Source organism: Dromiciops gliroides, chromosome 2 (assembly GCF_019393635.1).
Source record: "Dromiciops gliroides isolate mDroGli1 chromosome 2, mDroGli1.pri, whole genome shotgun sequence".
NCBI classification, from domain to species: domain Eukaryota; kingdom Metazoa; phylum Chordata; class Mammalia; order Microbiotheria; family Microbiotheriidae; genus Dromiciops; species Dromiciops gliroides.
Window position 1 is genome coordinate 31,639,234 of NC_057862.1, and position 142,102 is coordinate 31,781,335.

At 45.1% G+C, this 142,102-nt stretch overlaps 4 protein-coding genes across 5 annotated transcripts; all 4 read left to right on the forward strand.

The window, feature by feature from the left end:
• Positions 1–1,087: 1,087 nt before the first annotated feature.
• LOC122741621 (ATP-dependent RNA helicase DDX50-like) lies at positions 1,088–25,583 on the forward strand. The gene is made up of 15 exons (XM_043985280.1): positions 1,088–1,304; positions 5,975–6,274; positions 7,432–7,507; positions 9,038–9,216; positions 9,775–9,892; positions 10,010–10,195; positions 10,384–10,529; positions 11,935–12,084; positions 14,819–14,980; positions 15,735–15,854; positions 16,857–16,930; positions 20,224–20,383; positions 23,228–23,362; positions 23,796–23,840; positions 25,092–25,583. Exons 1-15 carry the CDS (start codon positions 1,212–1,214, stop codon positions 25,374–25,376), a joined length of 2,229 nt encoding a protein of 742 aa, XP_043841215.1. The 5' UTR covers positions 1,088–1,211; the 3' UTR covers positions 25,377–25,583.
• A 4,159-nt stretch (positions 25,584–29,742) lies between these two features.
• Positions 29,743–52,097, forward strand: LOC122741620 (nucleolar RNA helicase 2-like). The gene is made up of 16 exons (XM_043985279.1): positions 29,743–29,912; positions 33,019–33,501; positions 35,986–36,234; positions 38,036–38,111; positions 39,284–39,462; positions 40,536–40,653; positions 40,783–40,968; positions 41,569–41,714; positions 43,076–43,225; positions 43,773–43,934; positions 45,664–45,783; positions 46,219–46,292; positions 47,120–47,279; positions 47,507–47,641; positions 48,859–48,903; positions 49,221–52,097. Exons 1-16 carry the CDS (start codon positions 29,826–29,828, stop codon positions 49,494–49,496), a joined length of 2,646 nt encoding a protein of 881 aa, XP_043841214.1. The 5' UTR covers positions 29,743–29,825; the 3' UTR covers positions 49,497–52,097.
• A 1,556-nt stretch (positions 52,098–53,653) lies between these two features.
• On the forward strand, positions 53,654–69,508 carry LOC122741622 (kinesin family binding protein). 2 transcript variants are annotated; one of them, XM_043985281.1, is made up of 7 exons: positions 53,654–54,140; positions 57,951–58,049; positions 60,235–60,314; positions 60,555–60,738; positions 63,204–63,294; positions 65,059–65,168; positions 68,093–69,508. In XM_043985281.1, the coding sequence occupies exons 1-7, from the start codon at positions 53,706–53,708 to the stop codon at positions 68,969–68,971; spliced, it is 1,878 nt and encodes a 625-aa protein (XP_043841216.1). In that variant the 5' UTR covers positions 53,654–53,705; the 3' UTR covers positions 68,972–69,508. The 2 variants fall into 2 exon arrangements, with proteins under 2 accessions (XP_043841216.1, XP_043841217.1); XM_043985282.1 differs by having other exon boundaries at positions 63,204–63,288.
• A 47,559-nt stretch (positions 69,509–117,067) lies between these two features.
• Positions 117,068–134,818, forward strand: SRGN (serglycin). Its single transcript, XM_043980260.1, has 3 exons — positions 117,068–117,272; positions 130,658–130,805; positions 134,045–134,818. Exons 1-3 carry the CDS (start codon positions 117,194–117,196, stop codon positions 134,262–134,264), a joined length of 447 nt encoding a protein of 148 aa, XP_043836195.1. The 5' UTR covers positions 117,068–117,193; the 3' UTR covers positions 134,265–134,818.
• Positions 134,819–142,102: the final 7,284 nt, after the last annotated feature.

Below are 142,102 nucleotides of genomic sequence, written 5' to 3' on the forward strand. Positions count from 1 at the left end.
TGGTAAGGACCGCTGATCTTATTAATCATCCAGTCAAACCTCTATTGAGCGCCTTCTAAGTGTCAGGCATGGTGCTAAGGCTGGAGATACAAATACATGGAAAAAAGACAGTCCCTGTCCTCAAAGAGCTTATAATCTAACGGGGTAAGAAGGAGGCAGAAGAAAGGGTGAGCAGAGGGAAGGGAAGGCAAGATGAAGTGCAAAGTACTGCGCAGTCACGTGGGGAAACTATTGTCAATCTTCCTAACTATAATAAATAATATTATTGAGAAAGGGTGCTTTCCAAATTCCCTTAGTCCCAGGGTTCCAAATGTTCGAACTTTGCAAAAATTGGACTTGAGTTCTCTGCTTTCTTTTCTTTCCCCCCTTTTTTTTCCTATGCCCCAAAATGAAGATCGGTTGGGGCTAAAGATCAAATGTTTGGTGCATATGTGAATAATGCATATATGGTACATGCGCGCGTTACCTATACGTGCACACATACATACATACAGCTACATATGTCACAGCCCACTCCCCACCCCCTGGGCACGCCACGCGGTGTCAGCATAGGCAGCCTGGGAGACCCAGTTGACTGCGGTGTGTCTCCCCCGTTAGACTGTAAGCTACTTGAAGATTTTTTTTTTGTAGGGCAATGGGGGTTAAGTGACGTGCCCAGGGTCACACAGCTAATAAGTGTCAAGTATCTGAGGCCGGATTTGAACTCAGGTCCTGCTGAATCCAGGGTCAGTGCTTTATCCACTGCGCCACCTAGCCGCCCCGTCTGTAAGCTACTTGAAGGCAGAGACTGTTTCGGCCTCTAGTTTTATCTTCTGCCAGGTATGCAGTAGGAACTTAATGGATTGTTCGGACTAGCCCTGCATCTGAAGACGCGCATGTCCAGAAGCCACCAGCTGCGCACACTTTCCCAGAGCCGCTTTCCCAGTTGTCCGTCTTTCTCCCGGATGTACATTACGCTAGCCGTGCGTTGCGCTGATTGGTCGAGGATGTCAGCGAGTAGCCAATAGCGAGCTCTCTTCTCCTATTGGCCAGAGGGCCGCGACGCCAGCCGGGTCTCTAAACACTCGAGTAGTCAGGGAAGAGAAAGGGTGGAGATGGCCTCGGAGCGGAAGTGACGCCTGGCGGCGCGGCCCGGGCTGCTTCCTTTTCTCGCCATCGCTCGTAGTGAGGGGCTCGTGCGGAGCGGGCCGGGAGGGAGCTGACGGCCGATCATGCCCAGCAAGGTCCTGTGGGGAGACCTGATGGAGGAGGAGGCGCCCTTGGACGGGCCCGAGAGCCCGCGGAGAGACAGCGGCCGGCACAAGGTGAGCCCGGCGGCGGCGGCGGCGGCTGGGGGCCCCCCGCCGTCCTGTCAGGCCCGGCCCAGCCTCGGCTCGGGAGGCGGCGGTCTCGGCACCTCCCCCTCCCCCTGGCCTTGCGCGCCCCGCGGCCGCGAATCCTCCGCTGAGCCCGGGAGACCTCGCCGGAGGAGGAGGGGGCACTCGGGGTGAAGAGGGCATGGACCCTCACCTGCCCCTCACCTTCTTCGAGAGGAGGCGGAGGCCCGCCGGGTGGGCAGCGGCACAGCCCGCTCGGGGCCCCGGCTGCCCGGGAGAAGTGACAGATGCGCCTTGCACAGACGGCTGTCCCCAAGTCAGGGCTCGACCCCAAGTCCGCGACCCCTTTAAAGGGCCGATGCGAATGCCCGTAAAAGCTCCCGCCCCGTAGCACGTGTTCCAGGACGGGGCGCCCCCCGGGCAGCTTTGAGCTTCAGGCCGGGGCCCCTGGGGGGCAGCTCCCCGCGCAGCCTCCAGAACGCGAGTCCGCGTTTCCCGAGACTCGTTCCCGGCGCGTGGCAGTGGCGAAGCGCCTTTTCTTTGCATACGTGTCCCCCTTCGAGCCCCTCGAGATCGGAGAGACGTTGGTTCAGTGATTTGACGTCGTCACTCACCTAGCAATGACGGGGATTCGCATCCTGGACTTGCTGCCTCTTTCCAGGCCGAGCCAGCAAGTGTTTGCTGGCGCTGCCCTGTGCACACCCCCGTGCCACAGCATGTAAACACGGAAGGATGTGGATGGTTTTCAGGGAAGGAGAGAAACCAGGAAAGGATCCCCCTGGGAGGGGACACGTGGGCTGGGTCCTGGGTGAAGCCCAGGGCTCCTGGAGCTGGAGGTAAAGAGGGGCGTGTGCATAGGGGGCAGCCCTGGGCAAAAGCACAGGACGGATCAGTCTGTCCCCAGCCTGCAGAGTGGGAAGGCACCTCATGTAACCTGAGCCCGCGAGGCTTTCATGGGCAAGCTGAGGAGGTGGGGTTTTTACCCCTCTGGAGGTAGCTCTCAAAGGTTCTTAATCAAGGGAATGACACGGTCAGACTTGTGCTTTTAAGATCAATTTTGGTAGCTCTCTAGAAAGCATGATGGCGTGGATTTTCTTGGTGGCTGTGTGAATGGAGGGAGGAAAAAGTCACAGCTCACCCTCCGAGGCAGTCCGGCTTCGTGGTATGGGCAGCAAAATATATTTGTGCATTTCATAGGGCTTTGTCTGTTTGGTTCGGGAACTAAGTTTTGTAAATAATACACTTCTAGTATGTGGTCAAGCGACAATTCGCGTTTCATTGGTAGTGTGCTCTCAGTTTCCCACTCTTGGGATAAGGGCCTAGGCCCGTGATTTCATCAGTCCAGGGAACTTCTCTGTGATAAAGCTCCTGCCAGTGCAGGTCAGCATCTCCTCTGCAGAGTACAGCCTTGGCGATCAGTCCAGCAGAGAGGATGAGGGACTTCTTCCTCCTCTTCTTGGCCACATAGAAATTACCCTCTCAAAATAAGCTTGATCATTTTCCATCAAGGTGCATTTTTTAGTGCTTCCTGAGTGCCAAGCATTGTGCTAAGCAGGGGAGGATACAGGGGAAAAGCATAGTTTCTGTCCTCAAGAAACTACATTCTATTCTTTTTTTTTTTTTTTGGTGAGGCAGTTGAGGTTAAGTGACTTGCCCAGGGTCACACAGCTAGTAAGTGTCAAGTGTCTGAGGTCGGATTTGAACTCAGGTCCTCCTGAATCCAGGGCCAGTGCTTTATCCACTGAGCTACCTAGCTGCCCCAAGAAACTTACATTCTATTCTAATAAGTGGCAATGAAAGTTAAGTAATTAACAGAATATAAATACCCAAGAGATGGAAGATGCCTTTAGGAGGGATGGCCCTGGGGGGAGGGTGGGGGTTCAAAAAAAGGCCTCCTGAAGGAGGTGGTGCTTGAGTTGAGTCTTAAAGGAAGGCAGATGGTGAGGGAATGTTCTGGAATGTCTAGTAGAACAGTGTATCAGAGTTGTAGTACGAGTTAAGGGAAGCAGAATGTAGGAAGATTGGAAGGATAGAAAGGGACCAGATTGGGAAGAGCTTTAATGCCAAACCAAGCAGTTTATATTTGATCCTGGAGGTAATGGGGAACCACTGGTATTTATTGAGTAGGAAGAAGGGTGCTATGAATAGACTTGCTTTAGTAAAATCATGTTGGCAGCTGATTGGAGAACAGATGATACTGGGGTAGGGAGACCAACAAGAAGGCTATTGAAATAGTTCATACAAGAGGTGATGAGAGCCTCTTCTGCAGTGGCTGTTAGGATGGAGAGAAGGGGACATATAGAGAATGAGAATTGATGCTAAGTGAGAGAAGTTGAGGATGACACTGAGGTTATGAGCCTGGATGGGGGTGTCCTTGACAGTAATAGCAAAGTTCAAAAGCAGGGAAGATTTATAGCCGTTTTTAAATGTTTAGGACTATAGCTCAGGAGAGAAGAGACTAGGGCTGTATAAATCTGGAAATCATCTGCATGGAGATAATTGAACCCATAGGGCTAATGGGATCACCAAGTAACAGTATAGAGAAAATAGAATTCGGGGGACATCCCCACTTAATGGGAATAGCGTGAATAAAGATCCAGCAAATGAGACTTGAGAAGGAATGGTCAGGTAGGTTAGTAGTTGGTCTGTGTGGAGGACAAGAAGGGGAGCATATACTTTGGGAACTACATTGGGCCAAATTGGAGAGCTTTGAAAAGCCCCCAGAGAGTTAGATTGGATAAGTGAACATTAGGGAAACCTTATAGTTTCCATAATAATTAATATATGATGTTTATGTAATGCTTTAAAGTTTGCAGAACACTTTATACTCAGGATTGTCCTTAGGCTCAAATGAGATAATGTGTGTAAAGTGCTTTGCAAGCTTTAAAGCCTTATGTAAATATCAGTTATTTATAGTTATTTAGGAACCATTGCAGTTCATAGAGATGATAGTTGACATAAATTGATGGAAAGAGCAGAATTGTGTTGAGGACAGAGCTTTGGGAAACATCCCCTAAAGATGGGGGAAGGAATCATGACTATCAAAGCAACAGTAGGAACTCAACCAGGGAATTACAATGTAATAGAAGGGAGGAAAAGAACTTCAAGAAGTGATTGTCGGGGCAGCTAGGTGGCGCAGTGGATAGAGCACAGGCCCTGGAGTCAGGAGGACCTGAGTTCAAATCCGACTTCAGACACTTAACACTTACTAGCTGTGTGACCCTGGGCAAGTCACTTAACCCCAATTGCCTCACTAAAAAAAGAAAAAAAAAGACGTGATTGTCTAGCTGTGTCAAATGCTAAAGAGAGCTCAGTTCTTCACTCTATGGTATAGGGGCAGGAATTAGAGCTCTGACGCAAGGGATCTGGGTCATCGCACACATAAGCTCCTTTAAAAGCAATCCAAGCTTGTCTCCATAAAGTCCTTTCGTCTTTTCTTCTTCCCTTCCCACTAGTGTGACTAAACCTAATCTCAGCTGGCCCATTTATTCTCCAAAATCTAAACATTTGACCAGGAGAGTCTGGAAAAAAAAGGACAGGTCTTGAAATTGTTTTTTAGGCTAAAATTACAGACCACACAGGATTTTTGACTTTATGAAATGGGACTGTAAAATAGCTATTGAGTTCTAAAGACATAATCTCGAAAACAGTACAAGATTTTAAAAGTTAATTATTTAAAACTTAGGCTAAGTGGGCAGCTAGATGGTGCAGTGGATAAAGCACAGGCCCTGGATTCAGGAGTACCTGAGTTCAAATCCAGCCTCAGACACTTGGCACTTACTAGCTGTGTGACCCTGGGCAAGTCACTTAACCTCCATTGCCCTACCAAAAAAAAAAAAGAATACCTAAAACTTAGGCTAAGATCACTAGAGAGAGTAGCACTCCATTAAGATATAACAAGTTTTTCCTTGGATCAGGGAAGCACTTGCTTTAATTTTATTTGCTTCTTCCCTTTCCCCCATTCTAAATCAGGGTTGAAAATTTTTTCTTGAGAAGGAGCTGATTGTGATCTCCACAAGGGGTGTGTATGGCAGGGGAAGGTGGGGGTGGCTGCTGGTAGAGGGCATAGCAAGTACTGGTTTGGAGAGCCCCCAGCTAAGATGCAGCTCCACTTCCTTTCGATGTGGATGAACCCAAGGTGTCATCCTTGGCCATCTTCTCTTCGGATAATCTCTAATTTTCTCTGCTTCGTGTCCCTGATCAACACCACTATACATGTGCTTCCCAGATTATCTGTCATCCACTAGAACTCCTTCCCAGGATCCTTGTCCCGTCCTTTGATCTATACTGTCTGCTGGATATTTCCACCTTGATGCCCTGCTGTCCTGCCAACACCTCATACTCAGAATGTCCAAACTATTGAGCTCCTAATTTCTGTCTGTCTCTCCCTTCCTTTGTCTCTCTCTTTTTCCCCCTCTCCCTAACTTTATTGATGGCAATACCATCTCCTAGTGACTCGGGTTCATAACCCTGGAATCATCTTGTATTCTCACCTCTCATATCCCATAAGATGCCTCTGTAATTTTTCTCACATTTTTCCTCTCCTTTTTCTTACATGACTTTACTGATGCCATTATTCATGCTTGGAATGGATTGCTTTCAGGACTCCCATCTATCAAAGTCCCTGTCTTTATTACTGTTATTTATTTCATCAACAGAGTGATAAAAGGAAGTTGAACCAGCGAGATGACTTTAAAAAGAAATTGGAAACTCCAGATAATGATGATTTAGATGAACTCAGTCCCCCCAAATCCAAAAAATCGAAAAGAAAAGAAAAGCTAAATGGAGATACAAAAGAAGGGCTAGATAGATTTCCACGTGAATTTTCAGGTTCATCCAAACCTGACAAGACAAAAAAGAAAGACCTCTCAAATACTGAAGAAAATGGAAAGACTTCGAAGAGCAGATCGTCTCTTAGCAACTCCAGCCACACAACAAAACACAGTAAGCTAGAGGAGGTATGGACATTTTGTTTTATATTTGGTAGATACATCAGTGGATCCTGGATATCATCATTGTGGGTAGTCCCTGTTGTGGTGTAGTTTGTGCTGTCTTATACTGTGTGACTCTCATGCATGGACCCCATAATGTATACTAGAGCCCTTTACCAAGGCCTTATAACATCACATGGCTACCAGTGCAGGAGCATTCACACTGTGCATCTTGATTTCTCTTACGTTGAGCTAAAGATGTGCATATATGTGCTGCCCCTGAATGTAGACTTCACCCTTAAAATGAGATGGCTTTGGACAGTGAAGTAGCACATGCAGGAAAATTAAACAAGTTATAAGGATTTGGGTTTTATACAAAGCCACATTATTTGGGGAAAATATGACCTATATTCAGGCCAATACAGGATAACTTAGAGAATGAGGCTGATTAGAACTTATGGATAATCGTGCTCAGATGTCTGCTCTGTAGACAGACTTTGCTTTATATTATGCATTGACAAGTATGCTGAATTCTTAGATGCTTTCTTAGAATGTCACAGTCTTATAGCTAGCCAGCCTCAAAAATTCAAACTACAAGATCTTTGATTAGTCTGAACATTCCCTTTTATCTTTTTTTATGCATCCAAAATGGAGATGAAACTTAAAATGTCAGTAAATATCAGTGGCCTGAAGAATTAATGAAGCTATGGGTTATAGTTGTTAAAATGTTTTTGTCCACTGTGCGATTTCTTTCAGAACTAGGTTTCTAGGTCTGACTTAGTTCCCATGGCTGATCTGGTCTGGTCTGTATTTTATCTCAGTGTGTCCTGTTTTAATAAGTAGCATTATTGTTAAATCAAATCGACATATATACATAAGACATAAGTAAAACATGTATTGAAATACCTTAGTTTATTAAGTGAATTTATTCTTGAGTAGCATATATAGATATTACTCTAAATAAACTAGACTACTTTACTATTTAAAATATGGTCATTGTAATGTCCTTTAAATTTATTGATTTTTTAAGTTAGACAGTTTATCTGTTTTATAAGTTTTTGCATTTTATAAAATTAAATGATAGTAGGTGAATAGTAACTTAGGGGTCTTGGGAAACATTTACCTGAATATAGATTTTAGGATGAAGTATGAGCTATGTTTGAACTTGAATTTAATTTTGATAGGACCTAACACCTGAGCAGAAAGAAGGCTCCTTCTCCCGATTCCCTATCTCTGAAGAAACTATAAAACTTCTCAAAGGTAATATGAAGTTTAATTCAATGTGTAGTGAAGCAGAACTACTCTTGTGCCTTTTCTGGTCAAAAGAAAAGTATAAGACAGTATGAAACAGGGACAGCTAGGTGGCACAGTGAGCACTAGCCCTGGATTCAGGAGGACCTGAGTTCAAATCCGGCCTCAGATACTTGGCACTTAATTAGCTATGTGACCCTGGGCAAGTCACTTAACCCTCAGTGCCCCCCCCACCCCCAAAAAGACAGTGTGAAACTGATCTTTTATTATGTTTGTTTCTGTGCTGTCCTTGTTCTTCTGTTATCTATCATCTTAAGGAGTCTTGTCTCTCAAAAGTTATTTTCAACATTGTGAATTAGTAATATACTAATTATTATTTATAAATGTGATTTATTATTATGCTCATTATTGGTAGTGGTGGTAGGAGAGGCAGTGTGGCCTAAACAGTAGAGAGCTGGCTAAGGAGTTAGGTAGACCTGGGTTCAAGTCCTGACTAATACATACTAGCTTTGTTGCATGAGCCTGGGCAAATCACTTGCCTGCACAGTGGCCCAAGTAATGATTGAATAAGTTTAAGATGGTCTTTGATTTGCATAGATGGAAGAATTCTCTGCATGGAAGTTTCCTATATCAGCGAAATTGGCATTGAGACTAAAAAAAATTTTTTTTTAAATTTTAACTTGCTTGAATATTTGTTTTTATTTTGTTTTTGCAGGGCAGTGGGGGTTAAGTGACTTGCCCAGGGTCACACAACTAGTAAGTGTCAAGTGTTTGAGGCCAGATTTGAACTCAGGTCCTCCTGAATCCAGGGCCAGTGCTTTATCCACTGCGCCACCTAGCTGCCCCTTGCTTGAATATTTGTAACCTGTATTTTGGGAATTGCTTAATTTTACTTGGGGGTTTGTAGGTTTGTGGTGTTTTTTTTTTTAAACCTGGGATTATATTAGTTTTAGCAGCTCTTTAAGCTGCTATTTTTAAGCCTGGGTTGAAGTTAAAGTTAGCAATCCATTGGCAAACCATTGTATGCTGATTCATTATGTTGGGCCATTGATTTATTTGGCATTGTCGTCTAGTCCAACCCTCCCATTTTACACAGTGAGAACTCAGGCTCAAAGTGACCCAGACTTTTCCAAGGCCCTGCAGGTAGTGTGGCAGCACTAGAAACAGTTTCTTGGGCTTCCAGTCCTCCAGCCCCTTTTAAAATATGTACAACTTAACCCATTGTTAGCTTCCCTAAATTTATTTCATTGAACTTTCATGAACTTACTAGCAGCAACTTTGTGAGGAATTCCCTTTGCACTGATGGAGTTCTTGATGAGTTGTGGGAAGGGTAACCTGCTTTCCAATCCCCTCCGTCCTGTGTGTGGTATAAGCAGATCTACATTATAGGCGGTTAAGCCCCTGCATCTTTGGAGAACAAGTAAGAGTGTGACTGCCCTTTGGACAGCATCTCTGCAGAAGCCCAAAGGAATCTGTGTTGGTCATGCAAGTACCAGAGCTGATGCTGCAGAACCGTTCTAACAAAATTTCATTTTACAGCTCGAGGGGTCACTTATTTGTTTCCCATCCAAGTGAAGACATTTAGTCCTGTATACGAAGGGAAAGATTTAATTGCTCAGGCACGAACAGGAACAGGGAAGACATTTTCCTTTGCTATCCCTTTGATTGAGAAACTCCAAAGAGATCAGGAAGAAATGAAAAAAAATCGATCTCCAAAGGTAACCATTACAATTATAGGCATGAATGGCTTTAAATACTATGATGAAGGAAAAGAGGTTGTTATGTAAGCGTCAGTATCTGAAAGTTAAAAAGTCCAATGAGCCTTCTGAGTCTCGAAGCAGACACTTCAGAAAGAATCCTCTTACCTTTTGATAGTTGCAAAGTAAAACTTTTTGAAACAGGATGTTAGTTCTCTCTTTGGGTCTTGAGATCTTTTTGATAACTTCATATCACATGAAGCTGACAGGTTTATTTTAAAAGTGCTTACACTTAAATTCAATAACACCTTTTCTTCAGAATCCACACTTGGTTTATAGGGACTAATTTTTTTTTGAAGACTTCAGTTTTTCATGTGAATTAGAATATTTAACAGATAGTAGAAGTAAGTCCTTTTTCCCCCCCAGAACTGCTTTAAAGGAGACTTGTGGTTCTTTTTAGCTTTTAGAGCTGTGTGATACTGTATTCGATGCCAGCTTTTAAATATGTGTCTCTATGTGAATTCAGGTCTTGGAAATACATATCTATCTCTCTCTCTCATTCTCTCTCTGTTTACCCAGGTACTTGTTCTAGCTCCAACAAGGGAACTGGCAAACCAAGTAGCCAAAGACTTCCAAGATATAACTCGGAAACTTAGTGTGGCATGTTTTTATGGAGGAACACCATATCAAGGCCAAAGTGAGTAAATGTTCATGGTGATTGTTAAACACACAATTATTGGTGTGCCAAAAGAAACAGTAGAAATTCCTAGACCTTTTTATTTACAAATATTATTGGCTTTTTCTTCTTCCTTAGTTAATCACATTAGAAGGGGTATTGACATCTTAGTTGGGACCCCTGGTCGTATCAAAGACCACCTGCAGAGTGGCCGTTTGGATCTCTCTAAGCTACGTCACGTTGTGCTTGATGAAGTGGACCAGATGTTAGACATGGGCTTTGCTGACCAAGTGGAGGACATCATCCATGGATCTTACAAAACAGGTATTCCAAAATAATACGAGTGTGGATTTGAAAAAAAAATGAAGCTCTTGAATTTGGGGGGGGCGGTGTATGCATGCATAAATGTGCTTAGAAGCTATATTCATCTTGTTTTGGGGGATTTGGCTGGAGAGCTTTGAAGAGTCTTACAGTGATATTCTAGGGTACTGAATCACGTTTGTTTGTTTAAGGTTCCGAAGACAATCCTCAGACCCTCCTGTTTTCTGCAACTTGCCCGCAGTGGGTATATAAAGTTGCCCAAAAATACATGAAAACCAGATATGAAGAGGTTGATCTTGTGGGGAAAATGACTCAAAAGACTGCAACCACTGTGGAAGTAAGTCATTTTGTTTAAAAATAATAAAGTTGGGGCAGCTGGGTGGCACAGTGGATAAAGCACCAGCCCTGGATTCAGGAGGACCTGAGTTCAAATCCAGCCTCAGACACTTGACACTAGCTGTATGACCCTGGGCAAGTCACTTAAACCTCATTGCCCTGCAAACAAACAACAACAACAACAACAATAATAAAGTCTATTCTGCAATAATGAGACTTATGTTCCCCAAAATGTTCAAGCTGGGCAAAATCTGCAATAAAAACATAGGACTTATAGGGGATATGGGATAGGGACACAACCCTCAAAAAACTCATCACTAACACATCAAAATTTAAACATGTTAAATGGTTAAAAACTAAATACTACAGATAATGTCAGCAACCATGGCTCCCTCCCCACCCTTCCCTTTCTATAGCTCAAACAAGTTAGGTCAAAACCCTGATCGCAGCAGACCTCCATCGAGGTGGGTGTGTGGGGGAGGAGGAGCCTGTCTCTGCACACAGTTCATACTGCACCTGAAGATAGAAAATAAATTTTGGGATTTACCTTGACAACACCTAAAATTTGTGTGTGAAAGTAGGCATGGAAGGATTGCAGCTTGTGAGTTATTTTGAAATGGTGGATTTTTCTCCATTGTCAATGTTTTGTCTGTCTGTCTGTCTGTCTCTCTCTTTCTCTCTCTCTCTCTCTTTTTTTGGCAGAGCAATGAGGGTTAAGTGACCTACCCAGGGTCACACAGCTAGTGTCAAGTATCTGAGGTCAGATTTGAACTCAGGTTCTCCTGAATCTAGAGCTGGTGCTTCATCCACTGTGCCACTTAGCTGTCCCCAAGTCAGTGCTTCTCTTGAGAAGAAATCTTGAGGAAGCAAACAATTCTAATTATGTTCAAAACATTCCCTACTGTATCAATTGAATTGGAACAAATTCTCATTTTTGAAATGTGCATTTATAGCTAACCTAAGGTTTGCAAAGTACATTTTATAATGATCTTGTAAGGTAGATGCTCTTATTGATAATGGTGGCTATTAGTGTTTAGGTTAGAAGTATTTGGGGGCATAAAATGAATTCCCTGCACACATGCAGACTGAGCCTCTTTTTTTGTGGAGCAATGAGGGTTAAGTGACCTACCCAGGGTCACACAGCTAGTAAGTGTCAAATGTCTGAGGTTGGATTTGAACTCAGGTCCTCCTGAATCCAGGGCCCGTGCTTTATTCACTGCACCACCTAGTTGCCCCCAAGCCTCTTTATTTTTTGAGTCAACAGAGCTCAAGATGTACTTGGTCTGAGGCAGAAAATCAAGGGTAATCATTGTAGCTTTGGGAAGTTATTGATCATTTGGAAAGTAGAGCTGACAGGGGACTATCAGTGATTTTGTAGATCACGTTTTTGAAATTTTCTCTCAAAGCATTTGGCCATCCAGTGCCACTGGTCTCAGAGGGCAGCAGTGATCGGTGACGTCATTCAAGTCTACAGTGGAAATGATGGGAGAGCCATCATCTTCTGTGAGACGAAGAAAAATGTGACTGAGATGGCCTTGAATCCTCACATAAAACAGGTAGTTACTTTCTGTAGCAGCCTGGGACTTGGAGGCTATGGGGATAGAAAATTACTAGGAGCTTGTTGGTTTGTGGGACATGTTGGATTGACATTCAGAATTCAGTTAAGGTCAAAGAACTTGGTGTCAGAAAAAGAACAATCTCTCAGGTCAGGTCATTTGCTCCATTATTACTGCTTTTGACTCCAGGCCACTGTGAAGCAATTTGATTTTTTAAATACATCAGAGGCAGGGATCAGATGGAACAAGATCTGAGAGTTTCTGAGTATAAGGAGGATTTTCACCTTGATTTATAAAAGATCCAACAAACTTACACTTCCAGTTGTCATTTTAACTGTTTTCCACAAAGCAGCTGTGGTTTTTAAATAGACTGTGCAAAGGGACACTCTTAAGAGTTACCTGTGTTTCCATGTTAAATGGCAAGTACTCATTGTCACAAGTAGTGATTGTTCTCCACTGGAGACCAATTAAATGATCTTGAGGAATTTCTGGAGTGTTACCACCTACAAAGGGCAGAAGGAAAGGTATTGTAGAGGATCGTTAAGGTCTTTTTGTCCCCAGGATCTAGCAGAATTCTTGCCTAGGGATCATTGATTCAGGCCACGGGTGAGTGACCAAGACAGGGAGTTAGCGTGGTGGGGGACCTGCAGAGCTGTCCAGCTACCTGACGGACAAGTTTGCAGTCGCATTGCTCAGACCCAAGATGAGGTCCAGAATTGGCAAAACTGAGAAGAAAGGCAGTTGATCAGACTGTGCCCTAGATCAGACTGCCTGGGGTATCTGAAAGTATGAGCTACCCCTAAGACCCTTGCAGAGAATATAGCCACAGGACTCTAGATAATAGAGGTTTGGGTCATACAAACCCCTAATGTTCTCTCTAGAAGTAGGCAGGGCCAGATTTAACAGATTCCCAATTTAAGAAGTCAGGCTGGAAGAATGAGTAAACAACATGTCTCTTATAGAGGAGGCAATGAATAAATGCTTGCTGAATTGAATCTTTAGGGCAGATCTACTTAGACCACTTGAATTATTCTATGCCACCTGGAATAGTAACCATTCTGAAACACAGTTTTTTTTTTTTATTCGACTCCGTTATTGCCATGCTGGTGCCTGCTTAGAAATGACTTGTGAGTCCCATAGGTATAATAAATAGCATCTTGGTGCTTACAGGCTCGTAGCCAGCCTTCATTTAAGTGGGACAGAGTTCGGCAGGTAGGCTCTAGGTACTTTTAAAGCATTTGATTTTTGCCATGAACACAGGGCTCTCTGTTTGTAGGGAAATGAGCCTGTGTGCTTGGGGCAGAGATTGGGATTGTTGGAAGAAGGAGTTTTGCAAAATGCCTTGATTTAAAGTGTGTCTGGCTCCATACAGAATTTGAGCTCCTGCTTTCAGGATAGATTAGGTGCCCACTTAGTAGACTTGTATTAATTGTGACTCTGGCATTTGCTTATCTTGATGAGCCTTGAAAGTAAACAGTTCTTAAAATAATTTCCTAAGAATTTAAATTCATGCACTCACTAATTGGTTAATAGATAATTAGCTGGTCAAATGATACTAGGAGTACTGCCCCAAAAGCCATAATTTTTGTTTTTAATCATTAATATTTAAAGATTCTTTATACTAGTCACAGATTTGGACTTTTAGCCATTTGGAAGCCTATGGGTAAAAGGTAGACCATCTCTGTAAGCCAAATAAGGGATTTTGGGGCAGCTAATTGAAAGGGAACATCCTCTTTTAATACAAGGTCCCTAAAGCTCCTTTCTGAAATATCCTTTGGCTTCTTGGTTCACATTCAAATGCAACATAAACCCCTTCACATACCTGGCCTAGGAATTTATGAGTCTGCCAGTAGAAGGCAGCTCTGGTGGTAGGTGTTGCCTTTTGACACTAAGAGAGTGGGGGTGGTTTATTCCCTTCTGGGTGTCAAGTGGCCGGCCAGAGAGAAATGCCTTAACGTGTGGTGGGCTCCTTAGCCTTTGGTGAGCTGACCTCGGGATGTAACTCCTACTTTTGCAGTATTACTTCTGTAGGGAAAACCCCACAAATTTCTAAAGAACTGAACTGCAAATAAAATTCTGTGACACAGTCTACATGGAGGCTGCCAGTGTCATCAGCTGGAGTGTGTGGTCATAATTAGTGGTGACTACAGTGAAAGCTCTGGCATGTCTTCTCTTTTAAATGAACCAGAAAGAGACAGCCATGTGGTACACAGTGAGAGTTGTTAATATTGATGATTTGGGGGCTGCTTTTTCCTAAGACTGGTTGAAATTGTGGCTTTCCTTTTCTAAGGAACTCTTTTCGCTATGTTCTCTAATGCTTCAAAAGACCCTGACCCCCCAGATCTTCTCCAGAAGACCTAGGGGTCTTTTGAAGTATTAGAGACCCCTGATGTAGAGCAGGACAATGCCTCCGGATCTTGGAGGGTCATCCATAAGGAGCCAAGGCCAGAACAATTCATTACCTGATAGCCAGACTTGGGGTGGGGACCCACTCTGGAATTGTGCCAGGTTGGAGGATCTTGAAACAGCTGATGAATCTGCCACGACTTGTGCCCCTTGGGCAGAGTCTTCAGAAATGCTGGATCATCTCTGAGCCCACCAGAGGAGGACTTTACTGGGCTGTGTTGATAAAATAGTGCTGATAAAACATCACAGTGTTGTCCTGGTTCTATTAGTGAATTCTGATAGCACTATCAGTGCTCTTAATTTTTTTTTTCTCCCTCTTTATAAATAGAATGCACAGTGTTTGCATGGTGATATTGCACAGTCACAAAGAGAAATTACATTGAAAGGCTTCCGGGAAGGCAGTTTCAAAGTTTTGGTGGCAACTAATGTGGCTGCTCGTGGTTTGGATATTCCTGAGGTTGATCTTGTGATTCAAAGTTCGCCTCCACAGGTAGGAGATGGGGATATGGTTGTAATCAGAAGGCCCTGTCATTTTCATTTTTGAGAGCAGTTTAAATAAATGTCATTGTTTGTTTGTTTTATTTATTTTTTTTGGTGAGACAATTGGGGTTAAGTGACTTGTCCAGGGTCACATTAGTAAATGTTAAGTGTCTGAGTCCGAATTTGAACTCAGGTCCTCCTGAATCCAGGGCTGGTGTTCTATCCACCGTGCCACCTAGCTGCCCCAAATAAATGTCATTGTTCGATATTCTGGGTATGTTCATTGTTCTTTGGGATAGAAACACCTAAGATATTTTCTATTGCTCCTTAGCCTCAAATATTCTCAAAGATTAACTTTTCACAACAGCCCTGTAAGATTAATACTTTATTTTCCCTATTTTGTGAATGAGGATACTGAGGCTCAGAGATATTAAATGACTTGCTCAGAGTCACACAGCTTAAAGAAATGTGTGAGGCAGGATTTGAAGTCAGAGCTTCTTGACTCCCAGTCTCTCCATGAAGCCTCCTGGTGCATGGTTTTATGTATCCAAAATGGGGAGCAACAAAACTATCTAATGGAAGGATGAAATAGACCATGGAAGACATTAGTAGGGAGGGAAGGTTTGACTTTTCCCTTGTAGTAAATGGCTTCCAAAGAAATGATCAAAAGATTTTGTAACATAGCTATTATTAATAGTCTTCCTGAATGCAGTTATTTGTTGTGCACCATGCCAGAAGTTTCAAGAGGGTTATCTCTTATTCAGGATGTTGAATCCTACATCCATCGTTCTGGACGCACAGGGAGAGCTGGACGAACAGGGATTTGCATCTGTTTTTATCAGCCAAATGAAAGAGGCCAGCTGAAATACGTGGAAGGAAAAGCGGTGAGTAGAGCTGTAGCCTGCTGTCTCTGCTGCCGAGGGGAGAAAGTTCCCTCTATTAAGTCATAGACAAGGATCTGCTGCTGATCCTCCGTTTTTGTTCTTGGAAATGAAATGTACGGAAATTAAAATCTTGTTTGAGACTTGGATGTGATGAAGCTTTTATTGTGGAGAGAGTCTCATTCTCCTTTCCCTCCTGGATTTTAAAAAGCTTTGATAGCTTAGAAAAATAGGAATGACTCAGAGGAACGTTTCATTTTAATTTTAGTGTTAGGTCCCTTATGCCAGCAAGGTCAGCTGGAAATCAGTCTTGGGAGCGAAGATTCCTTTGAAGGCTTATTTGGAGAGCTAAAAGGTTGTCCTCCCTTGCTGTCCCAGTTGTGCACTACCCACAACAACATTTTCTCTGCACTACTTTTTGGTACTTCTCTTGAATCCGTCATGGAAGATAGACCTTGCTCTGGTTCTTTTAATTTAAGGGTACCAGAAAAGTACTTTGGCCATTCCATCTTTTTATCCTTCACTCTTGCTACATATTAGTACCCCTGCTTTTCTGGTCATACCTTTCATGCATCACCACTTTCATACTATTGACTGTGTACAAATCATTGGTAATGATGTGGTACAACATACATATAGCCATCTGTGTGTTTCCATTGCTCTTTGGGTCAGTTCTACAGTTTTGATTCTTCTGAGATCTCAATTTTCCATGATTCTCAGGGAGGAGAATATTGATGTTAAAAAAAGTTTTTGCCTCAGTGTGCTGCTTAGGCTCATTGAAAGCAGTATGTGGTTTCGAAAATGTAATCCAGCCCATTCTGCCATTCTGTTCCAGATGCATATTGTTTATCTGTAGGGTGCTTGTCTAAGATGTTTACTGTAAGGGAATCTATGGACCACCTGTTGAATCATGGTAAAATAAAGGTTCTTAAAGAAATGACTAATAAACATAGTAATTATTTCCAGAGACTTCCTTTTTTTTTAATATGATTCTTTCATTTTCAGGGAATTACTTTTAAACGTGTAGGTGTTCCAACCACAATGGATTTAGTTAAATCTCGGAGTATGGATGCCATCAGGTATGGATTTTTTGATTTTGAGTAATATTATTTCTCTTGTCCTTGGTGCACAGCTTCAATTCATTATATGTTTATTAAGCACCAACTATAGTGCTTCATTTAACAGATTTCTAATTTTCAAAAAGCAGATGGCCACTTATTGCCAGTATGGTTAGCTACATCAAAATATTTGTTTCCCAATTTGGACAGTGAAAATTTTATTTGTATATATATTATATACATATGCATATACATATATACATATTATATGTACACACACACATATATATAAGCATGAACTTCTACTTTGTCATCATCTTCATTCCTCCTTAGCCAGAACAACTAAAAAAAATCAACTCATAATTCCCTTTCATAAACCAGCAGTAAAGTTTATGGCACTATCTGTAGAAAACAATAAGTGTATTAGTGGTCATGGATAGAATACCAATCCATATTTAAATCAGATTGATACTAGTCAAGAGTGACTCATATTGTGTTATCTTGGTCATGTGACCGAAGAAGACGGAGGACTAGATGGTTTCTCCAATCCTTATGAATTCTTGAATCTCTCCAAAAATAAAAGATAAGGCATTTGTAATTGTCTGCACAAATTAAGACAGGCCAAGACCCCTGATGAGGCAACAGCTTGGTGACCCCTAATATGCTTACTCAGCACCTTCTCCACCAGTCCCGGTGTTCATCAGAGCTGCATAATGGGTCACCTAGATTTCTGTTCGAGGATCTATTCAGCATTTTCCTTGATGCTGCTGTCATCTTTGCTGGCACAAGCTTTACTCTGCTCACCCCATCATCCTGTGGCAACAAGCAGCAAACCTCAGCTCTGCATATCCTTACTTGTGAGGAAGAGATAGAAGTACAGGAAAATGGAATCATGCTCTCCCTGACTGTTGTGTAGCAATGCTCAGCCAGAGAATTAAGGAACAGAGGGAAGTAGGGCAGGACACCAACCTGGGGGAAAGGCTCTGTCAGGCTTGAAGAAAATGGACCTGGCTCCCAGCAGAGGCCATTTTAGTGTCTTGAGAAGTCATGTCTGAAAGAGACTGAGTATGGTTAAAGGTGAATTCCCTAGTGTGGAAGGAAGCTGAGAAAGCTCTGAGATCTAGTCCTCAAGGGAACTGCCATCAAAGAGGAAGGAGTCAGAAAGTGAAAAGTAGGAAAATATAAGGGAAAAAGACTGAAATTGACAAAGATCTCAGGAGGAAATAAACTCAGTTTAAAACCTTGATCATACACAGATAAACCAACAGGGACAATATTAATAACAGAATGGAAGATGGTCATCAGGACATCTAAACAAGTCCAAAAACCTCTGTAAAAATGTTTCAAGTCAAAGGAAAATCAGCATAGGACCCTGTGGATTTCCAAGAGAGCACAGAACCACAACAAGATATTCCCAAATGTTTGGAGAGAGAAAAAGAATCATGCAAGCAGAATTCATGGGCCTGCAAAGTAGAAATAATTTATAAAATAGAAAAACTTGGAATAGCGACACATTTCACCAAAAAAAAGAGAGAACTTATTGGGAATGCAAATATACAGAAGTTTAGAAGTTTGGAAGAATATTCAGTGCGTATGGCAATTCCTGTTTGATAAAAAAGACAATCCTGTCAAAGACAGTTTGCAGTTTTAATGCTATACCAATCAAACTATCAAAGTGTTACTTTATAGAACTCAATAAAATAGTAATAAAATTCATTTGAAGAAACAAGATCTAGAAATAACTGCTTACTTGATTGAAAAAAAACCTTGAGGAAAAACTGGAAGGCAGTCTGGTGGAAATAAAACAGATATTATCTTATGTCTTATTCCAAGATAAATTTAAAATAAATTTGTGACGTTAAAGATTACACCATAAAAATTTTTTAAAAGCTTATCTTTCACGGCTATGGGTTGGAGATAATATTTTTAAACTGGGGATTGAGGCAAGTAAAAAATAAAATAGATAACTGCAAAGTTATCTCTAAAAAGATACACAATCAAAATGAATACATATAAGATAAAGCAGTTAAATGATTTTAAAAAATCTTTGCATCAAATTTCCCAGATAAGGGTTTGGTATTTAAGATATATAATCATCATATGACCAAAAGCCATTCATCTCCATCAGTAAGAAATCAAAGGATATGAACAAACTGTTTTCAAAAGAATTGCTATTTACTAACAAGCAGATCAAAGAACGCTCCAGACCACTAATAATAAGACAAACGCAAAGGACAACAACCCTGAACTTTCCCCTCGTACCTTGCAAATTGGCAAGGATGGCAAAAAGATGTTGGAGGTGCTGTTGAGATCATAGGTACACCAATGCATTTTTGGTGGAACTGTGAATCATTGAAATTGTTTTGGAAGGCACTTTGAAATTAAGCAAATAATTATGATTAAAATGTCTTTCCTCTTTGATCCAGAGATTCCAGTACTAGGGTTATACCCCAAGGAGACAATCAATAAATAAGTCCCCATATACACCGAAATATTTATAGCAGCACTTTTTGTGATACCCAAGGATTGAAAACAAAGTAGATGCCCATTGATTAGGAAAGTTTTCAAATTGTGGTCCATGAGAAAAAAAATTACAACACAGAGAGAGATGAAGAATAATGAAATTAATTTGGAATTGGGCAGCAAGAAATCATAACCTTTAGACCCATTACCATCATGGAATTTTATTGCGCTGTAAGAAACATGATGAATAGGGAAAAGCGCTGGAAGATCTTTGTGAACTGATGCAGAAGGAATTTAGCAGAGCCAAGAAAATAGACACAATGACTACAGCAGTGTAAATGGAGAGACCTACACACCAAAGAAATTAAAAATGACTTGCAAAATTACAAGCAAGCATTGCCCCAAAGAAGACATCTCCACCCTACTCCTTTGAAGAGATAGCGGGTCCATGGATGTGGTACATTGCATATGTTTTCAGACTTTTTAATGCCATTTATTAGTTTTTCTGATTTCTCTCCTTTTTTGTTTTTTCTTTTACAAAATTTGTCATATGAGATGGCTGGGGGAATATCTGGGGAGATCCCGGTGATGCAAAAAAAAAAAAATAATGATATGACTTTTGTTATATTATAATCTAGAAGAAACTTAAAGTTAAATGTGTTCAAAATCTCACTAGACTTCTGCAGATGTCTTCAAATCATTCCTGAAAATTTAATAATTAATGGATAGAGCATTAAATATGAAGGGATAATTTAATAGATTTGTATTCTGGTTAAAAATTCTACAGCCTTACCTGGAGATTAAAATTCTGTTTTATAACCAAGAAAATGTTATATTAAATAAAATTGTAGGTCCCTGGCTTCAGTTTCTTTTGTTGCTGTTGAATTTTTCCGGCCATCAGCTCAGAGACTGATAGAGGAGAAGGGGGCAGTGGATGCATTGGCAGCAGCATTAGCGCACATCTCAGGTGCCTCCTCTTTCGAACCTCGATCCTTGATCAACTCTGATAAGGTACAAATCCTTGGGGCAGTGATAATGGAGGGCAGCCGATTCTAACTGAAACCTCGATAAATGTGCCTTAGTACCATGATCATTTTAACTCCCTTAATGTGCCTTGCTTCCTGTGTCCTGTGTAAACAAAACATGCTTTGTGCTGTTAGACATTCTCTCTTAAGGAAATTTCCTCCTTCAGGAAGTGTTGAGTCATGCATCTGTCCCAAATCATAGACTCTTTGGGAAGGACCTGAATGCAAAAATTCTTTCAAGCAACCTTGACAGATGGCCATCCAGTCTGTCCTTGAGAATGTGCCACAGTGGAGAGCCTCCTTTCATGAGACACGGACTTCACCTCTAGACAGGCCTGTCATTCAGAAGATATTCCTTTTATGGAGGTGAAGCCTGCTTCCCTGGAACTCCCCTGAGCGGTCCCGGTGCTGCCGTCCTCCCTAGGGGAAGCCCCTCAGATTCAGCATTCTCTTCCAGTTGTTTTCCCCTTCACCCCAGCCCTGTTGATAACCACGTCTTTTTCTCCTCTCCCCAAGGTCCCACTCACTGTTCCCTTGTCGTCAGATCTCGTTGTTCTCTGTTCACGGTTTCTTGTAGCCTCTTCTCTCCACTTCCATGTTCATGTTTGTCCCTCATCTTCCTCTCTGGTGCATCCTCCACTCAGTGGCCCAGAGAATAGGCTCTGACCTTCCTTTCCAGCCTCGTTAAAAGTTTCCCCCATCCTGAATTCTGCTGTCCAGCCAAGCTTTCCTGCCTGCTTCACCCATTAACACTCTTCTGCACTGGGGCCTTTGTACTGACTAGAGATGCATGCTCAGCACCTTCTTCCTTGTAGAACCCTGTGATCACTCACCAGCTCCTGCATGAGGTGTGTCCTGGCTCTCCCCTTTCCTCCTCCCAGCTTCCTTTGGATTCTGAGTATACTTCGTTATGTACTTAGGGCTGCCCTGCTAGAATGTAAGCCCCACTTGGGCAGGGCTGGTGTCATTTTGTTCCCCATGTGCTGTTTGTTCGGTCATTTTTCAGTTGTGTCTGACTCTCCACGAACCCATTTGGGGTTTTCTTGGCAAAGATGCTGGGGTGGTTTGTGATTTCTTTCTCCAGACCATTTAAGAGATGAGGAAACTGAGGTAAACAAGGTGAAGTGACTTGCCCAGGCTCACACAGCTAGTAAGTGTCTGAGGCCAGATTTGAACTCAGGAAGATGAGTCTTCCTGACTCCAGGCCTGGTACTGTCCTACCCTAGTTGTCTTTGCATTCCCTAGTCTCAAGCTTATAATAGGTATTTAATAAATGCTTGTAGACTCATTGGTTGGCTACCTTTTTTGGAACACTAGTTTATCAGTGTCTATCTTAAAATACAGTACCTGAAATTGAGCACTGTGCAGTAGTGTGGTCTGACCACACTGAATGAGTAACAGCTGAGCCTTGATATAGAGCCTTAAAGGTTACAAGGTGATTTAGATATCTTATTTCTCTTGATTCTAACAACAGATCTTCAGTGTAGATGTAATTATCAGGGGCAGCTAGGTGGCACAGTGGATAAAGCATCACCAGCCCTGGATTCAGGAGGACCTGAGTTCAAATCCGGCCTCAGACACTTGACACTTACTAGTTGTGTGACCCTGGGCAAGTCACTTAACCCTCATTGCCCTACAAAACAAAAAAGAAACAAAAAAGATGTAATTAGCACCTCCATTTTATTGATGAGAAAACAGGCTCAGAAAAAGTAAAGCATTTTACCAGTGGTCATACAACAGAGGGACAGAATCCAAAGCTCTTCTGACTTTTTCTACAGTACCAAGCCATGTAGAATATAATTGTGACTTTCAGTGAACAGAACACTGCACTTCTGTTAATGCAGCCTAAGACCCTCTTCTTTCTCCTAGAAGCCATAATGTCTCAGAAGGACCTGAAGTGTTACAGTGGATTTTATGAACCCCAAATGCACAATTGTGTTTCTCTGTTAAATTTCATGTTGTTGGTTTTAGCTCGGGGCTGCAGCCTGAGATCCAAGTAACATTCAGTTTACAAGAATTGAACATTTTAAAACCTGTATCTTTAGATGTGCAACAAATTTCAGAAGCAGAACGCACCAGTTCTACTACTGTGATCCTCCTCTTTTCATTTTGTTTTCCTTGTTCATGAGGCATTTTGGTTTTCTGTCCTGTTTCAGATGAAAAGTCTCTGCAGTGACAAACCTCTTCTTTCCCAGTCTGTCCCCACTTGAATAGTACCTTCCTTTTTTGCGCTTTACAGTTTTCACAACAGTTTTACCTGCATTATCTCCTTTGACCCTCAACAGTGTGAGGCTGACAAGGACTAATATCCCCATCTCCTCTGTGCCTTTGGGAGTTTGTGTGCCCTAAGGGAACAGCTCTGCTAAGTAGCAGAGAGAGAATAAAAGCTGGGCCTAGAAAGCACATCTTCTACATCCTGTGGCATTACTCTGTTTGACCACACAAAGAAGCATATGTCAATGTTTTATTAAGTATTAAAAATTTCTAACTATTTCAAAAACTACTGGAAATGCTGCAGTGAATAAACAATTTAGATAATTTGTTTGATTTATTCTGTAAATGCTGAGTCCTACTTTTGAGATATTCTGCCAGATACAGAATGACCTTAAGGTGCTCATACTTGTAGTAACTTTCTATATTTTATTTACATTAGAAAACAAAAGTTATGTTGTGTAATGGATTTTCTATCTAATTTACCAAAATGAAGATGCTTGTGATTATGAGCGGTTGCAAGATCTGCATTATTGTGCAATTCATTATGTCTTATTCTGCTTTCCTTAATTATTCTGAAATCTGTACTCTGTGTTGACTGTGATCTTTACTCCTGAAGGGGTTTGTGACTATGACTCTGCAAAGTCCAGAGGAGTTACAAGACATCAGCACTGCGAGGAAGGAGCTCAGCAGGAAGCTGAGTAGCGACACCATGTCCCGAATTGTCCGGATGTGCCTCCTCAAAGGGAAAATGGTAAGCACTGCTCTACAGAGCACTGGAAGCAAATGAAAACTGTTGAGACTTTTATAGCACAAAAACAATGATCTCTGAGTGCTAGCCTTTTTCTGATAAAATACTGGTGCCACAACAGTAGCCCTTCTCCAAAGAAAGTTAAGTCACTTTTGTGGTTTCACAAAACCCCAGACTCCTTAGAAGACTTGAAAGAGCTGCTGTTAATTCCAGTTGGTCTGGTGTTTTCAGTGGTCTGGCATCCCAGCCCATCAACAGCTTTGGAAGAGGGGCAGGCATTTGGTTCATCTGACAATAATATAAGGTTTTCCGTTTTTAAGTTGTTATACTTGCATGGGGTTCCACTTACCCTTTTCCTTCTAAAAATGTAAACTGCTGGAGAGAACGCCTCTGAAATATTTCAAACCTTAAAAAAGTTTTACCATTGTCTTTCTAGGGTGTATGCTTCGATATTCCAACGAGTGAGTCAGAACTAATGCAGGTAATCTTTTTGATGCCTACAATATTAAAGCAACTCTTGTAGATACTATTCTACTGTGAGATTACTTATGTGGTGGCTGCAAACTTTTGCTTGCTTTAAAAAATTTTTCCTATATTCTGAACTTAAACACAACCCCCCCACCCCCACCCCCTCAGCATTTCCATATACACAGCAAAGCACAAAAATAGTATTGTACATGAAACTACAAATCTCTACCTTATACTCCCTGTTCTTCTTTAAAAAGGGCACAACAAATTCTTCAAGTAACTTTAAAAACATTCCTGTTTGCTTGGTCCTCCTTCTGAACTTTTTTCTTCTGTGCATTTAAAAAAGTATTACACTTCCTAGCTGTGTGACCTTGGGCAAGTCACTTAACCCCAATTGCTTCACTAAAAAAAAAATGTTAAAGTGGTTCTCTTGGAGTCGGGGTTGGGGGAGCAGTGGCGTTACTTTTGTAACTTGTTTGGACCATGAGAATTCTGTGTCCTATCATGGAAACAGTAAATACCCATTATCACACAGTCCCATATGATGGGGCAAGTAGAATCCCTTAGCCACATAAGGCAAACACCTCACAAAAGTTTGTAAACCTACAATTTCTTATCTCTTGACCCATGTTACACCAAAAGCTTATTTATTTCCCCTAATCAGGAATGAGTTTCTTCCCATCCTTTTTTCTCCCAGAAAGTCAAAGTTTCTCTTTAGCTGTCATATAAAAAACAAAACTTTTTGGATGCTACTATTCCTAAGGCCTTTAAAGGGCCTAACCTTGGAGTCAGAAGGCCTGGATTCAAGTTGTGCCTCACTGTGTGCATGTAGGCAAGTGGCAGTACCCTCCACACTGCCTGGAGTGTCACTGGCAGCATTAGTTAATACTTGAAGTTTGACTTCGAGGAGCTGTTCATGGTTTGGCTTCTTGCCTGGCCAAGAGCCTTTTCTCATTCCAGATGATGCTCTGGAGTATGGAAAATTGACATCTGAGGTTGTTGGTTCCTAATAATTCTAAAACTAAGGGAGTTCTGAGCCTCTCTTCAGAGCTGTCATTCCTGAGTTTTGTGCATCTTTTAGGGCTTCTCAGATACCCTTTTCCACTTCTTGGCTTTTGTCCGTGTCCTCATTGCTTTAGCTTGCCAGATAAACAACTCCTGAATGAGAGGGAGGCTGCAGTTTTGTAAAAGGGGGCTCTATTCCCTTGCTCCCAGACTTATTGTTCTGTATAATTTTTATGACTCTTGTAAATTATCTTCACAGGCAGAGTGGAATGATTCAGATTGGATATTATCAGTGCCAGATGCATTACCAGAACTAGAAGAATATTATGATGGGAGGAGATCCTCCAACACAAGGCAGAGAGGTGGTCGGTCAGGTGGTCGTTCTGGAGGAGGACGGTCAGGTGGCCGTTCTGGTGGCCGGCAAGGCGGCAGGTCAGGTGGCCGACAGGGCGGTGGCCGGTCAAGGAGTCGACAAGATAACAGGAGGCGTGGAGGTGGAAATAGATCACGAAGTCGGGGCAAGAAACGAAGTTCTGACAGCTAATTCTGCTGATATGGGCAAGTTAATTGGGTCAAATCATGTTGTATCATCCACCACAAATTGGGTCTTCATAGTTGAGGGATGTGTGTGCTGTTTGCAAAAGCACTTGGGTCATATTTTTCAAAAATAACATTACAACCATTTATGTGAAAACAAATCTACTTATCCAGTTACACCTTTGAATAAAAAAGCTTTTATTGTCTCTTTTCACTGAGTGTAAAGATTTCAGTATTTCCAAAATTTCTTATTCTTTTGCTTAAATACCTCACGAATCCATGACTTTATTGGTGTGGGTCCTGTCTCCAGACAGTCTTGGTTACCCAGGCTCACAATCTCAAGAGAAGAAAAGGATCTCGGAAGTCCTTGAGTTCAACCTGTATCTGAACAGAAATCTCCTCTAGGAGACCTTGACCAAGGATCTTGTCACCTCTGATGAAAACCAAGGGATACTCTCTTGTGAGGATGGACAGGCTGCCCATCTTGTGGACAATTGGACTTGCTAGGAAGAATTTCCCTACTTTGAGCTGCTGTAGCTTTAAAGAAAGCCAGCCAGGCTTGGGTGGTAGACTTCTCTGCTCACATCCCTCACCTTTCTGACTTGGTACAGCCTGTGAGCTTGGGCTTCACTGGCATGGCAGTCCAGCAGCCTGGACTGCCTCCAGGCACAAAAGGGCATCTGAGGAAACATTACCCGGGTTTGTACAAGGGCTGTGCTCAGCTGCTTCTTTCCAAGGTTCCTCGAAGATGAAAAACGCTTTGTATATTCAGGAGAGGAAATTAGCCATTCGAGGAGGCCATGTAACTGACCTCTCAGTGATACTGGAAGCGGGGTAATGAGTGGTCAGGGGAAACCCAACAAGGCTTTAGTATATGGTTCTGGTCATAAGGGGAATAGGTCTTTCAGTATATCTGTACTCTCATTACTACGCATTCTTCCAGGAGGGCAGATGACAACTCATCTATGCAAGTCAATAAACTGCCAGGTACTTTGCAAGTATTATCTCGTTTGATTCTCACAATTCTGAGTTAGGTGCTATATTATTCCCATTTTACAAATAAGGAAACAGGTTAAATGACTTGTCTAGGGTCATTCAGCTAGTAAGTGTCTGAGGTTATATCTGAACTCAGGTCTTACTCTAGGCCTGTTGCTGTATCCACTGCCCCACATAACTGCAGCCCCTACCCTCAATGAATTTACACTAATGGAAGACAACACAAAAAAGAAGCTTGAAGGGGTGATCCTCAGAGAAGGGGCATCATGGTCAGTGGAGTTCAAACCAAGCAGAGGTGTAGGTGAAAATCAAAGTTCCTTCTGTGGCATGAGTTGTCTACATCCTTTTTTGGCCCATAGGGCTCTACATTGAAGCACCCCAATCCAGGATCGCCCAGCTGTTCCTTCTTTCTTGTAAAGTAACCAGCCTACCTCCTCATGCATTCATCTCTCTCCTGGACTGTTAGGCTCCTAGACTATTTCATGGGTTACTTTTCCTATTTAACTTCTGTTTGGAATGGTATGTTGGCAAAACTCCAGGCGGTACAGTTGAGTGTCTCCTTAGACTTCCATGGATTGCTTGGTATAATTCACTAGCATTGTTGGAAAAATGCCACAGAAGAGCACATCCCATCCCAAAGCTAATGTGGCCTTTGTGTAGGTATAGTACATATCATTTCTCTGTCCTGAAGTGCCACAGAGGTGAGCTGTAAAGTTCTTAGCCATCATTCCTTCAGAGCCGGCTGTACCCTGTGCTGTCAAGGGAACAAAGGAAGAGATTAGGCCCCTCTAAGGACCTTAGCACTTAGGATATGAGACAAGGACTCAGAGCTGTGACATAAATGAAATTTATGGAATGTTGGACCTATAATTTTCTAGTCTTCAATTTGTAGGCCTGGAAACTGACAAGGGGGAAACTTTTTTTTTTTTTGTGAGGCAACTGGGGTTAAGTGACTTGCCCAGGGTCACACAGCTAGTAAGTGTTAAGTGTCTGAGGCTGGATTTGAACTCAGGTCCTCCTGACTCCAGGGCCAGTGCTCTATCCACTGCGCCACCTAGCTGCCCCGAAACTACTTTTCTAAGGGCACACAGCCACCTACTGCCTGAACGAGAACATCATCAAGATAGAGAGGTATGGGCAAAATACTAAAAAGTATTTGAGGGCTGGGGAGATGGCACCACCATGAAAAATGGGAAAGTGGGTGTGGAGAGAGGTAGTAAGGAATGGATTGCCAGGGTAAGCACCTCTTCTGCCACCTGGCTGCACTGTGAAAATCACCTCACATAACCAAGGAATGTCTTCAGTTCAATTGACAAGGCATTCAGAAGAGATCAGAAATAGATGTGGAGTTGGGGGGTGGGGCATCATTTACTTAAAATGGCTCATTTTTGTGCTGGGTAGATACTACACCTGTCTTTAATATTGGAGAAATAGGCTCTGAATGGTTAATATGCCAGGAGGCATTAACTTGGCGTTTATTCTCCAAAAGGTCTGTGAACTTGGATGAGAAAAATATTTCATCTTTCCTTTCACTAACCTCTAACTGAAATGTAGCATTTCCTTCAATTACTTGAAAGACTTTTGAAACTCCGGGCATCCAAAACCAAAACTCCTTTCTTCCTTTCTTTCCTACTTAATCCACCCCCCCTTCCCTATTCCTAGGAAGGGCAACACCATCCTCCCAGTCCCTAAGGCTCACAACCCAGAAGTCATCCCGGATTCCTCAATCTCTCACCTCCCCAGATCCAAGGTATTCCAATCTATTTCACCTTTGCAACATCTCTTGAATATGCCCCTTTCTCTCTTCCAGGACTATTGCAATAGCTGCTGATGGGTCTGCCTCCCTCAAGTCTCTCCCCGATCCCAAAGCATCCTCCAGTCATTCACCAAAGTGATTTTCCTAAAATGACCACCCCCACCCCCACCCCCCACTCAGTAAACTCCAGTGGCTTCCTGTCACCTCCAAAGGCAAATGCAAAATGCTCTATTTGGCATTCAAAGCCCTTCGTGACCTAGCCCCCTCTTCCATTCTCAGACGTATTCTTGAATTCCTGATGTATATTTTTGGGTCCAGTGACACTGACCTCCTGGCTGTTCCAGGAACCGAGAGACTCCATCTCTCGGTTCCTGGTATTTTCTTTGGCTGTCCTCCCATGCCTGGACTGCTCTTCCTCCTTCACTCTGTCGATCTCTGTGGCTTCCTATAAATCTCAACTAAAATCCCATCTTATATTGGAAGCTATCCTCAACTCCTCTTAATTCTGGTGCCTTTCTTCTCTTAATTGCTTCCTGTTTGTGTGTGTGTGTGTGTGTGTGTGTGTGTGTGTGTGTGTGTGTGTGTGTGTGTGTGTGTACTGTTACTTTCTATCAGAATGTTTGTTCCTCCCCCTCCTCCTATCAGATTTTAGCTTCCTTAACTGCTGGGGTTGTCTTCTGCCTCTTTTTGTTTCCCCACCACTTAGCACAGGCACAGCCCCTGGCACATAGTAGGTGCATAATAAAGACATCGATTGATTGACCAGATTGTCAAAGGGGTACCAGACACAAAGAAGATAGAGAATGGACCATTCCCTAAAGTTAGAGCGGGAAAGGACCTTAGAGACGGTCTAATCCATCCGACCTGACCACCGGGAGTGTCTGCTCCGGAGGTTAGCGCCCCGGGGCGGAGAATAATAAAGCGCTGTCACCACGGAGCTCACTCCCCCCGGGAATGGCCACAGCTGGGAAGGGAGGAGCTGCTGACGCTGTTTTGAGTTAGAGTAGGTCGACTTGTATTGATGCTCTCAAGAAGCTGGAGCGGCCCAGAGGTGGAGAGGAGGCTGCGGCGCCATAGCTCTGCCCACTCTGGCTGTGCCTAAAGCTGGGGCATCGAGCTGGAACGAGATTACACCCTCCATATCACCTAATGCCATCCGCTGGAGGAAATGGAGGCTCGCGTGAGGTGATGGTTACTGAGCGGCGGGGCCATGATTTGAACCATGACTCCGAAACCAGCGGCTTTCCTATTGGAACCTCGCCATTGGGCCTTCCTACCCGGGGTCGCCCAGACTCCCGGCCTCCGTCCCGAGGGTAGCACCGTCCTCTTCCTGCACACCCACCGGCGCCCCCTCCCCAGCCAGCAGCTCTCCAGCCCGGAGCGGAGCCTAAACAGCTCACATGTATTTAATACTTTTATGTTTTGCGGCGTGTTTTCAAGTCATACTACGTTTACCAAGCGCCTGCTAGCCCCCAGGAAGACGGGGGCAGGGGGAGGTGCAGCGCGCACGCGCGAGAACCGATCCTGGCTCCGCCTCCGGTACTTTGGCCCTGCTCGTCACTTCCGGGGCCCGGAGTTTTCACGTGGTCGCCGGGAATGCGCGCCTACTTCCTGCTTCCGTCCCCTGCGGAAGTGACGTGGCCGGCTCTCTGCTTCCTTTCCACGCGGGTGACGGTTGTGGTCTGAGCTCGCGGCCACTGGACTATGCCCGGTAAACTTCTGTCAGAGGCCGAGATCGAGTCGGAGGCGTCCATGGAGACTATGGAGCAGGCGCGGAAGCACAAGCACAAGGTGCGGACCGGGGGAGGAGGGTTCGGGCTCGGGCCGGGAGGAGCGAGGCGGGGAGACGTCTGGCGCCGGCTCCACGTGGACCTCAGGCCGGACTCGGCGCTCGGATGCTCCTGACGTCTTTGAGGCTCAGATAGCAAACCGACCCCGGGCCAGGAGGGATCTCCGACTCCCCTTCCCCCAACTACATCTTATATATGAGGAAACAGGTCTAGGGAGGCGAAGGGACCCAAGATCCCACATCACGGGGTCACGGGTGGATCTGTGGGCCACGTTACAGCGCAGGAAACCGAGGCAAAGTGAGACCAAGCGGTCACTCGCGGCCGCGAGGTGCAAGGGAGCTGTGGGGTGAGCGAGGCTTCCGCGAGTGAATGTGTGTAAAGTGCCCGGGGGTCCTGACCCTTGTCGTTGTAGGCACCCCCGCACCCCCCTACCTCTCCGTCCAGCCCTGCGGGGCCTGGACACTACCAAGCCCCCATTCGTTCCCTTCAGAGCCGGACCCGGCGCCCCGCGGGTAGCTGCACGTGCTCCCTCCTCCCGGGGACATGCCCTACGTCATTGTGCTGGCTTGGGGTTGCTGCCCAATGGGCGGCCGTCCTCGGGCCTGGGGAAGGGCTGGGAGGCGGGCTTGGACCCGGCTCCCCGCGTGCTGCTGGAGCGAGCTTGCCTGAAGACACCCCCCACCCGAGGCAACGGTGCTCAAAGGGGGGAAGTCTGTTAGTCACTCGCTGCGCCTAGTGACCTCACCAGCATCTGGGGGTTCCGAGAAAAGCTTCGAGCGGGCCTAATTACCCATAGATTAGGGCATCGATTCCCCTACGTGCTGGGGGCACAACCACAGGGGAGCTGGCGCCTCTGAACAGCTGCGTGATGCCTAGAAGGCGACTTAAGTAAATGGTGCCCAAACCTTTTTGGCCGGCTCAGATCAGCAGTAAGTATTGCATAAGGGACTGTCCGCTTCTTACCGTAGAGTCTGAGCTTTTGTGAAAGAAGGCCTTTAAAAGGGTGTTTCTGGTCACTTGTGATACGGACCTGGTGGCCTGCCTGTGGGCTGTGGAAGGAAAAGTAATCCCAGCAACAGACTGGTGCCCAGGTGGTAGCAGGACTTGGGGGCAGAGTATGTTACAGAAGGAGTCACATCTTCAGTAAGACTGTTGGACAGTTAGGACCAGCACTGGATCCTTTTTTTCTGCAAAGATGATGAATTGGAGAGGATTAGTTTAGAGGAAAGTTTAATTACCATGAATAACTTAGAATCCTGTGGTTTTGCTCTAGTGAAGAGGACAGGACATTTTTCTGTGCATTACTTAGTTGATCACTCTGGTATCCAGGTTGGGGGGGGGGTAGGTGTTATGTATTTCTTTTGGTATAAAACAGTGTTGCATTAGACTGTCACATCTGAAACAATTTTCTGTCAAGATCAGTTACCAGTGTCAGGGACTTCTACCAAATTCTGCCTCTGAGGTGTGTCTTTGAACAGCTGAGTTCACTGTACTCTGGGTCATTATCGCTTGTTAGCTAAAACAGATCCTAGGACAAACTTGGTCTACTTGCAGCTCTTGACTGAAATTGAAATATCACTTCAAAATTGTAACAAGGTGGTAGAAAAATGTGATCAGTGGATTTCGTTTCAGTTCCCAGTGTTCTGGAATCTTAGTGGTAATGAATGGTGAAATATCTTTTCTCCCAATGCTTTCTCCGTTGCCCCTCAAAAAAATGATTAGCTAGAGAAAGGTTAGGCAACTAGGTGGTGAAGCAGATAAAGTCCTGGGCCTGGAGTCAGGAAGACTTGAGTTCAAATGTGGCCTCAGAAACTTACTAGTTGTGTGACCCTGGGCAAGTCACTTAACCGTGTTTGTTTCAGTTTCCTCACTTGTGAAATGAACTGGAGAAGGAAATGGCAAACCACTCTAGTATCTTTACCAAGAAAAACCCCTCCAAAAAGGGGTTACAAAGAATTGGACACAACTGAAAATGACTAAACAACAGAGAAGGATTGTGGCCGTATTTAAGACTTAATAAAAATTACTAAAGGGCAGCTAAGTTATGCAGTGGATAGAGCACTGGGCTTGGAATCAGAAAGACCCATCTTTCTGGGGCAGCTAGGTGGCGCAGTGGATAGAGCACCGGCCCTGGATTCAGGAGTACCTGAGTTCAAATCTGGCCTTAGACACTTAACACTTACTAGCTGTGTGACCCTGAGCAAGTCACTAAAAAAAAAAAGGAAGACCCATCTTCCTGAGTTCAAATCCATCCTCTCATGTAGTAGCAGTGTGACCCTAGGCAAATCACTTCATCCTATTTGTCTCAGTTTCCTCTTCCATAAATGATTTATTTAAAAAAAATTTTTTTTTTGGTGAGGCAATTGGGGTTAAGTGACTTGCCCAGGGTCACGCAGCTAGTAGGTGTCAAGTTTCTGAGGCCAGATTTGAACCCAGGTCCTCCTGACTCCAGGGCCGGTGCTCTATCCACTGCACCACCTAGCAGCCCCCATAAAATGAACTAGAGAAGGAAATGGCAAACCACTCCAGTATCTCTGCCAAGAAACCCCCTCCCCAAAAGGGGAGTTGCTTATGAATGACAACAAAAAAGAATTATTAAAAGGGGAGGGGTGAAAAAAGAAAAACAATTGGGGCAGCTAGGTGGATAAAGCACTGGCCTTGGATTCAGGAGGACCTGAGTTCAAATCCAACCTCAGACACTTGACACTAGCTGTGTGACTCTGGGCAAATCACTTAACCCTCATTGCCCCGCCCCCCCAAAAAAGAAAAGAAAGGGGGGGGGCAGCATGGTTGAGTGGGGGTGTCTGAACTTGGAGTTAGGGTACCTGAATTTAAATTTTGTGACCTTGGGGAAGTGACTTAACTTCTCCCATCTTCAGTGTCCTTATGTGTAAAATTAGAGAGCTGGGATGATGGACCCTGTTGGTCTCTAGCATCTCTTCCAGTTCTAGATGTAGGATCCTAACTACATGACCAGGTGCCGTTAATTTTTTGCTTTGTTGTGTAATTGTGAATAAAGGATCGAACATATTTCTTATTTTAAAAAAGAAGTCGATTTCGGGCTTAACCTGTGTCTCTTTTGTGTATTTAATCTTTGAATTTTGCAGAAAGATAAAAAAGAGAAATCAAAAGATGATAAACCAGAAAAAAAGGCCCAGGTGGAGCCTGAGGAACTTGATTTCCCTAAGCCCAAGAAGGTGAAGAGAGAGGAGCTTCCTGAAGAAGTCATTTCTCCAAAGCCCAAGAAGGCCAAGAAGAAAGAGCAGCCCCCAGAGGATGAAGAAGACTCCTCCCCTAAACCCAAAAAGGCCAAAAAGAGCAAGGAGGGCTCTGTGGAGGAGGCTTCTGGCGAAGTGGTCTGCTCTAAGGCCAAAAAGACCAAAAAAAAAGAAGAGCTTTCTGAGAAGGAAAGCCCCCCACAACCCCTGAAGGCCAAGAAGGAGGAGAGTCGAGTAAATGGAGGCACGGGAGGAAAAAGGCCAAAGCCCCCGAGGGTGTCAGTAAGTAACGGGCTGCCCCACTCCCAGAGTGCATCTGAATCGGATTCAGAAGAGTCATCTAGTGAAGAAAGTGATAGCAAGGAGGAGCAGGTAAGGTGGCTCTGGTTACTAGATTTCTACTTCAGATGTGGTCTGAACAGTAGAGGCCATGGTGCCCAAGACCCCTTATTCTGGATATTATAGTATATGTTACTGCGGCCTTTGATGAAGCCTGTCCTCTTCCTGCCCTCTCTACCCTCTTGCCACTGTAGGTATGCTAATTATAAGTGGAAGAGAGTCCTTTGAAATGTGAACTAATCCCTCCATCTCTGTGAGTGTGCTGGATTTTGTTGTCTCAAAACCAGATCTCTTAAGGTGGAGTTGCTTTAAAAGGAAGAGAAAGAAATTCTCGATAGATTTCATAGCTCTTAACATGGAAGGAAGAACAGGGCTGTCATGTACGTGGTACGTCCCTACTGTGGAGCCAGCAAGGGGAGAACAACTGTGCCCAGCCAGCAGCCAAGCACCTGGGTGGTCTTCCAACTCTACTTCCTTAGGGCCTCTCCTCAGTGCAGGCCTCACTTGCTAAATAAACTTCAGGGCTCTTAGGAGTTGTTGCAAAGACCCTGACCCCTTAGGATTAGCACTGACCCACAAGATGCAATAATTGGCTTTAACGGGCACCCAGAGAGGAGAAGCACACAGGGTAAAGGTTTGGGATTTTTGGTGAGGACCTAGTAACGTGATAGATCCTTCAGAAAGTTGGATCTGCTTTGATTGATCTTTAGGATGTTGGTATTGAAGGACTTTAAAAACTTAAATGAACTTAGAAGGAAAGGTTTTCATAGAAGGATTTATTTTAGATCTTGAAGATACCTAATTCAACTCCATGATAAGGTAAATTGGAAAGGAAAAAATTCTTTTTTTAAAAAAGCAAACGTTGATTTGGCATCAGGTAAATTGTACAGTTTCTTGATGCTTGGGTGTGAGAGATTCCATCCACAAACTTCTTTGTGTGCCTAAACAGGGCCAGGTAGGCACCAAGCAAAGACTAATGTTCATCATCAGTTAAAACTGAAAGTAGGGCAAAGAAAATCCAAATCGGAATGGAGTGTCTGAAAGAAGCTGTCTTGAAATTGGTGCTTGGGTAGGTGGCCTTGTGTCTTTTCTCTGAGCCACAGGCTTTGGCCTACAATAGGACTCATAAGTTCATGAAGCAGAGCCACAGACTCTTCAGATTACAGTCTAAGTGGAAATGAACAGATCATCGGTCTGGGATGCTTGGATTAGTTGAAAGTGTTGCTGAGAGTTGGGTGGACACCTCTTTTTATTTCAACCTCTGATCTCTGATAATCTTCCTAACATTTTCTTAATGCTTTTTGTTTTATTCACAAAATGTGCTTTAAAAAAGTCATCCACTGGAGTAGCTAGGTGGCACAGTAGATAGAGCACTGGCCCTGGAGTCAGGGGTACCTGAGTTCAAATCTGGCCTCAGACACTTAACACTAGCTGTGTGACCCTGGGCAAGTCACTTAACCCCAATTGTGTCACACAAAAAAAAAAAGTCATCCAGAAGCCATTTATTAAGGGCTTGCTATTCATGCTAGTCTCTGTTGGGAAGGGGGAAGAAGAATTGGTCTCTTCCCTCAAGGAATCTGTGATTTGGAGGAGCTGGAAAGGCAAGTGGAAAGAGAGTGTAGTGGTGTATGAGAGGAGCCCAGAGTGTCCCGAGGTCACATGGGCCTGGGGATGTCAGGCTTTCACTGTGAGCTGTGTCTGAAAGGATGAGTATGGGGCAGCTAGGTGGCGAAGTGGATAAAGCACCAGTCCTGGATTCAGGAGGACCTGAGTTCAAATACGGCCTCAGACACTTGACACTTACTAGCTGTGTGACACCTTGGGCAAGTCACTTAACCTCCATTGCCCTGAAAAAAATTTTTAAAAAGGATGAGTAGGATGTCACAAGTTGGGATGGAGGCAGTAGACTGTGAGCAAAGGAGGGAAAATCTGTGTGGAACGTCACAGAGCTGGGGTTCTTGATCTGGAATTTGGGAACTTGGTTTTTTGCTGTTTTGGTAACTATTTCAATATAACAGATTTCCTTTGCAATTCTATACGTTTAAAACCCCTTATTCTAAGAAGAGGGAGTCTGTAGGGTTCACCAGAGAATCAGAGGAATCTGTGGCTCACAAGGGGTTAAGACTCCAAATCTAGGGCAAGAATCCTTGGTCTCCAACTTGAAGATCGTGCCCCAAAATTTGAATAATGGTGGGTCAAAGTAGAATGAACTGAGACCAGGAGGGTAGGGGGAGGATGATTGCAATGAATAGACTTTGTGATCTGGAAAAGCCCTTCTGGGTGCAGCAGCATCCTTAAATCACAGAACTGAGAGTCGAGGCCATCCTGGGGTGGGGGGGGTCTCTGCTCTTTGGGCCCACCTCCAATTTCTGCAACCTGGCACCTTCTCCCGGAGCTCTCCTTGTGGGCAACAGCAGCTGTAAGAGAAGCAGCTAAGTAGAGTGTTGCTTAGTTATATATTTTTGTTTTCTGCTTTAAGATTGAATTAACTTACATGCTTGGTATGTGTTCATGTAGGAAAATCATCTTCATAAAGGAGTAGGAAGCCATGCTCTTAGTTCTAAAGGATTAAAATCCCAGCCAAAAGCTGGACTGACAGAAGAGTTGGAAGGAGAAGATGATGATGAAGAAGAAGAAGATGATGAAGAAGAAGAAGATGATGAAGAAGAAGAAGATGATGAAGAAGAAGAAGATGAAGGGTTGGAGAACCCCAAAAAAGCTGAAAAGAAGGAAAATGAGAAAGCTACAAAATCTGAAGACACTGAAGTATGTTTGGACTGGGCATTCTCTGGGTTTGCTACATTTCTGGCATTTTCTGGGGATGTAGAGAATTAATTCCCAAGTCACTGGTTCATATTCCCTCCTCCCCCCTTAACCCTCTTGTACCCTGGGGTAGCCGTCATTATCTTAGAGCTGGGATTCTTTTTTGTTTTTTTTTAGGTGAGGCAGTTGGGGTTAAGTGACTTGCCCAAGGTCACACAGCTAGTAAGTGTCAAGTGTCTGAGCCTGGATTTGAACTCAGGTATTCCTGAATCCAGGGCTGGTGCTTTATCCACTGTACCACCTAGCTGCTCCCTAGAGCTGGGATTCTTAACCTTGAATCTGTGAACTTGGATAAATTACAACATCTTTGCTTTCATGAGCCTTAAACCGAAGTTTGGCATTTCCTTCAATTACTGAAAGAACATTTTGGGGAGAAATCCATGGGCTTCCCCAGGTGCCCAGTGGGGCTGTGTCACAGCAAGTTATAGGAGAACCCCAGATTGTGCTAAGATTTGACTGGGTCTTGGGGAGACTCTCCCATGCTTCTGCTTTGGTCCGGTCCCTGACTGAGTGCCTCGGTGAGTCTAGCTGCAGAAGCATCTCCTCTAGAGGAGGCCTATCTGGAAAAGAAGAGGCTGCCAGATGTGGGATTTGAGAGTGTGATTTCAGGAAGCTTCCCCGCCCAGACCCTGGGTGTGTGCTTTGGGTTCCTATGACGTTCCAGCAGCTGCTTATTGCTTCTGGGATCAGAACTTCTCATGGGCTCAGCTTGGCCTCAGCTGCTCTTACCATGCACTTCCTGTGCTCCTCGGCCCAGCCAGACTGGCCTGCCAGGCTCCCTCATCTACAGTTCACCTCCTGGCTTTGGGTGCTTTGGCCCACACTGCCCCAATTCGCCCTATGCCTGCCGGGCCCCCCCCCCCCCCGACCTGAGAGACCCCTGGGGTCTTTGAGTGCCCAGCTCAAGCACCAACTTTGCTTACCTTTCCTGGGCTTTCTTCCTCCTGATTATCTTGTGCGCGCGCGCGCGCGCGCGCGCGTGTGTGTGTGTGTGTGTGTGTGTGTGTGTGTGTGTGTGTGTCCATCCATCTGTTCATCCATCTATCTGTCTCCCTCCCTCCCCAGATAGAGTATAAACCTCTTGAGGTCAAGGACTGTTTCTCTTGCACCCCTACTGCCTGGCATATGGAGGTAACTGACCAATGTTCCTTGATTGATCGTTCTGCCTTGAAGAAGCAAATATATCAAACACTTGTGTCCTGGAAACCAGTTCTGGCTTTTTTTTGTTTTTTTTAAACAGCCTCTTCATAGGGGTTTTCAAAGTCCAGATACCTCATGACATTTTTCTAGTGAGTTCTTTTTTTTTGGTCTGTTCTGCCCACGCAACAGGCAAATTGACTTACAGCTTGCTAAATAGCCATCTTTAAAGTGGATCTGTGCAGATGGTTGGTTTTGAATAGTCCATAATGGTTCCCATTTGAATAGGACTGTCTTTTCATAATGTGTTTAGGGGTTTTAAATTGGTCCACAGATATTTCCATGTGCCAGGCCTTCGGGGCATGGAGACAAAACATTCCTTGTCCTTAAACAGCTTGTTTCTGTAATGTGTCGGTCATACGATGGAAATGTGTCTGGTTTCTCCTCCTCTAGACCATAAAGCACAGTCTTTCCCTCCTGGCCTAAATGAAGTCTGTCTTGAAGGATTCCCTCTTTAGCTTTGATTCTCAGGAAAGGACTATATGACCGCCAGAGGAAGCTCTTGGTTTCGTTTGTCCTGCTTCTAAAGTGCTCTTTAACTTAATAGGAGTTGTCTGAAGAGCAGAAAGAAGGAGCTTTCTCTAATTTCCCCATCTCCGAAGAGACGATTCAACTTCTCAAAGGTAATTTTATTAGCTAATCAATGGGAGGTTGTCTTCACTGATGAGATGGCCTCTCTTTTGAGGTCCCTCAAAATCCTGGGTATTCTAATGAAGAATTTTTGATAGTTTTTATTTGGGAGAATCTGTTTCAATAGTCCTCAGGTAGTGGAAAATATAAGATATACTGCAGATGCAAATTACTGTGGCCATCTCCCTTCCCCTCCCCAGGCCCCGATTCTCCTCAGACTAGATGGCCTCTGAAGGGCCTTGTAGCCCTGAATCTGGGATCCTCCTCAAACAGCTGTACCTGCAAAATTGGGGAGTAGGAGAAAGGAGTCAACTCATACATTACTGGTAGAATTGCAGACTCATCAGAGGTCTTTGGAGAACAGCCTAGCAATGGGCAATAAAAGTTCTCAGAAGTTAGCTAGCCTCTGTTCAGCTCTTACTGTGTGCTAGGCCCTGTGCTAAGCCTGGGGAATGCAAATCCATGCAGAAAGATAGTCTCTTTTCTCAGAAGCAGACAGTCTAACAGGGGAAGCAATATATAAAAGGGAGCAGGAAACCTGGGGGCCATGGGGTAGGGGGTGTAGGAAGAGAGGGCCTTACTGTTTGCTTTGGGCATTTTACCTAATGTGTGTCCTTTTTGTTTTGTGAGGCAATTGGGGTTAAGTGACTTGCCTAAGGTCACACAGCTAGTAAGTGTCAAGTTTCTGAGGCCGGATTTGAACTCAGGTCCTGACTCCAGGACTGGTGCTCTATCCACTGCGCCACCTAGCTGCCCCACATGTGTCCTTTTTAACCAAGGTGTAAAACAAGCTCTCTGTTCCCAGGCTTTTGTGACAGTTCACACACTCTGGACATGAAAGAGGAAATGGCTTGGAAAATATCTTGGGCCAGAGGGAATGTCTGCAGAGTTGGGGCATGTGCTGTCCTTGACTCAAGCCTGCATCCCATTTTGGGGGTGTCTTCAGGGGTGCAGATTGCCACTCACTCATGCTTGCCCACCTCTCCATAGCCCGTCACAATTGTTAAAAGCAAGTCTCATTGTGGGGATTAGAAAGAAAGAGCTCGAGTGATTGTTGTTGAACAGAAGTGTGGGTGCTGAAGGACAGCCCTGGGGATGCAGGTCCGGGGAGAAGGCTCTGCTGCATTGCATTGTCATTTTAAAAATCGACTGGATTCTTTCCCAGCCCGAGGGGTGAGCTACCTGTTCCCTATCCAAGCCAAGACGTTTCATCACGTGTCCAGTGGGAAGGACTTAATTGCTCAAGCCCGGACAGGGACGGGGAAGACATTCTCTTTTGCCATCCCCTTGATTGAAAAACTTCAGGGAGACTCTCAGCCCCGAGGGAGGGGCCGGCCACCCAAGGTAACTGATGCGCAGCGGCCCCACAGCCTTGTTTCCCATTCAGACCCTCATCCTGTGCAGCCTTCAGTTGTTGCTCATGGGAACCCCTGTGAGAATCCCCTCCTCTGTGCAGGAAATGCACAGAGGTATGTTGTAGGGGGATGACCCGCAGGCTTGTCAGCCATGAGCTCATCACCACCCTGTGGGCGTACCTTGTTTAACAGGAGAACCAGGGCCTTGGGGTGGTGCATGGACAGGGAGTCAGTGGGTCCTCCCCTCTGGTCACGACTGCCTCATTGCTTTGAGGATATGGGGTCACATTTACTAGTGAGGCTGGCAGAGATGGGCAACAAGAGCATAACTAGCAGGACCAGAGGAGGGGTGTGAGAGCTCTGCCGGTGGGCATGAAGTCACATTTCACGCCCACTAGCAGCTCTCACGCCAAGGGCTCCTTGAGGGTCCTGGTGTCCCGGAAGCCCTGGAGTAGTGACTGCACTGATTTCTTTTCTCTCTTTTTTTTTTTTTTGGTCTCTTTTTTGCAGGGCAGTGAGGGTTAAGTGACTTGCCTAGGGTCACACAGCTAGTAAGTGTCAAGTGTCTGAGGCCGGATTTGAACTCAGGTCCTCCTGACTCCAGGGCCAGTGCTCTATCCACTGTGCCACCTAGCTGCTCCCTACTACACTGATTTCTTAGCAGCTTGGTGGGCAAACTCTGGCTCTAAAGGCAACCTGCCTTCAAATCCAGCCTTAGACACTTCGTAGCTGTGTGACCCTGGCCAAGGCACCGAACCTGTTGGCCTCAGTTTCCTCATCTGTCAAATGGGGATGATAATAGCACCTTCCTGATCCTAGGGCGGTTGTGAGAAAACATTTGTAAAGCACCTGCCACATTGTGGGTGCTCAAGAAATGCTTGTTCCCTTCTCCTTTTCCCCTCAAGACCCTGGCAGCCGCACTCCCTGCCTGCCCTGGGGGTGTGAACTCACTGCCTAGAAGAGGTGTGATTGGTGGGATTCGGGTCACTGGGTCCTGCTGAGGTTTAGGTTTATTGGGTACCGTTGTCACCAGTGGGCTTAGACTTGAATTTTCTTGCCTAGGTACTGGTGCTGGCCCCGACGAGGGAGCTGTCGATCCAGGTCGGCAAAGACTTCAGCAACATCACCAAGAAGCTGACAGTGGCTTGTTTCTATGGCGGCACGCCCTATAACGGCCAGAGTGCGTACAGACAGGAGGGGTGGGAGAGAGGGGTGACTCTGGTCTTCCCCGGGGTTCTGCGCTTCTGGGGAAGGGCCTAGAGACAAAAGGAGCCCTGGTAACCACTGCCTCCTGGTGCTCACTTGGCAGTTGATCTTATTCGGAGAGGAATCGACATCTTGGTGGGCACTCCGGGTCGCATCAAAGACCATTTACAGAGTGGCCGGCTTGACCTCACCAAGGTGCAGCATGTTGTGCTGGACGAAGTGGACCAGATGCTGGACATGGGCTTTGCTGAGCAGGTGGAGGAGATTTTAACTGTGGCGTATAAGAAAGGTGAGTGAGGAGCCAAGTCAGGGCACTGTTGTAATGGGGAGGGGTCCACAAGAGCCATGGGGTTGCAGGAGAGGGATTGGGCTGGCCCTCCCTAGATGAGGTGGGGTCTGGGTTATATCTTAGGGATGTGACCCCGAGGTATAAACGTGGGTGCCCATGTGCCTATATTGTGGCTGTCCCAGGGTGGGGTCTGCAAGCCCTTTGGGTATAGGTGGGGATGGGAGAACAGAAGCTGTTTCTCTGCTTCTTGTGCCTTCATTCATCTGTCTGTGCTGGGTTAGTCTTCCCTCAGGCTCTTCTCAGTAGCACTGAAGCCTCACTCAGGCCTTTGAAGAAAGCAAGGGTCCAGGGGACCGCTAGATGGTGCAGTGGATAGAGCACCGGCCCTGGAGTCAGGAGGACCTGAGTTCAAATCTGGCAAATCTGGCATCAGACACTTGACATTTACTAGCTGTGTGACCCTGGGCAAGTCACTTAACCCTCATTGCCCCACAAAAAAAAGAATGAGGAAAGAAAGCAAGGGTCCAAGTCTCTTCCATGGAGTCCCTGGGGATTCTTGCCTTCTTCACTCTTGTAGCCTGATGCGATTTTTCTTTACAGATTCAGAAGACAACCCGCAGACGTTGCTGTTTTCTGCCACTTGTCCTCACTGGGTGTACGATGTGGCTAAGAAGTACATGAAATCGACTTACGAGCAAGTCGACCTCATTGGGAAGAAGACACAGAAGGCCGCCGTGACCGTGGAGGTGAGAGAGGATGCAATGGAAAGATCTTTTCTTGTTTTGGTCTCCAGCATCTGGGGGCCACAGATCTCGATTTCAGAACCATAATTGCATCGTTTTCAGCGGCTTCTCTGTTGCACGCATTTTTCCCTTGACGCAGTTATGCCTTGTACCCTTTACCTAGTAGCTTTTACAGGCCACTGGGAAGCAATAGCCGTGTGGAGGACATTCTTCCTTGGAGACTGGAGATGCAGGCTCTTGTCACATGTCGGGAGCTAATGGAATGGGGAGGGAAAAGACCAGGAAGGCTGGTCAGGTGAACCTCAAGGGAACTGATTTTACTTCCATTTGTGTCGGCACCAAGTCAGAGGGGCCAGAGATGTTAGGGCAAGTGTGCTTCCAGTGACATCTTCATTGTACTGACCGATAGTTCAGATGGACAGAGGGCTTTAGCACATCTCACTTGGTCTCCCTGATGGCCCTGGAGGTGGGAGCTAAGTAAGGGCGGAGGCATTCTGATTCCCCTGAGGAGATTGAGCTCAGAGCCAAGTGATCAGCTATAGTCACCCAGCTAGGAGGAGCAGAGACAGGCTGTGAGCCAAGCCAGAGCCAGTGCCTTGCACTGCATAAGGAGGCGGGGTTAAGTGGAGGACGGAGCCTGTATACAAATGCTATCTTAAGGTTTAAAAAGAGAAAAGAAAATGCAAGTGGGAGAAAACTGAACTCAGCAGCAGGAGAGCCCTTTCTGAAAACGTGTTGTCAGTGTCCTTTGTACAGATCAGCCCATTTTGCCCTAATGGTATAAATCCAGATGATGCCAAAGGTCCTGAGGGAGACCTTTTCAGGCACCAGCCTTGCCACCTGCCAGCTGGCCCCCAGGAGGAGTGTTACAGTGCTCTCCAGGGGCGCTTAAGGCCTGTCTGCAGTCTTGGCGTCCACCAGTGTGTGGGAAGCTTAGAGGTTTTGACCTGGGGCCTAGAAACTTGTGTTTTTCACATTTAATAACTACATTTCAATCATTGCTTGCCTTTGTGATTCTCTGCAGGGGGTCCATGGGCTTTACCAGATAGCCACAGGGGTCCAGGACACACAAAGGCATAAGAATGCCTGCTCCAGCTGGGCCCTATGATGTTTGGTAGACTCAGTACCACTCAGTCTGGTGCGGCACCAAGGCTTTTTTCTTCTTCAAGAACTGGGAGTCACAATCTACCAGTCATAGAGTTAGCACATATCAGGCACCTACTGTGTGCTAGGTACTCTGCTAAATGTGGCAGATACAAAGAGTGACATAAGACAATTGATCCCCTGCCTGCCTAGCATCAAACCACTCAGCTGGCTTCTGGATCCCCTCAGACAAGGTATTAATCACCTTTTTCTTCTCAAAGCATCTGGCCATCAACTGCCACTGGTCTCAGAGGGCGGCGGTCATTGGAGACGTCATCCAGGTGTACAGTGGGAGTCATGGACGGACCATCATTTTCTGTGAGACAAAGAAGGAGGCTCAGGAGCTCTCCTTGAATGACTCGATCAAACAGGTAGGACTCCCTCCCCAGCCTGGGAAGTGGAGAGGAGTTTCCATTGTCACCGGAGAAGTGACTGAGTAGGAAGAAGCTACCATAGAAGCTTCCCTGTGGCGGCTTCTGAGGTTGAGTTGCTTTGTGTCCATCCCCCAATGGCCAATATTGGTGCATGTAGGAAGTGGGAGGAGGCTCCCAACCAAGAGTAGACACTGTTCTTCATGGGATCTCACATCAGAGATCCAGGGGCCTTGCAGCAAGAGCAGTTGTGGAACTTGCATCCTGGGTCCCTCCTTTCCAGGCCCTAGTCTCTTTCCATTCCACTGTGGCTGGTTGGCTGCTCATCTCCTTGTCACTGTACTCTGTTTGAGTGTGCAAATACACTGGCCATTATGGGATTGGTGAATGTGCCAGATCATTTACACAGTTTTCTCTTTGTAATTTTCAGACAAACTTTGTGACAGGCCTGGCTACTTTGGGGACTCTGTGTAAAAAATCAACTGTTTAAGTTTAGCACTTCCAATCCTTTTGTTCCTTACTCAGACCTAGTTTGTTGCTTTGGCAGGATGCCCAGTCATTACATGGAGATATTCCACAGAAACAAAGGGAAATTACCCTTCAGGGTTTCCGGAATGGTAAATTTGGTGTCTTGGTGGCGACCAATGTGGCTGCTCGGGGCTTGGACATCCCCGAGGTGGACCTTGTTATACAAAGCTCTCCTCCAAAGGTAAGGGCCACGCTGCCTTCTTCCTTCTTTCTGCCTTGGCTTCACATAAACTACAGGCTCCCAGGCTCTGCTTCTCTGAACGTGGCAAACACCAACAAGCACTAACATTCCTGTACACAAAGAGAATGGGGAAGGAGGAATGCAGATGAAACGGAATCAGGGCATTGGGCATGAAGTCATGTCCTGCTTGTCTGTCTCTGCCTTTGAACTTCCTTCTGTCACTATTTTACAGGCTTCCTTGATGCTTTTTCCTCTCCCTAAAGAGATTCCCCTTGTAACACCCGAGCATGGTGAAACCAGGCATATCCATTCGTTGGTCACATCCCGAAATGCCTGTGTCCTTCCGCACCTGCCGTCCATCTCTTTGGGAGCAGGTGGGGAGAAGCCGGCCTCACTGGTCCACTGCAGTCATGGGCAGTCGTTTTGTTGATCAGTGTTTAACGGGGGTGGTGCCATTGTAGACCTGATTCTCTTCACTCCACATCGAGTCAGGCGGGTTTTTCCAGATTTCTCAGGATCTTTCCTTTTATTTATTATTTACCATGTAGTAATATTCCATTTGTTCAGCCATTCTCCAGATGACAAGTATATCTTTAGTTTTCATTCTTTGCTGTCATAAAATTTTTTGTATACATAAAGACTTTCTTTCCTTTGATTTCATATGCCTCATAGTGGTAAAGCTGGGGCAAGGCTGACAATTTGTCAACTTTGGGGGGCATTTCTAAATTGCTTTCTAGACTAGGTGGACTGGTTCAGAGCTTCACTAACAGAGCATTGGTTTGGCTGATCTTCCACAGCACCACCAACAGTTGTTCTTTGTTTGATTATTGTGGGGTAAAAACTCAGAGTTTTAATTTGCAATTTTCTAGTTATTCATGATGGTTGTTTTTCCATATTGCTTTTCTTTTCAGAACTACTTGTTCAAATCCTTTGGCCATTTACCCCCTGGGAAACAAAACTCATTATGCAGGGCTTTTGGGGTACAGTATCTCTGTTCCCTGCATGTCTTGGAAATGAGACCTCCATTATAGAAACTTGCCACAAAGACTTTCCTAGTTAACTGTTTACTTTCTCACTTTGACTGCATTGATTTTGTTTGTAAAAACCTCTTCATTTTATAAAATGAGAATTATCCATTTTTTGTCCTATGATCCTTTAATCCCTTGTTTGGCCAAGAACTCTTCCCTTATCCAGTTTTGTGAAGGGTAGCTCTTCTCTGTTCCTCTTGTTTGTTCATAATGTCATCTTTTATTGCTTGGTCACGTTTCTGTTTAATATATGGTATGAGATCCTGGTCTAAACCTAGTCTCGCTAAGACTGATTTCTAGTTTTGCCAAATATTGAGTCCTTGTCCCTTGAGAATCAGGAGCTGCCTTGGTTAATTTTTTTAAAGCACCGTGCACAAACCCGTATAAGTCTGGAGGTTTACTTTGGTGTGTGAGCAGCTATATGAGTAAATAAATCAGTAGCCTTAAAATAATTACATATAAATTCTTTTATTTATTCTAAGAAATACATACTTTTATTTTCTTTGATAGAAAACAGTGTCGTTAAAACTGAAGTGACTAAAGGTTTTTGCAAAATGGGTTTTTTTGCTCATTTGTGCTGTTGGGATCGCCTAATTCCTAATTAAGATGCCGTTTTCTCTTCATATGCTGGTTTCTCTCTGCTGTTGCTGGGAGTTTTTTCCCTTTTTTCCAAAAGTCAGTTCTTCATTTTCTCACCTTAGGACGTGGAGTCCTACATCCATCGTTCGGGGCGGACGGGTCGAGCTGGACGGACCGGGGTTTGTATTTGCTTTTATCAGAACAAGGAGCAGCACCAGCTGTCACAGGTGGAGCGGCAGGCGGTGAGTGCACTAGCCTCTTCTGTTGGGCTCCTGGCTATCACAGCAGTTCTGGGGGTGGAAGCCCCCCTTGTTTTACAGCAGTCCTCAGGTACCTGGTTCGGCCTCCCTGATCCTCCAACCCTCAGGCAGGGTCACTAAAAGCCAGTGGTTATGTGTCATCCTGTGATCTGGAGCCAGTCAGAAGAACCTTTGTGGTTCATTTTGCCAGCAATTTGGGCATCCAGATTCATAGACGTGAAGTAGTCATCTCGGACACTGGGAAGCTGGGGCGTGGTGATGATGGGAACATCTGGACATTTGCCTGTGTTAAGAACCGTGTGTTGTGGAGGAAACAGTTGAGACAAGGGAGTTCTCATCCCAGCCACACTCCTTGGGGTGATGTTCACAACCGAGAGAAGGTTAACACTGTGTCTGTTCTGATCCAATGTCTTGCAGGGGATCACATTCAAACGTGTGGGTGTTCCCACTGCTTCTGAAATAATTAAAGCCTCCAGCAAAGATGCCATCAGGTGTGTATGGGGGGGGGTTGTCATGACGATCATGTGTCATTGCTTGGTTGGCTGGGTGTTTTTGCCCCAATATTCTGTTATGAGGGACAATTTTAGAGCTCCAGGTGAAATCCAGATGACTCATGGAAGGTTCCTTGTTAGCCTAGTTGTCCTAAATGGTCACTTAATTGCATCATAGTTTATTTGGCAAGGATTTTGTGACAGTCTGGCAGAGGGATGGGGATGAGGTACCATTGGGGTTTGGGGATGCTCTCACAGGGGAGGAAAGGGGAGAACTGTGAATAAGGATGTGGGGAGGCCTGTGACAGACTGGGCTTGTCCATTCGTAACCCTTGCCGAGCAGATTCCTTGAGACCTGTTTGGTGTGAGATGCATCTGGATAAATATATTTATGAACAGCCAAGGACACACAAGCGTACCAGGTGGTGGTGCCTGCTCTTCCCACTTTATCTAGGACTGTTGGAAAGGGTGGCATAGTCTGAGGATCCGGTGGCCTCAAGTGAAAGTCTGCCTTTACCCTTGGCAGTTGTATTACCCAGCCACTCTGGGGTTGAAAAGTTGGGGGGGGGGGTGGAGCTAGCATTTGAAGTCAGGGAAGACTTGGTTTTAGAGCCCCCCCACTCCCCCCAGCAGTAGTTGGGAGTTGTGTGAACAGGGACTGAGTCACTTAGCTACTCGGGTCCATCCTCAGTTTCTCATCTCTACAAGAATAACCACACCTGTGTCCTGACATTGTGGTCGGGCTCAAAGGAGGTCACAGCATGGGCCACACATCTAGGCCCTAGGACAGTCCTTTCTGACAGTGGTCTGCTCTTTCCAATGCACAGGTTTTTGGATTCGGTGCCCCCCATAGCCATTAACAACTTCAGGCAGACCGCCCAGAAACTGATTGAGGAAAAGGGGGCCGTGGAAGCCCTGGCTGCAGCCCTGGCCCACATCTCAGGGGCGACCACCGTGGAGCAGCGCTCCTTGATCAACTCCGATGTGGTGAGATGCTCGTGGTTTCCCTCTTGGGGGTGGGGGGAACATGTTGACCTACAGGTTCTGCTGTGCAGTTTGCTTTTGTTCTCATGTACAGAGAGGCATTCGGGTGCTGGAAGTCCTGTTTATTGTTAAAGGAAGGCTCGTGCTTGGGGGAGGGTTGCCCTTTTCTGAAGCCCTCTGGCAGCTACTCCTCATTCCTAACCACTCCTTCTCCTCCCCGCCCCCCCCAGGGCTTTGTGACGATGGTCTTGCAGTGCTCCATAGAGATGCACAACATTGGCTATGCCTGGAGAGGACTGAAAGAGCAGCTTGGGGAAGAGATCGATGACAAAGTGACCCGGATGACCTTCCTCAAAGGGAAAATGGTAAGGCTGGAGCAGCTGGCAGTGTGGGCACCTCTTCATGGGTGCTATCATAGGATGCCTTCCCTACTGAGACCCCTGGAAAGAGCAAAGAATATGAGTCCGCCTTCATCCCCTGTGCCTGCCCAGTACTGGCCTTGGCACCCAGGAAGTGGGGAATCCATGTTTGTGGTGGGTGGATTGAGTGGCATCTCTGCCCAGAGAAGCTTCAGTCCAGGACCCACCTGAATGAAAAAAGGAAATAGAAACGGAAGCCTGGAAGGTTTTCTGTGGACTTGGGCTTAGAGTAACATTTGACCTCTTTGAACAGAGATGTTTTATGGCTTGAATGATCCTACCCTGGAAAATAAATCATTCCTTTGCCTTTCATAGGAAGCTAGATTTCCATGATAAAACTGGAATGTGACAACTTTGCATTCCTACGAATGGCAGGAGCCCTAGAAGCCACTTTGTCCACCCCTCTCTTTTTCTTTTTGTTTATTTTGGTTTTTTGGTGAGGCAGTTGGAGTTGAGTGACTTGCCCAGGATCACACAGCTAGTAATTGTTAAGTTTCTGAAGCCAAATTTGAACTCAGGTCCTCCTGACTCCAGGGCCGGTGCTCTATCCACTGTGCCACCTAGCTGCTCCCACCCTTCTTGTTTTACAGCCTGAGGGGTTTATCCAAGCTCCTAACAGTGGTGAGCAGCAGAGCTATGATTTGAGCTCCCAGCCCTTGACTCCACCAGTGCACTGATTGTTCTGTTGGTGCAGATCGCAAGCCTCCCTCCTCCATCCCCAGTGCATTTTCATCCCTTAATTCTCGATGCTCTGGAGTCTGTTCCATATCTCCTTGAGTGTCTTAAGGACCATAGCTCACTCTGTCACGGGCTCACTTCCTCTCCTAATCATTCTTGTTCTCATCCCTGTCTCTTACATGAGTTAAGGCCACAGGGCATTTCTCCCCATGGCTTCCTCATGGAATCCTGACTGGATGAAAGGTTCCATTCATGTAGCACAATCCAAGTTCTCCATGTGTTATGGAAGAAATGCATTCTTAGGGCAGATGGACGACACCTGGACTGTGGGCACTAAAAGTCTGCCTGGCCGAGGAGGCCTTCTGCCCGCCTCTCCTTCCTAGGAGAGACACTGGTCTGAGACTGCCCAGCCAAGCTCAGAGTCTGGGTGACTTCTAGCGATGGATTTCTTCTTTAAACTCTTTATCATGTTCCTTCCTTTTTAGGGCGTTTGTTTTGATGTCCCTGCTGCAGAAGTAAAGTCATTTCAGGTATGCTCATCTTGGCTTCTGATCAGGGTGGTTGAGGGCATAGAGTGGGTGAGATGTAGCCTTTTACTCCAGCAAATGGCTTGGGAGTCTGGGATCCTTTTCTAAAGTACCAGAGAGCGGAATTTCCCGTCATTGACCAGAGCAATCAGGAGTTGTTTTGATGGGCAGCCCATAAAGTGCTGGTAGCATTTAGCGTTCAAAGGAAGCCAGCAAAAGCTTGGTCACTTTGGGCTTTGCACCTATTGTAGAGGTGGGTGGGAGATACTTGCTTTGTTGAGTCAGTGTCTAGAAAGACATGCATACCTTGTTTTCCCCAGGATCAGTGGCAGGACTCAAGGCGCTGGCAGCTCTCTGTGGCCACCGAGAGACCTGAGCTGGAGCAGCAGCCCGATACAGGCAGAGGCTTCTCTAATTTCCGGAACCAGCGGCAGGGAGGTGGTGGTGGCGGCCGCGGTGGTGGCCGAGGCGGTGGCCGAGGCGGAGGTAGTGGCTGGGGTGGCCGGAGTAGTGGTGGCAGTGGCTTCAACAGAAATGACAAATTTCAGAACAGAGGCCAGAAGCGAAGTTTTCAAAGAGCGTTTTCTCAGCGTTAAGAAGTGCAAAAGGACAGGTTTAAATTTGGAGACAGCACTGCACTCCCCAGTGACTTTTACAAACTATCAGGCCTGCTTCCTGCTTTCCTTCTCATACTCACCAAACCAGCCATTGTCATTTGGTGCAGCTCTCAGCAAGGAATGGATATTCATTGTGTCAAGGCCAGTCCTGTTCAAAGGATATTCACCATCCTCTATTTTTTCTGCCACGTCTTCAAAAGCTTTTATTTGGGAGGGCCTATCTGTGGATATGTTCTTATTCTAAATTCATGTCTGGCTTGCTTTGAATCAAGTCTCTTTTCTACCCAGACTCTGCCCTTCCTTGGAGTGTCTCTGGGTATTGTTTTACCTAAGGACAGGCTCCCAGGGTACCCAGACTCAGAGGACCTTTCATGTGTAGCCAAAGATTTGTTTTTGCAACCGGTATTCCCAGTCCACTGCCAGAAGGGATTCTTTGGGAAGCCATCAGCTAAGGGTTAATACTGGTGAGCATTGGGTTTCTTCTAGAGCCTGGGCCCGGCTGATGATGCTGCGGGTCCAATGTCTGATGCAGAACATGATTTTGGGTGCTCAGGAAATAAATCACAGGTATTCTCAGGGACATGGAGCCAGTGTCTTGAACCAGGTTCTATCAGATCTTCCTTTGTAGAAAGCTCACAAGTTTGACAGAAGGTGTCACAGAATCTCAGATGTGAGAAGCTGGGAAGAAAGGCAGGCTTACTACTCCATTGGGGACAGGAACATTGTTATTTATTTTGGAAAAATTAGAGAAGATTCTGGATTTGCTAAGCAGATGAAATCAACTAGCAGATAACACTTTCAATTATGAGAAAAAATTCCAAACTCCCACCTAAGGAGGTGTATAATCCTGGTCAGGGGATGGGTAAGCAGGTTCTGTTAGTAATAGGGAAAATAGCAGGCTGATTCTTATTGTGTAGATTTCTATAACCCTGTAGTGTTATAGAATGTGTACATTTGCTTTTTGATGCCACAAACATTTATTAAGCACCTTCTGTGTGCTAGGGGTTGTTCTGTATGAAAGCAAGAATTCCTGTGATGTGCAGCAGAAATGATTGGTTCAGTACCTGTACTCTTTCTGCTTTGAAAGTCTCTTTGAAGGCTCCATGGATGATCTCAGTCATATCCATTCCTCCCCCATCAAGGTGTTCCCTGGCTGGGTTCCCATCCCTCCTCTGGGTTCCTTTGATGGCCCCCTTACAACCTCTCTAGCCCCTGGGGTACCCCTCCTGCCTGTCGCTGGTGGTGCAGGGCAGTCCAAGCATTTATGAGGCCCCTCTTATGTGCCTGGCTCTGTGCTTCCTGTCTGCCTTTTCTCCCCCATCCCCACTTTGACCTCAATCCTCCGGTCAGCCCCACCAGATTTAGTGGAAGGAGCACTGGGTTTGCAGTCACAAGACCTGGCTTTGAGTTCAGGCCCTGCAGTTTACTAGCTGAGAGACCTTGGGCAAGTTCCTTAAACTGCCCGGGCCCGTTTGCCCAAATGTGGAGTGTGAGGAGTGGGCCAGATGCTCTTGGAGGCTGCCACCATGACCTGTGATCTCTGCCTGACCTCAGCTGCCCTGGTTAGTGCAGAAACAATCCAATGCCCCACTTAGAGAGTGTTCTTGTGGCCAACTGAGTCTCCACTGAGGGACGCTTTAGGAATCTTTTGAACTCATTCCCAATTCTGGTTCTTAGTGCTTTGCTCAGGGGCCGAAGCCCCTTGCTCTGCCCTCCTGTCTTCACAGGATGCTCCTGGGCAGCCTGGAGGTGCCGCTTTCATCAGACTGGGCCTGCCCTGGGGTGAAGTAACTCCAATAAGGTCATCCTCAAGTATATGGCAGCGCCTCCAACTGGAACCTAAGCCTTCTGCCCCCAGTCAACCCTTTTAAGCCCAGGGCTCTCAGCATTGCACCTTGGTAGGGTGGGGTTTTTACTAGTCATTCAAGAAGGAATGACCATTCCTTCAATTAAGTGATTAATAGCGGGCCAACCTTTGATCAGCAGCCAACAGCTTTGGAACTAGTGTCCCCTAGCATTTGGCACAGCATCCAAGAGACTGGAGGGTATACATCAATGTGCTTTTTTGGTGGGACAATGAGGGTTAAGTGACTTGCCCAGGGTCACACAGCTAGTAAGTGTCAAGTGTCTGAGGCCAGATTTGAACTCGGGTACTCCTGAATCCAGGGCTGGTGCTTTATCCACTGCGCTTCCTAGCTGCCCTGTCAGTGTGCTTTGAATCAAGAATTTCCGTAAATGAGCAAAAGAAACTTCTAGCTCTGCATCGAAAAGCTAGTGTGGGGTGCATTTCTACTTCACAGAATTAGACTTTCAAGGGAACACGTTAATAATCATAAAAAAAGGCTGGGGGAAAATGATTTCCCTGCAACACCATTCATCAGTACCTAAAATAGGCGTTATAGAGAGGTTGTGTTGGCTGGCCTGGGCACTTCACCATTCATAACTGAGTTCCAAATGGTTTTTACTAATGAATTTTTAGAATACAGTCTGGTCACGAATGGGGAACTGCCAACAGATTTTTAAAGGTAAATATTTTCTAAGATACTGTCTTATGCCTTAATAAAAACCTAGTTTCCTTATGTCTGTGCTGTTTTTCCGTGTACAACATCAGTCTGGGCCCTGAAGAAGAGGAAAGGTGGGAGGTGATTAACCTGCTCGGGAGATTCTGTCTACATCACTTCATTTGGCTCCCCCCACACCCCCCATAATACTGGATAGGGCGGCAGAAACTATTCCCATGTTACGGAGACAAAGACTTGGGCGGGGGAAGGGGGATCCCATGGAGGCTTTGCAGCAACCCTCAGAACACGGGGTGGTGAAATCGTGCCAGGCTCTGAATTTCCATCTCCAACATTCTCCTGGTGTTGGGGGAATTTAGTGCTTGATTTGGGGTCCGAAAGACAGCCTCCAGGCACTCTAGCTGTCTTCCCATCTCTCCACCCCCGCACCCCAGTTCGGGCCCTCAGTGCCTCTCCCCTAGACCAGGGCTGCTTCAGCTTTCTCCACTCGCCAAAAAAAGGGCATACAGGTAGATCAAATAGGTTTACTGGCGACTCCCCCCACACGGGCTCGTGACTGCACTTTAAGAAGCCAGGCCCTAGAGTACTGGCCTAGGCCCCCCCAATGAAGCCCCCTGCCGGGTAAGCTGCTGCTGGCCGGAATGAACGCCCTCACCCCCTTTGGGGATGGCTCCTCCCCTAAACCGGTGACTGGACATTGTCCTGGACCTTCCTGCCAGCCCACTCTTCGGCTGCCGGGCCTTCCCGACCTCTCCAGGACCAAACCCGGCTGCCCCTCCCTATATTCCAGGAGATGCCCATCGGGCGCTCCCACTCCAGGCTGGGTGCTGCCGTCCCCCATTCCTGTTGTGCTCCTGCCCTCCCCTCTGCCTCCACTTCCCCGGCTTCTCTCAAGGTGGCCTTTCTAAGGCTGTATATGGTATACTGCAAGCCCTTCTTCCCCCGTCCCCCATTACAGTGGCGGCTTGGCGCACAACATACTGGCTGGGGTCAAGACCTGAGTTCGAATCTCGCCCCAGACACGAACGTGTGGCCCAAGGCAGATCACTTAACCTCTGCTCGGTTTTCCCATTTGTTCAATGGAAATAACACCAGGCCCCTCCTCCCGAGATTGAGACTTCCGTAAAGCGCTCTGCAAAACTTAAAGCGCTACGTCAATACTAGCCGCCATTATTTGGGGGGAGGGGAGCAGGACAGGTTTTGGATGAGCGCAGTGCCCGCACACGGTTAACCCCTTGATCAGAGCTAGCTCCGTGGCCGCCCCGCCCGCTCCCCCGGGACTGAGCACTGACACCACTGACGCACAATGAGCGTGCGCAGAACAGAATCGGACCGCGGGGCCGGGCCGGCAGTCACGTGGGGTAAGGCCGGCGGGCCGGGCCCCGGGGCTTCGGAACGGCGCGGGCCAAAGGGGCGACGACGTCACAGCATAGCCCCTCTGCAGCCCGGCAGGGGAAAAATGGGAGCGGAGACTCACTGAGGGGCGCAGCTGGGTCGCCATGGCGACGGTCGCCTGCCCCGGAGGCAGAGTCCCCGCCCCTTCCCGCCTCCGCCGGCCGCTATTGGTCGTCGTGCCGGCGCGGCCCCGCCCCGCGATGTGTGCGCGGCGTGCGTGGCGCGGGCGTGGACGGGCGCTAGGGGCAGGGGACGGGCGGAGGAGGTGGGCGCCATGGCGACCCCGGCGGCCTGGGCCGCGGCCTGCGAGAAGTTCCGCGCGTCGCTGTCGCTGTCGCAGGTGGAGTCCCAGAAGGACCCGGAGAACGACCCGTACAAGTCCAAGTACCGCGCCCGGGAGCTGCTGCAGGAGGTGAAGGCGCTGCTGGGGCCCGCGGCCGACGAGGACGAGGACGAGGAGGCCGGCGGCGGGGCAGGCGGCGGCCCGAGCGAGGAGGAGGGGCCGGCGGCGGAGCGCGCGGGGCCGGGGGCCGGGGCCGAGCCCAGCGCGCGGGCCGTGCGCCTGGCCGCCGTGGAGCTGCAGCTGGGCCTCAACCACATCGACACGGAGGAGCTGGCGGCCGGCGAGGAGCATCTGCAGAACTGCCTGCGCCTGGTGCGCCGCAGCCGCCTCGAGCCCGCCGCCGTGTCCCTGCACCTGCAGGCTCAGGTCCGCCCCGGGGGAAAGGGACCCTGCCTCTGCGGGGAGGGGGAGGGGAGGAGGGGGAGGGGAGGAGGGGGAGGGGAGGAGGGGGAGGATCTCCGTTGTGCCCCTGGGTCTGTAGGTGACAGAGGGACTGGCTCCCCCCTCGAGGATGATGGTGGAGCGGAGAGGGGAAGAGACAAACCCCCTCACCCCGACCTCCCCACCCTACCCCTACCCCCGCAGTGTCCCTATACCTGCTGGACCAAGCCTTGCCAGGTCCAGGGAGGGGTAGGGAGTGTAAAGAAACGCTCCACTTTTTTGTTATTGTTCAACCTTTTCTGTGGTGCCCGCCTCTTTATGACCCCATTTGGGATTTTCTAGGCAAAGGTTTGGAGTGGTTTCCCATTTGCTTCTCCAGGTCATTTTAGAGATGAGGAAACTGAGGCAAACAGGGTTAAATGACTTGCCCAGAGTTACCCAGCCAGTGTCTGAGGCTGAATTTGAACTCAGGTCTTCTGACCATTGGGCCACTACCACCTAGTAGCCCTGAGATTCCTCACCCCTGCTCCCAGTTCCTAGAGGAAATGAGCAAGGCCTGAAACCAGGCTTGCAGGGACCTCAGGGGCCAATCTAGTCCAACCCCTTCATTTTAGAAGGAAGGAAACAGACCCGGGGAGGTAACATTTTAGGAAGGGCCCCCAGAGGCCATGCAGTACAATCCCCTTTTCCTGGAGGAAATGGATTCAGAGAAGGATTGCCCGAGGTCCTGGGGCTAACCAATATGGTGCTTCTTCCCCATCTAGCAGTATTCTGAGGCCCCACTCCATAGAGGGGGAAGGAAGAGCTGAGCTGGGGGAGGTGTTGCTTATCTTGTTTTTCATGTCTTATTTCCAAGTCATATTCAGTTCCTCACATATCCTTTCCACTCCCTCCTCCTTTATTTCTTTTTAGAAATCCTCTCACAAGGGAAGGAGGCAGGCCAGTGCTTCTTAATCTGAGGATTGTGAACTTAAAACTTTTTTTTTGACAATTATTTTAATATGAATGGTTTTCTCTGTAACCCTGTCTTGGATTTCATGCATCTAAAACATTCTGGGGTTTTTTTGTTGTTGTTTTTGTTTTTTGCGGGGCAGTGAGGGTTATGTGACTTGCCCAGGGTCACACAACTAGTAAATGTCAAGTGTCTGAGGTCAAATTTGAACTCAGGTCCTTCTGAATCCAGGGCCGGGGCAGCTAGGTGGTGCAGTGGATAAAGCACCGGCCCTGGATTCAGAAGGACCTGAGTTCAAATTTGACCTCAGACACTTGACACTTACCAGTTGTGTGAACCTGGGCAAGTCACTTAACTGCCATTGCCCCGCCAAAAAAGCAAAAAAAAGAAAGAAATTAAAACATTCTGAGAAGGGAGTCATGACACAAAAGCAGGTTAAGGACTCCATGATTTCTAGGCTCCCGCCAGTTCCCATTCCCCATTTGAGAGTCTTTGAAGGCTGACCCTGGGAGATCTAAAGGCCCTGCTGTTCCCTGTTCTCAGAGGCCTAGCTGCCCTGACATTCCGTGTTCTTCTCAGGCTGATGCTTGGACCCTTCCCTTCACTGTCTGTGGAGTCGACTTGGGTTTTCATAGGCATCGTTTAAAATTTCTGGTTGTGACTTTCAAAACCATTGACTTCAAAGTTTCTTCTTTAAAATGAGATGGTGAGACTGGGTAAGCTTTAAGGTTCCTTCTAGCTGTAAATCTGAAAATCTTGTAATCTTGGCAATTATATATGGTGTAAAAGGCAAGAAAGAGGAACACAAGAATTATTATGAACATAATATGATTCCCCATGAGGCGTGGGGGGGGGGGGCTGTTACCAGAGGGTTGACAACCAGGTGTGAACTGTTCTGGCTACTTATCTTCCCCCCTAAACTCTCCCTCCCCCTTCCCTATCATTATCAAGGACAACAGCACCCTCCCTGGGAGTCATACTGGATTCTTCACTGACTCTCACTCCCCCATAGCCAAGCAAATCATCCCCCTTCTCTCCTCTGACACTGCCCCCACTGGGTGCAGGTCCTCAGCCCCTCCCATCTGGACTGCTCCAGTAGCTGCTGGTGGCTCTGCCTTCTCCCGGCCTCTCCCCACTCCAGTCCCTCCTCTGTCTAGACAGAGCTCAGGTCTGACCATGTTGCCCCTGCTCCTCCCACTCAGTAAACTGCTTCCATGACTCTTCCTCCTGACTTCTTTTCAGTCCCAACTAAAAACCAATCTTCTCCAGGGAGCTTTTTCTAAACCTTTAGATGATGAGCTCCTTGCCCATTTTTTTATATCCTCAGCACTTAGCATAATGCCTGGCACGTAGTTGGCCCTTAATAGATGTTGATTGACTGCAGTAAGGTCTGAAAGCCTCCAGTGGACTAATAAAATGCTAGGCATGGTTTTTCAGTCTTGCCAGTCGTGCAAGAAATGTCTTGTTTTGTTTGGAAACTTTGGGTGAATCCTCGGGGTTCCTGCCTCTGACAGCAAATCATTAATGACAGTCAAGGCCCTACCTCATTATTTTCTAACCTCTTTTTATTTTTCCAACCCTCTTATTTTAGTAGAACCTTCTTACTCCTACAAGATGAGTCTGTTTTTTCATTCCCTTTGCTCATCCTGGAATGGCCTTCCCATCCCATAATGTCAGAGTTAAGAGGGGTCCTGCTCTGCACATGTGGATCTTGCCTGTCCCTTATGTCCTTCCTAAGTCATACCTCTTGGCCTGCCCTAGCCCATCCTCTGAACTCTAACAACACTTAGGGGGATGATTCATTCAGTCCTTTTCACTTGTAGAATTTCTTGTCTGATATGGTTGAAGATAGACTAGGACAAATCTCTGCCTGGTGAGGTTAGGACTTGAAAGACATTGGCCGTTCATAACTCTGTTTCTTTGGAACTAACTGATGTGGGGGGATTGTGGCCTATGCTTTAGTGGTGTGGGGCAGCAACAGCATCTGAAGCCTTGGTGCTTTGTCGGCACACACATACCTGCTTTGTACTTGAATGCTCAAAGTAGATTTTCTTTCTTTTTTTTTTTTTTTTGCAGGGTAATGAGGGTTAAGTGACTTGCCCAGGGTCACACAGCTAGTAAGTGTCAAGTGTCTGGGGCTGGATTTGAACTCAGGCCCTCCTGAATCCACTTCGCCACCTAGCTGCACCTCCCCCAAAGTAGATTTTCAAACAGAACACAAATGATCCTTGCTGTGCTTAGGGGCACCATGCTAGAGACTGCAGTTATAACTGTTAGAAAACACAGTTCCAGACATCTATAACTGCCCAGGTAGAATGTGGTAAGAGAACATAGGCTTGCCTGCAGTTTATTTGTTAGTTTACTCTCTGGATTGTTCGACTAGAAGTGACTCAGAGATTTCACCTCCTCTCTTCTAGGCCCGACCACTCTTAAAGCAGCACTAAAATGACAGTGTAGTAGAAAGGCCCTGGTTTTAGAATGGAAAGGACCTGTGTGTCCTGGCTTTTCAGTCTCCTGCTTCTCTGACCGTAGGCAAGTCACTTCTGTCTCTTTGGACCTTTTGTTTCCTCCTGTGTAAAATGAGACCTGGGCCAGGTGACCTCTCAAGTTCCTTCCAGCTCTCCATGCTATCATCTTCAATAGAGTCCACAGATGTTATGGAAACAGCAGCCTTCCTGCTTCATCTTTCCAGGCGTGGATTGTCAAATTGAGAAATGCATATTTTGAGTCCTCTAACTCTGGTGCAAATGATGAATGTCTTTTTGAATGCCATGTTAGGTAAATTTAAATAAAAATGTGCAGCATTTTCTCTGAATTATAATGCATGACTCTTTTCAATCTAGAATAATCTGGGTATCCTGTGGTCTGAGAGAGATGAAATCGAAACTGCACAGACTTACCTGGAGTCTGCAGAAGCACTCTACAATCAGTATATGAAAGAGGTATGTGAAGTGTTCAGAGATCAGCTTTGAGTTGTGAGCTAGTCCGAAGTCGATGGAAAAAAATCTCATGTTCTGGTGAGACTTCAGGAGATCCCTGGAGCCTCCTTAATTGGCTGGTGTGTGAATGTCTGTGCTGTTGAGTAGCTAATGGGTGACACTGCAATTTTATAATGTGTCCTCTTGGTATTTTAGTATCTACATCCCCTTCAACAGGATTGGAGGGAGATGGATGATGTCTGCTACAGGGATTTGTGTGACGGTGAGATTCTGTGCTGTTGCTATTAGCACCACTAATGGTCTAAACATTCTGAATTGTTTTCTCAGCCTTGCCTTAAGAATTGTTGTGCTTACAGGGAAGCAAATTAAATGTAATGTCTGAAACCTTTAGGATATCACAGTTCCAAAAAGTCCATAAACACCTGCATTAAGGCTAATTTTAATTAATTTTGTTTTGAGAATTTTTCGGTATAACTTAAGTAATTGGAGAACTGTTTCTCAAAACCAAGGATAGTAATCACTCCTTTATTCTCAGCTTCAGGTTTTTATATAAACATACACACACAGAGTTTATTTGAGTTCACACCAGTACTATTTATAGTAGCTTTGTAGACACTCTTGTATTATCCTGTTATTGATGTTGTGAATAAACATTTAATATATTTCACACTAGCAATAGCCCAAAAAATCATAATTTCATTCTTTTTTTTTTAAATAAGAGTACACACAAGAATCACGTGTCTTAGAAAAGTTGGTGACATAGTATAGAGAACTGCACCCCGTATCAGTACGCTTGGGGTGGTTCTAGTTTCTGCTGCTAACTAGTTTTATACCTTTGAGTATATTTCATGACTTCTTTCTTCATCTGTGAAGTGGCAGCACTGCTCTCTGCTCTCCCTGTTTATTTCATGGGGTTGTTGTAAGCCCCTAATCAGGCCCTGAAAGTGTCCATATACAAATGAAAGATTTCCTGGCTGCTCTTTGGGGGCGATCACAGACTTCTCACACAAGTGAAATCACAAATCATGGAATCAGAATGGTATAGGGTAGTCCAAACCATTGATTTTTAAGGTGCTACAAAAGCTTTGTCATTTAAGGGGCATCTCTCAGGCCCGCCGTATGACACCAAAAAATAACAAACCCTTTCGCTAAGAAGGATCGAAAGTTAAGTCTGTAAGTGGAGCAGATGACCCCCACCCCTCACGCTGCTCCTACCTCTTGAGGGAGGCAAAAACCCCAGCAAGATGCTTACTGATGTGTCTCCCTGCACATAAGCTAAGGAATCTTCTACAATATTAAGTGTCAGGACTTTATTTACATGTATAGGAAAACATTTAAATAGACTTTAGTATTTCATTATGTCACTGAAACTATGTGGGAACATGACTACACATTGTGGTCTTTCTTTTTACTTCTATCCTTATGTTGGTAGGAAAACAGGGAACTAATTAATGAGAGAAGTGGGGGAAAGGCTGCTTTGGCTTGGTAGGGGAGGGTGTTGCATCCTATGAAAAGATAGACACGACAATGGTTTTTGTGGCCCATCAGCGAGGCGGGTCTTCTGCATATTAAACAGTTTTCTGAATTGTTCACAGGGCTGCCACAGCAGCGCCTTTGTCAGGGCCTCTGGAGCCCCACTTGTCCGTTGTGACCGGCCCTAGCAGTGCTTTGCTGAATCAGAAATGTGTTTAGAGCTCCCATCCAGCACAGGTGTCTTTTGGGAAAGGATTGCCTTACTGCTTGGAGTTGACTGAAGTCCTGTTTAAGGCGCATCAGTGAGGGCAGTGAGCTAGTGAAAGTAAAGTCAGGCAAAGTAAAGACGAAGGACTCTCTTGTTGGGGGATGTGCTGTAGAGGGTCATCCCAAGAAGAGAAGCACCCCTGGAATCTTTGCAGCCCTCGTTCCTGAGCTGGGGCTCGGGGAGCATGGCCAGCCGAAGCAGTCAAGACGCTTTGTGTTGCTTTCTAAGCAGAGGCAGGTTTTTCAGGGTTTGGAAACAAAGCCTGGGATGCAGTGGTATTCACCTACTCCTTAGGGCTTCACTTACTTCACAGACTTTAGTGTGAGTAAAATTGGGTAAGATGTTCCACTTGTGGGCTTAAGAACTGGTGAAAAGGAAGATTTGGGGGTTTCTCCTTTTCACCAGAAGAGGGAGCCCCGTATTCACAAAGAGTCTGTTTTCTTCTAGATCGGGAACCCTCCTCTGGATCCAAATGAGCATTTTCTGGCTGAAGAAGAGAAGCTCACGGAGCAGGAGAGATCCAGAAGGTGGGTGTTCTATGCTCCCAAGGGGCCTTTCAGTGAAGCTCAGCGAGCCACCACTGAGGGATTCGGTTTGTGTTAGGCCCTGGAGGTGGGGAGAGGGGAGAGCGGGTTTCTTAATGGCTCCAGAAATGGGCTGCCCCCAGGTGTAGTGATGGCCCTGGTGGGATTCCTGCCTTGGCCCCTGAGGTCCCTTGTACTTCTGCAATTCTGTGACTCTCTGTCCATGGCCTGTCATTGTCACAGATTTGAGAAGGCGTATACGCATACCTTGTATTACCTGGCTCAAGTCTACCAACACTTGGAAATGATTGAGAAGGCTGTCCAGTACTGCCACACCACCCTTAAACGCCAGCTGGAGCACAGCGGCTACCGCCCTGCGGAGTGGGCCATCAACGCTGCCACCTTGTCCCAGTATTACATCAACAAGGTAAGCGCTTACCAGAAGGCGCAGCCAGAGAAGCCAGTGCTCTGTTTTCTTTCCTGTGCCTCTGGCACAGGAAAGGGAGCATGCTGTGGGTCTGGCCAAGAAGTCAAGGAGGGAGCTGGGCTTGGGGAGTGCTGGGTCATGGTCATTGTCCTGACCTACCAGAGCTGGGTAGAAAGGGCAGCCTGAAACCCAGAGGCCTTGGAGCAGTGTCTGGTGGCGCCTGGCGGAGGGGACAGAGCACGGCACTCCTGAGAACCCTGGTTCACGGTCGTCCTGCTCCATGCTGCTTTGCCTTGGACAATTCACTTTCTTCTCTTGGCCTCTCAGTTTCCTTATTGGTAAAATTGAAGTGTGGGTCTAGATGTTCTGTAAGGTTCTTTATCACTGCTCTATTATCCTTTGATAAGCCGTTTGAGTAAAGCTTTAAAGGAATAAACACATCATTTCCTAAAGTTTGGTTTAATGAAATAGTAAAGTGAGCTTTATCTTGGTTGCAGAAATAGCTTTATCTTTATGAAATTGTGTGCTCTCTAGGTAACTAATCTAATAACCATCATCAGAATTTCATAAGGAAGTTGATAAATAGCATGTGATATTTTTCAGTTATTTTGAGAATTAGCTTCTCTGTGATAACTTTTATAACTAGAAAAATGGTCTCAGCATAGTACCAGTTCAGTGTATTTGTCAAGTTTCTCTTTTGGACTCACCCGCATGTCAGAACCTCCTGGAAGGATTCTCGTAGCCGGCTTCTTTTGCCTAGTCATGGAGTCCTTTGGCATCTCAAACATTCACTCCCACATAATTTACTGTTCCCAGGAGCAGAGGGCCTTTGGTATATTAGCTTAGTGTTCCAAGTCTCTTCATGTGTCCCAAATGACCTCCTTCATCACAGATTTTTAACCCTACCTCAGACACTTACTAACTGTGTCACCATGGGCTCAAGAACTTATTCAGAGCCTCAGTTTCCAGCTGTAAAACTTTTGGGACACCTATTCTAATGCTGAAGATTAAATCCAGGTTGAGAACTCCCTGCATTCGCTCCCCTTGAGTGACCTCTTGAAAATCCACTATTGTAGAATAAAGGAGCTCTCACTTTACAAATGATTTGGGGAGTTGGTTCTGTCACCTGCCAGTGTCATCTTAGCCAGACTTAATAGATGACAGTTGTGGAAGGCAGGCGCAGCTGGCCAGGTGTCATGCTTATCCCATGAAGCCATCAAATGTCATTTACTCCCACGTGTAATTTAAAGACTTGCTGTGCTACTCTGGCCATCAGGGTACTACAGAGAATTCCTTTGTAATCTTTAGACAGTTCAGACTAGTTTTCTAATTCTGGTGTCTGATTTTGAATTACAAATTCTTGAATTGTTACTAAAATAATTTCTTTTTCCAGACTTGGGTAGTGGACTTTCAGAGCCTTGTGAGATATATGTATCTATATTTGCAAACCCCACTAGCTAGAGATTTTTCTGGTCATGTGGTGGATAGAGGAGGGGAGTAGTTGGCTATCAGAGTCTACTTCTTTGCATTTTAACAGTAGATGGTTCCATTTTTAAATTTAGCTGGCTGTTCCCTATTCCTTTATGTAGCCTAGGTCAGGTCTTGATTAACTTTTATTTTAGTAATTTAGACTAAGGGACTTAATGGAGGAAGCATTAGTTTGGATAAAGGTTGTCATCAGTTAACTCTTCTCCACTCCCTGTTAGCATAAGAGCTTATTTTTCCCCATGCTTTTTTTTTGTTGTTTTTTTTTAGTGAGGCAATTGGGGTTAAGTGACTTGCCCAGGGTCACACAGCTAGTAAGTGTTAAGTGTCTGAGGCCGGATTTGAACTCAGGTCCTCCTGACTCCAGGGCCAGTGCTCTATCCACTGCGCCACCTAGCCGCCCCCCCATGCTGTTTTAACCTAGCCAATGCAGATTATTATTAGCTGGACACTACTTTGTTCTTCCACCTTTCACATGTGATTTAGAATTCACAAAACCGATGACACAGCCATGAGACAGATGCTCTTCCCAGGCCTCTGTGCAGATCTTCCCATTGGGAAGCCAAGTCCAGCTAAAGGGAGGGACAGACAGGTGCTTAGCCCCGTTCTTGCCACCTCTTGTAGGGGTCTGTGGCTCTGCACCAGGACTCTTGACCTTGGTGCACAGACTCCTTTGGCAATTGGATGGGAATAAAAAGGAAGCCGGTGATCTTGAAGTACGGCATGAAAATAGTTTTCTTCACTACTACGGGTTTAAAAGTCCTCCTCAAGATTGTATTCTCCGTCGGTTCTTCATGTTTACAGGTTGCTTACCCAGGCAAAGAAATGAGAGATTGTATGTGTGAGTGGATCTTGTGTGCTGGAAAGGGGGCTTTTTAATAGATTTTATTACTTTACCTGTATTTAAAGATTGCATATTCTGGTAATAGTTGCCAGTCTAGAAATCCAAATCTCATTTCACTTGCTTGCTTTTCTCATAGCAATGTTTTATGGAGTCCAGGCATTGTTTATCAGCCGCAAGCGTCATCTTTAGCCAGGCCGAACAGACTGCATCAACAGAAGACAGTGAGTGTGGGTGTTTTTACATTACCTTGTTTTTGAAAACATTTTCATTTTTCTTTTTAGTGAGGCAGTGGGGGTTAAGTGACTTGCCCAGGGTCACACAGCTAGTAAGTGTCAAGTGTCTGAGGCCGGATTTGAACTCAGGTCCTCCTGACTCCAGGGCCGGTGCTCTATCCACTGCGCTGAAAACATTTTCTTAACTGTGAAGATAACATATTGGAAATCCAGATGTGTTTGGCAGTTGGCAGTTGCAGTAACACGTTGACCAGTTTCTTTGTCTAGTAGCAGACCAAGTGTCCCTTGAGTCACTACTGACTTAAAATTCTTAAATTTGGAAATAAGAGACCTTTTTCTCACCAATCTAGTAAATGTTCAAACACGGAGAATGTGCTTGTGCTTTGCTAGTGACTCCTGGGGCCCTAGGAGAGGTTTCTCCTATGAGGTTCTGCTCTCTTGCTCTGTATGTTTCTTGCATTCACCGAATTCTATGCGTGTTCTCTCCCCCATTAGAATGGGAACTCGTGGAGGGCAAGGACTCACTTTCTGCCTTTCTCTTTATGCCCCATGGTTAGGATAGTGCCAAGTGCTTAATTCACATGTATGGACTTGTACATGGTCACACAGCCAATGTGGGTCACAAGTGGGATGTAAACCCAGGTCTTTCTGACTCTGGAGACAGAATTCCTGTCCACTGCATATTGCTCCTGACATTGAATTATATACTAAATTGCTTCCATAGTGGAAGAGACTGAGCTTTTTATAAAATCAGTTAAGAGTTACTCTTTAGAAGATTCTTGAGCATTTTGAGAAAATCAGCTCTCTGGGCAGGAGGTGAGGGCTTCCTCACAGAGAAAGCCTGTGGTGCTGTTTAGCTGAGAAGTCATTTTCTGGAGTCTCTTCCATATGAAAGAACTGGGAATGTTTAACTGGGAGAAGAGAAGGATCATAGTTGTCTTCAAGTATTTAAAAGACTATTGCCTCCATTGCTGCTAGGCCCAAGGTCAAGAGTAATAACGTAGGGCAGCTCGGTGGCACAGTGGATAAAGCACAAGCCCTGAGTTCAAATTCGGCCTCAGACACTTGACACATACTAGCTGTGTGACCCTCGGCAAGTCACTTAACCCTCATTGCCCTGCCAAAAAAAGAGTAAGAACATAAATATTACTTTACTGCCAGATTCCTGATCTCACCCTGAAAATGTGCATTTCTCTGTTGAAATTTTTACTAGTTCACTGTTTGATTTCATAGTAATTAGAGCCAATTTTTTGGTACCTGGTTAAAAGAAAGTATGCTAATTTTCTGGGTAAGCCTTGGCTATATTATTCAGAAATTCCTTTCTGCCCTTGATACAAAAAGAAATTCTAATTACAAATAGGGACAAATTATAGATTCTGAAGAGGTAGAAGTACCTTTAATAGATTAAATGGGGGGGGGTGTTTTCTTTCATACTTTAGCAACCTCCATTATTGTTTTTTGGGGTGTTTTTGTTTGTTTGTTTGTTGAAGGCTTAAAAATCAGTTTGAGGGGCAGCTAGGTGGCGCAGTGGATAGAGCACCAGCCCTGGAGTCAGGAGGACCTGAGTTCAAATCCGACCTCAGACACTTAACACTTACTAGATGTATGACCCTGGGCAAGTCACTTAACCCCAATTGCCTCACCAAGAAAACTTAAAAAAACAACAACAATCAGTTTGAGATGCCTAATTAAAATTCTCCGTTTGAAAGTCAGCCACCCTGTGAATTTAAATATGCCTTATGTTGTGTGTCTTATCAGCTGAAAGAGAACAAGACCAACAAGATCTTCATCAAAGAAAAGCAGAAATCGCGAGGTGCTGGATCAAATACTGCCTCAGTCTCCTGCAGAACGCACAGGCCTCCCTGGAGGTAGGACCAGCAAATAGAGCGGCTTTTGTGTATCAGTGTCAGAGCTGAGGACAACTTACAAGGGGCTCCTCCCAAACCTTAGCCACCAGCCTGGGCATAGGAAGCCCTGAGTAGGTGGTGAATTTATAACAGAAAAAGGCTCCTTCATATCTGAAAGGTTGAACGGCTCCTCAGCCTCTGGGACTTTTTAAAGGTGTTTCTGCATCAGAGCACCTGGAAATGATCTGCCAGCCCTGACCCTTGGCAGTTTGAGGAGACGGCACCCATGGGGAAATGCCGGCTGGGACTGTCGGCCCATCTTTACAGGGGTGGACAGGGCTTATGTGGGCAGTGCCATTTCATAGACAGGAGGGGTCAAGGAAGACAGGTTGGCAGAGAGCTTGGGTCGACCCAGGACCATTTTTTTTTTTTTTTAGGCAATGGGGGTTAAGTGACTTGCCCACGGTCACACAGCTAGTAAATGTCAAGTGTCTGAGGCCGGATTTGAACTCAGGTACTCCTGAATCCAGGGCCGGTGCTTTAACCACTGTGCCATCTAGCTGCCCCCCAGGACCATTTTTAATGAAACTGGAAAGAAAGACAGCAGTTGGACAGAAGTGGAGAAGAACTGTGAAGATTGATTTTCTGCACATGTGGATTCTCACCCCAGCTGTTGCTGCCTGTAGGGCCAGAACCAGGGGGAGATCCGCTTTGGGGGTCACCATTCCGAGGGGGTTAAAGAGCTAGCTCTCAGTAATGATCAGCCTTTATGTATACTTCCCCCCTTTACAAAATCTTTGAGAATAATCTACACATGATAAGTAAAGATGACAGTGTTTGGTGGCGGTGTGAGAACACTCAAGGGGAAGGGGATAAATATTTATATAGCACCTACTGTGTGCCAGGCACCAGCTAAGTGTTTTAGAAATACCTCATTTGATTCTCATAACAGCCTGCCCAGGGGTCAGGGGAAGGCATACAGAAGCAAAGGGACTTTTCCAGCATCATATAGCCAATAAGTGTCTTGAGGACAGATTTGATCTCAGGCCTTCCTGTCTCTAGGCCTGGCATCCTCGCCACTGCCCCACCAGCTGCCTCCAGGTTTTTATTAAGCATCCCTGTGTGCCAGGCTCTGTGCTGGGCACTGCAGATAGAAATGCCCATCCGCAGGAAGCTCACCTTCCAGGACAGGAGACAGCAGAGATGGTGGTGTGGTAGAAGCGTCAGGCTGGTGGCTGTACCAGGGAACAGCCACGAGTGCAGTGACTTTGGAGGCCTGAGGACCTATGTCTGGGATCTGCTGCTGCCACTTAATTTGGCACAATCGGCAGCACCCTCACTCTGCAGGCCTCAGATGAGCACCCTGGGCTAGCTGATCTCTGCACTCCCTTCCAGATGTCGCTCTGACAGCCTTTCTGGTAGCAAAGGCAGTACTGATTGGGTGATCATCTGTTGACCGTATTTATTATAGAGAATGCATTACATATCATATCCCAAAGCAGGAGGAGGCTGGTCAGGGCTTGTCCTTCCTGTCAGGAGAGCTGGCAAGGCACCTGAACCAGGTAGGCCCTAGTGGGAGATGAAGCATGGTCTGGGGAAGACTTGATGGAGCAGGTAAATAGACTTTCATTTCTGACCTGCTAATCCAAGGAGCTTGCACATAGCCTCTGAACTTTGTAAAAATACTTTGGTGACTCTGTTTCAGTGTACTTGGTTTCTTTTGTAGTCGTAGCATTTCAAAGCTCGATTCCAGTTCTGTAGTATAGACCAGACGCAAAAGGGATCTGAGGCACCAGAGTCACAGAACTCTGGTTTGAGCTGGTGGAGCTCAGCTCTGGGCCAATTCCCAAGGCCCACAGCCAAGAGATGACAGCATGTTGGTCCTGGGTGGGCTCTGGTCATCCTGGCCCGTGGCTGGGTGGCATCTCACCGTGCTGACTAGCAAGTAGCGTTTGACTCAGTAGAGCAAAATGCTACTTTCAAGGCTCTCCTCCAACAAGTTGTCTCCCATACAGATGTGAAAATTATGCAGCATTCCCTGAAAGATCTTACCACATTTGACCCTTTGAGTATTGATATCAGGCAAGGCATACAGCAAGGACATCGGCACTCAACAAAAGTGCTTCCCACTATCTTCAAGGATTCCTGTGCAGTGAAGAGGAGGGATTCCCTGTAGACCTGAGGCCTTCCACCTACTCTTGTTTGCAGGCCATCCATGGTTACCAGCATGGAGACTTGAAAAGGACTCTAGAAAGTTCTTCCAGAGCCATCACCCTTTCACTTGGCTTTTCCACTACTGAAAATATTTTTAGTGCCTTGACTTGGGCTTATTGTACTAGGTCTTTTTGGGGGGGTGGGGGGAGGGTCTAGCTTTAAAATTCACATTGTTCCTTACCACCTTTAGTTTTCTTTACCCTGCTCTCAAAGGACTGCAGGAATAAGGTCTGGAAGAGACTTTAGAAACCAACCACTCCAGTCCCCTTATTTTACAGAAAAATAAACGGAGGCCCAGGGGGAAAAGCGTCATCTTCACTCTGGATGTATATTTAACTTTATCCTCTTTTCCTTCCCACATTGGAGATGATCATTTTATATTTCTGTATTATCTTTTCATAGTCATACCAGACACACATTAATTTTAGCATCCTTGCTAAGAAGGAAATTAATAAATGAAACAGGATCTGTATAGCAGGTAAATGAATCTCTAGAGAATGACCCATAAAGGCTAAGTTGTATTATACAAGAGGTTTCTTTACTTCTTTTCCTTTGTGTAATTCAATATTTTGCCTCTGCTTGGCTTCTTAACATAGTCTAGGGGAGAATTTTACATTTGTCTTCTGTTAGTGGTTGGGAGTGTAAGCAAAAAAAAAAAAAAAGATTCACATTGTTAGAGGTGATGGCAGATCAGGTTCCTACTTTAACCTTTTGCTTTTCTTCCCTTTCAGGACAACATAGGTGAACTTGACCTTGATAAACAGTCTGAACTTAAAGCTCAGAGGAAAAGAGAGGAAGATGAGAAGGAAAACGGCAGGAAGAAAGTTGTTCTCTTTGGCACTAGTGATGTGTGTGACGCCATCTTGGCTGTGGAAGAGAAAGTGGCCTGTGTGCCCCCGTTAGACTTTAGGGAAGCCAGAGAGGTGTTTTTAGTGGGCCAGAACTATGTCTTTGAGGCGAAAGAGTACTTTCAGGTTGACGGGTACATCACTGACCATATCGAAATTGTCCAAGACCACAGTTCTCTGTTTAAGGTGCTTGCGTTCTTTGAAGAGGATTACGAGAGGCGCTGCAAGATGCACAAGCGGAGAATAGACATGCTAGAGCCCCTCACCGTAGACCTAAATCCACAGTACTATTTGTTGATCAACCGGCAGCTTCAGTTTGAGCTTGCCCACACCTACTATGAGATGATGGACTTAAAGGTGGCCATCGCCAACAGGCTAGAGGAGCTCGATTCACACACAATAAAGAAAATCAATTCCCTGGCTCAGTCAGCCATCAAGTACTATGAGCTCTTCCTAGATTCCCTCAAGGACCCCAATAAGGTGTTTCCAGAGCAGCTCTCGGAAGACGTTCTCCGCCCTGCCCTGGTAGCCAAGTTCCACATTGCTCGGCTCTATGGCAAACTCATCACTTCTGATGGTAGGAAGGAGTTAGACAACATGCAGGCATCCTTGGAATACTACACATTCTTGGTTGACTACTGTGAGAGGTACCCCGAGGCTGTTCGTGCTGTAGAAACTGAGCTAGAACTCAGTAGAGAGATGGCAGGTTTGCTTCCAGCCAAAATGGAAAGACTCCGGGCTAAGCTGAGCCCTTTTACTTAAAATCTTTGTCCCACGTGTCATGGAAATGTGCAATAGAGCAGTGCCCTTGTTAGCCCCACGCCCCCTTCTAGGGTTCTTGCCTCTAGTGAGCAGGGAAGCCCAGCTAGCGCTCCAGGCAGGGCTCTCTTTGACTCGCTTGTCAGTAAAATGAGTTCACGATTTTCTCTTGATTTTGTACATTTCTTCTGTAAACTTGTGGTTAGTGTTTTAGATGGCTTGTTTCCTATCTCTCCTGCCTTATCTTCTTCCACCACAAGATCCAGTTTCTAAATATGAGTTACTTGCAGAATAGTACTTAAGGGATGATTCTGGATGATAGAGCTGGTGGACAAAAGTTACTGTATTTTTTAAAAGAAATACAGTTTCCTAGGAAAAAGAAAACCCATGAGCTTCATGCAGTTCCTCCTCCTGGAATTCTAACTCCCCAAAGAAATGTTTACTCATTACAATTTTATGATAATTAACCTATAATTTATTTTATATGTTGTAAAATTATTTGTCTATATTAGAGGAAAAAATATTAGGGATGTAATAAAAACTTGCTTCACTAACAGAATGTTCATTTAATTTTCGTCGTCATCATAGATCTGGTTTGATTCTGGTCATCCTATAGTTACCACTTATTTCAGACTAGAGATGTATAACTTGTGAAAAAAAATCAAAACTCTCATACTGAGATTCTCAGAGAAGTCCTGATGCCTTGTCAAGGCCAGAAATGACCCTCTAGAGTCATGCCTATGAAGGACAAGCTTTGGCAGGTCCTGCCAGACTAGACATTTTGAGAGTGGGCCTGGCAATGCCATCACTGTCTGCTAGTGCTGCCTATTATGTTGAGGTTCAACCCCAGTCCATGGACCACTTCAAGTGTGTGTGTGTGGGGGGGGGAGGGGTGATGGAGTCCCAGGAACCAACGAAAAATGACCCTTGGTCTAAATTCCTCATTTCTGCTTTTGCAGTGACTGGGCTGGCAAAGGGAGGAAAGGATGTTAAGAATCACCCAAGGCTCAGACCATTTACAAACATTCATTTTTTGGCCACTACAGTAGGCTGACCTACACCTGATCTTTAGGAACAAGTAAATATCCACATTGACAACTCGATTATAAACAAAACCAAGTCAGTTTAACAGGAAAAGGAGATGGATTGAAAAGGAAAGAATGAACGAGAAAGACAGGCTCCAGTGCACCAGGTGGTTCTTTGGGAGCATTCATAGGAGAATATGGACAGGAGATTGTGGTCTTCCACAGTGGAGAGGGCTACACAGCCAGTAGTGTACTTGGCTCTAGAAGACTGGAGAGGAAAATGCAGCTCACTTGATACTTACTCAGACTTAAAGAAATTGCATGTTTTATCTCCTTCAAACTGGGAACAAACTGATCCTGGTGGTCTAGAAATGAGGTCTGGAGTGCCATTGAGGGTTCTCATGCCCAATATTGGAGGTGTGTGTGTTGGGGGTGGGGTGCCTCTAGTAGAGACCCTGATAGGTCTTTCTGGGTCTCTCTTCCCTGTGAGAAGGGAAGGAGCCAGGCTGGCTGAATAAGCGTGTCTCTCTTACTGTCCCTAACTGACTCAGCCAGGGAGCTGGAAAGTGCCGCCTTTGACCTGACCCAGCCGTCCCTGCTGGCCAACTAGCCGCTGCCCTGTGTTCTCTCTGCCTGAGGAAGCCGCCTGCATTGGGTGCCTCCTCTTGGCCACTTCTGCTCCCCTTCCTTTCCAGTTGGCCTGTGACCTCATCACTAGGCTAAAGCTGCTCTCTCCAAAGTGGCCTGTGATCTTTTCATGATGAGACCGCATGGCCTTTCCTCTTGCTCGTTCTTTTCCTCCTCTGGATACTCTCTTCTTTGGGTTTCCATGACTTTGCTGTCTTGGTCCTCTTCTTACCTTTGCTGGATACCCAGCCAGGACATGACTGCTTACTGGGGGTGTCATGGCTATTCTGGGCCCCCATTTCCCTCCATACTACCCTAGCTGGCAGTCTCCGTTCCTATAGGTTCGATGATCATCTCTGCAGATAATTCGCACGTTTATCCAGCCCTGACTTCAGGTCTCACCTCTACCACTTTATTATATATCGCCATCTAGATGCCCTCCCAGTGTGGATCTCAAACTCAGCATGTCCAAAATAAAACTTCTCTTTCTCCCTGAAGCCCCCTCCTTCAGGACCTCATCATTACTGTCAAGGGCCTCCCCGGCCTCCCCGTCCTTTGGGTTCACAATCTTGGTGTCATCCTCGGTGCCTTTTGCTCTCACTGTGTGTCTGGTCTGTTGCCAGCTCCTGTTCTGCCCTAACTCCCCTACTTATTCCCTCCCTTCCACCCATCCAGTTACCACCCTGGTGATGACCCACTTCAACACCTGCAGCTGGGCCTTCTGAGTGGTCTTCCCATCTCAAGGCTTTCTCCCCAGCCACTGGGCTGCCAAAGCGACCCTCCTAAACTGAAGGTCAGCCCGTGTCAGTGACCCTCTATCGAGTCCAGGACGAGATGAAAGAACCACTGGCTCCTCAAACTTTTACCACCCGGTACCTTCCTTCCCTTCTGGGCTTCTCCAGGTAGCCTACGACCCTTAGCCTTTCTCTGAGTGACCCTCCCCCTGCCTAGATGCCTTTTCACTGGCTGCCCCTCAGAACAGACTCTGCCTTCACATCTCTGCCTCTGGCTTTCCTTGGCTTCCTTTAAGACTCATCTCAAGTCTCATTTTCTGAAATAGGAACCCCCCACACACACACACACACACACTGGTGCCTTCCCTTTGAGATTGACTGTGGAGAATGTGGGCTTTTTGAGGGGTTTTGTTCAGTCTTTCAACTGTGATCCCACTTGGAGTTTTCCTGGTAAAGATATAGAAGTGCTTTGCCATTTCCTTCTCCAGCTCATTTTACAGAGGAGAAAACAGGCAGAGTTAAGTGACTTGCCCAGGGCCACACAGCTACTGCCAGAGCTCAGATTTGAACTCAAATCTTCCTGACTCTAAGGCTAGCTCTCTATCCACTGTTCCACCCAGCTGCTCCTCCTTGAGGGTAGGGACCATGTTTTTGTGTTTCTTTGAACGTGCCTGACACATAAAAAACACATAATAAATGCTTATTGACTGACCTTGAACCCCGCGTCTGGTTTCCTCATGGTCTATGATACAGTACAGTTTAATGAAGAGAGCAATGAATTTGAAGTCAGAGGACCCAGGTTCAAATCCCAGCTCAATTGTTCTGTCAGTTTGAATACATCACATCCACCACTCTGGATCTCAGTTCCTCATCTGTCAAATGGTGATTGGACCAGGTTATCTCAAAGATCCTATCTCTCGATAAATCTATTGTGCTATCAATCCAAGCACCTACATGTATACAATCATGGATCTGTCAAAAATATTGATACAGAGAATAACTACAGCCAGTGTGAAACTCTCATTTTGTTTGCTTTCAAGATCTCAGATGCTTACCAGGCAGGAATAATTTCAACTTACTTGAATCCAGACTTTGCTTCGAAAAAATTTGCCAGAAAACAACCTAGTTTTCAGAAAAATAGATCTTACTGGTACGAAATAGATTGATGATATTCTCCAAGTGGGTCCGATGAAAAGACCCTAATTCATAATGAGAGAGACAAAATAGAATAAAGGCTTGGTTGCTTTTAAAGTTATTAATGGCCCACTCACTGACACCATTAGCTACAGGTGTAGCTACTTAGTAACTGACCTTAACATGCCAAGATTTTATTTAACCTTCCTTTTCCCAGCCAGATTATGAACCCTGAGGTCAAGATATGGGTCTAAAGTTTTGTGCAGCAGACCATGTGAACGTGGGTTTACAAAGACGGGGAGACTGACATCCTCTGTTCACTCGGTTTGACCTTTGTCTGCTGAAATGTCTTGGTTTAGCCTGGCCTCTTGGGTCACCATGAAGTACTGGCCTCCTCTTTTGTGTGACTCAATTCGCCAAATGTTTGTTGGGTGCCTATAATGTTCCAGGCACTATATTCATGCTGGAAATACAAAGATGTAAATGATGCGCCATGCTCTCAATGAACTTGCAACCTACTGGAGGCAGGGAGGTTGAGGAGGGTGGAATTCACTCAACAAATGTCAGGCGTCTATGCAATACATTGGGTCAGGTGCTAGGGCTACAAAGGGTTGTCTTTTGTGGTTGTGTTTTGTTTTGTTTTTGCCTGATCCCAGTCCCAGCACTAGTACAGGTCCCTGGGATTTCTTTTTGACCAGCTTCAGTTTGCTTACTGGTCCTGGATGCTGCTTCTGCCCCCACAGTTCCACAGCAGGTGTCACTTCCACCACATTCCACTTCCTCTCTACCACATTCCCAGCTAGCCCCCACACCTGTGTCTTCAGACCTCTCTTTCTGTTTCTTAAACTGTTCCGGGCTGGAAAAATGACTCCCTGTGACTTTTTCTTGACTGTCCCACTCAGAATTCTGTTTCATGTTTTCTGAGGTTGTTTTGTAAGCAAGGTCTGGGGGGGAGGTTTTACAGCCATGACATTTCACTCTGACATCTCGACCCCAATTAACTACTTCTAATTCTAGCTTCATTAATTTTGTTTGTACAAAAGATTTTCACTTTTATTCATCAATATTGGTTTAATCTTTTGTATCTCTATCCTTTGTTACATAAAGAATATTTCCTCCCCCAGCTATTGTTCTCCAAAGTACCTCTTTCCATTCTCTATTTTAAAAAATGTGGCCTTTTCTATTTAGGTCTTATATCCATTTATTCCTAAACCAAACCAACAAACATCAAGCACCTACTATGTGTAGGGCACTGTGCTGAGGATGCAGACATAAACAAAACAGTCTCTATCCTCAAAGAACTTACACTTTATTGGGAGGATACAACCTGTATGCAAATAAGTAAATATAAAGTAAGGTGATGAAGGAGAGGATATAACTGAGGGAGGAAAGATCTAAAAAGCCTTCTTAGAAAGACTGCCACATTATCCTGCAAAGCAAGCATCCAGTGTTTTCTTGGAGGCCTTTAGTGAATGGAAGCCTACTACCTGCCCAGGCTGCCAGTTGTAGATAGTGCCAATGGCTAAACAGTTTTTCTTGGCATTAAATTAAATTGGTCACTTTAAGAACTCTTATCAATGCCGTGACCAGCCATGATCCAAGAACACCGATGGTGAAGCGTGCTTATCCATCTCTTGACAGAGGAGATGGACCCAAGGTACAGATGGATTTTTCGATATGGTCAATGTGAGGATTTGTTTTGCTTGACAAAGCATATTGATTTTTTTCTTTTCTTTTTTCTTTTTCTTTTTTGCAGGGCAATGAGGGTTAAGTGACTTGCCCAGGGTCACACAGCTAGTAAGTGTCAAGTATCTGAGGCCGGATTTGAATTCAAGTCCTCCTGAATCCAGGGCCAGTGCTTTATCCACTGCGCCACCTAGATGCCCCTGAAGCATATTGCTTATAAGGCTTTATTTTTCATGGAGGAAGGGAGAGTGAGGGTGGGAGATAGAAAGTTTTAAAAAATCATTGACATATATTTTTAAAAAATGAACAGAGGGGAAAAAAAGTGACGGGGGCGGGGGGAAGGCCAGAAGGAAACAGATAAGCAGGAGATCTTTTAAAGTTACAGTTGAGTTTACTGTATAATTAAAGGAAAGAGAAGCCAAGTGTGAACATATACATTTTCACATAGTCTTCTTTTTCTATTCTACTTTATGAAAATGCTCGTTTTATTTTGTGTTTCTTCACTTCAGAATTACAACAACTAGGTGGCACAATGGATAGAGTGCCAAGCCTGGAGTCAGTCATCTTCCTGACTCATCTTCCTGAGTTAAAAATCCAGCCTCAGACACTTACTAGCTGTGTGACCCCGAGAAAGTCACTTAACCCTGTTTGCCTCAGTTTCCTCATAGGTAAAATAAACTGGAAATGGAAATGGCAAAGCACTCCAGTATCTTTGCCAAGAAAACCCCAAATGGGGTTACAGAGAGTTGGACAAGACTGAAAAATGATGAAACAACAAAATCTGCCTTTCTGCAGAGTACTCTCATTTCTGTCTTCTTGGACTCTTTTCCCAACCCTGTAAATGAATGGTCATTTTTTCCCTTGCTCCTCTGATTTTTTTTTTTTAAGTGAGGCAGTTGGGGTTAAGTGACTTGCCCAGGGTCACACAGCTAGTAAGTGTTAAGTGTCTGAGGCCGGATTTGAACTCGGGTACTCCTGACTCCAGGGCCAGTGCTCTATCCACTGCGCCACCTAGTTGCCCCTGATTTGTTTTTTATGTTGCCCTTTATGACTAAAATCATATGCCCATTTGGAGCTTGTCTTTGAATATGGTGTGAAATACTGGTCTATATATATTTTCTGCCAGAGAGCTTTTCAGTGTTCCTAAGTTTTTGTCAAACAGTTATTATCCCAGTAGCAGAGGTCTTCAGGTATATCAGATACAAGCCTACTGTGTTATTTGCTTCTTTCTATCATATGCATAATCTATTTCCCTCATCAGCCTTTTATTAAGTAGTACTGAATCATTTTGGAGATTACTGCTTTGTAGTATAGTTTGAAATCTTGTACTGCTAAGCCCCTTCCCACTTTTTTTCTTTCATTATTTCCCTTAAGATTCTTGACCTTTTGTTCCAGTTCAATTTCGATATTATTTTTCCTAGCTCTATAAAGTAATCCTTTGGTAATTTAATTATGTGACACGGAATAAGTAGATTAATTTAGATACTGTGATTTTTATTATATTGGCGATCTACCCATGAGCAATTAACATTTATCCAATTATTTAGGTCTGTATTTGTGCAAAGAACATTTTATGATTATATTCATATAGTTCCTTTTGTGTCTTAGAAGGTAGACTCCCAAATATTTTATACACTATAGTTATTTTAAGTGGAATTTTTCTTCGTATCGCTTTCTCCTGCGTTTTGTTGGTAATATACAGAAATGTTGATGATTTAAGTGGATTAATTTAAGTGAATTCATTTTATATCCTGCAACTTTTCTGAAGTTATAGTGTCAATTAATATTTAGTTGACTACCACAATGTACCTCAATAGAAATTATTTTTTCCATTCATGATCAACCTAATTAGTGGTAATAAACTACTAAGAATGACATATAGCAACAAAATGAATAAAAAATATGGGTATGAACTGATCAAGACTTTATGAGACTTATACAAAGACAACTCCAAAATCATCTATTTACCTATCTATCTATCTATTTATTTAGTGAGGCAATTGGGGTTAAGTGACTTGCCCAGGGTCACAGTGTCTGAGGCCAGATTTGAACTCAGGCACTCCTGACTCCAGAGCCAGGGCTCTATCCACTGTGCTATCTAGCCGCCCCTCATTTATTTATTTTTGTGGGGTAATGAGGGTTAAGTGACTTGCCCAGGGTCACACAGCTAGTAAGTGTCAAGTATCTGAGGCCGGATTTGAACTCAGGTCCTCCTGAATCCAGGGTCCGGTGCTTTATCCACTGCACCACCTTGCTGCCCCCTCCAAAATTATTTTGACATTGAATATTTGGAAGGATATTCCACACTCATGGTTAGGTTGAGCAAATATAATAAAAGTGTAAATACTCCCCAAACTAACTGATAGATTCAACTCAATCTCAATAAAAATAACAGGGTTTTTCATAGTATTAGATCAAGTCATAACAAAATTCAGATGCAAAAGATGACAGGCAAGAATATCATGAACTATGGAAAGGAAAAATGGTGAAGTGGGACTTGCCCTTTCCGATTTCAATGTTTGTTGTGAAGAAATAATTATAAAATCTGTCGGGTAATGGTTTGGGGCTAGGAATACTTCCCTACAGTCTGAAGAGGTGTGGTCAGATGCAGATGCTATATCAATTGGTTTTAACTTTTTCTTTGTCACAAAGGAAAGTGGCGGGGGGAGATAGTATATTGGGAAACTGCTATGTAAAAGCAAAAGACATTAAGAAAACTTAAATATATTAAATTGCAAATGTGTATGAGGGACATAAGGGAGGACAGTTTCCCTGGGAAGTAGAGTACATGAAAGTAAATAAACAGTAAAAAGCCTAGAAAGGTAGACGAGAGCTAAATTGTTAAAGACTTCAGATACTATACCAAGCAGAAGAATTTATATTTTATTCTAAGGGCAATCGGGAGCCACTGGGCCTTCTTGAGCAGAGGAGTTACATGGTCCAGCCTGGTTTGTAGGAGTATCACTTGGGCAGCTGTGTGGAGGATGAGTTGGGAAAAGGACAGAATTTCCTCCTTCAAAAATTTCCAGGGGCAGCTAGGTGGCGCAGTGGATAAATCACCGGCCCTGGATTCAGGAGTACCTGAGTTCAAATCCGGTCTCAGACACTTGACACTTACTAGCTGGGTGACCCTGGGCAAGTCACTTAACCCCCATTGCCTCACCAAAGGAAAAAAAAATTCCAATGAGGAGCCCGAAGAACAAGTTTCCACTGGTAGTTAGGGTCAGAGGCTAGATTTGTACTATTTTCCTCTGATTGCAGGGTAGCTAGGTGATGAAGTGGATAGAGCAATGGACCTGGAGTCAGGAAGACCTGAGTTCAAGTTCAGCCTCAGACACTTACTAGATGTGTGACCCTGGGCTAGTCCCTTGACCCTCTTTGCCTCAGTTTCCTCATTTGTCAAATAAGCTGGAGAAGGAAATGAGTATTCAAGTATCTACCAAGAACTACCTCTCCAAAAAGAGTCAGACGTGACTGAAATGACTGAACAGCTACAGCCTCTGCATACGGAGCTAGTGTTCTTTCCACCACCGTACCAAATTGACATCAGCAGAATTAGTTTATGTCTACAGTGTACGCGTGTGCATAGTTTTGTGACTCACTGTGTTCATGTGTATGTGCGTATATTATAGTTTTGTAAATATGTGTGTTATGCACACACACAAACATGCACACGAAGAGAGCACACAGTGGGACTTTAGACAGAATCATGAGGGGCTCAGAGCAAACACATTTTTCGTTGGTTTCTTTGATTCTACATTGTTCAAAAGCATAGTATTACATTTCTAAGTTTTATGTATGATTTTATTCCTTATCTTGTTTGTTTCATTGGCAGTTCTTAAGTTTAAAGCATCCAACAGTTGCTCATTCAGGGGACTGTGAAGCTGGCACTTCTGTCCAGAGGAGCTCCCCTATCAGTCCTGGAGTCCTTTCCCCTACTTCCCTCCCGGCTATCTCTGGCTCTTCTGGTCCCTGAGCTATCTTGTCCCCTTCATCTTCCCTATTATCACTCGAAGGCAGGTTGTGTTATCGAAAGATCTCATCCCCTTCCTCTGTCCTCAGTGTCCCCCCTCACCACACACACACACACACACACACACACACACATACACACACACACACACACACACACTACCCTTTCTTTTCTGCTAATGCTTTCTGTTTCTTATTCAAGGCATAGATAGGACAATGACCCTCCTCATAAAGTCACTTTCACTGGAGCTTCATGATGGAATTTCTCTTATGAGTGTGTTGGGGGCTTAAATTCTTCTTTAAGGCATAGATTTAGAATGGGAAAGGACTTTAGGGCACATGTAGCACAGTCCCATTTTATGGTTGAACAAACTGAGGCAGGGAAAGGGTCAGTGTCTTGTCCATGGTCCTGTTGATGTCAAACGTTGGAATCAAAGCTCTGAATTCAACATTTTCCCCCCTACACTCTCTAGTCTCTTCTCTGTAGAGCCTTTTTTATAACAATATTGCCCTTGCTGCTCCATAGCTCTGTCCTCCCCGCCTTCTGCCCCCAGCAAAATGGAAGCTTTGGGAGGGCAGGGCCTCTTGTTTTGTCACTGCACCCCCAGGATTCTTTGCCCTTGTTTGGTATTCAATCTCCTCCATGGGAACTGGCAACCATTTCTAAAGAAACAAAGGGACACGTATGAGTGTGAAGAGGCACCTTATCCAAGAGGATTGTGCACAGGGACTTACATGACAGATTTCATCCTGGAAAAGGAGATCAGCCAAGGTGTATCTAAAACACTCAGGGCTTTAACAAGGGTGGGGTAGCTGGGGCTTTGTCCAGGCACTAACATCTATGGAATGTACTTCCCCTTTGCTGCAGTCCAGAGACCACTGTGCCATTGCTCTGTGACTCATGGACCTCCACGGGTACATTACCCACTGAGGGTGGGAGGAAGGTGGGCTCCCAGGAGAGTGTGAGGCTGTGAAGGTGCAGGGGCTGAGTAAAGAAGGGGAGGGGATGAGCTGCCTATTCTACTGCTGTGGCACTGGATCATGCCTTGCATTCTGAAGGCGCTTAGGAAGATGTTTGGTTAATGGAACTGAATTCTATGATCCCTTTTCTTCTCAAGTGAGTCTCTTCTTTTTGGTGGGATGACCAGCACTTAGCACAGTGCCTGGCATATAAAAGGCATATAAAAGGTTTGTGGATTGACTGCAGGATGTTTCAGGACAAGCTGAAAGATCTAGTGAAGAGAAGCCTGAACTTGTCATCAGAAGACAGTCATCAAATACTGACTGGTTGCATGGCCTTGGGCCAGTCTGGGAAGATCTCTGGCCTCACCTTCCTCATCTGACACTTGAGGGAGTCAGACTAGAGGTAGCTGGAGTCCAGCTCTACTGCGTCCTCATTTCTATGGTGCTGGGACTCAGCACACTTTCTTTTGTCAACATGTCACCCACGAGATCAGGCGGAGGGGCTGGGGATTGCGACCTGGGTTCTTGGCTGTATTCCATGAACAGGAACCCTTCCTAAGCCCTACCCTAAAAATGTGTGTGTGTGTGTGTGTGTGTGTGTGTGTGTGTGTGTGTGTGTGTGTGTGTGTGTGTTGGGGGGAAGGAAGTAAGGAGAGAGAGAGGAGAGAGGGAAAGAGGAGAGAGAAGGAGAGAAAAAGAGAGGAGAGAAAAGGAGAGAGAAGGAGAGAAAAGGAGAGAGAAGGAGAGAAAGAAGAGAGAAAAGAGAGAGAAGGGAGAGAGAGAGAGAGAGAGAGAGAGAGAGAGAGAGAGAGAGAGAGAGAGAGAGAGAGAGAGAGAGAGATTGATTCCCTGACCTTCCCAGTAAGTAAGACTTGACATAAAGCAGATGGAAGTTGGGAGGCGATTGTTTGGAAATCCTCTAGTCTAGTCTCCACGAGGAGAGTGTCTTCATTCTACACAGGAAGACACTGAGTCCCAAAGAAGTTGTGACATCCTTAAGACCACATAAAGCACCGGCCCTGGATTCAGGAGGACCTGAGTTCAAATCCGGCCTTAGACACTTAACACTTACTATCTGTGTGACCCTGAGCAAGTCACTTAACCCTGTTTAGCTCAGTTTCCCCATCTGTAAAATGACCTGGAGAAGGGATTGGCAAACCACTCCAGGATCTCTGCCAAGAAAACCCCAAATGGGCTTATAAAGAGTCAAATATGACTGAAAACAACTGAACAACAACAAAATTATTGATTTAGAGTGTTTTTAATATGTTCGATATGATTAACATGGTTTAAATGATAGCTTGTATTATATGGTTAATATGATATGCCTGGTTTATATGATCGATATGTTTTATACAATAGCTTGGATTTGTCATTTGGAAAACTGACTCTTCACTTATCAGTCGATCAATTGTTCTTATTAGAAATTCGAATCGCTTCTACGTATCTTGACCTTTTTCAGAGAAACTTGCTGCACAGATATCTCAGTTAACGTTTTCTCTTCTAATTTTAGCTGCATAGGTTTTGTTAGTACAAAATTCTTTAATTCTGTGTAATCACAATTGTCCATTTTATCTTCTGCGATCCTCTCCTTTGTTTTATCATGAACTGCTCCCATATCTGCAGATCTGAAAGGTAGTTTCTTGCTCTCCCCCCAAATATGATCATGATGTGACTTGTTTTATCTCATCTACTCATTTGGAAGCTCCACTGAGCTCAAAATATAAAGCTGTTGCTACCAGGATCAGATTAGCAGCAGAAGGGCCCCTCCCAAAGAGATACCGGTTCTTGATGGGACTAAGCAATCAGAGAAGCAGCCTTGGGGAGACACTGATCTAAAGGGGAACTTGGGGTAAGATGAAATGTGATCTATTCCACTGTCTCCAGAGCCTCAACTAAGAAACAAGCTTCTGAAACTCAGTCCAAAAAGAGGAGGCCGTATCTTTCTCAGGGAAGCAAGAACCTTGTTACAGCAGGAAGGTGCTGTAACCAGCTGAGGCTAGAGAAGAGAGAGGGAGGAAGGACTGGTCAGTTTACCCAACAGTGTCCAGGGGAGAGGGTGGTCTGATTCAAGATGACTCTCATAGTTCAATAAGGATTTCATAAGCATCTCAGAGCTATCTGGTCCCCTCCAGAGCTGCCATGGAAACCCCTCTACACATTTGCCAAAAATAGTCCTCTACACCGGCCCTGGAGTCAGGAGGACCTGAGTTCAAATCCGGCCTCAGACACTTAACACTTACTAGCTGTGTGACCCTGGGCAAGTCACTTAACCCCAATTGCCTCACTAAAAAAAAAAAAAATAGTCCTCTAGCCTCTCTTTGGAGACCTCCGTCACCGGGAGCTCATCCCCCTTCCTCGAAACAACCCATTTCATATTTGTATAGTCATCATAGTGATTACTTGCCTTGCCATAATATCCATAATATTCTGCCTTCAGTAAATTAGAAGATTACTGATTTAGGGTTAGAAAAGACCTTAGCAGTCATCCCATCCAACTACTTCAGTGTACAGTTGAGGAAACTGAGGCCCAGAGACATTATGTGACTTATCCAAGGTCACATAGTAACTCCAGATTTGAACCCAGGGTTCCAAATCTAGTGTTCTCTCTCCCTGTGCCTGAGAAATGATAACTTATTATTTCTATTATTTTCCCAAATCTAGTCTTCTCACTTTTTATGCCTAATGAATTATTTCAGTGAACTTCTTTTCATAACAGTATTTTATTATTTTCCAGTTACATGTAGAGATAGTTTTCAACATTTGTTTTTATAAGATTTCTAGTTTCAAATTTTTCTCCCCCCCCTCCCCCCTCCCCAAGACAGCAAGTAATCTTATATAGGTTATATATGTACAATCACATGAAACATATTTCTTCATTAGTAATGCTGTGTAAGAAGAATTAGAGCAAAAAAGAAAAACCTCAAAAAAGAAAAACAAAAAAAAAACAGAAATAGTATGATTCAATCTGCATCTAGATTTCATAGTTCTTTTTTCTGGATTTGGAGAGCATTTTCCATCATGAGTCCTTTGGAACTATCTTGGACCATTGTATTGCTGAGTTCAATTAACTTTTAATTGATTCTCTATGGTTTTCTAAGTATACCATTATGACATCTGCAAAACCCCAAAATTTTAATTTCTCTCTGCTTATGATTAGTCTCTCAGTTTTTTTCTTATCTTATTCCTATAGCTAGCATTTCTAGCACTATGTTAAATAGTAATCGTGAAAATAGACATCCTTGATTTACCCTTAATTTTATTGGAAAGGCCTCTAATTTTTCTTTGTTACATATGATGTTTGTTCTTGGATTTAGTTAAATATTTTTTTTAATTTTTTTTTTTTTGGTGAGGCAATTGGGGTTAAGTGACTTTCCCAGGGTCACACAGCTAGTAAGTGTGTACAGTGTCTGAGGCTGGATTTGAACTCAGGTCCTCCTGAATCCAGGGCTGGTGCTCTATCCACTGAGCCACCTAGTTGCCCCTTAAATATTTCTTTTTTTTTTTTTTGTGGGGCAATGAGGGTTAAGTGACTTGCCCAGGGTCACACAGGTACACAGGTAGTGTCAAGTGTCTGAGGCTGGATTTGAATTCAGGTCCTCCTGAATCCAGGGCTGGTGCTTTATCCACTGCACCACCTAGCTGCCCCAATATTTCTCACTATATTAAAGAGAAGTCCATTTATTCCTATGTTTTCTAGAGGTTTTTTTTTGTTTTGTTTTTTTTTGCGGGGCAATGGGGGTTAAGTGACTTGCCTAGGGTCACACAGCTGGTAAGTGTCAAGTGTCTGAGTCCGGATAGAGTTTTTAATAGAAAAAGAATTTGACTTTGTCAAAAGCCTTTTCAGTATCTATCAACATAATCACATGGTTTTTATTATTTATATTATTAGTAAGGTTTATTATATTAATAGTTTTGCTTATGTTGAACCAACCTGCATTCCTGGTGTAAACTCAACCTGATTCTAATGTACAATTTTTCTAACATGTTGTCATAATCAATCGCTAATATTTTATTTAAAATTTTTACATCAATATTCATTAGTCCTTAGTTTTCTTTCTCTGTTTTGTCTTTCCCTGGTTCATGTATCAAAACTATATTTGGATCTAAGAAGGATACCTTCTTTTCTTATTGTTGCAAACAATTTATATCATAATTAATTGTTCTTTGAATGTTTGACAGAATTCACTTGGAGTTTTTCTTTTTCCTTTGGATGTTAATTTATGGTTTGTTCAATTTCTATTTATGATATTAGGCTATTTAAATACTCTATCCTTTTTTAATCTGGGTATTTTATATTTTTGTAAATATTCATCTATTTCTGCTAAATTATCAGTTGTTCTTCAGTCATTTTTCAGTTGTGTCTGACTTTGTGACCCCATTTGGGGTTTTCTTGGCAAATATCCTGGAGTGGTTTGCCATTTCCTTCTCCAGCTCATTTTCCCAAGGAGGAAACTGAGGCAAACAGGATTAAGTGACTTGCCCAGGGTCACCCATTTGAACTCAAGATGAGTCTTCCTGACTCCAGGCCTACTTGCTCTATGCACTATGGTGCCACCTAGCATCCATTTTGTTAGCACAGAATTGGACAAATCGCTTCTGATAACTTCCTGTACTCTTTCAGTTGTAAGTTCTTTTTAATTTCCCTCTCTTTTTAAATAAGGCTAATTGTTTATTTTATTAGTTTTTATTCCCTAAAAAAAACCCAGCTCCTATTTTTGTTTATCAGTCCAATGATCTTTTTGCTTTCAATATTATCAATGCACACATATTATCAATAAGACCTAGCTCTGCTCCTTGGTCAAACCTCCAAAAACCCACCACTTTCCGCCTCCATCTTCTAGAGCTTTGGCTGCTGTGGAAGGAAGGAGTCCTGGATTTCAAGTCAGAGGGCCTGTGTTCAAATCCCAGCTTTGCTTCTTGTTTCAATGCCCTTGGGCAAGTCACAGGATCAGTCTCATCTGTAAAATGTGACCACAAGACACCTCCCTTCTCTGGTCCGATTCTATGACCGTTAAGCCCCACCTCCCCCCCCCCATTTTTGGTCCTATGTTTTTGGATCTGGAAACCTTGGGTTCAAACCCCTGCTTTGTCCTAACAAAGGGAGTGACTTTGGGCACGTCTCTTCCCTTCTCTGAATGCCAACTCCCTCCTCCATCCAGTGGATTCTCTCTTGTTTCAGGGGTGGGGGTGGAAGCTAATCCCTGTTGATGCGTTAGCCTTCATTCCTCTCTGTAGGAAGCAAGGCCTTCTGGGGAAGAGGCCCACCCTGGGTGACTGAGCAGAGGGCACCCAGTGCTTGGTCGGGAAATGAATCTTGCAACACAGCTTGGGTTTCTGAAACCAAAAACGTCATGTTCAGATAACAAACAAGGGTGCTCTGGATGTGGTCAGGCCGCTTCTCCACAACCTTCGCTTCCCCTCCTGTGTACGTCTTAGGTCGACCGGAACCAGGCATAAATGAGTCACCTCCAAAACAGTTACAGCCCAGGCAGGTGAAGCAATGGCCTGGCTCAGTGTCCAGGTCCTCCTCAAGTGCTCTTTCCGCTTGTATCTCCCACCAGGAGCATCCACCAATCATGAGCAAGGTGCTGTGCAAAGGATGCAGGGAAGGCTAAGACGGCATCTCTTCTCTCAAGGGATTTATTATCTAGGTGGGGAGTTAAGTAAGGCCCAGGAGAAGGAGTGTGCTGAGGGGGAGGAGTACTGGATCTGGAGTCAGAGGACCTGAGTTTGAATCTTGCCTCTGACTTGTTAGACAACAGCTTTTATTCAGTTCCTCCTGTGAGCCAGGTACAGTGCTAAAGGCACAAGACAGCCCTTGCTCTCAGGGAGCCCGTGTGACCACAGCCAAATTTCTTTATCTCTCTGAGCCTCGGGTCCCTTATTTGTAAAATGGGAATAAGCTCCTTTGAGGGTTTGGAATGATGTCTTATCTTTCTATCTCAGGAGCCCTTTAGCATAGACCTTTTCTCATAGTCCAGCTTTATTGATTGGTGGGTTTCTGCAGCTCCTGGGATGGGAGGAATGGGGGGAAGGATAGAGGAAGAAAGGCCAATAAAGCCAGGACCAGGAATAGCACCTTTGGGAAGATCAAATGAGATAATGTATGTCAAGCACTTTGCAAACCCTATCTTCCTTTGTAAATGCAAGTTGTTATTGTTATTGTTTGTAACGTTGCCGATGCTGCTGTTGTTATAACATGAGGGTGCTGGACTAGATGGCCTCTGGGGTCCCCTCTAGGTTTAGATCTGATTCTAGGGTCTTCTGATTCTGCACCCCGCTGCCTCGCAGCCTACCGGGAATAGTCTCGCAGTGGGGGACCTACAAGAGGCTGAGCCCTGGGCAGGGGGTTAAGTGGAACTGGGTCCGAGGTTCAGATCTTAGTTTTGTCACTTACTGCCTTGGGGCCTCGGAGGGTCTGGGGTTTGGAAGGATGCATTTCCAGAGGACTGGGGTTAACATTTGAGCTTTGCTGCTTACTGCCTGTTGTTAAGTGGGTCTGACAGAGGCAGGGCAGCCGCCAGCTATCTGGACTCAGAGTCAGGAAGTGTGGATGAGAATCCTACTTCAGATACTTACTAGCTATGTGACTCTGCACAACTCACAATCACCACCACCACAACCACAACCAAAACCACAACAACCACCACCAACAACCAACAACCACCTCCTGTATGCTAGGTACCATGCTAAATGCTTTACAAAGATCTCATTGGATCTTCACAAGAACCCTGAGAAGTGCTATTGTTGTCCCCATTTAACAGGTGAGGAAACTGAGGCAAACAGATTGAGCGATTTGCCCACGGTCACACAGCTTTTAACTGCCTAAGGCTACATTTGAACTCAGGTCTTCTGAACTCCGGGCCCAGAGCTCCATCCAGTGCCTTTCTCCTACATTTCCTATAAAATGGGAACCATCATGATACCTACCTCATAGGAATAGGGATCAAGCGAGCCAATAGCACTACGTAAATATGAAATATTATTATTGTTAATCCTAATTAAATGTAATTCTTAATTCTAGTTCTCTTATAAATTCTAAGAGGTAGTCCTTACAAAGGAGTGAGTCGGGGGCGGCTAGGTGGCACAGTGGATAAAGCACTGGCCCTGGATTCAGGAGTACCTGAGTTCAAATCTGGCCTCAGACACTTGATGCTTACTAGCTGTGTGACCCTGGGCAAGTCACTTAACCCCCATTGCCCCCCCCAAAAAAAACAACAAAGGAGTGAGTCTGACAATTGCTACCCCAATCCGTGTCTACTGTGTACAGAACTCTGTCCTTGGCACAGATCTGATGCATTTAGGTATGAGACGGTCCTTGCCCTCATGGAGTTTCTAGTCTGGTAGGTGGGACACATGTGAGGGTAGGGAAAGAACTGGGTTTAGAACCAGAAGCCCTGGGTTCAAATTCCAGCTCTACAATGTAATGCTTGGGTACTTTGGCCGGTTCCCTGTCCCTCTTTTTGCCTCCGTTTCCTCCTCTGTAAAGTGAAGAAGTGAAAGAATCTCAAAGGTTCCTTCCAGCTCCATAATCGTGAAGAACAAGAGCATCAGAGAAGTGCCCCAAAGGGGATCTGAGGCGGGCCGAGGCTCCTGGAGAGAGTGGCATTGGAGCTGAACTTCCAAGGCTTCCATCCAATAAAATGAGCCCGGCCTCTGATTCCCAATTCATCACCCTGCCCACTGTCCCACCCTGCCTCCCACATCATACTCACTGTCACTCTTTCCTGTCCCCATCCCTGTTCCCCCTCCACTCCCATGCCCTAAAAGTCCCCCAGGTTGCCTTGCTCAGGATCACCAATTAGTAATGATTAGAAGAGCAATTTGAACCTGGGTCTTCTTGATCCCAAGCCCAGCCTTCCAGCTACAGTTCCAACTGCCTCTGGAGAGGCACTTCAGGAGTTATGAGCCTTACTGCACAGCAGAAAAAACCACGGTGGACAAATTAAGTGACTTTCCCAGGGACACATGCCCAGTTGGTGTCAGAGTTGGGATTCTGACAGTCCAGTCCCATCTGTATCCATGATGGGCTCAACTACTTTGTGTGTCCTGGGACCCACTGCACAGTCTCATGAAACCTATAAACTTCTCAGAATAATGATTTTAAATGAATAAAATAAAATATATAAGATTACAAGGGAAATCAATTTAATTGAAATATAGTTTTATATGTATATACATAATTGTGGTATATATATATATTTTTTATTTATATTTAAAAACCACAATTCCTTGCTCACAAACCCGAGGCTAAGAACCCCTGTGTCTAGCCTGTCAACATCTGTTGGGATCTAGACTGTCCTTATCAGCCCCGTGTCATTAACAAACTTGACATCACTTCAGTCATTGGCTAAAGACCAAGTGTAAATCACTGGAGGGCTCCACCGGAGACCTTCCAAGCTGACCTCGACTGTCTGCTCCTTGTGTCCAGTCTATTCCAAACCCAACTAATTGTACCATCTAGGACCAAAGAGGGCCATAGCTCTCGATCCAGAGGGGACCATAATGGTCATCACTTCCAACCTCCCCCATTTTACAATTGAGGAGCTGAAGCACAGAGAACTAAATGACTTGCCCAGGGTCACTTGGCTGGTAAGTATTTGAGGCAGGATTTGAAGCAGGTCTTCTTGATTACAAGCACCTCTATACCACATGGCCCCTCGTCCATATCTCCTCGTCTTTTCCATTAGAGACTTGCCCCCCAGTACCACAAGTAGAGTCAGATTTTAGTCTAGGCCTTCTGCCTCCAAAGCTGGTGCTTTTCTCTTCCCATATTTGCAGAGGTGGGGGACTGTGGGTATAGAATATCACATATACTGTCAGACTCAGTTTTTGTGTTGGTTGTTTTTGCCTTTTCTCCCTCTTTCTTTCTTTCTTTCTTTCTTTTTTTTGGTGAGGCAATTGGGGTTAAGTGACTTGCCCAGGGTCAAACAGCTAGTAAGTGTCAAGTATCTGAGGCTGGATTTGAACTCAGGGACTCCTGAATCCAGGACCAGTGCTCTATCCACTGCACCATCTAGTTGCCCCTCTCCCTCTTTCTTTTTTAATCCTTATTATGAGGGATGTTTCACTCACTAGGGGTGAGGAAAGGAACATGTTTGGACATAAAATTGATGTAAAGAAAATTAGATATCACTCAAAATAAGATTAGACCCCTCTTCAATCTGGTATTCTCTCTCTCTCTTTTTTATTGGTATTCTCTTTTTAAAGGACATCCTTAATATTCAGGGGACAGAGAGGAGCCAGCAAGGACAGGAGAGGCCAGGGCTTCTGGCTCAGGGCCTTTCACTTCCTCTGGGCTATTGTTCGGCAGGGTGGGGACATTCTCAGGCCCGGGAATAGCTGAAGTGCTTCAATAGCCAACCTGAACCACCTTCCTTTGCTCTGACATGACTAAGGCCAATGCTTTATCTTTCCCATAGGTGACATCAAGGTCCAAGATTCTCCTTCCTGCTCCATTGGGAGCTGTTGACAGGTAAGGGAGACTTTTTTTTTTCCTATGGTCTCAGGCATTCACACTGACTCTCCAGATATTATCTCTGTTTGGGGTTTTCTTCTGCCTTCCCTCCAAGAAAGATGCATGGGGAAATCCTCAGAGTTCAGAATGTAGTGGGAGATAACCTCAGGCAAAATGTGAACTCAGATGTGAATGAAGAGAATGCAAATCTTCACACATAGAATTCTTACCTGCCACTACTTTATTAAAATATGCTCAGCTAAAGGGGCAGCTAGGTGGCGTAGTGGATAGAGCACTGGCCCTGGATTCAGGAGTCCCTGAGTTCAAATCCAGCCTCAGACACTTGACACTTACTAGCTGTGTGACCCTGGGCAAGTCACTTAACCTCCATTGCCCTGCAAAAAAAAACAAAACCAAAAAAAATAACATTAAAATATGCTCAGCTTATGTCTTATATTGATTTTTCTGAGCACGTGTTTTCTCCTTGGTAAAACGGAAGCTTCCAGAAGTCAGGGTATGATTTGCTTTTGTTTCTGTAACTCCCAACGCCTAAACAGTGCCAGCACACAATAGGTGTTTATAATATTCATTAGGAGCTAAATAATAGTAAGTAATTATTGAATGAGACACCAGTGAAAATGAGTCCAGCTCTCTTCCTTTGAAGAGGAGGAAAGAGAGAGGACCAGAGGAGAGAAGGGACTTAATAATGTCATCCAGGCCTGCCAAGACAAGATAGATTCAAGGGATTGGGATCTTGGCTCTGACTGTGACTATCCCGGAAGGTGGGAAGCAGCAGGCCTGGGCTCAGACCCTATGGCCTAACTTAGCCCTCTCACTGGTCACCAGCCAAAACTGTAGGTCTGTAAGCAAAGGTCTGTAGTTGTGGACTGATTGCTAGATGTTTTTTTCTTATCTAGAGAGTGTGTGATGCAATGGAAAGTGTGCTTGAACAAAACATGGTAAGATTCTGAGTAATTATAATGGTCAGCCTTGGCCCTGGAGAAGAGGTAAGGAGATAGGCTTCTAACACGGAGGTTCTAAGGCTCACTCTTCAGCCCACCCCAGGACTGGCAGGTCCTTAGTCTAGAGCATGACTGGCTAATGTTCCCCTTAGGGTTCTAGGGGAACCTGAAAGGGGGTAGCTTTCTAATTTTTTTTGTTTTTTTGGTGAGGTAATTGGGGTTAAGTGACTTGCCCGGGGTCACACAGCTAGTAAGTGTTAAGTGTCTGAGGCCAGATTTGAACTCAGGTCCTCCTGACTCCAGGGCCGGTGCTCTATCCACTGCGCCATCTAGCTGCCCCAGGGTAGCTTTCTATTACTGTCACTCATGAGCCTCGTCTGGTGAGTTCCCTCCCAATACCAATCAACTATTCATCAATCGTCTCCCCTGTATTAATTAACCCATGGGCATTGATTAGTTTTTTACAAAGGGGTATATAACGAGCAAATGTATCAGGAACTAAAGAAGAAAACCGACAGCCTTCTCTCTACCTTCTCAGTCCCTGGGGAGGTGAGACTCCAACTTAAAGGGGTGACTCCCAACAGTCTTCCCTCCCTGGTCACGCCTCCCAGTTTGGCATCGCCCGTTTCTAGTCATTCCCTTTCTTGCATGCCATGGTGTCTTGGCTGCTGGTTGGATCCACTGCTCGGCCGGGTCAAAGAGGTTGTTTCTCAGGTCAGTAAAGTAGAGATAATATTTACACTGTCAACCTCGGTGGGCTGGGATAAAGTAAGGACTTTGTGAATCTGAAAACCAATAGAAACGGGAGTTATTACTCATCTTGTGATTGGGTTGTTTTTTCCTTTAAGATGTGGGTTTTGGGGGCAGCTAGATGGCGCAGTGGATAGAGCCCTGGAGTCAGGAGTACCTGAGTTCAAATCTGACCTCAGACACTTAACACTTACTAGCTGTGTGACCCTGGGCAAGTCACTTAACCCCAATTGCCTCACTAAAAAAAAAAAAAAAAAAGATGTGGGTTTTGTTATTGTTGTTGTTGTTTGTGTTTTGGCCTCACCTCACTGGAAATCACCCTGGGGCTGGTGGAAGATAGGGGGAAAGTTTAGCCTCGTTACTGGTTAGGCTCCCGATTTTGGCATTATCTGACATAGCCCTGGGCTGGTCCTCACCTCCGTTACCCTTCCCCTTCTTGCCAGTAGTTACACAAAGGCTCCCTTCAGTGAAAACTATGTAAATGCTGGGGAATGGGCTTCCTTTTCTTGTATGCCCTGCTTCCCCCACCTCCCCAGCCTGACCCTGGCTCCTCAGAGGACAGGTAGGAACTTTGAGGGAAAATGAAGACAGGGCAGGGAGTGACTTCATCTCTGCTTCTGGGGAGCCTGAGGCTGCAGGATCACTTGAGCTGGGGACTTCCGACTTGTAGGAAGCTAGGCTAATTGCGTGTCCACACTATGGCTAGCACCAATAGGGTGAGTCCCTAGGAGCAGGGGATCAACCACCAGGCTGCCTGAGGAGGGACAAATCAGCCTAGGCTGGAAATGGGGCAGGTTAAAGCTTCCATGGGGATGACGGTGGGGGGGTGGGGGGGTGGAATTGGATCTATGAGTTACTGCTGCACTTGTAGCCTGGGTGAGAGGGGAAAAAAGAAGAGGAGAAGAGGAGAGGAAGGAAGGGAGGGAGGGAAGAAGGGAGAGAAGGTAGAGAAGAAAGGGAGGTAGGAAGGAAAGAGAAGGAAAGAGGAAAGAAGGAAAGAGAGAGGGAAGAAAAGGAGGAGAAAGACAGGAAGGAAAGGAGGAAGGAAAAGAAAGAATGAAAGAGAGAACGGAAGGAAGGAAGGAAGGAAGGAAGGAAGGAAGGAAGGAAGGAAGGAAGGAAGGAAGGAAGGAAGGAAGGAAGGAAGGAAGGAAGGAAGGAAGGAAGGAAGGAAGGAAGGAAGGAAGGAAGGAAGGAAGGAAGGAAAATTAGGAAAAACTTGAGTTTGGAAAGAAGCCCAACCAGTTTTCAGTTCTCTAGGGACTGAGTGCTTGGAGTACCTGAGGCTTCTCAGGAGGCATCCAGGAGTACTGGAATGTGTTGGAAGTCTTGGGTTGGGGTCTTGGTTCTGTAAATCTTGGGCTGTCTGTGTGACCTTGGACAAATCACTTTCTCTCTTTGAGTTTCAATTTCCAAAGTGAGACTAAAATAATACAGCGCATGGGGGGCAATCGGTGCCCTCCCCTCCCCAAATTACTCAGCATGTCTGTCTCCTATATTCTGTATTGATATCTGAGTGGTTGTCATTTTCTAGTCGAACGTCAGTCCTCCAAAGGCAGAGACTACCTGGTTTCGCCTTTCTTTATGTCACCAGTGGTTGCCCAATTTCATCCGTGTGGAGAACTCTTCCTAACAAGGGTCACACCCACCTGCTTACTTCCACCTTACTCTCCTTGACTCACTTTACGATCCGGCCAAGCTGCCCACCCGGCTGCTTCTCACATAGGACATCCTCCCTCTCCTTGCAAGGTTTTCAGTAGATCCGTTCTCTGTGCCTGGACATCCTCTGCCCCTTAGAATTCTGTGTCCCTGGGGCAGCTAGGTGGTGCAGTGGGTAGAGCACCGGCCCTGGATTCAGGAGGACCTGAGTTCAAATCAAGCCTCAGACACTTAACACTTACTAGCTGTGTGACCCTGGGCAAGTCACTTAACCCCCATTGCCCCGGAAAAAAAAAAAAAAGAATTCCGTGTCCCTCAAGGCTTTCAGCTCAATGCTCCTTCTGTGGGAGGAGGCTTTTCTCGATTCAGAGGCTGGGGAATGATTATAATTGAAGTCCTCCACATGTTGAAGGACCAGGGGGCCTGGAACAGACCTGTGATCTACAGATCCCTTCTCAAACCATTGGAGTTAGCTCAATTTTTTTAGGATTCAGCTTTTTATTTAGAGACTTGAACTTACCCAGAAGAGATTGCAGCTGGTGGGTTTTTTTTTTTTCAGGGAATCTCAAGTTGGGCTTTCCTCTTTCTGGAGAAAGCAAAGAGGAAATGTCTCGGGGCCTCTGTGACCTCGATACCTCCCCAAACAAGAAGGATGAGGAGGCTTGTGGGCTCAGAGCTCTGAGAACCAAACCTGAATGACCCAGTAATTCACTCACCTTCTTTATTTGAAATTGGAGAAGAGATCAATCAGCAGAGGCTTTCTAGAGCAGGACTGCAGGCAAACTGTTACCGCAGGCGATTTAGTCATTGACAGGGAAACTGGGCCTTCACTTCTGCTCCCTTCTCCCTTTGGACCACGGTTTAAAGGACAAGCAAGACACCCTCAATGGAGTGTATCTAGCAAGAGCTGATACAAATAAATTGGTCAAGAGTCTTCTAAAACTCACAAAAACGGGGCAGCTAGGTGGCGCAGTGGAGAGAGCACTGGCCCTGGAGTCAGGAGGAACTGAGTTCAAATCTGGCCTCAGACACTTAATACTTACTAGCTGTGTGATCCTGGGCAAGTCACTTAACCCCAATTGCCTCACTAAAAAAAATTTTTAAAAACTCACAAAAAGGGGAGAAAGAAAACTGTTCACCCTCTGAGCTAGAGGCTGATGAGAGAAGTAGCACTGTCAGAGAAAGACTAGCAACTGAGATGCCCAGAGATTCATAGGAGACAAAAATTCAAGAAAGGAGATGGTGATAAACCCAGGACCCCAGACTTCTATACACAAATGCACAACATATGGGCAGCAAGCAAGATGAGCTGGAGATCCTAATTGTTATTGTCCAGTCATTTTTTCAGTGGTGTCTGACTCTTTGTGACCTCATTTGGGGTTTTCTTGGCAAAGTTGCTGGAGTGGTTTGTCATTTCCTTCTCTAGATCATTTTACAGATGAGGAAACTGAGGCAAACAAGGTGAAGTGACTTGTTCAGGGTCACATAGCTAGTGTTTAAGGCCAGATTTAAACACAGGTGTTCCTGATTCCAGGTCTGGTGCTCTATCCACCTAGCTACCCAGAGATCCTAATACCAGGAGGCAAATTTATTTTCCTTGCTTTCACTGAGACTTGGTGAAGGAACCAACAAGAGGGAATTCCATTCCAGATAGGATTCTCACTGACAAAGAAGATATGGTTGCTAGAGTAAAAATGATGGGGACTTTGGGGGGATATGACCACTCTGTCTTACAATTTGTAATAAAGATGTAATCTGTGATTGGAATGTGATTCTGGAAGGACATGCCCTACTTTTTTAAATAAATAAAAGTATTTTATTATTTTTCAGTTACATATAAGGATAGTTTCAACACTGTTTTCATAGGATTTTTAGTACCATATTTTTCTCCCACCCTCCCTTCCCTCCCTCCTCCTCAAGACGGAAATCAGTCTGATGTAGGTTATATATGTACAATCACATTAAACATATTTCTGCATTAGTTATCTTGTGAAAGAAGAATCAGAGCACAAGGGGAAACGTCAAAAAAGAAGGAAAAAAACCAGCACAAAAGTAGAAGCAGTATGGTTCAATCTGCATTTATAATCCACAGTTCCTTTTTCTGTATGTTGAGAACATTTTCTATCATGAGATCTTTGAAACTGTTTTGGATCATTGCACTGCTGAGAAGAGCCAAGTCTATCACCATTGTTCATCACACAATGTTGCTGTTACTGTGTACAATGTTCCCCTGATTCTGCTCCTCTCACTCAGCATCAGTTCAAGGACATGCCTTACTTACTCAGAAGGTAAAATCTTTTCTGTGAGGAAGTAGGGGTAGGTAGAGAGGCCTTGTATATTAAGAAAGCACAGTCTTGTGAAGAAATCCAAGAAACCCAGAGTGAGGAAGCCTTGTGGAGAACACCAGGGCAAAAAGCAATAGAGGTAGACACAGAAATGAAACTGTCATCATTGTAGACTATAGACCACCTGGACGTAAGCAGGAAATAGATGAGGAGTTTGGGCAGATCATGATCTCAGCACATAAGTAGGGACTGGAAAGTTGAGTATTTGGATGTCTCCAGTAGCTCTTTCTGTCTCTGGCTCTGTCTCCTCTCTCCTTCTCTCCCTCCCTCCCTCTCTCCCTCGTTTCCTTTCTTCTCTTTCTTTCCCTTCCTCCCACATTCTTTCCCTCCTTCCCTCTTTTTGTCTCCTTTCTCTCAGTCTCCTCTCTACCTCTGTCCCACATTCTCTCCCTCCTTCCCTCCCTCTCTGTCTCCTTTCTCCTCTCTCCCTCCTTCTCTCCTTCCTTTTCCCTCTCTCATATCTCTCTTCCTCTCTTTCATCTCTCTGTCTCTCTCCCCCTCCCTTCCTCTCTTCTCTCTCTGTCTCTCTTTGTCTCTGTCTCTATCTCTTTCTATCTCTCTGCCAAAAGCAGACAAGCTAATCATTTCTTGGCCTTAATGGTAGAGTAATTAACACGGAAGGATTCTATTCTATTCTGGTTTTGTTTTTGTTTTTTGGTGGGGCAATGAGGGTTAAGTGACTTGCCCAGGGTCATAGCTAGCAAGTGTCAAGTGTCTGAGGTCAGATTTGAACTCAGGTCCTCCTGAATTCAGGGCCGGTGCTCTATCCACTGCGTCACCTAGCTGCCCCAAGGATTCTATTCTGGATCTGATTCTCACCAAGAAGAAAGAACTGGCTGCTGGGGTAAAAAATAATGGCAACCTTGGGTGGGAAGTGACTTCTAAATCTTTGAGTTTGTGATAAGAAGGGAGGGAAAAGCTGGGCATAGTTGGATATGCTCCCTAGAGTTTGAGAGAGATTTCAGGGGACTCACTGATGGTTTGATGTCCAGTGGAGGGATCTGTTTGGCAGCTCTGCCATTTAATATTTTTTATCAATGACTTGGGTGAATATCAGATATGCAGATGATTCAGATCTGGGAGGGGGAGCTGGAACACTGAATGATGGAATCAGGATACAAATAGGTCTCAACAGGTTAGAACAAACGTACTCAAACAAGATATCACATCATCCAGGCCTTACAATGCTCATCCCCAACAGGAGCATGAATGGGTCAGTGAGAGCCCAGGCCAAGGGCACTCCCCACCCCTACCAAGGCCAGGGGATCCAAGTCCCAAAGGACGTATCTATCGAGGAAACATGATCCGAGCTCCAAACAAAAGCCTCGTCCCATACCTCATCAAGCTTAAGCACAATGATGGACCCTCTTCGTTAGGAAGGATGTTGACAAGCTTGAGAGGCCCCCAAGGTGGGGCAATCAGGATGATGCAAGACCTCCAGATAGAAGGGTCTGCTGAAGGAGCTGGGGTTAAGTCCCAGGGAAAAGAAGCCAGGTGACTCAACTGCCTTAGATGTGGGTGTCCATGACCCAGCGTTATGGGTTTTTCACCAAATCTACATTGTAAGTGTTTTTCTTCCAGCTGCCAAAATCTAGCTCAATGAACAATTTCGGTTCCTGAGGACTTGACCAAATAGGGCTAAGGAAGCTTCAGCTGGAATTAGTGGGAAAATGACACTGCCCACGTTCTGTTCTGCTCTCAAACTGTGCTACAAAGCAAGAATCACTGCACGGACTTGGTTCTGCTTTTTAAAAAAGGGGGGGTGGGGGAGGAATGGGACCATACAAGAGAAGCTCCAAATCGTTGGCCCTAATACATACCATCACAAACAATTAGATGAGCAGAAAGAAATCTCCTTCTGGATCAATGGGGCCGAGAAAAGTTTACAACTAAATGAGGGATAGAGAAGATCATAGAAGATAGGATGGATAATTGTATTGATATAAAATTGTATAGAATTATATCATTGTGAATAAGTACATATAATTGTCTAATTGTCTTTATAGAAAATTTATGTAAAATTTTAAACAAGCTTCTCTGATAAAAGTCTCATATGCAAGATTATAAGGAAATGATTTAAATGTATAATATTAAAAGTCACTCCCCATAGATGGCCAAAAGATAGGAATAGGCAGTTTTGAAAGGCAGATTTCCGGGCTATCAACAACCACATGAAAAAATGCTCCAAATCACTGGTAATTAGAGGAAAGCCAGCCTCAGGTACTTAGTAGCTGTGTGACTCTGGGCAAATTGCTTAACCGTGTTTACTTCAGTTTCCTCATCTGTACGATGAGGAGGAAGGTCTGGTAGGTTGCACAGCGGATAGAGCACCAGGTCTGGTGTGTGGCCCTCGGGAAGTCACTTAACCTTGTTTGCCTCAGTTTCCTTGTCTGTAAAATGAACTGGAGAAGGAAATGGCAAACCACTCCGCCAAGAAACCCCCAAATGGAGTCACAGAGAGTTGGACACGACTGAAAAATGACTCAACAACAACAAACAAACGAAAAGATTTCAGGTTCTACATTCCCCGCCCCCGTCATAAAGGCAACAGTGACAAAATGACAGATGCTGGAGGGGCTGTGGGAGCAGTGCACTAACTGGTGGGCCTGGGAGTTGGTCCAGAGGTTCTAGAAAGCAATTTGGAACCATCCCCAGAAAGTTACCTAACTCTGCCTCCCTCCGATATAGTGATACCATTAGTTCTCTCTGGAGAGAACAAAGAAAGAGGAAAAATACTTCTATATTCAAAACCATTGGTAAATGTAGCATTTTTTCATGGTGACCCCAAATGAGAAACTCAAGAGGGTATCCTTCTATTGGAGAAAGGCGAAACAAATTTTGGTATAGGAATAGAATAAAATATTATTGTGCTGAATTAAATGACAAAATGGACATTTTCAGAGGGACCGGGAAAAACTTTATCAACTGATGCAAAGTGAAATAAGCAGAATGAAGGGAACAATTTATACATCAACAACATTATAGAGAAAACAACTTTGAAAGACTTCTGAGTAATAAACGCAATAATAAAGCAAGATTACAGAGGAATGAAGGTGAAATTCATCACTCATCTCCTGGCAGAGAGAGAGATGCACATGTTCTGATTTGACCAATGTGGGAATTTGTTTTGTAGTACTAAGTAAATACGTATTCAGGGCTTTCTTTCCCTTTTTAAAAAAAAAATTGTTCATTGGGTGGTAGTGGGAGAGATAGATTACTGAATCATTAAAAAAAAACTTTTAAAAAGGCAATGGAAAGGTGCAGCTAGGTGGCACAATGGATAATGCACCAGCCCTGGATTCAGGAGGACCTGAGTTCAAATCTAGCCTCAGACACTTGATGCTTATTAGCTGTGTGACCTTGGGCAAGTCACTTAACCCTCACTGCCCTGCAAAAAAGAAAAGGAAAAAAAGGCAATGGAAAGATGCTTGAAGGGCACATGTGGTCTGCCTCATGTTGCTGATGATGCCACAAGTGCAATGAGAAACATGGTGTTGGAAAAGGCAGTTAACCCCTGCCCTACTCTAATCCCCTCCTTTGACACAGGCCCAGAGAAGGAAAGCCACTTGCCCAGGGTCACACAGCCAGGGAGCTAGAGAGAAAGAGCAGCTTGACACTCTGGCCCCTCCTCTCTCTGACATCATTCCCTGGCCACAGGTGGACTTAACTGCCAGGCTGGGCACCTGTAACTGTATCACAATCCCAGGGCTTGGCAACTCCCTTTTCTGGGGCACGGTGGAATTAAAGAAGGCCTGCTGGTTTCCTACATCTTGGGGCATCGGCTGACTGGCTTCCAAGCAGCCCCAGCTTGCACAAGAGAGCCTCAAACCTCAAGGTCAAAAGGACGTTGAGGGATGGCAGCCCCAGCCCCAGGAGACTTGGGGTAGCCGAGGGGCCCAGACAAGAACAAACCAAAGGTAAACTGGGTGGGGCTTCTAGAAAGCTGGTGGGGTGCTTCTAATAATAATAATAATGATAACAATAATAATAATAGCCTTATTTAGCATTTTAAAGTTTGCAAAATTCTTGTTTCATCTGATTCTCTCCACCTATAAGGTAGAGAGCTATTTTTATTGCCATTTTACAAATAAGGAAACTAAGTCTGAGACAAATGAAGTGACTGCCACAGGGTCACACAGCTGGTAAATGTCTCAGGCAGGATTCCAAACCAAGTCTCACTGACTCTAAATACAGGTGTCAGTCTACCTACTGAGCCATTGGAAGGAGAGGTGGAGTCCCGCCTCATTTTACAGATAGGGAAACTGAGACGAGATTGGGACTTGCTGGGGTCACACATCTGGCAGGTGCTCAAGGTGGTTTGTCTTGAGATATAGACAAAATGTGGCAGGTCTCTCATGCTTTTTTCTCACCTTGTGGACGATGTGAAATACATGTGAAATACATGTGAAATAGGGCCACACCCTTCTCTCTGCTCTCCTGGGGATGGATCCAGGGCACTAGTGAGTGTAGGATCACTTGGAGGCTAAACTCTTGGGCAGGTCCCGGCTCAGTCCTTTTCTGTATTTTGACCTCTCAAGACCAGGATGTAGGGAAGCACATTGGACAAGGCCCATAAGGTCTCAGTTCCACCACTGACTACCTGTATGACCTTGGATAAATCTTCTGAGTCTCAGTTCTCTCCTGAGGAAGCTGGATTATCATGGAATGAGTAGAAGTAAGTTAGCTATACCCTGGATCTGGAGACAGGGAACCTACATTTGGATCCCACTTCTATCCCTCACTGCCTGTAAGACTTTGGGTCAGTCAATAAACATTTTTTAGAAAAAAAGAAAAAGAATAAAACATTTATTAGGCACCTACTGTGTGTCAGGCTCTGTGCTTAGCACTGGGGTTATGAAGAAAGGCAAAAAAAACCCCTGAGGCTTTTCTCTCAAGGAGCTCACAGTCTAATGGGGAAACAGCATGCAAACAATGATGTGCAAACAAGCTATAAATCAGAAACAATCAACAGAATGAAGGCACCAGAATTAAGTTAGAGGATTGGGAAAGGCTCCCTGCAAAGCAGGAGGCTAGGAGTAGATGAAGGAATGAGAAAAAGAAAAAAAGAAGCCTGTATTAAGTGTTTCTTGTGTGCCAAACATTGTGCTAAGTGCTGGGGCTACAGTGAGAAAAAAGACAGGTCTGGTGCCCGAGGACCCTGGGTTCTTTCTCAAAGAGCCCCTTCTGCATCCAAATTTATGAGCAGAGAACCTCTCAGGGGCTCTTCCGGCTCCAAGTCTGTGAAAGATAGCAAAGAATAGGGAGTCATCATGGGCCCCCACACCCAACACCATCGTTGGTCTAACATACTTGGCTGGGCTTCTTTCCTCTTTTCTTCAATTGTGAGATGAAGCAATTTTACAGGAAAAACACCCAACAGTCCACAATGAACAGTAAACACTGTTTACGTCCCCAAGGTCTCTGCCAGTCTTTGTTAAGGTTCACACAGAGGTAATAAATAACATAGGATGGAGTCAGGAAGACCTGAGGTCTATACTGCCTGTGATGGATATATACTGGCCGTGTGACTCTGGGATTCTTTATAATTCATTCATTCTTTGGCCAGAATCTCATAGCCATTGAGTGTCTGAGCCTGAATTGGAACCCAAATCTTCCTCACTCCAAGTCAGGGCTGGGATATGAACTTGACCTAGGCTGACTTTTCCTCCATCCTCCCCATCCCAGAAGCGAGAACAGAAAGTAGACATCGGACAGGTGCAACTGACAAGGGCTTCCCCAGTCAATTTATTTCAGGCCCTGCCTGTGCTATTTGCTAGGAATACAAAGGAACGTATCAGAAAATGGACTCAACGTGTCCCTGTATTTCCTTGAAATTCCTGAGCCTGCTAGAAGGGACTTCTAGGTGTGGGAACTTTCCCTGTCAGCTAAAAAGCTCATTGATGCTCCCTTGGCTTTTGTATATTCTCGTAACTTCTCTGATTTCTGTTTGCTGACTTTGCTTGGCTAAGGGTTCGCTCGCTATTTGCTGTTAGTGTCGGTCTGTTGTGTAACTGGTGTTCTGTGGGAAGGAGTTGAGCTGACCAGGGTAGACTGAAGGATGCCCTTCTCTTGGAAGTCACCAGGGCAGCTATTTTCCTTTGGAATTCAGATTCATGTTTCTAGATCAGAGGTCCTGGAGGGGCAGGAGAGAGGGGGGTGTGCTTCTAGCCTGATATTACTGTCCGAGATTGGGGAAAAGGGTGCCCAGCCTCAGCAGTGGCTTCTCTGTCCCTCCCTGCTAGCTTTCATGATGGGGCTGCAGGCATGTTCTTGGCTCTCCTCTTCTCTGCTGGGATGGCTGGCCCATCTCATATCCTATCCATCCATGCCGCCCATGAACCTCATCTTTACATTTAGACAACCCCCATGGACATACCTACTTTTTTTTTTGGCAGGGTAAATGAGGGTTAAGTGACTTACCCAGGGTCACACAGCTAGTAAGTGTCAAGTGTCTGAGACTGGATTTGAACTCAGGTCCTCCTGAATCCAGGGCCAGTGCTTTATCCACTGCGCCACCTAGCTGCCCCCGACACACCTATCCTACACAAGTCTGACAGCATATGCAATATTCCACACCCATAGACTCCCACCTCTGAAACGGTCTTCTCCAGAGCCAGGTTTCTTTCATGGCTAATGCAAGCTTAGGCTGCATGAAGGAGATAGGATACAATGGAATGCACCCTGGCGCTCGCTTCAAACACAGGCTTTATTCCTTACCAGGTGTGTGACCCTGGGCTTGTTACTTCCCCTGGGCCTCGCTTTCCTCATCTATAAAATAAGGGGTTTGGACTGGACAGCTTCTCAGGCCATTTCCAGCTCTCAATTTGTGATTCCAAGAGCAGGGGGAACACTCACATTTCTCCTCCTTTATTTTGCTTAAGGCCACCCCTCCACACTGGAAGGGCCCTTAGAGATCATCTAGTCCAATTGATTCAATCGCTGAAGAGGAGAGGGAGCAGAGCTGCCCAAGATCAGAGAGCAGCAAGAGGCAAAGCACACCATTCGAACCCGGGTCCTCGGGCTGCCAACCCAGGGCTCCTCAAGTTTGACCTTTAAAGCTCTTCATAAGCTTCCTCCATTTCCAGTCTTTGGAGACTTCATTCCCTTCCACTCCATCCATGGTCCAGCTCTTCTGGCCTGCTTGTCACTCCTAGCACCTCATGTTCTATTTCCCACCTCCAGGCCTTTGGCCCAGCTGTTCCCCCTCACTGCTGCCTCCTGGCTTCCTTCAATTCTGGGCTCAAACCCCACCTTCTGAAGGCCTGTTCTTGCCCCTACTTCCCCCCGCCCCACCCCAAGATTCCTTTACATCGACTCTGCAGATCCCCTGAATGTGTCTAGTTATTCACTTGCTGCCTCCCCTTGGTTCCTGAGCTCCTTGAGGACAGGGACTGTTTCTTGCCTCTCATTGTAGCCTCAGCTCCTGAAACATAGTAAGTGCCTAATAATGCGTTTGGATGGATTTTCTGTGTCCGGCGGCTACCTCTAGGTACAAGCACACCTGGTGCCCATTCTAGGTGTGTCTAGACTCAAAAGAAGGTGGGAGCTGTTGGGAGTGGAGGCCTCTGATTGTGGGGCTCTGGGGGGGGTCAGACTGGAAGAAAGGGGGGGTCTCCCCTTCTGCAGCCTGGGGGAGGCATGCACTGGGGTGGGTGGGCCAGTGGTACTCTGCTCTGGCCTCCTCTGATGAAGGTGAGCCACAGCAGGCTCTGCCCCGGTGAGGAAGGTGTAGGGGGGGGGGCATGTAGCACAGTGGAAGGAGCCCTAGCTCTGGAGTTCAGTGTGTGTGTGTGTGTGTGTGTGTGTGTGTGTGTGTATGTGTGTGTGTGTGTGTGTGTGTGTGTGTGTGTGTACACGTGTGCAGGGTTCAAATCCTGCTTTCCCAGATTACTCCCTGTCTGACTTGGGGCAAATCACTTTTACTTCCTTGGGCCTCCATTTCCTCGTCTGTAAAATGGGAATGATAACAGCACCCACATCTCAGGATTGTTGGGAGAATCAAACAAGACGCCGTCTGTAAAGTGCTTTGTAGACCTCAAAATGCTTTATCCCTACAGCTCCTCTAAATCTTCATTCCCAAGAGTATCTATCTGCTTCCTCCTCTAGAAAACCAAAGTCCTGCCCCAGTGGCCCCTGGGAGCCCTGCCAGCTTTGAATTGATGGTGCGACCAGGGAGGCCTCCCAGCAGGGGCAGCAGGGCCTGAGAAGTCGACCAGGCCCCAGGCCGGGGGTTGGGGTCGGGGGTGGGGAGAGCATCTGGAACACATCTGAGTCTCATTTTAACTCACTATTCTTGGTGGGTAGATGCGGCCCTGAGAACTGCAAGGGATTTTGATGCCCTCGAAATTTGGTGCTCCAGGGCAAAGCCCTGGTCACCCTGGCCTAGTTATGGCCCTAATAGCAACAACAAAGTTCTGGGAGGCTCAATCCCAGGGCTTTGGCCCCAAGGGAGTGGACGGTTGTTTTTGGCCACAACAACACAAATCCAGCAGACTAGGCAGCCAAAGGAATAAAATCTTAGATCCTCAAAGTAACTGATCAATCAACAAGCATTTTTAAAAAGTGCCTACTATGTGCCAGGCACTGTTACAGTACAGAGGATACAAAGGGAAAAAAGAAACAGTCTTCCTTCCTTCCTCTCTCCCTTCCTCCTTCCCTTCCTGCCTTTCTCCCTCCATCCCTCCATCCCTTCTTCCCTTTCCCTTCTCTCCTCCTTTCCTTCCACTCTTAAAGATAAGGGGGATGGATGGACAGATTTCCTACTGATCTTTCTTCCACAAGGAATCCTTGACTTTACCCAAGCCCCCTTTATGACCCACGCCCTCTGTGCCACACCAGTCCCACTTTCTGACCAGTTCCCAATTCACATTCAGTCACATTCTGAAATAGCGAGTTCTGGTTTCTTCCTCTTTCTTTCCCCCTTTCCCATAGTCCTTTCTTTACTTTAATAATCATAACAGTATAGCTAGAATTTAAGTATCATTTTATATAAGGCTTGCAAAGTTCTTTATAAACATTCTTTCAGGGGCAGCTAGGTGGCATAGTGGATAGAGCACTTGCCCTGGATTCAGGAGGACCTGAGTTCAAATCCGGCCTCAGAAGCTTAACACTTACTAGCTGTGTGACCCTGGGCAAGTCACTTAACCCCAGTTGCCCTGCAAAACAAACAAACAAACAGAATCAGAACAAAAGGGAAAATAAACATTCTTTCACTGAATCCTTCTAATGACCCCGGAGCCAGGTGCTCTCATTATCTCTATTTTGCAGATGAGGGAATTGAGGCCCAGAGAGGTGATGTGATTTGCACAGTATAACGAGGTTGCTCTGGTCACTGTCTCTGGCCCAAGCCTGGGCCCTTTTAGCTCCTCCTCTTTCTGTCTCTGTCTGTCTCTGTCTCTGTCTCTGTCTCTCTCTCTCCCCGTGTCTCTCCCCCCCTCTCTCCCCACTCTCTCTCCTCCTCTCTTTCCCTCCTCTCTCTCCCCCCTCCCCCCCCCCCCTCTCCCCCCCCCCTCTCCCCTCCCCCTTTCTCTCTCCCCCCTCTGCCACTGGCTTGAACCTCCATAACTGTGTGTCCCCCCTCCTTACCCCTTTTGGAGGCTGGTGATTAACAGCCCAGTCCCATTAGCCATTTAACATCAGATTATCTTTTACAGAGGGATATTTCTGTCCAAGACATAGCAAGAACAAAATATAAACATTTTCTCCAACACCCCAGGGCATAATCCCCCTACTACCTTAGTTCTGAGGAGTGTTGGGGGATGGGGTACTTGGGCTCAGAGTTTACCTTAATTCCTACATAACATTAGTGCTACCAAGTTCAAGTGCCCAGTTACTCTGGCTGGATTCCTGGGACCCTTGCTCCTGCAGCCTCAGCCCTGGGCTGGCTGGCACATCTGGCCTGGGGTGGAGGGAGCCAGGTGCCTGGTAGCTGGTGAGGCCGCCCTGCAGTATCTCAGCATTTTGGGGGCCTCCAGTTTTTGCGGTCCCCAAACCCAGCCCATTCTGATCTTCCTTCCAAAGCCATTTTTGCACAGCCCTCTTTCCAAACCTTCCCAACTGACTTTGGACTGTGGGCTTCTTGCTTAAGTTTCTGAGTGAGCCTTGGGGATTGGGGGGCAAGGGAGGGGGCCCAGGCTGAGGCTTCTGCAAGGCCCAAAGCTTTGGAGGGCAAATGACAAGGAAGCATATCTACCTCCTTTTACTTTGTTATGTTCTTACCTTTTTTACCCTCAGAAACCCACAAAACAGTTACCAACCAATTCTATTTAGACAAACCAAAAAAAAAAAAAAAAGGCTAAAACCACCCCACCCCCCCCCACGGAAGCTTCAGTTCAACAGACATGGGTTAAGCCCTGGCTTTGTCCCAGGCCTCCTGCTCTGTGCTAAGGACACAAAAGGGCATCCGAGGCAGGCCCTGCCCTCGTGAAGTTTACAATCCAACAGTCCAGTGGGAGGAGGGAAGAGGAGGACAAGTGCGAAGCTGCCTTTGGAGTCAGAGGAGCTGAGTGAGAATCCCACCTCCTGTACTACCTATGTGACCTTGGGCAGTCACTTCTCAAGGTCTCAGTTTCCTCATGATTAAAATGAGAGGTTGGACCAGACAGTCTCCCAAGCCCTTTTCCAATTCTGAATTTGTGACCCTACAAGTCAATACTCATCTGGCATTTTAAAACCGGGGGGATGCTTTCCAAGTGTACATGATCTCTTTTGGCTCCTGCCACAGCCCTGTGAAGTAGAAACTGTAGATCTCACAGCTGCCCCCATTTTACAAATGGGAAAACTGAGGCTCAGGGAGGTGAACTAACAGACCAAGGATCACACAGCTAGTAAGCATCAGGGGTGGGACTGGAGCCCAGGTGTTCCCAATGCTCTCTAGCAGGCTGTTGCCCCGTGGCTCTCAGTGGGAGTGGAAAGGAGGGGTGTCCAAGTAAGATTGGCAGGACCCAGGAAAGTGGTTGGATGTGTGTGAGGATGGTCAACCTTGTGTGAGTATTCCCTGAGGACCTGCCTAGCTCGGTCAAGGCCGGCCATACCTCACCAGGCTGTGGGATGATGAACTTTCCAACTTTAGTAATTCTGAAAGACTGTCCAGACTGTCTAGTCACAGAGATGCCATCCTGCCAACAAGGAAAACATGGAGAAGGCCTGCCACTGGACCAGGAGTGCCCTGAGAACCGAGCCCATGCCTCATTGCTTTTGTTGGGACCTCCCTCTGCCAGAGTGCAGGGCTGAAGGAATGCTCACTGAGAAGAATTTGGGAAGAAATGAGACAATCTGGCAATTTCACAGTTGGTGTCAGGTTAGTTTGGTTCTGAGTTAGCATGATTACCCACCACCTCCATCGTTTTACTTCCTCTTGGACAAGGCCAAAGGACTGTCCCATAGCAGTGATCTTTGGTGACTGAAATTGTCTTTTAAGGAGGAAAAAGGGCCAGGTTTTCACCAAAATAAACACTTTCTTCTTTCTCTCCCTCCCTTCTTTCTTCATCCATTCTATTTTTCCTTCTCTTCCTAGCTGAGAGGCAGACTAAGGTTAACATGCTAAATCTGGGTCAAAATCCCCTTACTGGGTGGCAGCTAGGTGGTAGTGGATAAAACATCAGCCCTGGATTCAGGAGGACCTGAGTTCTAATCCAGCCTCAAACACTTGACACTTACTAGCTTTGTGATCCTGGGTAAGTCACTTAACCTTCATTGTCCCCCGACCCCAAAATCCCCTTACTTCTTACTGTGAAACAATTTAACAATGGCCAGGCTAATTAGCCCACCAGCCTCAGTTTCCTCATCTGTAAAAGGGGCTTGTTAGGAGGATAACTTGTATAAAGCTCTTTGCAAACCTTAAAGTGTTATGCAAATGCTGGTGATTCATACTAGTACCATGAGTCACAGAAGCTTGGAGAAGACAGATCAGTAGTGGTGACAGCTAGCCCCAAGTGGGGGAGGCCAGTGGCTTCATCTGCATTTCAGGTTTCTCTGGAGTCAGTGAAATGCCCCTGATCCCAAGGGAAAGTTTTCCTTGACCTTAGTTTCTGCCGAGGGGCCCTAACTGTGGGGGCCATGGAGGGGGCTGTGCCTTTGACCAGTCTGGTCCCTTCTCCAGGATGCACACCAGAGGGAAGGAGGAACATGGCATAGATAAAAACCCAAGCCATTTGGTCATTTAGACTGTTAAATGTGGTCAGTGGGGAGGGTGGAAGAGCGAGCTGTTCAGAGTTCTGTGGTTACCATCGGCAAGAGGCCTGCTCTGGGGAGAGCTTCCTCCCTCCTCTGTGACTAACAACACCCAGTTTTCCCATCCAACCCAACTGACAAGTGCTTAGCAAGTGCTTAGTATCTGTAAGATTCTGGAAAATGGGTCTTGTTTTCCTGGGGGTGGGTGGATGGGTGGGATGCAGGAGATAAGCAGAGAAGTTAGCATCTAAGGATTTGAGGAGGAAGGAGAGTCCTAATGACTCAGGTCATTCTGAGAGACATAGGATATCAGATTATAGACCTCTGAGGCCGAGAAAACCCCTTCATGACATCGGAGGAAACTGAGGCTCAGAAAGAAACTTGCCCAGAGTTGTGCAGCTGCTAAGAGTCAGAGACAGGATTTGAACTCAGACATTCTGGACTCCAAGTTCAACATTCACTAATTGCCTCCCATCTGTTCTAGACCATTTTGTGTGTATCTAGTTATTTACATGCTGACTTAGTTAAACTAGAAGCCCTCTGAGGCCAGGCATTGTTTTTGCCCTTCTTTGTATCCCCAGAACTAAACACAGTCCCTGACACATAGTAGGTACTTAATAAAATGCTTGTTGATTAACCTGACTTACCCTCCTACTGGAGGAACTTTAGGAGTTCCAAGAGGTGGTGGTGAGGAAGGTGGGGCATCCAATCCCAGATGAGGCAGACAAACTGATTAAAGGCCCAGAGGTGGAAGATATTTGTGGTGCACATTAGGAGCATTCTCTCATTTGAACTTGTTATCCTTGTTTTACAGATGAGGGAACTGAGGCAAACCTTGGTTAGGTGACTTACCCAGGGTCACACAGCTCATGTCTGAGACAGGTTCCAAGCCCAGGGTGTCCTGACTTCCTCTCTGCCCTTGACACCACATTACCTCCCCGCAGGTTCATTTGTTCATGGAGGTATGTTTGTATGTGCCTCACATAGAGGTAGGTTTCTCTGGTTGGGAACTTGGAATCAGACTAACTGCTGGTGTTCAGGGAGCACTTATGCCTGAGTGACAGCTTCAGAGGTTCTAAGAGCCAGAGGGGACTATCAGAGGCCACTTAGTCCAGCCCCTTCCTTTTACAAATGAGGAAACTGAGACTAAGAGAGGCTAAGTGACTGGCCTGAGGTCACAAGGATTGCAAGTGAAATAGGCAGAATTTGAACCCAGGTTCTCAGACTCTAGATCCAGTGTTCTTTCCACTAAACTATACTGTCTCCTATATGTTATTTCCCTTAAAGCTGGGGAACCAAACATCGGGCTTTTTAGCACCTAGAGCCTCCCAGTGATGTTACTGGGCTAGAAGTGATAGAGTACAGTAATCAGATGACAAGTAACCCAGTGGATAACCCCAAGGCCAGAGTGGGCCTAAGCAGGGTTGGGTTTCCCCCTGCCCCCATCAATAACAGCTTGTTCTTAAGAAGAGGCATCACTTAACAGCATCCAGGAAATGCACAAACAGAAATATCTAGTCATGCTTTGAGATCAAGGGACGGCAGATGGGCCAGCTGATTGCCCAATGGTGACCGCAGAGCTCTGCATGGCTCAGTGGAAGGAAGCCCTCCTGTGCATAGTGGAGGATTCCTGACAAGGCACATAGCCAAATCCCATGGGGATATAGAGGCCTGCATGGGTGTGGCGACTTGTACTGGTGTAGAGGAGTTCTCCCATCATGGGAAATCGATTTCTCATCCAAGCAAAGTGGAATTGAGAGCGCCGGTGTTTTTGTGAGAATCCAGGCAGAGATCTTCCAAGACTACCCATTGCGTACCCAGCAACCCCACACTTCCTGCCTAGAATTCCCAACCCTTCAAAATCTGACACTGTTCTATCTGTTCAGTTTTATCATATGATACATACTATCCACCATATGCAACAGGGCAGCTTTCTCCAGCCCCTGAAACATGGCCCTAGGTTCAAGATCCCCATTTTAATTCCCTATGTGGTTTATAGCCCTCAGCAACTTGCTCTTGCTGTTCCAGTGGTGCTGGTATCAGGGGCAGGAAGCCAGAGCCCCTGAAGGTTATGGCATACAGGGCTTCGTTTACCAGTGAGCATTTATTAAGTGCCTACTGTGTTTCAGGCATAGCCATGTTGCCTGTTACCTGAGCTACCTGTGTTGACATCTTATCCCCCCTCTTAAACCATTAATTACAGGAAGACAGGAACTATTCCTTATCTAAACTCTGTTACGTCCCCCTCCAGTGCCAAGCCCAGAATCCTGAACATAGCTGCAGCTATTTTTGCTTCATGGATGTTTATTATTGTCCTTGGGCTATGGATACATGGGCCTCCAAAAGCAGGTTGGCCCTCAGAGGCCTGGGTGCTACTGAGCACCAAAAGGCTCAGGCAGAGGAAGAGGAAACAGATTGGAGCAAAATAAGAAGGGTGAGGGAAAAGGAGAAACAGGAAGGTGTCTCCTTGGCAGAGAAGTGAGGGACTAGTAGGGCAGAGTGTTGTATACATTGTCAGACACAGTCACACCATCTGGTGTTTCGCTTAAACTGTTGTTTCTTGTTAAAAGGGAAGGTTTGATTTTGAGGAGTGGTCGAGGGGGGCTCTTCATGTAACAACTGTTAAGCATAAACAATATTCTTATTCTGAAAAAGAAAAAGAAAAGGATAGTTGTGGAATACCGTCAGAATCAGGGTATACAGGGTCCGACAAAGGCCATTCTTTGGGTAAAAGCCCCCTTGAAAGGACACTTTCTTTTCTTGATATCAGACCAACTAATCCAATGTATTATGACCGTCTTTATCATTCATATGTGAGGGAGGACTATCATCTCTGGTCCCCAAAGTCCATTTTTCCCTTTTTCTGTAAGTTTTTTTCATTCATTCATGCATTCATTTGTTTGTTCATTTTGTTCATTCATTCATGCATCATGCATTCATTTGTTAATGCATTCATGCATTCATGCATCCGTTTGCTTGTTTGCTGGCCAGGCATGGAAGCACACTGTTGTAGTCTCTGCTCCCTGGGAGGCTGAAGCTGGGGGATCCCTTGAGTTCAGGAGTCCCAAAGGCTAAAGTTGGTGGAATAGTGGGTAGGATATCGGTGCTGGAGAGTTTGAATCCATCCTCAGACACTGTGACCTTTGTCAAATAGCTCAACTTCTGTCTGCCTCAGTTGCCTTTCAGTAAAGCAAGGATAACAAAACACCTACCTGGAGAATCAAATGAGATAATTATATATGTCTGGCACTTGGCAAAGCTAAAGGGACTATATAAATGCTAGCTGTCACTGCCTTTGTGTCGATATGCCCTTCATTACCTAATTCATCTCTCTCCTCTTCCCCTCCCAGAGAGCCATCCCCTATGGCAAAGTTTAATAAAAAAGGGGGGGAAACCCGTTCTGCAAAACTCGTCACCACCTCAGCCTAGTCCAGCATCCTGTCCCCATGGTCCCCCACCTCGGCATAGAAGCAGAGGGCAGTGCCTTCTGAATTGGCCCAAAGAGCACTCCAAGCCCCCAATGCCTCCCTCCTCTCCAGCTAAAGGGGTCCTGCTGAGCTGGAGTGAACACCTTCTTCCTGAACCGTTCTCCAGTATTCCTGGCTGTTAGTGCTTTCTCTTCCTCCTCAGATTCCCTCCTCTTCATTTCTTGGCTGTGCATGCTGAACACTCCCTCTCCCAGGAGGAGGGTGGAGCCTTTTTTCCCCAGGCTCTGAATCTCCAGTGCCCAGCTCAGAGGACGGTGCTTAAAGAGTGTTTTGTTAGAATGGATGGAACCACTGGCTACTTGAGATCTAATTTGTGTATTAGAATCTAACTTTGTATTCGGTGGGACCATATGTTTAGAGCTGAAAGGTCCCTTAAAGGCCATCTCATCCAAAGCTTTCATTTTACAGATAAGGAAACTGAGCCCCAGAATATAGCCTTACCCAAAGTCACCCAGTTCTTAAGTCACAGAAACAGAACAAATAGAATCCCTTTTTCTATGTGCTCATCTCTTCAGATTTAGTCATGTCCTCTTCCCTGCCCCCCTACCCCCACCCCCAGGTCTTCTCCCAAACTAAACATCTCTTGCTTTCAAATAGTCCTTGTCACATGGTCTCCAGTCCTTCTATCGTCTTGCTCGTTTTCCTCTGGGTGTTCTCCCTTATCACAGTCCTGCCAGAAATGTGGCTTTCAGAACTGAACACCCCACTCCAAATCTGGCCTGACCAGGGCAGTACGGCAGGGCTATCATCTCCAAATGTGATAATATAATCATCTCTCAAAATGATATTTGTAAAAGTGCTTAGCACAGTGCCTGGCACATAGGAGGCACTTAACAAATGCTTGTTCCCTTCCCCCTTTTCCCTCCCTTCCTATGGCTCATACAATTAGGTCACTGCCACCTAAGATCCCATTACTTTTGGGGGCTGCCATGTCCCAATCTTAATTCATTGATCTTGTGGTCCACCTATACCCCCAGATTTTTTTTCCCACCAAGAATATCTTCATGGTTTTATTCCTCTACCCTTCAACATGTACTAGTGCAACCCAAATGTAAGACTTCAAGAGGCACCATGGAATAATGTATAGGGATTGAGTTTGGAGTCAAGAAAAACTGGGTTCAAATACCATCTTTGCCATTTATGTGACTCTGGGCAAGTCATTCAATTTGGTATTTGCTACTGCAAGTCCTCCAATTTATAGAAGTTTTTCAGGCTGAGGAAATCCCAGATCATTCCGAGGACTCCCAGAGAACCTCCAGGGTACATGTCACCTTGTTAATTGTGGCTCATTGACTCAGGTTGCTGCTCACTTGACATCCTGAGGCTGTGGTTCAAGGTTACACTTTCCTGCCACCCACGTTTCTGATGCCTGCGGGCTGCGCCTTCCCTCGGGTTCTCCTGCAGTTACCCTGGAGGGTGGGAGCAGTTAGCCTTTTCAATCAGACCTTTAGACATTCACGATGTGGAGAGTAGGCCACCTGCGCCTCCATTAGGGTTCTTCTTGCTCCTGTTTCTGAAAGCAACGGGGGCTGTCAAAACAAACAGTCGGTTCTGAATGTCAGTTTGGAAAGGGCCCAAGCTCTTATCCAAACAAGCTCACTGCTTTCTTAAAGGGACAGAAGGCAGGGGCATATCTTAAAGAAGAGTTGCTAGAGCTGGGAAGCAGGGGGCCTGATACTCCCCCTGGCCAAGTGACCCTGGGCAAGTCACCTCTCCTCCCTAAGCCTCAGTTTCCTGCTCTGTAAAATGAAGGGGTTGGACTCAATGACCTTAGAGGTCCCTTCCATCTTTGATCCGTGATTTGTGATCTGACGTCATTTCCCTTTCCTCAACTGGAGTTTCTTCATCTGTTAAACAAGGGGGTCGGACTGGGTTCTAAATCTATTACCCTACACCCTCCCCCAACAGTCACACATACTTTATAGCCTTTCTCCTAGGAGCTCCCATTGTTCTAAATCAATGACTCACTTTCAGAGTTGGATGGTGGCTCAGAGGACCAAGAATCCCTTCTAAGAGAGCCTCAAGAAAGACTTGTTTAAAGCCTTCCAGTGATCAGGAACCCCCTGCCTCCCAAGACAGACAATTGTGCTTTGGGGGAGCTCTGACTATTGGGTAATTTATCCTTATGTCAAACTTCAGTTTCTCTCTTTGTTTCCTTCATCTAGTGTATATAATTTTGCCTTCTGGGGCCAAGCAGAATAAATCAATCCCATTTCTAGGAGATAATCCTTAAGTACTAGAAGACAGTCTCACATTTCCCCCTGAGTCTTTCTTCAGGCTAAAACTAAAGAGGCTTTTTCAATCCAGTGTCACATAGGATCACAAGACCCTTCACCAGTCCTGGTCTCTTTCTTTTGGATGCTCTCGGGCTTATCAAAGTTCTTCCTAAAGCATGTCTCACAGTGTGGTCAGACCAGTGCAGAATATCATGAAAGTATGGCCAAGCTCTGGACAATCATGTCTCTCCAAATGTGGCCCAAGATGGTGTCAGCTTTCTTGGCCATCACAAACATACAGTGTCAGTTTCTTGGCTGCTGTATCAGACAGTTGATTCATACTGAGCTCACAGGTAACTAAACCTCCCAGATCTTTCTCCACAAACTGGTGGCTATCCATCTTGGACCTGTGAAGTTGATTTTTTTGGACCCCAGTGTAAGGACTTTACATTTTTCTCTTACATTTCATTGATTCAATTTCTGGGGCAGCTACGTGGTGCAGTGGATAAAGTACCAGCCCTTGGATTCAGGAGGACCTGAGTTCAAATCTGGCCTCAGACACTTGACATTTACTAGCTGTGTGACCCCTGGGCAAGTCACTTAATCCTCACTGCCCCACCAAAACAAAACAAAACAAAACAAAATTGTATAGATTCAATTTCTGTAATGGTTCAGGGAAAAGATAAGGAAAGGATACACCCATTTTATAGTGGAGGAAAGTAGAGTGAGTGTGATTGAGGTCACATAATAAGTTAGAATAATAGGTCATAGTTATATTGCACTTGACAGTTTACAAAACACTGTTCTCATAACTCTGTAGGTAGGTCATATAACTGTTATTTTCCCCATTTTGCACATGAGGGATCAGAGAAGGAAAGTGATTTGCCTAGGGTCACACAGATAGTAAGTAACAAATATAGGGTTTGATTCAGGTCCTTCTAAATCCAAATCTCTGCTGCACCACCAGGAGAGGGGATTCTGAAGGTACTAAAGTGGAGAAGGGCTCTACAATCACATTCTGTTTAAGAGAGTACAACGGTCTGTTCTATGGGATTCCCAATAGCAGTGTGATCATCAGTTACACCAATAGGGCAAAGTCAGGGGAGCAGGGTCATTTCTCAGCCCAGGGTTCAAATTTGGCACTTGAAGTTTTTCTGAGGTGATGGGTGGCATTTTGGACTGAAGCCTTCTTCAGGGACGATAGGGGATTCTAGACCTTGTAACCCTATTCCAGGATCCTAGGGCAGGTGAGGACTCCTACTGTTGGTAGCAAAGATTTCTGGGATTGTAGTTTAGATTTTAGACAACCCCCTCATTTTACAAATAAGCAACCTGAAGCCTACAGCCCAGGATCTCCCAGCTAGTGAGTATCTGAGGAAGGTTTGAAGCAGGTCTTCCTGAATCCAAATCTTGTACTCTATCCATTACATCCAAGGGGACTCAATGGGCCTGTTTGAAAGAAGTCTGCCCCCACGTCACTTCTTTTTTCACCCTGGCTGTTCTGCAGTTAGAGCCTGAAGCACGTAGTTAGCAATGATCAGGAAATGACCAAGGGTTCCGCTGGGAGACTGAAACAAGGCAAGGGAAACTCCTCCCTTTGATCAAAAAAAGAAAAAGAAAAAAACAACCTCCCTAAAAAAACCCAGTCTAGAAAGGCCTCAGAAATGGAAAGTGGAAAGTGATGCATATGCCTCTTGGCTTCACCCCCAAAGTTCTGACCTGGTTGTGAGTTAGGGGACAGCAGAAGGAGGTCAGGGGTGAGATGCAGAGGATGTTCGGGGAAGATGTGTCCTGTGGCCCCTCAAAGGGCCTTATGCAGGAAGGCAGTGCCCCTCCACTTTCCTTCCATTATAGGGAGGGAAAGGGCCTAGCACACAGGTGAAGGTGTTGCTCAGTGAGTTAGAGGGTCTAAGACCACCTCTCGTGCTTCCTTTACCTTACTAGGGGACCATTTTCATCTGTAAATGCGGGGGCCAGGATATGTGGCCCTGAGGTCTACCCCTATAGATAGACTGACTGAAACTTGGGGGTTAGGATGACTCATGCTCAAATTCCATCTAGACACTTACTAGCTATGTGACCTTGGGCCACTCACCTCTAAACCAAGTTTCCTCAACAGATAAATGGCAGTGAATAAGAGCACCCACCTTATAGGGTGTCTATTGTGAAGATCAAATAAAATGGATAACATTCCTAAAACCTTTAAAGTCATAGAAATGATGTTGTTGGGGCGACTAGGTGGCGAAGTGGATAGAGCACTGGCCCTGGATTCAGGAGGACCTGAGTTCAAATTCGTCCTCAGACACTTGACACCTTACTAGCTGTGTGACCCTGGGCAAGTCTTCTGCAGAAGTGGTGGGTGGGTGTGTTCTCTCCTGATCTTCTCCACACTTGTTTGCACATTGCCTGGGCTCTAGGTAAATGGCTCTTCGAGCTATTCCCTGACCTCACTCTGCCCCCTCTGACTTCTGCCTTCGTGTTGTGGCGCCTGTCCTCAGTGCCTGGAAAGCATTCCCCTTCTCACTGTACCCTCTTAGAACCACTAGCTTCCCTCTAAAACTCAACTCAGGTGCTTCTGACTTGAAGCTAATTGTGATCCTGTTAATTGTTTAAAGTTCCTTCTCCTCCTTCCACCTCTTGGTTACACTTTGTGGATGTGGAGAATGCAAGCTCTGGAGGGCAAGGATTTTGGTTTTTGTCTTTGAATCCTCAGCACCTACTTCTGTCCTTTGCTCAATAAATGTGTGTTTGAATTGTAGCTGGGTCAGGTAGGCAGATAGAGAGCTGGGCCTGGGTCAGAAAGACTCATCTCCCTGAGTTCAAACCCAGCCTCAGGCACTTGTCTGTATGATACTAGTTGTGTGACCTAGGGGAGTTACTTAACCTTGTTCACCTCAGTTTTCCTCATCTGTAAAATGTGTTGAAGAAGAAATGGCAAAGCCCTCCAGTATCTTTGCCAAGAAAATCCTAAATGGGGTCACAAAGACTCAGAAATGACTGAAAATGACCCCACAAACAATAATAAGAATTGTGGCCTCAGAGCACATCCACGAAAGGGCCAGCTTTCCAAATAGGGGTGCTCTTGACCATCTGCTTATTCCAGGCCCCCAACTGAGGAGGTAACATCTGGGCAAGAGGAAAAGAGCAGCCAGAATCGGTCAAGGGTGAAAGTGAAATCCAACTTTAAATTGGGTCAGGGTTCAGAAGAAACTTAAACTTAGGTGGAAGAACGAAGGAATGCTCAGGGCTCTTGTTCTCAATTAGAGTCTGCTCCTGATTAGGGTGACTAATGAGGCCAGCAAAGTGTCATATGATATCTTCTGGATCCCTTGGTATGGCTGTGGGAAGAAAGACAGAGAGGGGAAACTAAGCCTACAGGACGAGGAACAATTTGTCCAAAGCCTCACATCTCATCTTAGAGGTCAGAACACAATTTCATTGGGTTCTTAAGAGTCTTAAGGAGCCTTAAGAGTTCCAACTAAGGCCAAGAGGGGGTCAATGCCTCACCCAAAGTCACCATGGTAGGAAGGACTCCCAGCCCAATGCTCTCGCCCATGCAAGTCAACAAGCACTTATTGAGTGCTTGCTGTGTACATGGCACCTGAGCTACAAAGACAAAGCTGCCCCTCTGGGGCAGGGTCATACATCTTAAACCAGAGGGACTTCAGGAATCTACCTATTCCAATTCATTTCAAGATGTAGGAAACCAAAATCTAGGACATGAGGTGACTACATGTCAGAAGAAGGATTTGAACCCAAGTTCTCTGGCTCCAGAGCCAGTGGGGGAATATAACTTGTGCACAGACAAGTAAACACAAGGTATATATAGTATCATTTCTCTCTCTCTCTCTCTCTCTCTCTCTCTCTCTCTCTCTCTCTCTCTCTCTCTTTCTCTCTTTGCAGGGTTAAGTGACTTGCCCAGGGCCACATAGCTAGTAAGTACCAAGTGCCTGAGGTCAAATTTGAACTCAGGTCCTCCTGAATCCAGGGGCCGGTGTGTTATATCCACTACGCCACCTAGCTGCCCCCAATAGTATCATTTCAAAAAGAAGAGAACACTGATAATTGGAGAGAGAGGGTTTAGGAAAGATCTTGGCACTTAGTCCCGAGCCTGGGACATAGACACCTGACAAATGTTGATTAATCCATTGGTTGGTGATCAATCTCATATAGGTGGTGGTCTATCAACCTGAGTTGCCCTTGGAAGGAAGCTGGGGGTTGGGGGGGATGCGTTCCAGACGTGGAACACTGCCAATGCAAAGACAAGGAGGTGGGAGATGGAAGGTCACATCTGGGGAACAGCCAGAGAGCCAATTTTATATTGCAACACAATTAGCTGTTTTCAGTACTTACTATTCATTTTGTGTTTACTATGCATAATGATAATAAGTTACATCTTGCAGTTTTCCAGCCTCATTAGTATGAGTTTTCAGTTCGTATTGATACTTTAGGGTTGAAAGGGACCTTTAGTCCAGCCCCTTCATTTTACAAAGAAGGAAACTGAGGCTCAGAGAGATGAAGAGACTTGCTTATGGTCACATATCTAGTGAATAAGTTGAATTAGGATAGTAGGATTTGAACCCAGACCTCCCAATCTCAAGTTCTGCCTTTTCTGATCCCAAGTTCAGTGCTCATCATCACTGTTCCTCAGATACTTTTCTCTAAATAGGAAACAGGCTAGATTCTTGTTGAAGCAAGTATAAACAACGACCTTCCTTAATAGTACTCGTAGGAGTGGAAAAAAAATTTTTTTTTGAACAGGCAGACAATTTGCAAACAACCAGACTTTTGAATAAGTGTCCCCGGGGGGAGTCCGGAGTAGTTTCAAAATGGGCAAAAATAGTATTTGACTTCTCTCTTTCTCTTTCTTTTTTTTTTTTAATGTGGATGTCATTCTATTTGTTCAGGAAACTGTGACGTAGGCTCTGTCTGGGCAGGGGGTGGAAGATTCAGAAGCAGCTTTCAGCTACAAAGAGCTCTCAGCCACATTTCCCCAATCGAGAGGCTTCAAGTGGAGGCTGGAGTTGATCACCATGCAGCATCTGGGGATGCACACCCAGAGGATACTCCTGGCTCTGTCTCTTCTGTTCTTTATGGAACCTTTCGTCCAAGGTAAGGTTCACATTGTTCTTCCATCTAAGCTCTGGGCCAAGGAGCCCAGCGCCAAGTCTTTATTTAAAAACTGAAACTGATGACCATAGGGAGAGGCATCTGGGATGGTGGTAGACTGGGCTTTTTCTGACGCCTACATAAACCATCAATCTGAGCTGGAGGGGTCTTGGGGGATCAGCTTAGTCCAGTCCCCCCATTTTACAAAAGGGGGAGACTGAGGCTCAGAGAAGGGCAAGGACTTGTCCCAAGTCATACAGTGAGTAGGCAGCAGAGCTAAGACTCAAACCTGGATCTTCATCCCAAATCCAAGGAGAATCCAATCTCTCATAGCGGATGTCATCTCTCCCACCCTCCTGAGGATGGCAATGTGTTGTTTTGCCTTTATCCCTGCTTGATACATAACAAATGTGTGCAAAAAATAAGTGTCAGGGGTTTGATTGAGCCTTTTATCTAATTGGAAATGGGGACCCTCCGTTAACATCCCACCCTGGTGCCTCATTCTGGCAGAGAGAGTCTTGTGCATTCTCCAAAGCCATATGGGCAGAGAGATCAAGCTCTGGAGGGTCCTTCCAACAAGAAAGCCTTCAAAAACAGGTTCTTAAAGGACTGTGTCCATCATCCTGGGTTCCAATAAGCTAAACAAGGGGAAACGGAGGCTAGAAGGAGGGAGATGATTTTTTTCAGCCGGGTGAGACACTTGAAGACCACCTACTAAGTGACTGAGGATTATGACCCAGAAAGGTGGCAGGGTTGTATCTAAACCAGAAAATTCAACGGGCTCAGAATACTGAAGCATACTAGGAGAAGCTAAGTAGTTTAATGGATAGAGTCTTGGGTTCATGTGCCTACTTTGACACTAGCTGGGTGAACTCTCAGTGAATGCTCAGGCCACTAATTCTAAGGCAGGGGGTCCTTAGGTAGTTTGGGGGTAGTTCCTTCTTCTTCTTCTTCTTCCTTCTTCTTCTTTCTTCTTTCTTTCTTCTTCTTCTTCTTTTGGTGAGGCAGTTGGGGTTAATTGGACTTGCCCAGGGTCACCACAGCAAATAAGTGTTAAGTGTCTGAGGCACAAATTTGAACTCAGGTCTCTTGACTCCAGGGCCGGTGCTCTATCCACTGTGCCAGCCTAGCTGCCCCAGTTTCCTTCTTAAAATAATGTGATTTGATGCATAAAAGGCATAGGTTTATAAAGGAAACCAATTATACTTAATGGTTTTTTTTCTTTAAGTTCATGGACCTCAGATTAAGAACTATACAGATGAGGTGGCAATCTGTATCAGTGAAGGGAGTATCCACAGTAGGAGTTCCCCACACTGGATAAAATCACAAATCTGGTCCCACCACACACACACACCCCCCATTCAAAAAATTGCAAAGATAGGATCAATAGATTCAGAGCTAAAAGGGACCTTGAAGACCCTCTAGACCAACCACTTAATTTTGCAGATGAGAAAACTGAGGCCCTAGAAGTATTTGAGGTAAGACTTGAATCCATGTCTTCCTAACTTCAAATACAGCTTTCTTTAAACTTCATGTGGGTTGACATGCTGGTTTGCAGTTTTAAGATACTATGGTGGTGTTATCTCTCTCCCCCGATCAGGACCTCAAACACCGCCTGCTTATTGCTTTAAAGGGTAGCAAAACTGAATTTTGTGTTTACTTGATTTCTATTTTTAAATTGACCTGTTAGGATCAGGAAAAAGGAAACCCTTTTGTGAAATCTGTAATTATTCATCTGGGTTTCAGCAAGATCATCGGAGAGAAACCTAGCGACTCTCTGATCACCTAAATGGCCTGGTTCTATGGAATGAGCTGGGGGTGTTAGGGACTGAAGAGTCCCTGTGCTCAGGTAGGATCCCAGCCCCACCCTGCACTTACTAACCCAAGTGATGCTGGGGGAACAATTTCACCTCTCCCAGTTTTGTCATCTGCAAAATACTCATTGTGCTGCTCCTGTTCCCTCCTGGGTAATTTAATGACAGATGACCTTGTTTAGCTATATTAAAGAGTTTTAACTGAAAAAAGGAAGGGCCCTTGAACAATTAGCTCCTTAGGAAGGGTCCTTTTTCCTTGGGGAAGGAATACAAAGCAATAAGATGATCCAGTTGACAAAGGAACAAATTTACAGGGGTCAGCATCGTAAAGGAAATGTTGATTCACCATGACACAGATGCACTGAATTTGTTTCTTAGAAGTGACTTCTGGGTGTCACACTCTGGGCTTCCGGTGGAGACACAATGTTATTCTCAGCTGCGGTTGATGTTTTGGAACAGGCTAATCTTTTCTCCCTCTCATTTGGGAGCTTAGAGTCAGGAGGGTCTCTTCTGGTCCTGCTCAGATTAAAGATTTCCAAATTTCCACATTATTGGATCCCTTGCCTTAATTAATTGTTTAAATGGACATGACTGCTATTGTCATTCTCTTTTTTCATATGAAGAAACTGAGGCTCAAAGTTCTGTGACTTGCCCAGAGTTACCCAACTTGAAAGTGCCAAAGGCAGAATTTGAACCCAGGTCTTCCTGTTTCTGGGTCCATCACTTTATCTCATCACTCTGCTATGCTATTTCTTTTTTTTTTATGTTTTTTTTTAATTTAAAAATTTTGTGGGGCAATGAGAGTTAAGTGACTTGCCCATGGTCACACAGCTAGTGTCAAGTGTCTGAGGCTGGATTTGAACTCAGGTCCGGCTGAATCCAAGGCCAGTGCTTTATCCACTGAGCCACCTAGCTGCCCCTGCTATGCTATTTCCAATTAAAAAGAAAAAAATATAAGGTGAAGTCTAAGCTAATTAATTTTCTAGAGCAGAGCTTCTTAAACTTTTTCCACTGACAACCCCTTTTCACCTGAAAAATTTTTACATGCCCCTGGGTATATAGGTATATAAAATAGGTACACATAACCTTTTTTTTTTAAGTGAGGCAATTGGGGTTAAGTGACTTGCCCAGGGTCACACAGCTAGTAAGTCTTAAGTGTCTGAGGCCCGGGGGCAGCTAGGTGGCGCAGTGGATAGAGCACCAGCCCTGGAGTCAGGGAGGACCTGAGTTCAAATCCAGCCTCAGACACTTAACACTTACTAGCTGTGTGACCCTGGGCAAGTCACTTAACCCCAATTGCCTCACTTAAAAAAAAAGAAAGAAAGAAAAAGAAAGAAGAAAAGTGTTTGAGGCCAGATTTGGACTCAGGTACTCCTGACTCTGGGGCCGGTGCTCTATCCACTGCACACCTAGCTGCCCTTTATATATAACCTTTTACTGTCGCCAAATTTTTTGTGACACCCCCCCCATTCAGTTATGCAAAGTTTAGAAGTTTTGATCTAGACCAGAGTTCTTCCCATTTTTGTGTGTTTTGGCCCCCTTTTGGCAGTCTGATGAAGTGTATGGGCCCTTTTCAGAATTCATATTTTTAAATAATTGAAGGAAATGCTAAATTTTCCATAGAGAGTACTGAAAATCAAGATGTTGGTTTTTCCCCATGCAAATTCACAGACCCTTCGTTGTCTCCTCCACAGACATCAAGTAAAGGACTCTGGATCTAGACCTTTAGCTTTTGAGAGAGGAATAAACTTAGATGATGAGATGCAAGTCTGAAAAGGTGGTTTGTGTATCACCAAGGATCAGAGGAAGAGACCCTGAGAGAAGGTGCTCATCAGGTGTGCCTCAGCCACATTTTGTATCTAGCAGGATGCTATGCACAAAGCAGGCCCCTAATAAGGATTTAGTAAACAAACCTGATCTGGGCAAAGGATTTGAGGAAATGAACCTTCCTCTCTTTGCTATGGAGGTGGAAGTACAATGTATGTGGAATATTGCATGTGTAGCCTCTGTCATCTTTGTTATATACCTGACAGCTCTCTGGGTAGGGGAAAAGGAGGGACATATTGGGAAATTAATGCGATATAAAAAATAAATTGCATCAATCAAAAGAAAGATAGTTTTTTTTTTGTTTGTTTGTTTTTGGTTTTGTTTTTTTTTTTGGTGAGGCAATTGGGGTTAAGTGACTTGCCCAGGGTCACACAGCTAGTAAGTGTTAAGTGTCTGAGGCCGGATTGGAACTCAGGTCCTCCTGACTTCAGGGGCCAGTGCTCTATCCACTGAACCACCTAGCTGCCCCAAGAAGATAGTTTTTTAAAATGTTACCTCGTTGGTGGGACATTGAAAGAATGAACAACATCTGTATTTCTGACTCGTATTTCAGCACAATTTGCGGGTGTTTTTGTTTTCAGAATTTCATGAACACGTTCTGTTTCCCACTAAGATTCCATGTGATTTTTTTTTTTGCTGGCATTCATTATCATCATTGAATGTGGTGTTTTAGATGTGTGGGTCTAAGAGAGAAGCCAACGTAATTTCAGTAGGCCAACTTGGAATTAATTAACAGATTCCCCAGAGGAAAAGTTCCTTTAGAGATGTGACCATATCTGGATGGAGGAGCATGTTTAGTTCTGGGCACTGCATTTCAAGAAGGACGTTGACAAAGTAGAGAGAGTCTGAAAGTTGAAGAAGGTTGAAGAAAGGACTCCATGCATGCCAGAAGAGGATCAGTTGAAGGAACTGGGAACAGTTTAGCCTGGAAGAATAGATTTCATTGAGGGCTTGAGAGCTGTCTTCAAGTATTTGAAGGGCTGTTATATGGAAGATCAGTTGGACTTGCTTGATCCCAAAGGGCAGAGGTAGAAGCACCAGGTAGAAGGTGCAAAGAGGCAAATTTAGGCAGGAAAAACTTCCAGACAATTAATTAACCCTATCCCAAAGTGGGAACACCTGGGCAACTTTGAGAGATAGTGAGCTTGATTCTTATGGGAGAGGTGGAGCCAAGATGGTGGAGAGAAGCCAGCAAGTTGCCTGAGCTCTCCTTTGGTTCCCTCAAAAAGAACATTAAATCAAGCCTCTGGACGGATTCTGAAACTACAGAACCTACACAGAGATGGAGAGACACAGTCTTCCAACCAGAGATAATTTAGAAGACTTCAGGAAAGGTTGGTCTCACTCGGGCAAAAGGGAGGTGCAGCACACCTCAGCACGATGCTTTGTGGAGGGGGTTGGGGCAAATCAGCAGGAAGCTGTAGGCCACAGCCGAGCAACTGAGGCCCCTGGATCCTGGCTCAACAAGCTGATGGCGCAGCAGGCCAGTGGTGAAACCCACCAGCAGTAGCAGGGAGGGCAGGCTGCCAGCTAGGGGGCCACCCACAGGACAGGCGCAGCCAGGCCTGGCCATCCCAGCACGCGGGGAGCAAGCCCAGGGTGCTGAGAAATCCACAAGCCATAGAGGCCTCAGTGTAGAAAGCCAGTGACATAGCCCCTTTACCCCAGCACAAGAAGCTTGAAACAGGGACCCTGGTGCCCCCAGAGCAGACCTCAACTTAAAAAAAAAATGAGCTGCAATATGAGTAAGAAACAAAAAAGAGCTCTTACCACTGAGAGCTTCTATGTAGACAGGGAAGAGGCAAACACAAATTCAGATGAGGACAATACTCTCAAATTGCCTACATGTGAAGCCTCAAGAGGGAAGATGAATTGGTCTCAAGACCAAAAAGCCTTCTTGGAGAGATAGTGAGCTCTCCATCATTGGCTGTCTCCAAGCAAAGGCTGGGGGACCACTTGTCTGGTACACAGCAGAGGTGATTCTTGCTTGGGCACAAGTTGGAGAAACGGTTCCTGAGGTCCCTTCTGTCTCCAAGACTCTAGGGAAAATACAAGTGGCATATACAAATCACAATCAACCCTAAACAGAGAAAGTCCCTAGAATTTGAGATTAGGTCATACCAAAACTGAAGTTAATGGAAATTAGCAAAAAGTAGAGATTAGTCAGCTCTAGGAATAACTCACCTGAGAGATCTGTCAGTGCTCCTAAAGGGATTATGGTATCCCCCCTCCCAATACCACCAGGGAAATACCCTTATTAAACTTGTTGTTCAGTCATGTTGACTCTAGGTAAACTTGTGGGCTTCGTACATTGGGTTTTTTCTTAGCAAAGATATTGGAGTGGTTCGCCATTTCCTTCTCCAGTTTGTCCCCATTTTATAGATGAGGAACTGAGGCAAATAGGGCTTAAGTGACTTGCCTAGGGTCACACCCAGATTTTCCTAAATGCAGGCTGGTGCTCTATTCACTGTATCATCTACCTGCACCTGTTAAACTTGGGACAGATGTAAAAGAAATTGCAATTTAATGAATTTGTAAGCCTATCTTAAGATGAAACAGAAGGGATCTAGAGCAAGGAGAGCCAAGAAAATAAGAATTTGTTCCTGTGGGTACAACGATCATTTCTAAGTGAATGACTTCCAGATTTATGTATACAGCTTAAGTCTCTCTCCTGAGCTCCAGGTTCACATTACCAACTGCCTCTTAGACACCTTAAACTGGACATATCACAGGCATCTCAAACCTGACTCATCCAGAATGGGCCTCAGCATCTTTCTCTCTGAATCCTCCCTTCTTCCTAGGATTGTCAAGGGCACTGTCATCCTTTTAAATGGCCAGGCTAAAAGCCTCACTGTCATTCTTGATTCCTCAGTCTTACTCACCTCACATAGCCAATCTGTTGCCAAATTTTGTTGCTTCTTCCTTCACAACATCTTTCCTATATGTCCCCTTCTCTCCATTCATAAAACCACAACTCTAGTTCAGTCCCTCATCTCTTCTCACTGGACCATTGAAACAGCCTTCTGATTCATCCCCCTCAAGTCTCTCCCTACTCCAGTCTATCCTATGTTTGAGAACCACTGATTAACATTGAACTTTGTCTTCTCCTTCTCATTAACCCACCAGAACCCAAGATGTATCTTCTATAGTTCAATGGAAGTCCAAGCATATCATGTTAAATTCACTTTCCAGTAAGACATTGTTGAAAAGATGGAACTGTTCTTCTTTCCCCAATGGATGGCATGTTCTTACAATGATTTTGATGGGGTAGTTCCAGAGACTCTGAGAGCAACATGGTTTGTCAATCAGCAAGGCATGGGTTCACTTCCACCTGTGTGATTTCATTTAACCTCTAAGTATCCTAGGCAATTCTGAGACCACAAATGTAGAATGGTTGTAGATCCTCATTGGTGGAGGAGGTCCCTCTGCTATGACATCACAGGTCTGAATCAAAAGAAATGTTAAAGTGTTAAAGTGTATCCTATGTACATACATTGTGATTTAAAGTGTATCCTATGTACATACATTGTGATTTAAAGGAGCCCTGTGCTTTCAACAACAACATACACACACACACACACACACACACACACACACATATCTAGTCCCCATCCTTAAACAAATTATTCTAATGAGGAGGGACAATGCACATAGAAGGTTTCAGCTGCAGGGCAGATGGAAAGGTCCTAGGGTCTCTTAGGCTGCATCAAACAAGGCAGTGTCATTTCCACTGACAAAACAATTTCTAGTGTTGAACCATTTGAAAGTGGCAAAGATTTTGGTGGTGAGAATTTATTTAAAAATAATTTATGGGGGCAGCTAGGTGGCAAAGTGGATAAAGCACCATTCAGGAGGACCTGAGTTCAAAATCTGGCCTCAGACACTTGACACTAGCTGTGTGACCCTGAGCAAGTCCCTTAACACTGCTTGCCTCAGTTTCCTCATCTGTAAAATGAACTGGAGAAGGAATGGCAAATCACTCCAGTATCTCTGCCCAGAAAACCCCAAATGAGGTCATGAAGAGCTGAACATGACTAAAACAACTGAACAACAACAGCAACAGCTGCTCTCGGCTATCAGGCCAGACTCCCTGAGCCAGCATTTACTGATTGCCTCCACTGTGTCCAGTGCCACAGTGGCAACTCCTTAGTAGCATTATGAAACCTGAGAAGGTAGGAATTCTGCCTCCGGGGCCTCATGGTGGGAAAGGAGAGAGCAGGCTTGACATTTTTTGTGCTCACTCAACTATCCTGGGGGAAGCCATCTCAGTAAAATTGACAGACTAAGGCAAGTGACTTCCAGTTTTCAAGACTTCTACATTGCTGGCCCAGTGTGGGGGAAAATGCTGAGAAGCTAGTAGGAAAATTTTGCTTGGGCCACATCTGCTTATGTGTGTATGAGTCAGGATGGTAAAGGAGGGGAAAATAGGATTCTCTTTTTGAAAGTAAAACCCCTAAATCTTTTCATTCAGTTTCTCAGCCATGCTTTGAGAACCTATTTAGTACAGTGACTTACTCTAGCCTCTGAAAGATCTATTAACAACAGCAGCAGCAATAATAATAGGTCTTCTCTGCGTGAGATGTTCCATCTCCAACTCCTTCCCTTTGTACAAGTAACACCTCATATCTGGAAGCTGCTTCTTCCTTACTCCATTTCCCTAGCTTCCTTCAAAGCCCAGGCAATAAGAAACACTTTAGCCAACTGAACATGAAGCCTGCCTCCTCAAGAGGTGTTGGGAATGAAGCCTACATTCTTTAGACATGGATCCAGTGGTTATTTGTTTTGCTCAGCCAAGCCTTGTTACAAGTGTTAGGTGAGAAGAGTCACTGGGAGGGAAAGGCTAGATTTTTTTTTTTTTGGTGAGGCAATTGGGGTTAAGTGACTTGCCCAGGGTCACACAACTAGTAAAGTTTCAAGTGTCTGAGACTGGATTTGAACTCAGGTCCTCCTGAATCCAGGGCCAGTGCTTTATCCAGTGTGCCACCTAGCTGCCCCTAGATTTTTTTTAAAAAGCATCTGGGAAGTCTCTGATAAATTGGAGAAGTTCCGAGTCTCCTTCTGATCCACTTGCCTTACACATCAAACTGATCACTTTTTTAATAGCATGGCACAAACCTCCTACTCCAACCATTTCAACAGGCTTCCGATTGTGCTGTCTCTCAAGATTCGTTGTATTACTTTGTATGTGTTTTGCAATCCCTTATACTGTGTAATGTACTTGTATCCTCTCAAAAGAATAGAAACCCCTTGAGGACTGGAATTCTTTCTTTTTTTCTTTGTATCCCCAGCTCATAGTTCAAGACCTTGAACATAGGAAGTCTTTGACTAATGTTTGTCAAATTTAATTAGACTCATCCCTTGTCCTCTAGCTTACTCTCTAGTAATTCTTACTTTCCCCTCATCCGCTCAGTGTAACTTCAAACCAAACTGGGCTCCTGAGGCCTCTGAGGAAGACTCCTTAGGAAGGTGTGTCCAGAGAAACAGTCCAGGACATTTCCCTCAGTTTCTTGGATTTTCTCCAGAATAAGGAGAGCTTCTCAGCTGGGACAGGATGGAAGGAGGCTACTCCCACACACAAGAGGAAAAAGCAGCCTTTGTTCTCAAGCCCCACCCCCCAGCACAGACATCTTCAAAGTTTTGTGCCTGGAAATTTCAATGGGGGTGGGGGGGAAGAGTGGTCGGGAATTCTAAGCTCTAGTAGATTTAGGGGGAAAATAGATTTCTTATTCTAAAGCAAAGTATCAGCCTCCCATTGGGCTCTCAGTCGCATGTGAGTAGGTGGTTTCCACCTTTGTCTTACAATTCCTAATAGCTGAGACATTTGAATTCTGAGAGTGTAAGACAGTCCCCAAAGGGGTGAGGGGGATGAGTTCTTGGAAATTAGCTGTAGCTATTTCACTTAGATACTTCCTCCACCTACTCCTAACTGATGATGATTGCCATTCATAAATAGTAGGTATCTGAAGATTTACAAAGCGTTGGCTCTAAGAAAAAGATGAGAAAATGCACCTTCCTTCTTTCTTTGCAGAGGTGGGGGACTGTGGGTATGGAACATTGTATATACTGTCAGTCTCAGCTGACATGTTAGTTTTGATGAATTGGGTTTTCTTCCTCCCTTTTTTTTTTTTTTTTAAATTTAACCAGGGATAGCTTACCAGAAAAGGAAACAGCAGGCAGCTAGGTGGTGTAGTGGATAAAGCACTGGCCCTGGATTCAGGAGGACCTGAGTTCAAATCCGGTCTCAGACACTTAACACTTACTAGCTGTGTAACCCTGGGCAAGTCACTTAACCCCCATTGCCTCTCAAAAAAACCCAAAACAAAACAAAACAACAAAACCAGAAAAGGAAACAAGGAATATATATTTTTTTAAAAATAAAGTTGATGGGTCAGCTAGGTGGTGCAGTAGATAGAGCACTGGCTCTGGATTCAGGAGGACCTGAATTCAAATCCAGCCTCAGACACTTGACACTTATTAGCTGTGTGACCCTGGGCAAGTCACTTAACCCCAATTGCCTCACCAAAAAAAATTAAGTTGATGTGAAAAGAAAAGATATCAATAAAAAGACACCTATAGAATAATGTACTTGGATCAACTCATTTTAAGGCAGTGTGTGGTAGTGAATGGAGTGCAGGATTTGGGATTGAGAGGACCTGGGTTCAAATTCTGCCTTCTTATACTTGCTAACTGTGTAGCACCAGTCAATGTGCGTACCCTCTCTGAGCCTCAGTGTTTTCATCAGTAGGTTGGGGATAATAGTACTTATGCTGAAGTGCTGTTGGAAGGCTTGACTGAGACATATATAAAGGGCTTTGGAAAATTTTCAAACTCTATGCAAATATAAGCTCTTAATCACTCTGTCTCTGGGCTATGACCCAGGAGCCAGGAAGTTTTTGCTGATGGCAATATTTTCTCTTACCTGATGAAAAATACCCCAGTGAGGTTTACATCACGGAAAGGTCGGTATTGGCTTTCCTTTCCACTTCCTGTCATAGCTGCCATTGCTTCATTGGCTCTCTACCCACCTCTGTTATGTCTCGGGTTTGTCTAAGCAAGCCCAGGGGGAGGAAGAGGATGGATGTCTCCCTCTGCTGGAGGACGTGATGGGTGTAGGTTCCAGGAAGATCCCCAAAGAGGTTCATCAGTCCTGGGAGGACAATCATGTCTATCTACTCCCTTAAAGCATGGGGTTAAACCACCCCACTTTTCCTAGTGTTCAGGTTGAGAGGTTTTCCCCCCTGTGACACTATACTACAGGTTGGAGACTAAGCATCTAAGTGCCAATGGATGCTAGCCCTGAAGTTGGGAAAGGCTTGAGTTAAAATCTCACTTCCGACACTAGCTGACCCTGGGCAAGTCCCTTAACCCCATCTGGGGCCATCTACAGTTGACCATATGGCTCTGGAGGAGAAAGTGAGGCTGGTGACCTTGCATAGGCCTCCCTCACTTAAATCCAATTCACTGCAAGTCTTGACATCACCCCAGTGTCTTGGTCCTCTTCAAGAACGAAGGACAATAAACATCTATCCATTTCTATTCCAGCGCTGTTGGCTTCATATAGGATCCCAGGATCCCTGGGACTTGTGGTGGAAGCCCTAAAAAAACAAGGATACAGAAGGAAGGAATAAGGCCCAAGGGGACAAGTGCAGGGAGGGGGAAGGAAATGTACTTCACTCTTTTTTTTGGGGGGGGGGGGCACTGAGGAGTGACTTGCCCAGGGTCACCCAGCTAGTAAGTGTCAAGTGTCTGAGGTCGGATTTGAACTCAGGTCTCTTCAGCATTCTCACTGTCCTTAAGCATTTCTTTTTCCCCCTTGTTCACGAAGGACTGTATTGTCTAATGATATACATGGAAACATACAGAAATCTGCGTGGTCCATTTTACACGCAGGAGAACAATCTTCACAGCAAGAGAAGGTCAACTGTTTTATATAATAGTCAATACTTTGAAGTTATGTTTCTTCAAGAAATGCTTCATTCACAAAAGAAAAAAAGGTAAAGGTGCAATGACTGCTTTTAGAAAGCAGCTCTTTTGTTCAAGAGTGGAAGTGTTTTGCCCATATTGAAAGGCAACATGATCTCAAATGATAAAAGTAAGGTACGCTATAAAGCCGAACATTTTCAAAATGATATGCAAATACTTAAACATTTCATTATATCTAACTTTTAAATGAGAATTTTCAGAATTAGACCCCAACACTTATGGTTAGTAAATGAGAGCTGCAAGTATTGGTTCTGTCACTGGGAACTATATTAAACAAAATATATATGAAATTTAAAATAAATATACAATATAATAATATAATTTAAATATATCACCTAAAATGTATGATAGATTATAGATAATATAATATTATCAAATATAATAAATAGAATATATAAAATATAATATGTAATTGATTTAATAGTTAAAGTAAAAAGTCAAAAAAGAAACAGTATATTGTGAGGGTACTTTATCCATCAAGCAAGTACTTTCCAAATTTTAAATGTGATGAGCAGAAGTTGTTAATTATGCCACAGTTGCACTGCTAAAAAAATAAAATGGGGCAGCTAGGTGACACAGTGGATAAAGCACCGGCCCTGGATTCAGACACTTGACCTTTACTAGCTGTGTGACCCTGGGCAAGTCACTTAACCCTCATTGCCCTGGGGGGGAAAAAGCTTCAACTTAAAAAAATAAAACAAGATTAGTTCTTAAAAATGCAGAGAATTCTGCCACAAAGCTACTGTCTCTCATTTGCCACTGTTCCAATTAAATATAATCTTAAAACACCAACGATGAAAATGGTTTAGCTTACTTTCACTATACAGATTGTATACAACCTGCTTTAAAAAGGAGACCACTGGGGGAGTTAGGTTGCACAGTGAATAGAACACTGGCTCTGGAGTCAGGAGGACCTGAGTTCAAATACAGCCTAAGATATTTACTAGCTGTGTGATCTTGGGCAAGTCAGTTAACCCTGATTGCTGAGACAGAGAGACAGAGACAGAGAGCCAGGCAAGCATTTATTAATGGTCAGTTATATTCCAGCTACTGGGTGAGGTTAGGGGGATACAAATACAAAGAATTAACCCTGACTTTTAAAGTGTTTCCATTCTAAATACAGCAGGAAACTGTATGACTAGATGGGCCCATCTCATTGTGAGAGCAAGGGATAGCTGGTGTCTACACTCATGGTCTGTTTGCTATTTAATGTCCAATGGTACACAATGTTAAGAAATGAAAGAGAAAAGCCTCCAATTGGTTGAATTCCCTTGTAGGAATAGACAGGCCTGAGGATGGGCAGGCATGGATAGGGTTGCTATCTGTGACACTGAAGAGAATGTCCACATTAATGAGATCATAAATCCATGGAAAGATGGAAGTAGTTAAGGTCACCTCCCTGGGATCTCCTCTGTGTGTGTGTGTGTGTGAGGCAATTGGGGTTAAGTGACTCGCCCAGGGTCACACAGCTAGTAAGTATCAAGTGACTGAGGTCAGATTTGAACTCAGGTCCTCCTGAATCCAGGGCCAGTGCTCTATCCACTGCGCTACCTAGCTGCCCCGGGATTTCCTTTTAATGTCCTTGTAACTGATGTTAATCATCTGTGAAATGACATAAACCTACCTCCACAGTATTCCATTAGATGGATGCTAAGAAAGAAATTTGTAGATTGATTGCCTCAAGTTTGTTAAAGCTGGATGTGGTGAGAGCTAGAGGATCTCTTCAAATGTCCCTAATTATGTGTGGACACTTCGTTTGCTCAGGTTTTCCTTCCCGGAGGGCAAGATTCCATTGGGTTCGATGTCGCCCAAATAGTCTTTCTGCCAACTGCATTGAAGAAAAGGGGCCCTGGTTCAACATGCCTGAAGGTGAAGACAATAGGATCATCGATCCTCCAGTGGATCCATATCAGTAAGGAAATCAAACTTCCTCCTTCTAGACATTGTAATGAGAGGACGCCCATTAGGGGGCTCTAAAGTCATGGCAGATTCTTTCTTTCAAAAAATACTTAAGCTTTTTATTACAAATTTTGTAACAGTCAACAAAAACAATAAAATAAACAAAACGAGGAACAAAATGTTGACAACAATGCTAACAATAATAGAAGTGGGGAAAAAAGAAACAAGAATTTATTATGCATTTACTATGTGCCAGTCACTGTGCTAAGGCTAGGAATAGGAATACAAGCAGAAAGACAATGCCTGCCCTTAACGAGCTTACACTCTAGTGGGGGAAGACCACACCCAAAGGGGAGTGGGAAAGCTGGGAGTGGAGTGGAGTGGGGAATGAAAGTACCTGGCATGGGGTGTGATTTCGAAGGAGGAGAAATAAAAGTAACAACAACAATAATCGAGCTCCCATTTCTTTAGCAGTTTCTAATTGTCAGAATGCTTTGCTCACAATCCTGTGAAGCAAGTAGTCAGTCCCACTCTCAGCATTCCCACTTTACAGATATACTCCAAAGTATTTACTGTACTTTTGTCTGGATGGAGAAGCAGCCTGGGATAGTAGGGAAAGGACTTCCCTTACTGTCAAGAAGACCTGGACACCAAGAGAGTTTCCACATCAGGGAGCTCCCCTTGCTGATGAAATGACAGATCCAGACAAAAATATTTGTTGGGCTATATGCATGGATGTGTGTGTACACATATGTGTCTAGGTATACGAGGGATATGCATATTTTGTATGTATGTATTCCCATGTGTACGGAGACAGAGAAAGAGAGAGAGAGAGAGAGAGAGAGAGAGAGAGAGAGAGAGCGCAGTAGTAAATAGAAGGCTGGACTCAGGACCCGGATGACCTGGGTTCAAGTCTCAATTTGGACACTTATCGCCTATGTGACCCTGGGGTGGTCACAACCTCTCTATCTCCAGGAATGCTCTAAGTCAGGGGTTCTTAACCTTTTTTGTGTCATGGACCCCTTTGGCAGTCCGGTGAAAGCTCCGGCCCCTTTCTCAGAATATTTTAAATATATAAAATAAAATGCATAGGATTATGAAGGAAACTGATTATATTGAAATATATTTATCAAAATACTTTGTTAAAATTGAAATACTAAACAATAGATTGTTTAGACCCAAGATGAAGAAACCCTGGAGAGAAGGAGAAGAGAAAAGGGCCCAGGACAGAGCCCTTAGGGACACTTCCAGTTAGTGGGTGTGTTTTAAATACAGATCCAGGGAAGGAGACTGAGAAAGAGCAGTCATACAGGTAGGAAAAGAACCAGGAGAGAACAGTGTCATGAAATCCTATTAAGAAGAGGGGGATAGGGGGCAGCTAGGTGGCGCAGTGGATAAAGCACTGGCCTCAGATTCAGGAGAACCTGAGTTCAAATCCAGTCTCAGACACTTGACACTAGCTGTGTGACCCTGGGCAAGTCACTTAACCCTCATTGCCCTGCCAAAAAAAAAAAAAAAAAAAGAAGAGGGGGATGGGGGCAGCTAGGTGGCACAGTGGATAAAAGCATTGGCCCTGGATTCAGGAGGACCTGAGTTCAAATCTGGCCTCAGACACTTAACACTTACTAGCTGTGTGACCCTGGGCAAGTCACTTAACCCTCATTGCCCCGCAAAAACAAAAAAAAAAGAAGAAGAGGGAGATCAACAGAGTCAAAGGCCACAGGAAGATCAAGAAAAATAAGAGATCATAGGTAACTTTGGAGAGAGTTGAATCAAGACAGCCTGCAGAGAACTGAGAAGAGAAAGAGGAAAACAAGCACAAGTGTGGGTTGTAGACAGCCTTCCCAAGGAGCTTGGGGAGGGCAGATAAAGGCTAGTGGGGATGGATGAATATAGTGAGGACTTTTTGTGGATGGAAGAGAAGTAGATGGATTTGTAGGCAGTTGGGAAGCAGCCAATAGGGAAAAATTGAAGATTAGAGAGTAGGGATAATAGAGCAACCTGTTAGAAAGGCCAGGATAGAATGGGATCAGGGGTGAAGGTAGAAGGGTTTGCTTTGGCAAAGAGATCAAAATGAAGGAGGAGATAGTGGCAGAAGGCATCTGAGGGATGCGAGATGAGGAGGGGAGAAGAGGGAGTTCTTGGTGAATGGCCTCAGTTTTTCCATATTATAAATACACACGGGGCAGCTAGGTGGCGCAGTAGATAGAACACCTGCACTGGAGTCAAGAGGACCTGAGTTTAAATCCAGCCTCAAACGCTTAACACTTACTAGCTGTGTGACCCTGGGCAAGTCACTTAACCCCAATTGCCTCACCAATAAATAAATAAATAATAAATACACACATAAATGCATATGCAAAGGCATATACATAGAGACAAATATATACAATACATATACATGCATGCATGTATACATACATACATACATTTCCTCCAACTAGAGTGTAAGCTCCTCCAGGGCAGGAACAATTTCAATTTTATATTTGTAGCTCCAGTGTCTGGCACATAGGTGTTTCATAAATGCACATTGATTGATGGATGGATTCTTGTATCCTATTAGATGTATGGACTTTGCTCAAAAACCTACTACCCATCCCCAAGGCAGCCTGCCTGTGAGGCAACATCATGTTCTGTTGTAGAGATTTTTGTTCAGTTATGGGGTAGACTGGAGGCTACCTGAAGCCTTCCCCTTTGAAATTCTGTGATCCTGGGGGCAGCTAGGTGGTGCAGTGGATAAAGCACCAGCCCTGAATTCAGGAGGACCTGAGTTCAAATCCAGCTTCAGACCCTTAACACTTACTAGCTCTGTGACCCTGGGCAAGTCACTTAACCCTCATTGCCCCACTAAATAAAATAAAATTAAAATAATAATAAAAAAGAAATATGGGGGCAGCTAGGTGGCGCAGTGGATAGAGCACTGGCCCTGGAGTCAGGAGGACCTGAGTTCAAACCTGACCTCAGACCCTTGACACTTACTAGCTGTGTGACTCTGGGCAAGTCACTTAACCCTCATTGCCCCACTAAATAAAATAATAATAATAATAATAATAATAATAATAATAATAATAATAAAGAAATACTGTGATCCTGAGAAATGCAACCACCAAGTTGCTCTAGGCTTTAGCCTCAAATAATAATACAAATAACCAGCTTCCTCCAGGTCCTTCTTCTATTGGTCTTGGACAAACAGTCTTGCCTGGTGTCCTTCATGGTGTATAAAGCCTGACTTTCATTTTTATTCTTCTTCAGAATGCAGAAACCCCAGAACAAGGTCAAAAAGCTCCCTTTCTCGGAGGAAGATCCTTGGTCTATTTCGGGTGTGGGCTTAGACACGGGCTCTGGATCTGGCAGCGGCTCATTCCCCGAAATGGAAACCGAGCCCATAGATGAAGAGGATTTCTACAATTTCAGACCCTCAGAAGATGAGAATGTTGGGCAAGAAATAACAGGGGAAGAACTGATCATCTAAACGTGGCAGCTCTCCCCCATACTAAAGGCTGCTCACACACAGATAAGACCCAATCAGCTCCCGGACAAAGTGCTTTGTAAAAAATGTAAACCTTCTGGAAGAGTTCCTTCAGTCTTGATCTCTTTTCCCTCGGTCTGAATCTTAGCCCAGTGTACATTTCTCCATGAATGCGATCCCCATCCCCTCTAGTTTGCTCGCACATAAAACCTCTCTAACCTCTGCCTGAAATGCATTCCCTCCTCTTCATGCATATCTCTGCCTCTACCTCCTGGAATCCCTTCTGGCTTCCCTTAAGGTTCAGCTCAGGTGCTGCTGCCTCTGGGAAGCCTTTCCTGATCCCCCCAGTTATTAATCTTCTCTCTTTCCTCAAATAATTTTGTATTCATCTCTTTATGACCCACATCCTATCTCTCCCATTAAAATGTAATCTCCTTGACTGTTTTTGTTTTTATTTTTCCTTTGAACTCTTCAGTGCCTTGCACATGTTTAATAAAGTTTTCTTAAATTGAATATAGAATGGTAGAGCTGGAAGAGATGTTTTGAAATCATCTCTCTCACCCACCCCACCCTACTCCCATTTTATAAGTGAATAAACTGAGGCTCACAGAGGCAAAGTCACTTGTTCAGCATTACTGCCACTAAAGAAGCTTGGGTAGGATTCAAACAGAGTACTTCGGGCGGGCGGCGGGTCCAATGTGCTTTGCACTGTGTCTGCTTCCTTGATCTCTGAGTGTTTCCTCTGTGCATAAAAGAGATCGAACCTTTATACCATGAAATCACTCAGCCCCATCTGCCCAGAGCAGTTGCGTCAAACTCAACTACCAAAGGGCCATTAAGTCATCCTGAGGATCCCTGTGGGCTGTCCATCGACTTTGAAAACCACAAATTAACTATGTTTTATTGTATTTTTATTTATGGTGTTAAATGTTTCCTAACTACATTTTAACATAGTTCAGGCCACACTTGGGAGTGATGCTGGTCACATTTTAGGCTGTCAGCACATTTGACACCCCTAGTCTAAACCAACTGAGTTGACCAATTTAAGACTGGTTTAAAGGAGGGAGGAGGGAAGAAATGAGCCTGCCTTTAAAATTTTAAAATACATACACACACGCACATGCATATGTGTGTATTTTGAGAAGCAAAGTGTGGGAGTAATGATGTTAGTTTCTGAATTCCCTACTCTGGGGGCAGCTAGGTGGCACCGTGGACAAAGTACTGGCCCTGGAGTCAGGAGGGCCTGAGTTCAAATCCGGCCTCAGGCACTTAATATTTACTAGCTGTGTGACCCTGGGCAAGTCACTTAACCCTTATTGCCCCACCAAAAAAAAAAAAGTAAAACAAATTAATTCCCTCTCCTCCATTCTTGGAGTTGTAATTCTTTCAGAGAATAAATGCATACAAGTTGAGATTTTCTTTATGTGAAAACTGAAAAGTAATATATGCCTTGTAAATTTCTCAAAGTATATCTGCGGTTGATCATACAACATGGAGCACACAGCTACCCACTACTGTCTCTTGTTTAATTGTTTAATTGATTTCTAAGGCTCTGTTATTATTTTCCAGGAGTCCCAAATAACCCTCACCCTGATAAGATTCTGAATGGACAGGTTTATGCTTTGCTTTGAATCTAATATTGCTTCATCTTCTTCTCTGGATATTTATCCATGCTTAATGTTTCCTAAGGAAAGCAAAATTACTACAAAACCAGAGTGGTGTTGCCTTTAGTCTCTGCTCCTAAACCAAGAATTGTTTTTAAAAATTAACTGTTCGGGGGAAGCTAGGTGGTTCAGTGGATAGAGCACTGGCCCTGGAGTCAGGAGGACCTGAGTTCAAATCCGGCCTCAGACACTTAACACTTACTAGCTGTGTGACCCTGGGCAAGTCACTTAACCCCAATTGCCTCACTAAAAAACAAAACAAACAAACAAAAATTAACTGTTCATTTTGAGTAGTCTTTTTAAGAGAGTATGCTAAAAACATTATATTGCTTGCAAAAGAGTATATATACCTAGAACCAGTGAAAGTCCATCCACAAAGACAAAAACCATGCTTCCCAGAATCACCAGGTTTCCTGGTTGGAAGGGACCTCTAAGACCATCTTGTCAAATCCAGACTTGAACAAGAATCTCCTCTACTATCTCTTCAAAAAGTGACCATTCACAAAGGTTATGAACAGGCAGTTTTCTGAAGAAGAAGTCAAAGCTATCTATTGCCATATGAAAAAATGCTCTAAATCACTATTGATTAGAGAAATGCAAATTAAAACAACTCTGAGGTACCACCTCACACCTATCAGATTGGCTAATATGACAAAAAAAGGAAAATAATAAATGTTGGAGAAGCTGTGGAAAAATTGGAACATTAATGCATTGTTGGTGGAGCTGTGAACTGATCCAACCATTCTGGAGAGCAATTTGGAACTATGCCCAAAGGGCCATGGGACTGTTCATACCCTTTGACCCAGTGGTACCACTGCTAGGTCTGTATCCCAAAGAGACCATAGAAAAGAGAAAAGGACCCACATGTACAAAAATATTTATAGCAGCTCTCTTTGTGGTGGCAAAGAATTGGAAATCAAGGGAATTCCCATCAATAGGGGAATGGCTAAACAAGTTGTGGTATGTGAATGTAATGGAATACTATTGTGCTGTAAGAAATGATGAACAGGAGGATTTCAGAGAAACCTGGAAGGACTTACATGAACTGATGCTGACTGAAAGGAGCAGAACCAGGGGAACATTGTACACAGTAACAGCAACATTGTGTGATGAACAATGGTGATAGACTTGGCTCTTCTCAGCAGTACAGTGATCCAAAACAGTTTCAAAGAACTCATGATAGAAAACGTTCTCTACATCCAGAAAAACGAACTGTGGGTTATGAATGCAGATTGAACCATACTGTTTCTACTTTTGGGCTAGGGTTTTTTTTCCTTATTTTTTGATGTTTTTCTCTTGTGCTCTGATTCTTCTTTCATAAGATGACTAATGTAGAAATATGTTTAATGTGATTGTACATATACAACCTATATTAGACTGCTTTCCATCTTGGGGAAGAGGGAGGGAAGGGAGGGTGGGAGAAAAAAATTAGGAACTAAAAATCCTTTGAAAACAAATTTTGAAAACTATCATTATATGTAACTGGAAAATAATAAAATGCTTTTAAAAAATGACCATTCAGGGGACAACTAGGTGGGACAGTGGATAAAGCACTGATCCTGGATTCAGGAGAACCTGAGTTCAAATCTGGCCTCAGACAGTTGACCCTGGGCAAGTTACTTAACCCCAATTGCCTCACCCCCCAAAAAATTATTACTGCAATGATATATATATATGGGGAGAGAGAGAGAGAGAGGAAGGAGAGGTGCCTAGCAGTTTTCATTCTGTCGGACTTATTGTTGGGATGAATTTAGTGACTATGGTAGTGGTTTTCTGTGAGAGGGACAGAAAGGGTAGAAAAAGGAAGGGTCTGGGGAGAAAAAGTCCTATTTGCTTGGTGAGTGGAGGCAGCCCGGGGCACCAGGCAGTGGGAGGGGGTTTGGTGTAGAGCCCAAGCGTCTGGCAGCTGGAAACCAGGGAAAGCGGTGGCATGTTGCAGCCAACAGTTCATGGGGAAGGAGAAGTGAATTTGGAGAGAGGCGTGGCTATTTAGAGTTAGGCCAAGGGATGTAGAGAGGTGAGGTCTGTGAGAAACAAAAAGCAGGAGTGATGGAAGAGTGAGCGTGAATAGATAACTAGAGTCTGCTGAGAAGCAGAAAGGGGAAAATCCAGCTGTTTGTCATTTTGCCATTTGGTGCCATTAGTAGAAGAAGAGTTGGAGCAGAGTGCCAGGAAAAGAGACAGGGCATGGAGTCAGAGATATACGAATAGACAGAATGTCATAGTGGGAGGTGTGTGATTGAAGAGGCAGAAGTGCTGTTTTCTAGAAAGTGGATAGAATGAAGTGAGGGTAGAGGGAGTCCTCACCATTTAGGTGAAGTTGAATGGAGGGAGAGATGACCCATGGGGGAAGCCTAATCATAGAGAGATGGCTAAATTGAGAACAAATGCTTAGTGGGAGAGATGTGGAGAGGCAGAGTGCATTTGCTATATGGAGCGAGACACACACAGCTGGGGCAATGGCCACTGAGGGAGGAAGTGTATGCTGGAGATGGATTTGCAGAGAGCCAATTAGGAAAGGCTGGCTGCAGAATCTATGGAGGAAGAGGTGAATTGAGGTGGCTGGAGAGTCATAGTCCTTAAGAGATCAAAGAGGGGGGGTGGCTAGGTGGCGCAGTGGATAAAGCACCGGCCCTGGATTCAGGAGTTCCTGAGTTCAAATCCGGCCTCAGACACTTGACACTTACTAGCTGTGTGACCGTGGGCAAGTCACTTAACCCCCACTGCCCCGCAAAAAAAAAAAAAAAAAAAAAAATTAAAAAAAAAAAAAAAAGAGATCAAAGAGGAATGTGTATAGAGAAATAGAGAAATTTAGAATCCTGAGAGTTGCAGGTATGAAGAAAGGTAGAATGTAAAAGAAAGCTTGAGTGAAAGGAGAGAGGCAGTGTGAAAGGCCTGGATGTGGGAAGATTAACAGGGGATAGTGCCGGAGAAAGAAAGGCAGGCTGTTTGGATGTTGGAAATCCAGGGTGGAATTGGAGGTCCTGCCTCCTTGGAAAGGGAGAGAGAGCAGCCAAAGCTTGGCATGTTTTGACTTTGGGCTTGTTGTCTGATGGGTTTCTGGTGTGGCTGCAGAGGTCCTTACATAAAGGAGGAGACAAATTTGGTGATGATTATAAATCCACAGTTGATTTGATCTGCCCTGGAAGAAATCTACTAGCCAATTTACTTTTCTATAATAAAGCTTACCTCCCAGGGTTGTGAGGATCACAAGATTGTAAGGTGCTTAGCATAGGTCAAGGGTTCATATAAATGATTTTCTGTATAGAGCAAAATATTATGGGAAAATGATAAGTTTGTTTTCTTGACAGGAAAGCTAGGGGCAGTTAGGTGGCGCAGTGGATAGAGCACTGGCCCTGGATTCAGAAGGACCTGAGTTCAAATCCTGCCTCAGACACTTAACACTTACTAGCTGTGTGATCCTGGGCAAGTCACTTAACCCCAATTGCCTAAAAAAAAAAAGAAAGAAAGAAAGAAAGGAAAGCTAGAGGAGAGAGCATGGGGCGTGGCCCTCTGAGATGCCTTTCTCCCTGAGTGGGAAACTGACAATGGAGGGACCATCCCCCACACTGGTTATGGGGATTGGTTGAGGGGCAACTCAAAATCTCCCCCCCGGCACAACAGGGGTATGGCCACACCTGGTCTTGTCTCCCCAAGGGAGCAGCTCAGAATTGATGGGTGATTTCAAGGGGCAGCTAGGAGTACGCATCAGGAGTTCAAATCCGGCCTTAGACACTTAACACTTACTAGCTGTGTGACCCTGAGCAAGTCACTTAATCCCAATTGCCTCACCAAAAAAAGAAGAAGAAAAGGATTGATGGGTGATTTCTTTGTGAAAAGGGGGGGGATGAGATTTGGAGGCCCTTAGAACAGATTCGCATGGGTCATTGTGATGTTTTCTTGAATCCTGAAAGTTCCTTTGAGTGGGAGAGATGTGGCTAAATAAGAGAGAAATATTTGTCATTTGAAAGTATCTTGTGAAGAGTTGGTGAATGTTCCTTTTTCACATAAGGACAAATTTTAAGCTGTTTCTTAGGGGAAAAGGAAAAGGAAAAAAGAGCAAAGCAATGTGTGTGTGTGTGTGTGTATATATATGTATATATATGTATATATATGGGGGGGTATATGTTTTCAAGATATAATGTGTGCATGTTTAGTTAAAACTGGTGGGACTTTAGGAGGCCCACTCTATTTGAGAGTTCATTTGTTGCAAAGACAATTTGATATTGATTCTAATTGTGTTCAAGCTACCATGAGTGGTGATTAATGGATGGAAAGAGCTTTTCTCAATGTCTGAATATTTGAGATTCATTCTTAGACTTGGTGTGTCCTTATAACTCTTATGACATAAGAGTAAGGAAGGTGGAAGTTTGTTATTAATTACATTAATCTAAATTATTGCACTGGGCTAGGAAAGGGATCTTGCTGTTTTAATCTGAATTTATTGGTAACTTATGAATTGTCTTATAGGAAATAGTAGACTACCTACTTAGGATTCTTATTTTAAATTAGAACATCTGTAGAAACACATGCAGGATAGTTAAGATGTTCCCATTATTTAAAGGAATTATGCTTACAAAGTCAATATATGGCTTTCCTTTCTTTCTTTCTTTTTTTGCGGGGCAATGGGGGTTAAGTGACTTGCCCAGGGTCACACAGCTAGTAAGTGAGCCCAGATTTGAACTCAGGTACTCCTGAATCCAGGGCTGGTGCCACCTAGCTGCCCCTGGGAATTTACAATTTGTAACATTAATTGCCTTTATTCTGAGTTATCAGATCTGAGCAGCCAAGGTACCAGCTATCCATGAGAGGACATACAAAAGCAGGCATTGAACTGTCACAGAAGGGGAGAGGCACAAAGTACAAGTACTACACTGCTTTGGGAAAGGCCCGGAGAATGGCCATTGGCAAGGGCTGAGGTTGGATTCTCTTGGTTTAATCCCACCCCGCCATAACACTGGATAACTGGCTATGCCATCTCCTATCCTGACTTTGATCCCCTCTCCTATATGCCTGATGCCATGGACATTTAAGTCCCATGCATCTGATTAAGCTTGACTTAGTTTCCCCTTCGCATATTGCACTGGTTTCCACAAGGCATGGCAACTTTTGTTCTTTTTTTTAACCCCCATAATCATCCCAGGTGTCATAATAAATATGATGTTGAATTTGGCCATTACTGTTACCAGTTGTATTATATTCTTTAATTTCTCATAATGGCATGAGGATAATTAGGCAGATTTAAGAGTTCTGCTTTCTGTGGTATTTTGAGACATTTAAGTTGTAGCCTGCAGGTATCAAGGTAATATCATACTTGGGCCCGTTGTTAATAATGTTTGTTAAAGATAGAATTGAATAAAGCTGTAAACAATATGGGAGGGGCATTCATGTTATGGTTTTATTGAGTTTTAGTAGGAACTATACGAAGTGGATCCACTGGAGAAGTGCCCTGGAGACAAAACATCTTTTAGACTACCCCAAGGAAAGTGGTTCCAGAGACCTGACAGCTACCTGGAACATCTGAGATCCACGATTAAATTGCTAACTGAATGGACACTGGGGAGGGGATGTGTTACTGAAATTACATGAGAATCAATGTGGAGGGGCACGGATGCCGTGTTGGATTGACTAGCCAGAGGGAGGGCTGATCGCCTTTAGGGATGGGAAGAAGATAAAAAGCAGGCCTGGGAGCCTGCACTTTGGTTTACTCCACTAGGGGGCGGCCCATTCTCCTGAGAATGAAAATAAACGAACTTTTTTGACACATCCCCAATGCTGAGTTCCAGAAATTTTCGAGTGAGCTGTTGTGACCTCGAAGATTCATCTGCTATTGACCAGCTTTCTGAAAAAACACCTCTCTTGAGTCACACACACAATCTCCCTTTACATGAGGCCTCCCAGGCCATGAGGTCTAGCCCCCTCATTATCCAGGTGAGGAAACTGCCCAAGGCTACCCAGGTTACAGGTGGTAAAGCCAGAGTTCAGAGCTAGGTTCTCTACCCTCAAATCCCATTCTTATACAACCCATATTAAGTTCTTTACTGAGGGACTCAAAAAGTACCTCAGCTTGAAAAGGTCATCAGTGTTTGGAGACATCCAGGAAGGTTTTCTAGAAAGGGGGCATTTCTCTTGGGCTTCAGTGGCCAAGCAGGAATTTGCCAGGTGAAGGGAGTGGGA

Bases quoted from the DNA above. Each gene is read 5' to 3' on its own strand.
- SRGN (XM_043980260.1), top strand. From the start codon at position 117,194: ATGCAGCATCTGGGGATGCACACCCAGAGGATACTCCTGGCTCTGTCT. The intron at 117,273-130,657 runs GTAAGGTTCACA...TCGTTTGCTCAG, and splicing joins TATGGAACCTTTCGTCCAAG to GTTTTCCTTCCCGGAGGGCA. The intron at 130,806-134,044 runs GTAAGGAAATCA...ATTCTTCTTCAG, and splicing joins CCTCCAGTGGATCCATATCA to AATGCAGAAACCCCAGAACA.
- LOC122741620 (XM_043985279.1), top strand. From the start codon at position 29,826: ATGCCCGGTAAACTTCTGTCAGAGGCCGAGATCGAGTCGGAGGCGTCC. The intron at 39,463-40,535 runs GTAACTGATGCG...TTTCTTGCCTAG, and splicing joins GGAGGGGCCGGCCACCCAAG to GTACTGGTGCTGGCCCCGAC. The intron at 47,280-47,506 runs GTGAGATGCTCG...CGCCCCCCCCAG, and splicing joins CCTTGATCAACTCCGATGTG to GGCTTTGTGACGATGGTCTT.
- LOC122741622 (XM_043985281.1), top strand. From the start codon at position 53,706: ATGGCGACCCCGGCGGCCTGGGCCGCGGCCTGCGAGAAGTTCCGCGCG. The intron at 54,141-57,950 runs GTCCGCCCCGGG...TTTTCAATCTAG, and splicing joins CCCTGCACCTGCAGGCTCAG to AATAATCTGGGTATCCTGTG. The intron at 63,295-65,058 runs GTGGGTGTTTTT...GTGTCTTATCAG, and splicing joins ATCAACAGAAGACAGTGAGT to CTGAAAGAGAACAAGACCAA.
- LOC122741621 (XM_043985280.1), top strand. From the start codon at position 1,212: ATGCCCAGCAAGGTCCTGTGGGGAGACCTGATGGAGGAGGAGGCGCCC. The intron at 6,275-7,431 runs GTATGGACATTT...TAATTTTGATAG, and splicing joins AACACAGTAAGCTAGAGGAG to GACCTAACACCTGAGCAGAA. The intron at 14,981-15,734 runs GTAGGAGATGGG...TCTCTTATTCAG, and splicing joins TTCAAAGTTCGCCTCCACAG to GATGTTGAATCCTACATCCA.